Raw genomic sequence first — 144179 nt, 5'->3', positions numbered from 1 at the left:
TTGCCAAAATTGATGAACTGATCAACAGACATTTATAAGAGTAATTTACAGGCAATTCGGTATAAATACATAACGTGCACATGCATAACACATGCCTGTACTCAGCACAAGGTCATTTTAATTTAAGATTTCATCCGTCGGAAATAATACATCAACTGAGTAGCCTTGGCGGAGTACTGCACTCTCTGAGTGCTTTTCTTATGTTGTGTCAAGTGCTGCACAGTGAAATGTGAATTGAAAACATAGTTTTCACATTTACTGTGCAAGTATTTATCAGTAATACAGTTAAAATGAGAGGAAATGCGAATATTTACTTTGCAAGTCGATGTTGGTGTACGCCCCTAAATTTTCTGCTTCCCCTCCTAAAATTTTAAGTTGGGGGCCACTGTGCTCCTCATAAAAAAAGTTAGTCTGGAGGCCTGCATTTGGTTGCTTCTGCCGCCTGTGCTGAGTATTGTCCAGGAGCAACAGCAGCAAGCTCGAAGCTTTCCTCTCTATTTGTTGTTTTTGAGGACGGTGATATAAGGCATTATAGTATGTAGTTATGTCCCAAAATAGAAGTTATAACCCTTGTTTCTGGGTGAGAACTTTATGAAGTACTCTAGTAGCACTACCTAACGTCAACCTTAAAAGTTACCGGTCATACCAACCTAAAGGCCCATGTGAGGTAAATTTTCTGAGCCTTTAGCTAAAATCCCTGAGAGCACTGAAACGTAAAGGCACACCTATAAATAAACCTCTTTACTTGCAAGATAGAATGCATTCTTATTTCAAAAGCTACATTGTTTCTCTTTAAATGCATTTATGAACTGCATGTTGGTTTTTCAGCGAAACCATTAATTGAAAACCTATTTTCTGGATCTTTAACTGATTAATGAATACATACTAAACCATGATGTGAAATACAGACAAATGGACAAAATACTTGATCGTGGTTTTATTGTAAAGTCTTCTTAACTGACCTGCTTGCATAATGTGAAATCTCAGTCACAGTGTCCTTGCAGTCCAAAATATCTCTTGTCAAGTAATTGATTTACTGCAGCTGCTGCTTGACCGGAGACACGAAGAAGCATCAGTATTCATAATGTTTCTGTTAGCCATGTTTTCAGATGATACTGTTTCTTTGAAGAAATAGATTTATGGACTAAGGTAATTTACAGTCCACTGAGAATTGGACAAGTACACAGCAGACATGCAACCAGTACACCAGCACTTATAAGAAGACAGTGAAACATTATCGAATGCTGTGAATGTAACATTACCGTAACATTCAGGCTGCTGGCTTTCTTTAAAGAAAGAATGAAAAAGTTGCAGGATTAATGGTGACTGTTAACAACCTAAATTTCCTTTTAGACGCTCCTTAAGAAATGCCATCATGTAATCTGAATGCAGCTCAGAGATCAAACAGCTGTGGTGATGCTGGGTGAGCAGAAAAAAACTGGTTATTAGATCAAAGAGATGAGTTCCATCCAGACAGACATAGTTTGAAAATTTCTGAGGAGAGTCAATCTGTTGTATCCCCACAGAGCAGAGTTACATGAAAACTGCATGTGGACAACTCAACTAGTGAGTGTTTTGGGTGAACGAATTGAAACTGAATAACTCCTTAAAGCGGTCCATTCATTTCTTTGTTCAGGTGACAATGCATGATGAAACTTTCATTCTGCACAGAGCATGAGTCTCAAACTGTTCAAACTTAAGCCCAAGATCAAGAGCAATGCTCAACTTTAGATCAGTCAATCAAAAACGTGACAATCATTTAAACAGACAGAAGTAATTTACGATATTCAGTTCTTAAATAACATATCTTGTAACTTTTAAAATATCAACAACTATAAACAGAGTTTGTTTTGTTTGTCAAAGCAGCAGCACCTACAGTTTTGATAGCCTGAGATCAGGAATTTGTTCAGTGAATGCTGGTTAAATACCAATTTATTTAGGTAAACAAACCTTTGTAAAGTACTTTTTCTAGTAAGTGACACTATTAGGACTGGACCCGAATATCCGAATATTCGTTCGCTACGTCGGGCGGAAAGAATATGCGGGGTTACTGTCTTCCCTCCGCCTTCGGCCCACATCGGCTCATCTCGGTTCATCTCGTCGTGTGAACACATAAACATCTATGTGAGGGGTGGCGCGGCCGAGTGGTTCGCCGAGTGGGTGTGACCGTGGGATGACCAAATCAAAGTTATTGCAAATTTTTGTACAGGTTCTTTACCGATCGAGTTGGAGCACCTTGTCAGAGATAATCAATGGAGGGTCACAAACCAGATGCCAGTGCAAAAACAATCATTTAATACAATAGGATCGTTTCACCACAACCACACAGTCATACAGTCCACTAAAACGTAGTCCAACCTTTCGCCGGCAAGGTGGAAGTCACATAAAACCAATAGTCAATACGTTAAAATCCAGGGGACGAGGGATACGGGGCACACGGGTCAGCAGTCACAGGAGGCAGCCACCTTCTTCCTACGCCTGGGCTCGTGTCCGGGGGAAACCACCTACAAGACACAGATCTACTGCCAGTACGGGAGTCTCTTTCACTGCCCACTTCCCACGAGAATATACACCCACCAGAATGTTACTAGAAAGCCCCAAAGGGATACGCACACGCCAGGCAGAGCTTAGTCGCCCTGCCGCTGCGAGTATGTCGCGTCGTAACGTTCCGGGTCTTTCTCCAATCTCGTCATGGTGTTCCTGTCTGCCTCGGTTTCCCGGTTCGTTGCTCTCACCACTCGTCCACCCTTTTGCAGCTCTCCTTGCGAGCACGCCCCGTCGACCTCCTCTCTACTCTTCACCAGCTCATGATATATCTCTCCCCCGTCAGTCCTGAACCCTCGGTCCCTGCCGTTCATTGGTTCCTGTGATGAGGAAGGGAGAACCTGGCAGGTGCAACCTATTGCCTAATAGGTTGCACCTGCCAGGTTCTCCCTTCCTCGTCAGAGGTGTTCACAGGCAGTGGGACATCTGAAAATCAAAATAAACTCGAACACCAATAATCAAAACATGCAATAAAATTAAAACACCAACAATTCAAACCCGCCACAACATGCACAAAAACAACAAATATAAAAATAAGTATTTATACAAAAACCCAGTCCCAGCTGCCCTGTGACATCTACACATATGTCTATGACATATACACATATGTGATCACCCCTTCCTCCCCCCAGACGAAAACATTCGGAGCTCGTCTCTTCCCTTCGCCTTCGGCCCCCTTCGGCTCATCCTGTCGTGTTCGGCTCATCTCGGCTCATCCACCCAAATGGCCAGGTGGCTGCCGACTCTGACATCACGCTTCACTTCATTGCATAAACACAAGACAAGATGCTGAAGACCTCCGCTGTTTGGGAATTCTTCAGTTTAACTGAAGGCAAAATTTGGACCCGGGAGACCAGACGAACGGATCTGAATATTCGGGCCGTCTCCACCGCAAGCCGCCGCAACCCCTCTCCTATCAATGTTGCAACGGGCAAGAACAACGTCATAATGTAACCATGGCAACTTCACCTAACAAACCAGCTGTAACATCTCAAAACAGGAACAAAATGTGTATAGTTTCTATCGATTTAAACTACCAACAAAGGTTCACAGCTTATGTTTACCGTTTCCTGCTTCACAGGAGTTTTCAACACAGATCTCACTATGTACTGCTGATGTTTAAAGGCAGACAAAGTTGGAAATGATTGAGAATATAAAGAAGATCTAAGGATGAGGACTCATTGCTGCCCTTTGAGAGGCAGGCTGACATTTCCACCACCTTTGCCAATCAGATCAACACAAATGTCCCGGAGGAGGAGGCTTCTGCACTTTGTCATCTTAGTTCGAAGGATGTAACCCCCAACAAGAAGCTTGTTTTCTTTTTTTCTTTTTTTAGCTAAGTTTGATCAGAAAGTTTGCCTTCACAAAATATGTGTGTTGGCAGAAAGATTTAAACCCAGTGGTTATTTTATAAACATTATCAATTTCCATCTTGTGTTTTGCTGTCTCTATTTGACCAAGCCAGTTTGAGGAGCCATTTGCTTTATTTACTTGGATTTTTACATCTGAACCCGGCACGCTGCATTTGAGCAACATGGATCTAGTTTCTGAATATTGAGCATCTGAATCAATCAGAATTTGTGTTTTGCAGAAATCTTTGAATGATTCATATCCGCTGGCATTTACCATTAAGAATACAAACTTGATAACTTGATAAAATTTTACAGTTTCTTACTTTTGTGGTTCAGTTTCTCCTCACAGAGTACAAATGCACAGCAGTGTATACTGTGTGAGTCTCAGTAAAGCCTGATGGTAAAAAGAGCAACAAAGGGTTTTTTACCAGCCTTCTCTGTCTGCTGAAACCTGCAGGGAGTCGAGGTGACACAAGCAAACATGTTGATCACAGCTCAATAAGCAGTGCTGAGGTCATCAAGAGAATCTTTAAATGAGACGGCTGACCGTTACCCCGGCAACAGGCTACACCGCCGAGCAAACAGTAGATCCCCAGACAATGTGTACGTGCATACGTCTGTGTGTCTGCACATTTTCATGTTTGAATGTGAGGCTCTGAGATGGTGTGTTTACACCCTAGTGAAGCCTGCTTTGTGTGAGTGTGTCTGCTAAATGTCTAGGTGTGTGTGTGTGTGTGTGTGTGTGTGTGTGTGTGTGTGTGTGTGTGTGTGTGTGTGTGTGTGTGTGTGTGTGTGTGTGTGTGTGTGTGTGTGTGTGTGTGTGTGTGTGTGTGTGGCTCCAGTTTACCTCCAACTGAGAAATCGTGGGTAATGGTTTGGTCTTTCTATGGGAAAGTAGAAAGTGACAGCAAATTGGTCTGTATTAAAGTGCGGATTGTCCTGTGAACAGTAACTAGATCATTAGTGATAATGGCAGTCTTTCCATAACACTTTGTCCCTAAATGAATCGGTGATTTGCTGAGGCACGACACAAATGTGATATTCTATATGGTAGTGAAAAGATTGAAAATGTACTTTTGCAGGCAGGAGCTTGTGAAGAAACACTGAACTCCTATTGGAAAAACAAGCGTAATGTTGAGACTTAAAGGGGTCTGCAATAAATGTCAATGTTAGTAGTGATTTTTTTCCCTGTCTGTAATTCTGTAATTTGTAATTTGTGAAGTAAAAACCCTAGAACAGAACCAGCCACCACACTGATAACACTGTTTCTGTCCAAACTGAACTCCCAATCATTTCCCATTTTTTAAATTTCGATCTTCCTCCTGTCATGAAAAATGAAGGCCGTGGTAAAATGTGGAGGGAAAGCAGCAGTTTTGACCAAAAATAATCTTATTCATTCTAGTCGTCACATTAGAAAGCAAAATGTATTATTATACGGTGACTTATTACCTGTTAAAATATGTCATCAGTAACATCCTACAACTATCTCAGTATTAATTATGTTACTGTAATACTGTGAAAATTGCAGGAGGTTACTGGTTAAATTTTACTTTTCATTAATTTTTAATTACTGTGATGTTAATAGTAACCCATTACCCAATGTTTGTATCGTAATTATGTAACACGGTTGCCTGTATTCTGTTACTCTTGGTATGAATTTATTTTTAGATATTGGGAAATTCTGTTCCTACCTACGTGACTTAGACAGCTGAGGGTTAAAAAATGCTGTCGTTTAAAGTAGCAACATATTAATTCTGTTTCAGTGTTTAGTCGCCTCTTACAATTGACTCTGGCAATATTTCAGACACTGACATAAATGTTATCTGAAAGTAGGAAACTGGAAATTATGGAAACTTTAATGTGATGGGACTGCAGCAGTAGCACAAAAAATCTTGCTTTTATGACCACTAAAAACACAAATATTTAAAAAAAAATCTTCCAAATTGATAGTGCATTCTTAAATATAGGAGGCATCAGACAGTGTGTTGAGAAAAGCTCCATACTAAGGCTGCATTTATGGGTATTATTGGAGTTGCAATAGTCAGTGGGATTTTTTCTGAATGATGTTTTCCCAGTTTTGTACTTTCAGTTTTTTACTGGAACACCCTGCAGTTTGAAACCATATATTTTATGTTTTACACAGATGCAGGTGTATTTACTGTGTACCATCAGCTCAGTGCGGACTGTGACCTCGAAGGAAGCAGAAAAGTGTTTTGCCGATTAAACCTGCTGGTCAGTCAAGTCAAACAATGGAGGTCAGAGCAAAGATCGTAACATGATTAAGACCACACAAGATCAGGCTGGTGCAATGTCAAGTTACAGGGAACCAGTAGTGTGCAACCAAAAGTAACTTTCACCTGACAGCTAGAAGATCCTGGTTTGTTTCCCCACCTTCCTGGGATCTTTCTGCATGGGATTTGTATGTTCTCCCTTTGCATATGTGGGTTTTTCTTTATATTTCCCGGCTTCCTCCCACAGTAGAAAAACATGCTGAGGTTAATTGGTGATTCTAAATTGCCCGTAGGTGTGAATGTGAGTGTGCTTAATGAGGATTAAGTGGTGCATAGATAATGGATGGATGGATGGATGGATGCTCATACCGAAAGTATTGAAAGTAACAGTTTTGCTGGTGATGAAGGTCGGATGGATTTTCCACAGAATATAAGCATCTGAGGAACCAGCTCCAGTCATTCTGCAGTTCCTATAATGCTGTTTACAGCAACAACAGTTGATGCAAAGGAGCTAACAAATTAGCTGAATGCTAATATCTACATGGCAATGTTAACATGCCACCGCTCAGCAGATCTAATGTTTACAGTGTTTGCTAGCGAAGCTAGCATGCTTGCAACACCTAATACTGAGTACTAATTGCGTCTAGCTGAACCTGATGGCAATGTGATTTCAGTTTTGTAGGTATTCAGTCATAAAAATAAGTATTTGACAAAAGAAAATTGAAACTATTGTAGTGGGGATGTGTGGGCACAAATAAGGTCAATAAGACTTTCATAAATAACTCAAGAGGCTGTGGTTGGGAATCAACCTGAAAAACAAAACTGCAAGAGAAAATCCGATATAAAATTCATGGCCACACATTTTTCTGCTCTCTATCTGTACACAGATGTACACAAAAGCTTCTGTTTTCCTGCACAACACATTGTATTCTAAGTACAAATATTTTCTACAAATGCACAACCTGGTAGTACTTGTGCAGATTTATTGCACAGGTTTACAAAGGTTGATTTGCAGCCACAAACTACAGTGCACATGCTCAACACTTTATTTACCCTGATTTGTACCCACAACGATGGTGCTGCACGGAAAGTTACAGTTGCATTTAATCCTACGGAGAGCTTGAATGTCTCAACCAAAGTTCAGAGCATTTCATCCAATTAGCTGTCATTCAGCTTTGTGGTGGCTTTACAGCACAACTCCGTGGCTCACTAATGCCAGCAGGGTGCATCATCTGAGCACCGTGGTTATTTGAACCAAATTTCATGGAAATCCATCTGAGTGTGTTGATAAGCTGCACTCAAACATTTGATTCGGTCCAACTTTTCTGTCCACAAATCCATGCTGCTAGCCTGCCTTAAATCCATCCATTCTCTATACACCGCTTTATCCTCACGAGGGTCGCGGGAGGTGCTGGAGCCTATCCCAGCTGACTCGGGCAAAGGCAGGGGACACCCTGGACAGGTCACCAGTCTGTCGCAGGGCTACACATACAGACAAACAAGCACACTCACATTCACACCTACGGGCAATTTAGAGTGATCAATTAACCTCAGCATATTTTTGGACTGTGGGAGGAAGCCGGAGTGCCCGGAGAAAACCCACGCATGCACAGGGAGAACATGCAAACTCCATGCAGAAAGATCCCGGGCCCAGGCCGGGATTTGAACCGGGGATCTTCTTGCTGCAAGGCGAAAGTGCTAACCACTACTCCACTGTGCAGCCCCCCTGGCCTAACAAAGTTATTTTTCATCCATTAAATCATTGCAATGAATGTGGTCAAGTTTTAGAAAGGAGAGAAAGTCATGACCATCATGGCTGTACCATGAGAACAGGATTTGACTTATATGGTGGTACCTTGTGTTCTAGTTTGTACCCTTCCAGCTGGTTTTGTCGACAGTGTGGTCTTTAAGTGCGGTGGTGGCTTCCTGCACACTGTGTAAGCCTTGTGGCCATTGGGAAAGTTTGTGTGTGTGTGTGTGTGTGTGTGTGTGTGTGTGTGTGTGTGTGTGTGTGTGTGTGTGTGTGTGTGTGTGTGTGTGTGTGTGTGTGTGTGTGTGTGTGTGTGTGTGTGTGCGTGCGTGCATTAAGGCAGGGTCATTGAGGAGTAATAGGATTGCTCGGCCCTGCTCCTTCTCTGGACACCCTGGCAAAGACAGGCCTCCTAAATCATCCTCACATCTCTGAGCAAGATGGAGGACCTGGCATCGCTTCTCCCCGCCCTCCATCCCCGCTGCAGCCGTAACCGCTCTCCCCACCGCGGTGCAGATACAGCTCGCAGCCGTGATTTCCCTCCAACCTCCAGGAGGACTGAAATAATATCTACTCAGCATTCTGTAAATATCCACTGGGAGAATGTACTCCAGTTCATCACAGCTGTGCCACATTTGCTGTTTATGAGCGTGGCCACTAATCCTCAGCTTCTGCTCTTTGTTATTGAACTTTTCATCTTCTGACTCCTAAGAAGGAAGAACTGTGTGAGGTGAAGGAGCTTACTCAGCTGCTGTAATTCATTATTCACGTTCAGTGCGCTCTTTTTCCTGTTCAGGGTCACACAGAGGCCGGAGCCGCTTACACCTGATGTCTGCACGACACCCTTTGCAGGCAAAAGTTTAAATCATTGAAGCAATGAGGATATATTTTGAGGTGCTTTTTATTCACATTGACAGTCCAGTTGAACCACTCAAAAAGTCCCAAGACAAGGTTTTGTGTACAATTTTTAACCTTTTTTTGGTGAATCCAAACAGTCGTGAGATACCAAAGTTGAGCAGAAACAGGATGACAATAACTTGGCATAGGATTCCTCATAAAAGCAGGCTGATTATTGCAGTCTAACCCTCACAGAACAGATGGAATCTAGTTTATTGTGAGCATGAGAAGTAAAAATCAGTTGGGCCCAGCCAGTGCAGCACCAGAGGGAACAAGTTATTACTGATATATTACACTTCTTTTTCTTCTGTTGCAGTGGAGGAAATGAACTTAGGACTTTGAAGTACTGCGCTGTAGTACAATTATGTATTTGACTTTATTATTTGTTTTTGTTGTGTGTGTTTTTTTACCTCTACCTCGCCCACATTTCAGAGCTAAATGTTATTTAACGTTGTTAATGGCAGCTTTGCAAATGAAGGTATTGCATTTAAATAACACACAGACATTAGAGGAAATATGATTAACTACTGTAGATTAAAGTGGAACAGTATATAAATTTAGTAAAATGAGCTCTGCCCTGACTGCTGCTACATTAAAATGCTGCTTACAAATTAAAGCGTTGGGAGAAATCAAAAAATGCTCAGTGGAAGAGCCTATTCTGCTAAATGATACATTAAGTATACTAAACTGATTGAATGTAGTGTATTATCACTTAAAATTGCAATGATTAGTACTTTGTTGTAAAGCTGCTGCTAAATGCCCCAAGTGGCCATTTGAGGAACTGTTTTTGACCCTTCCACATTAGCTTTATTTAATAGGCCTTGTGGTTGTTGCTTGGATACTTGGCTGCAAATCAGTCTTACTGCCAGATTTTCCCAGCTCCTAGAGAAGCAAATTGTTTTTATTTGGCAGCCTATAGAGTGTGGAAGCTACACTGCTACATTTTGTGTGTGCAGCAGGCTCTAATCTTTAAGAAGTTAGCATTTGGTGGAGACCAAAAACAGAACTAAAAGCTGCACCCAAGTGCACAAAAACTGCAGGTTTTTATTTTTACATCACTGTATTTGTACTTTGATGTATGGATCTGAGCGCTTCTTTCATGTGTACAAGAGCAATCTGAACTGGTGATGGTCCTACAAGTCTTTCTTTTCTACTGACAACAGGCGGCGTGAGTGGAATTAGCTGCAAAGAGAATATCTCTAAGTGACACTGAAGCCTTCTCTGTAACAGATCATTCTGTTGCAAAGTGCCGATGCTTTGATTCAGTTTGCTGTTAGCTAAGCTCAATTCAAAGCTGCTTTCAAACTATCAATTAGACAGATTTAGATAGTTATCATATGGCAATAATTAGCTCTACAATCCCAAATTTATCTTATCTGTGGCAGATAATTAATAAATCTGAGAATGTACCATGAATTCTCAGCTGTTTGTCATTATTCACTCAAGCCTTGCGGACTTATCTGCAAGAGTAGCACAGCTTTTTCCCTTCTTCTTCTTCTAAGATATGATGGAATTTTTAATTTGGAATATTTATAGCTGTGCTTTTATTTCCCTCTCACCCCCTTTCCCTCCCTGTCTCTCAGTTCTCACTTCTCATTTCGCAACAAGGGCCCCATGTGCCTCTATGTTCCTGTCACCATGACGACCAGAAGCGGAAGAGGCTATCTAGCTTTCTGTCATTGCATCTCACCAACAGACCTGCTGCTCCTGTACAACAGGAGTAATCTAAAAGAGATAGGAGGACTTTTACACTGTTTTGCTCCGACAAACAAAATTTACACTGCACCTTATCAAACCACCCACTCCGTTTGGTCTTATCAGCTCGTGTTTTGTCTCTGGCGTTTATATGTGGAATGAGCAGAATGGAGAAATATTTAGACAGATCCCACAGTGAACCTGGCGTAACATACACGATCCTACAGTGAAGAAAAAAAAATCTCCGCAGTTGAGGTTTCCAGAGGCAAAATGCTGCAGCGTGGAGAGCACAGAGATGAAAGCAGCTGGCTCTTTATTTATCAGGAGAAATGAACGCTGCTGTGTGCAGCCACTGCTGTCAATCCATCAAGATCTTTGTCAGCTTTTTCCTCTGGCAATGCTGCTCAAACTGCAGCACCACAACTAATGGAAACAGGAAATCAAAGCATTAACAGACTTTAGCAATTTAATTGCCTCTGAAACAAAAAAGTGGATTAATGAGATTTCTTTTTTCTTTCTTTCTTGTGATAAAGCGTCCAAAACAAAACAGACGCATAGAAAACATTGTTTAATTGCTATAGTCAGGACATGAATACGGATCAGAAGAGAAAGGAAGGAAGAAGAGGAATTCAAATTAAACTGAATTATGACCACCTGGGCGACATAGGTAACTACCCAGAGGTCCCACACCCTCAGGGGCCCCAAGTTCACTGTGTGGCAATCAATTTATGATAATTTATTAAACAGACAGTGCCACTTATATTTATACAGAGGCTGAGTCCAGATTTCCAAGGCTGGAAGTCCTGCTGCTCTAGAGATGGTGATGCTACAAACGTGTATTTTGCATTTTATATTTACAATATATTTAGATGATTTTTTAAATTTTTTTTTTGCCTTTTTATTGTGATAGGGGGCGGCATGGCTCAGTGGGTAGAGTGGCCGTCTTGTAACTGGAAGGTTGCCGGTTCGATCCTCGGCCTGTCGAGCTCATGTCGAGGTGTCCCTGAGCAAGACACCGAACCGCTAATTGCTCCTGGTGGGTCGTGGTTAGTGCCTTGCATGGCAGCTTCCGCCATCAGTGTGTGAATGGGTGAATGTGACGTATCATGTAAAGTGCTTTGGATAAAAGTGCTATATAAATACAACCATTTACCATTTATAGTCGCAGTGAAGAGTGACAGGAAATGGGGAGAAGAGTAGGGGGAAGACATGCAGCAAAGGGCCGCAGGCAGGAATCGAACCCGGGCCGCTGCGTCGGAGACCAGCCCCTGTACATGGGTCGCCCGCTTAACCTGATGAGCTATAAAGGCGCCAATTTAAACGATTTTAAATATTGTGTGCACAACCTTGCAGAACCACTGGATGGCACTAGAGAACCGGTATTTTAGAGATAAACAAATGGGCGTGTCAGCAACACCCTTGAAGGAAGAGTCCTTCAATTTTATTACAAGAAAAAGACTGTTTACATGAGTCAACTAAAAGTATCCAGCCTCAACGATTAGCCCAGACCAACATAGTAAAATACATTGAACAGATATAATGAGTAACAATATCTTTAAATCACTTGTCTCTCCTTTTCTTATGTATTTGTTTCCACGGTTTGTCGGACAGGAGCAGAACCATACTGTGTCATCATCGAGACTGCATCGGACCAGACTAGTGTGCATAGATATGGATCAGTAGATGGGACCATAGATATGAATCAGTAGATAGGACCATAGATATGAATCAGTAGATAGGATCATAGATAGGAATCAGTAGTTACGACACGCCCCTTTGAGCTGCGTGCTAGGGTGTGGCTAAGCTAGTGGGGGCAAAGTTTCAGTGCATTCCGTGGATGTAGACTGTGTGAAAACGGAAACTAGTTAGCAGTCTTACTGTGCTGCATACAGTTGTGCACTATGTCTTACGATTGAGACAAGGAAACCTGGAATGGCTTTTCATAGGTAATAATAGTTTTTGGCTCTTTTTTTCATTATTAAATCTTGTTGAGAGCTTCCAGTCTATGAGAGCTAACTAGTTAGCCACTAGCAAAACGCTAACGCGAGCTAGCAGCTGGACAACCAAATACCAGACGATTAATAGTAGGTGTAGTATAGCTGTACAAGCAGTAGTAGTAATACTAAAAGTACAATCAGCAGTAGTAGTATAACTAGCTGTTAGAGTCGTAGACGTAGTATCAGCATTTGTAATAGTATTATAAGTTGTTGTAGCAGTGCCTGTATCAGCAGCAGTAGTTAGTGTACTACCACTACCATTAGTAGTAGTCCCATTACTATTACTACCACCAATACTACCAATAGGAGTGTTTCAGATGACATCACACTTCCGGGCTATTAGCTGGTCTGCCATATTGGGTGGCGAGCAGTGTCATCATTAGGCCTATTTTAGGGGGGCTTCAGCCCCCATAAAATATTCCTAAAATATTCTTTTATGTTCATTACTTTAAAAAAAAGTTTGTCTTTGTTTTTTTACAACAAAAAGTGCCAACAAATACAATATAAAGTGGCCAGAAAAATTAGTTTAAATAAATAATCACATAACCAGCCATTATTAACTTAAATATGATCCTAAATCTTATTTTACCTTCATTTCATAGTGGAAGGTAGAGTGTCCAAGTCAGTGCGCCGTTATCGAGTCCATTCCACTTGTTCATATAGAGCACGCCCACATCACTGAAATCCAGTCCACGTTTACTCGGCAACCACTCGGTACCTGCAGCATGTGTTTACCAGAGCGGAACAGGCAGAACTGACCATAGCAGCATTAGGAGAAGAACGTGAACAAGAATGGACATACGAATGTCTTCAGGAGAGTAAGTATTCATCACTGCTGATCAGTAACAATAAGTTAGCTCCAGCCCCCCAGTTAACAGCAGAAAGTCCCATGTAATTAATGAACCAAATGCTCCCTGTTTGACAAATAAAAACCTGGTTTACACACTCAGTAGGAAAGAGCCCCCTGTACAGAAGGCAGTGTGAGATGCTGCTGTACATCTGTGCACGTCTTAACTTGTTGTTTTGCGGTCAAAAGTTACATTTCAGCTCTAAAAGAATGCTGCTACTTACCTTGCTAGTTAGTCTGAAATGCACAGTGACGGTTCTGGTTGTTCATAGAGTTGGATGTGCACTCTTATTGATTTATTTTTTTACCATTTACTATCTTTGGGGTGACTTCCTTCTGGAGCATCAGAGACACACAGTGAAACAGGAGCTGAGCTCATTCACGTATGATGATAATAACAATAATAACAATAATAACTAGAAAAGCATTCGGAGAGCGCAGACCTCCGCCAGGCCATCTGTCTGTCTGTCTGTTTGTCTGTTAACAGCATAACTCAAAAAGTTATGGACGGATTTTCACCAAATTTTTACAGAATGTCCGGAAGAGCAAAAGTATGGCCGGCAGGCCATCTCTTCAAAAAAAATCCTGGATCCAGACGGTGATCCTGATCACCTCCAAAATCTAATCGATTGTTACTTTTGCTCTTCCGCTATTAAAATGGATGGTTTGGAGCCATGCCATCAATGGGAACCCACCACAAACATAATCCAGGCTTCAAAAAAAGCCACCAGGGAGTACAACATGGCTCACAAGAATTCATTTTTTCCTGTTCTTTTCTTGTTCCTGTTTACAGTTGTGCCATTTATTCTGAGTTTACAATCTCTATTATTTATTTTTGGGCCTAGTTATGAGTTATTCAACCTGCTCCTGTGAGGTCCAGTTAGACCTGGGGCCTATTTCACGAAGCAGGTTTTACAAACTCTGAGTTTCTTCCACAACTCTGAGTTGATCTTCTCTGAGATAGAAAACTCTTGAGTTTTCGGTTTCACAACGGCTGATATGAGTTGGGTTAATCAACTTGGAGTAGTTTGACCCGGAGTTACGCGCGTGCACCGCAACTCTGAAAAGACAGCATCAATGGAACCCCGATTCGACGAGTCACCATGGAAACGGGGAAGCGAAAGGCTGCGTTTTTGAACGGGAAGTTTTTAATGCGCTCATATGGCGAGTTTGAACTAGGGATGTGCGGACTAGTCGTTTAATCGGTTAATTGTCGACTCATTTATTAAACGGTTAGTATTTTACTAGTCGGTTAAACGCTAGTGTGCCCCCCCCCCACCATGCAGCTCTACGCTCGGCCGTGCGCCGCACGCTCGTCCCGTCTGGGCTACCTGGTTGATCCTGCCAGTAGCATATGCTTGTCTCTTTTTTCAACCCCCGCTATCCCCCTCATCATTAGCGGTGTTTTGACCACTCCAGCTACACCCACCACGTCCCTTCCTGTCACCCCGAAGCAAAGCATCGGCTCCACTATGTGCTGCTTGGACTGTCATGGCGCACCGACCCGCTGCCGTTACGCACAGACGCAGCGGCACTTTCTGTCTCAGTGGACGACTGAACATCTTCATCAGAGGGTGAATATTCCTCTTCAGAATATGAGTAAGCCATTACTTGACAAAGTACTTTGTCAGCGTTGACCAGACCTCTCGGTACGGTGAGTTTTCTCACTCTAAAATGTGCCGTCTTGCACTCTGATACGCTCCGACGGCGAGTCTCATCTCCTCGGTTTTCAAACTCTGTAAACTCCAAAACTTTGCATGAAAACACGCCCACAACTGATGCTCAGATTGAAGTTCCAGATGTCCGCCATCTCCTGGTGTACAGTACATGAGGCACACGAGGCAGTATATTTGAAGCTATGGCTTGTTATGTTCAGCAATGTTACTTGTGGCAATATTGCGACTTTGGCGCTTAAAGGGTTAAATTGCAAGTTCAATACTAATTTCCGAACCGACTAGTCGTTAATTTTATTGGCGACTAGTCGGTTCGGAAATTAGTCGAAATTCCCATCCCTAGTTTGAACACGTTTTTAGAAAGAAGTGCAACACCACTGCAGCTGCAAAAGAGAGAGAGACGGCGTGGAGAACAGCCCGGATCAATGCGTAAGTTTAAATGTAGTCCTTTATAATCGTAATAATATTACAGGGAATAACTGTCTGAATGGCAGCCTAGTAAGTTATTTCATTTAGGGGAAATCCCGACGGGGCAGCAGCTTAAGATGAAATATAAAAACATTGTTCAAACAGGTCAGACCTCGGCATTATCTCATGGAGGTACTTCATGTTGATCATGTTTACATTGTAAAGTAGCCTAAATATTAAGTGGCTGTTTGACTGTGCAGTTGTTTTATCCACACATAGCCTAAATGTCTGCATCCATATCATGTCCTGTTAAATAATTAAGCCTATTTAAACTAACATAGACTTCTGCTCAGCCAACAGAAAGAAAGCAGATGCCTGTAAAACGGTGGTATAAAATGTCATGGATGCATATGTATATATACATACATATATATATATATATATATATATATATATATATATATATCTTGTAATTGTAAGTAGTCAACACTCCAAAGATTTATCCAAATGGTAGTTTAAGTGTACTGAAACATGTCACTGATCTAGGATGAAGAGGATGAAACTGTGTCTGCTGCCTTTACAGAGGGGGATCCAGAAAGGCATACAGAGGTATGTTACTGATAGTTCTCTTCTCATTCAGACTTTGGGTGGAATATAGAGTGTGACATTTAGCCTACACTGAAGTATTGCACATTCTCATCCTTTTTAACAGAGCATGGCTGGACAGCAGTAGGATGGTTCCTCAGCTTCCACTGCACAGACTGACACAGTGAGATGGATGTTCAGGAAACACCAGAGCTTCATTCTGTCGAATTCATGTGCAACTGTATAATTTAATGTCCTCTATGTAATCCCAGTTATCAGTAAAACGGATTTACAAACTGCATTTGCTGAGAAAAAAAAAAAACAGATTAGGAGGGCAGATCTGGAAATTGAAACACTGGAGCACAAGTTAGAGGTGGGTGATGGTCACAGGTGAATTATGTTAATTATTGGAACATGAACTGAACTATCTTTTATTTGTAGGAAATAAAGAAGACCAAATGAAATGTGTTTCATGTCTTTATTTGCTGTGGTGGTGATGATGGTGACTTAAACTCTAAAGTGATTATTGCATACGGTGTCTCTGACTGCTCTGCTGTCCTGGATAGCTGCAGGTGGATGGAGTCATCATCTGGGTCTTCAGTCTGTAGGGCAGGCTGTTGCTCTCCTCTAATAGTGGTAATATTATGAAGAACAACACATGCCACAGTAATATCACAGGCCCTCTCAGGGTCACCCTGAGGAGACGTAGGCGCTGGAAACGGGCTTTCAGCAGGCCTATGGTCATCTCCACCCGGGCTCTGGTCCTGCAGTGAGTCCGGTTGAGTTCTGTTGGGGCCTGGTTCAGGGTCAGGGTATGAGGTCATCAGCCTGGGTTGGCATGGTAACCCCTGTCACCCAGCAAAAGGCCATCAAACTCTCCTGTAATGTATAGTGAATACATCAGAGCATATTAAAGGAGAGAGACAAGAGAATTCTATTGTGAAAATCTTTAGGCTGCTGACCATGCTGCAGTCTGTTGCTCAGGTTAGACTCTCCATAAATCCTGGAGTCATGAACAGACCCAGACCACTTGGCCTCCACATTAGAAATTATGTATGCAGCATCACATATGATCTGGACAGTGCAGAGAATGACAGATGTTGAACTATGATGCAGTCTTTAACATTTAGAAACAGTAGTCAGTCTACCTGTAGCCTACCTGCACATTTATGCTGTGAATGGACTTCCTATTCATGATGTGAGGGAGCTGTGATGGGATGTGTGTGCATCTATGCAGCCAATCACACTGGGAAATCCTAAAAGAAATTAAAATGACTAATCCCAGTCTGAGGCTGCAGCACAATGTCATTAACAGAATATGATTTAAAATGAATTTAACAGATCTCTACATCATTCACCTGCAATCCCATGCACAATGAGTAAAAGTCGTTTCAGAGCCAGGAAACTTTCTGACTGTCCTGCATACAGTGTCTTACTGTAGTGCCTCTGAATCTCCGACATTATATAAAACTTCCATTTGCAAAGAACCGCAGCCACCGCACAACAAATATCTGCTGGATGTGAGAGCGTGACTGGCGGCTTGGTAAGTAAATGTTAAGGACGGATTAGGTTGTTTATGCTAGATTATGGACTTTGAACGATTACGAAACGGCTAACCGCTTCAAACCGATAATTGTCCGGAAAATGCGAGAACATTTATGCGCCGGGGTCTGATAACAATCTACCGACGAATATTTAATTATTCTGTGCAGTAATTCTGCTCCTTTATCCACCGGATCGTTAATAAAAGGCGTTCTACGCCAAAACTCGCTCGCTTACCGACTGAATGAATGAGGAAATTAAACAGCGTGTGTGGCTGAAAGAGGGCGGAGACAGAGAGAAACTCGAGTTTTCTCAGATAACCTGCTGGCGAGCAGGTTAGAGTCATAGAGTCTGTTACTGCGGTAACTGACCGAGAGTTGAAGTTACCCCTCTTTGTTGAAACAAGGCTCGAGTTACCCCCGCTTCCCTGGTTAGAGTTACTCGCTTCGTGAAATGGAAAACTCTGAGTTTCCCTCATTTCAGGGTTAACAAACTCAGAGTTTTCCCTAAACCTGCTTCGTGAAAATAGGCCCCTGGTTTAGTTCTGATTTTAGTCCGTGTCATCCTGCTCCTGTGCGGACAGAGTTTAGTGTCTGATTGTAATTCTGTTCAGTGAATGGATAATTTATGTTATGAAGATATGTTTTGTTTTTGCTGAAGCACTTTTTAGGTTTAGTTGGCTGATGTGGCTAACTTGAAGCTGTTGAGTGTGTGGCATTAGAATCCTCCAAGACCAATGTTAAAGTGGTTACTGGAGGTATTTCAATTATGCATTATTTATGGAAAATACTGAAATGTCTTGTGCACATCCAGCCACAGAACTTTCATCCATATTTTACATGAAGAACCATTTTAAATATTGCCTGCTGTTGCTCTGTTTTTTCTGCTTTTTTAAGCTCAGTGTTTGTTTTTTATTATCCCTTGATGTTACATACATCCATCCATTCTCAATACACCGCTTTATCCTCACTAGTTGTCAAATAGGGCTGTCAACTGTTTATCAATATCTGATTTCTCCACAACTGATGGGTCCCTACCCCACGAAGAACGCAAGAATTTCTACATATGAACCTTGACAAGGCACGCCTGGTGTAGTTTAGAAAATTTTCTTTTTAAAAATGTTTACAATATAAAATGGGACTCATGTTGATTCCACAAAGTGATTCACTGTACCCATGGCAATGTGTACTTCCTTAAATCTGCATTTTTTTCAAAATATTTTTTTGAAAGTTAATATATACTATATGTGTGCATTAGTCAGTTTCCTATCCTGAAATGAAGGTCAGAAAATGGAAAACATGGCTTACAAATTTTATTTCAAAAATTTAATTTTTCCAGTTTGATAAAAAGTTATCAAAGCATTTTTCTGACACCCTGCGACAGGTCGCCAGTCTGTCACAGGGCTACATATCCAGACAAACAATCACACTCACATTCACACCTACAGGCAATTTAGAGTAACCAATTCATCTCAGCATATTTTTGGAATGTGGGAGGAAGCCGGAGTACCTGGAGGAAAACCCACGCATGCACAGGGAGAACATGCAAACTCCATGCAGAAAGATCCCAGACCCAACCCGGGATCTTCTTGCTGCAAGGCGAAAGTGCTAACCACTAGGCCACTGTGCAGCGCCTCTATAATACAATTTTAACAAAATGCTTTTAAAATACAGTGAACCCTCGCTATAACGCGGTTCACCTTTCACGGCTTCGCTGTTTCATGGATTTTTTTAGTGCAGTTTTTTTTATGCTTTTTTTAAACAGTTCATTGTGTTCTGCATCCTGATTGGCTAAGGACTGACCAACGTGAACAGTCTCCGCGCCTCGTCTCCTCTGCCATACAGGCCAGCGCTGCCTGCTGTGGAGCGCTGGATCATTTCTCTCCTTGGTCTCCATGTAGTGAGACACCCTGAAAGACGGAAGCCGATGGAGCAGCCTATTCTTTTCCCCCGCCGTCAACCAGACAGTGGACGTGGTCCCCAGCCGTCTCTGGCCACACAGCCGCGCTCCCCAGGAGAAGAGCGCGGGCGCGAGCCTTCCCACCCCCAACTGCTCCAATTGATTCAGCCGGCCCGCTCTCTGAGGCAAGAGTACCGCCGCGGCGTCCACCTGACTGCAGCTGCAGCGTTCCCCCAAGTGCAGTATTGTATAATAACTGTAAAAAATAAAGCTGACTACTTCACGGATTTTGCCTATGGCGGGTTCTTTTTGGAACGTAACCCCGCGATAAACGAGGGTTCACTGTACACCAGAATGCAGGAACTAGGATCAATAATTTTCAAAATGTTCTGGGGGAGGGCCCCCAGAACCCCCATCAGCATCCCACACAAACCAAATCTCACTCTAAGGTCTGGTCACAAGTTGGCAGCCTTTAATTATTGTGAGCAAAGGTCATGGCCACTGTGGGCCTAAATCATTTACACAGTAAATGATCTGAATAAATTTAAATCTGTCCAAAAAGTGGAAAAGCAATTTCTCAGTTTATGTTAGCTGGTTTTGGAATTAAACGTTCACTCACATCCTGTGCATCTCCTGGGGGCTAAGCCCCCCCCCCGTCCTCAAAACCGAGTGACGCCCCTGGTGGCGAGTGTTGAAATTGTTGTGGTCAGGAGTCAGTGAGCAAGATAAGTATTGAGCAAGATAAATATAGTTTGCAGTGTGACTGGGGACAAGAATGGTTCACACCTGTTGTGTCCACGGCTGCCACAACAGGGCAGAAGGCCCAGTTAAACGGAGCCGAGGGTGAACAGACAAGGAAACTCAGCCGCCTGAGGCACCACACACTTGGCAATTACTATCTGTTTTTTAACCCGTATTATTAAGAAATTGTCATTTTCACTTTTACTTTGTATTCTATCATTCAATTTGTCTTTCATAAATACACTTTATTGTGGTAAAATAAATTTTTAGTGCATGAATTGCTTTGACAACACAATTGAAATCTCGCAAACAGCCAAAAGTCTTACTCAAATTTGATTATTTTATTGAAAAAAATACATTTCGGGAGTTTTAATGTATGCCGAATGAAAGATAACAAATGTTTAACTTAGACAATGTGGAAATTAGGTGTTTCAACGGTTATTATTTGCTTTGACCTAAAGATCTTTTCAAAATAGCTGCTTCTCAAAGTGAACATTCGCGTTGCCCCAACAGGACACTAGCCTAGCTGTGCTAGACAACCCACAGCAACGAATTTAATTCTCTGCCAGGGTGGGTCTAGTTACCCTCCATAAGGCTCGAGGCTGGATGCTCCTAAAACTGGCCCGGACGAATCACCATGAAGTGTAGAGTCAGAAGGCGGGCGTAACTAAGTGACGACAGAGGCGTGACGATTCTGACAGAAACAACCAGCGCACAATAACAGTTATCTTTCGACTCGGCTTTGGCCACAGCCCTTAAGATTTGAAGCTAAATTCAACTTGAAAGATAAACAAAGGACTGCACTGAAGTGTTTCATTGAGAATAAAGACGTATTTGGACTTATGCCGACGGGATATGGCAAATTCTTAATATACCAGTTGGCTCCGCTGGTTGGGAAACTAATGGGACTTAGCCACAATCCGCCGGTGCTCTAGGAACTACGTCAGCCTATTCGTTGCGTTGATTGGTTGTATACCTACCCAATTGCTGCAGAGGGATTTGATAGACAACCTTTTAGCCCGCCTCCCTCCCTGTCGAGCGTGCCTAGACCCTTGTGCCGTCAGAAACATGTGGTCTAGCGCTAGGCTAGCAGAACACCATACTGAGAGGTTAGCTCACATTAGCGTGATCCTAGCCAGACTCCACTGTTTATTCCAGTTAATTTAATTTAGATAGACCAATGATATGCTAATTAATAGAAAAGAATCATTAGGTTCATTGTTAGTTAAATCGGCGACCTGAATTAATGCTGTTTTCGGACAAATTCTACACCAAACTGTGTTCAAAATCTCCGCAAAAAAATCTGTGTCTGAAGTGCTACTTCCTCATGTTATGAGCACAAACGGCTGAAACTTACTCAAATTACTTCACTTCAGGCAGGCCGTTGTGGGTGCTTGTCCAGTCCTTCTGTGTAACTTGATAAGGATCGATTCCATCAATTAACTGCAACTTCCTCTGATATCGGTCTTTTGAAGTGCTATCAAGTGTGTCAATATACTTTTTCAGCTTAGTGGCAGCCATAGTCAACAAATATTAAGCTAAAAGATAAACTCCAGTCACGGACTCAACAAAGTTTGCCACCCAAAATGGCGCTGAGCTACTTACTGACCCAGATGTGTGACATCAGTGAAACACTCCTATAGAAGTTATAGAGCGTTGATTTTGGATTGAGAACTTAAAATGGATGGTGGTGGAAAGCGTCCCAGGTCAGCTGTCTGGGAACACTTCGACCTTCCTGAAGCAAAAAAAAGTGAAATGTTTGCATTGCATGCAACAGCTTGCATTTGTAGTAATACCAGTGGTGTAGTCTACGTGATACGCAGGTATACGCCGTATACTCACTAGAAAAGGTCCCGAATTTTCATATAACCACTTAAAAATGTGCAAACATATGTATCAATATGTTTTTTGACATAACGTTCGCTTTCCCCGTTCATAAATTCGTCTTTTCTGTGTCAGGAAGCGGTGAAGTTGTATGGGACGTCGGAAGGTGTCTGGCTGAGAACAGGGCTCACTAAAAGGCAGACCGCGGTCCGGATCCGGACCAAGACGCTGTCTATACGGGTGTAAATTTGACAGGTCGCTTCTATTTTACCGGTGCAGCTTTCCAGTGTTTATCATTGGTCTGTCAGCCCAGAAACGCACAGACCAATTATGTACGAGTTCAGGCATCCCACGTGACGCTACTCAGCCAATGACGTCGCTGACTTGTATTGCCGCTCTGCCTTCAAAAACCATTTGAGAGGTGAGAGACAGAGAGGAGCACAGTAGTGATGGAAGTTCGGCTCTTTTCAGAGAGCTTTTGGCACGGCTTCCAAAGAAAAGCCGGTTCTTTCGGCTCCCAAACAGCTCCTAATTTATTATTGTTTGTAGCCTCATTTTAGCCTTACCAGGCAAATATGAATCATTTGTGTTTTGACAAACTCTTTTTCATTCAGTGTTTTTATGAGAAGAATTATAATTGACTCATTTTGTGCATTTTTTTTTGTTACAAAAACAGGCATTCTTACTTTTGTTTAATATTTCAATAAAACTTTTTTGCACAAAAATAAATGAACAAAACTCTGCACATGATGAAGAGGAAACATCAGCTCTACGTGATGGCAGGAGGAAGAGCTGCTGACACTATAATGTCTATAAGTATCTAATTGGTAGTTTGAAATAAAGGAGCTGCTGTTGCTGTGTGTGTGTGTGTGTGTGTGTGTGTGTGTGTGTGTGTGTGTGTGTGTGTGTGTCAGTGCGCGTGCACGTGTGAGTGCACACGCACATATATGAGACCTGACCTGCTTTGGTTTATGAGGCTGGAGTATACCCACTAGAAAAAACTAAAAAACTAGACTACACCACTGAGTAATACCACAACTATGTGGAGACACCTGCGAACAAACCATCCGGATGTCTGCACGTCTAGCACTACACAACCAAGTGCTGAATCAAACCGAGGCCAGCATGGTGTTTGTGGTAATGTATTCATGTCATTTTTATACACCTATACATTTTACTGGTAGAGAGTGGAGTGAGAAGCTGTATTGATGCTACAGTGGGAAATTATACTGTCATGACAGCTCCAGTGTGCAGATAACGTGCCAGAAACAGAGGACCACACAAAGAGATCTCCATAAACACCTGAAAGAATAGCGCAAATAACACATAGTGCAAAGAAGTTGAAATACAAAATGGACAGCAATACAATAGTAAAAATTTACAAATGGTCAAAAATGAAACTTGAAAAAAATCTTTAAGATTATTTATTCACATTTGTCATTACAAGAAATACAATCACTAAAAGAGATCATATTGTTCTACAGTTACATATAGTTACATAGATGTACAATATAATACATGAAGTTGCATGGCAGCATTCCTTCTAACTCAGTCTTTTTCTTGTTCTTTGACAGGGAGGCAAAAAGAATTAGATGAGGCCCAAGTTGACCTTATTGTGAAGGACTCACAACCTTTTTCAATTGTGGAAGATGAGGGTTTCAGGAACTTTGTTAAAAAACTTGACCCCAACTACATCCTTCCATCCAGGAACACACTGAAAACAATGCTGAAGTCCAGATATACTGAGACCAAAGAGAAAGCGATGGCTCAGTTGAAAAAGGTCAAAACTGTCAGCTTGACCTCAGATATGTGGACATCAATAAACATGGATGCTTACTTAGCAGTTACATGCCACTTTATTGATGAGAATGGAAAGCTTTCCACCACTGTACTTGGGGTCACTAATTTTCCTGAGACTCACACAGCTGAACACCTGAAGGAGGCAAAGAGCACTCCTTTACGTTCATGGGGAATCGAGAAGAACATTACATGCTTAGTCATTGATAATGCTGCCAATATGATAGCTTGTGCACAACGTTTGCAGGTACGTCATGTGCCTTGTTTTGCTCATACATTGAATTTGGTGGTGAAACAAGCCATAGAGCAAACTCATGCACTGCATGCTCTGCGTCTTCAATCTAGGCAGATAGTAGGCCTCTTCCGATCTAGTGCCAGTGCTAAGCAGAAGCTTTCGGACATCGAACTGCGAATAGGAAAACCAATGATGAAACTAATACAGGAAATAGAGACAAGATGGAACAGCACTTATGCAATGTTTGAGCGTCTGCTGGAGCAGCGTGAAGCAGTGGCAGCAGCCTTGGCCTGCTTGAACACAAGCTTGACTCCCTTAAACAGTGCTAACAATGACACATTAAGTGAGTGCCTTCAGCTTCTTGCTGTATTTAATGAAGCAACTGTGGAGCTCTCCTCTGAAAAGAGAGTGTCAGCCTCAAAAATCATTCCTTTAGTGAGACAATACATTGCAAAATTGTTGAACAACGTGGGAGATTAAGTTGCGCAACTGCCCTTCAGTTGAGCAATAACCTTCATAAGAACTTGAGAGAGTGATGTGGAGTGGAGGTTGTGAGGGTCCTAGCTGTCTCAACTGTCTTAGATCCTCGGTTCAAAGTTCTTGCATTCGGATGTCCAAAGAGTGCAGACCATGCCGTGAAGGCTTTGACAGCGGAGTGCTGTGCTGTCATTCGAGCAGCTTCTCATGACCAAGCAAGTGCTTGTGTTCCGTCCACATCAGCAACAGGACCACAACCCAGTGAGCACAAGGAGGAGAGCCTGTGGGATGGATTTGACAGCATGGTGGGGGAGACTTCTCAAAGACAGAGTGCCACTGCTGATGCTACTGTTGAGGTAGGCCACCCCCACAGACACACACTATGCTAACAGTGATTGAATGAGGTTGTAATTGTTTTTCATTCATATTTATTGTTATATAACTGATACAGTATCTTACTCTCCAGGTTCAGCGCTAACTCTCAGCCCCATACCTGCCCAGAAGAGATGACCCTTTGGATTTCTGGAACCGACATGCAGCTGTATTCCCCCATCTTTTTGAGCTGGCCAAGACATATTTCTCCATTCCTGCCACATCAGTCCCGTGTGAGAGAATCTTCTCAAAATCAGGAGAGATATTAAACAAGAGAAGAAACCATCTCAGTCCAAGCACTGTTGAACAGATCGTCTTTCTGAATAAAAATGCTTGAATGTACACAAGCATGCCCTACATATACTGACTAATGTCTATATTGTACACAAGCACACCCTACAAATACTGATAGATTGAAACAATATATCCTTTCATACAAATAGTACTACAAACCCTAACAAAACAAAACATAAGTTAAGTGACAACAAGATACACAAAAACACTCTACTGCAGTGTTGCCAATTTGGTGACCCTCTGCAAAATCTGGCAACTTTCCAAATCATCTTGGCATCTGTGTTGTCAAAAGCGGATGACTGCTCAATCGCAAATGTACCAATATGTCTCTTTTGGGTCACTTTCTCGTCTCGAGATAATGGAGGACTGTTGCAGGTAGAGCTAGTAATTCCACTCCACATCAGTCTTTTGAGTAAATGTGATATTCTAACATGTAACAAGAGATGAGAAAATTGATTTATGCAATGTGGATTGAGACAAAGCATTTGAGCCATGAAGTTATTTTGAGAAGTGACAGCCTATTTCGAAGGCAAAATTAAAATCACACAAACCAAGAATCAACAGGGGACAGTTAATTTGTATTGCTAAAGATATTTAGGGTTTTTTTTACTCACTTTTTCTCTCGCCCACTATGTTATTTCTCTCTCCTACACCTTAAATTACAATTTGGAGTGGCAACACTGCTGTACTGTTTGAGCGTGTTATTTTGAGATTGGCCACCAGATGTCGCTGCGGGGAGATGTTTCGAACGTTCCATAAGATCGATTCTTTTTCTGAACCAATTGTTCCAAATAATTCGATCGCTTGATCGTTCCATTTTTGCCATCACTACTCATCACTGCACACATTAGCACCATGTGCTAACTGTGACTAATGAACAACATTTACCAAGACAACTATCCAGTACAAAGCCCTAAAATACACCAAGAAACACACTGAAGAGGATTTTACTGCTGGAAGCTACAAGCCAATGCCTAAAGAACAAACTAAAGCAACGGAGCCAAACCTGGTTCAGTGAGGAGAAGCAGAGGAAATGTTTGACTGCAGACATAAAGCAGGAAGACACTGAGCTGCTCAGGTGTTCCTGATAACACCAAGCAGCCACCTGGACAGCCAATAGGAACACAGCTTACTGGAAGTCCAGAGGGCTGGCTTAGTGAAGGAAATTTAGTTTAAAGTTGAAGCAGAAAGTTGACAAAGAAAGTTGAAAACCACCTTCTGACACCTAAAGTCTCTGAATTTCACACATAGAACACCTGAACATGTCAAACTGGTTCCATAGTAGAACCTTCACTGTAAAAACGTCATACTATGGTGTGTTGCTCAAAAAACATTACAACCCAGCTGTTTAGGGTCGCCGAGGAGCGACACAAAATCTGGGCAAACGCTGGTTTCCAGGGGGTTAGGCAGCTATTTATTTGAAAGAATAAGTTTACAACAACACAGCATGTGAGCAGAAAAATCACAACGTCTGTCTTTAGTTCAGCTGAAAATATTAGTTTTTGTCTTTTTTATTGACCAAACCTTTCATGAAGTAGATGAAGAATAATCAAAGCTCTCATGTAGAAGTCCAACTTATTTTGGATCCTTGTGAAGAGTTTGATCTTAGAGTTTGTAAAGCTTTTGAGTTTTTAGAGTCACATAGCCGAGCCGCGCAAGACAACCCATGGCAACGAATTTAATTCTCTGCCAGGGTGGGTCTAGTTACCCTCGGTAAGCCTCGAGGTTGGATGCTCCTAAAACTGGCCGACGAATCACCATGAAGTGTAGAGTCAGAAGGCGGGCGTAACTAAGTGACGACAGAGGCGCGACAATTCTGACAGAAACAACCGGAAACAACTAGCCTAGCCGCGTTGTCACTGTCCCGCGCTAGACAACCCACGGCAACGAATTTAATTCTCTGCCAGGGTCGACAACAGTCGTTGAGCTCCATTAGCACCGACTCTGAATAATCTTTCTGTTAACATGTCTGTAATATACTTGAGCTTCATCCATTGACTGTATAAATAAGGCTTCACCGAACTCCCGCATCCTCTGATTTCTGGCGCTCTAGTAACTGCGTCAGCCTATTCGTTGCGCTGATTGGTTGTATACCTACCCAACTGCTGCAGAGTGGTTTGAAAGACAACCTTTTAGCCCGCCTCCCTCCCTGTCGAGAGTTCCTAGACCCTTGTGTCGTCAGACCTGGGTCTAGCGCGGCTAGGCTAAGAGTCACATGGATTGTTTTGACATTTAATAACAGAGCCCTGAAACAAAATTACAGTTGTGGATTTCTGTCATTTAGTCTGGACTAAACAAATAACAGCAGCATAAATCTCAAACGTCATTATGAGGAGTCTGGATTGAGGTTTCTCACTTGATAATGATCAAAACATGAAATTTAGGTTGGTTTAAAGGAATATTCCACCTTAAATCTTTGAATGTTGACCTAAAAGGTTGGTTTCAGGAAGTATTCCACTTACAAGGTCCTCACACATCCACCTTAAAGGAACATTCCACCAAAAATCCCTGGACATGCACCTAAAATGTTGGTTTAACCGAGTATTCCCTCCAAAATCCTCAGAGACCTGAGGGGCTGGTTAAAAGGAATATTCCACCTAAAACCTCAACTACGGCAGTATGTGTAGCAGCGACAGCAGAAAGAGGTCCTCTCTGGGTGGAAGAACCGCGTCCGAGTGGCAACTCCCTTTCTGCTATTACCTTACTCACTAAACTCAAGTGCCAAGGAGGACTCGAGTAGTTGATGTTTCCTGCTGCAACCTTCTCTTTTTCAGCTTTCTTCCACGCCCGATCACTCCCGACCAAGTTTTTGTTGACGTTTTTGACTCTTTTTCCGAGCTTTGACCAGTCCGTGAACATGAAGTACATCATCAGCATCGACGGCGTAACCAATGGAGGGAAAATCACACTCACCAACTGCTTGATCAAGAACCTGCCCAACTGCTGCGTGGTCCATCAGGATGACTTCTTCAAGCCCCAAGATCAGATTGAAGTTGGTGAAGATGGCTTTAAGCAGTACGATGTCATCACTGCTCTGGACATGGACGCCGTGATGAGTACCATCTACGCGTGGCTGGAGAACCCGGTGAAGTTTTAGAAGTCTCATGGTATTAAAAAAACACCCTGGACACAGAGATCACAAGGAGGAGGAGGAGACTCACATCCTCCTTGTGGAGGGCTTCCTGCTTTACACCTACAGGCCTTTGATGGGTGTGCTAAACCAACGTTACTTTATTTCCGTCCCATATGAAGAATGCAAAAAGAGAAGGTGCTCTAGGAAGTAGACGGTGCCAGACCCCCCCACAAGTCCATCATAAGTTGAATGTTAACAGTCCAAAATGAAAAGGTCATATACAGCTTTCCTACTGGGTTTAAGAGCGAAAAAAAACCCATGAAAAATACTTTGTAAAAGCGAGAGGTCGGTTGCAGCTTTAATTTTTTCTTAAAACTTTTCGGTGGCCCCCACAAAATATCTGTTGTACCCCCCTGTGCCCCCCCACTAAAATGAATCTGGATCCGCCTCTGGAGCAGAGGAGACTCTCACACTCAGGAGAAAAGAAACAGTGTGTATCGAACATGTGCAAATATCCATCCATCCATCATCTATACGCCACTTAATCCTCATTAGGGTCACGCTGGGCTGGAGTCTATCCCAGCTGACTTAGGGTGAAGGCAGGGGACACCCTGGACAAACAATCACACTCACATTCACACCTACAGACCATTTAGAGTTACCAGTTACCCTCAGCATGTTTTTCGGCTTGGGGGAGGAAGCTGGACTACTCAGAGAAAACCAACGCATGCACAAGCAAACTCCATGCAGAAGGCCCAGACGCGAACCGGGGATCTTTTAGCTTCAAGGCAAAAGTGCAAACCACCGAGCCACTGATGCACAAATGTAAATAGCAAATATTTTGTTTTTACATTCTTTAGCTTTTGGATTGTGCTGGCTGTGCTGCACTTACACTGATCTAGTGCAGTGTGGAAGGTCACTCTGAAGCTGTTTATGAATGCAGATGGATCAACAGTTTCAGAGTGAGGGCCTCAAATGCACTAACATGCATGCACAGCTGAGCCAGCTCCTAAAACTTAGAGAGGTTTGGATTGCGGCACACAGAGTGGTACGTCAGTCTCCTTTAATGACAACAGTACTCCACTATATCTTTACAAAGCAGGTACCTGGAGTTGTTTGTTGCAATATCAATGTTCAAAATATTGCACCTTTAAAGGGCATTTTTCTGTTGACCAGAACAGAAAATCTGAACATTTTGTTTTCCTCAGCTAAAAATATTAGTTGACTATTTATTACAGCAATGCTATATGTACCAAATTAAGCATGCATGGCCCTGTAACCATTTTGTTCAAGAAATTTAATAAGGACAAACAAGTTAGTATATCCAACAGGTTGTTCTTTGTATATTTATTAACATTTAAATACCCCCCAGGCACGTTAAACACAGAAAATTCCAGCTCTGCTTGGAATAGTAATTGGTGTCTGATAAGATTGCGCAGTCTCATTGAGCAAACCCTCCATCTATGAATATGCAAATATTGCTCATTTGAAAAGTTTACTACTACATACAAGATACTTTTACTGAATCCCTTCTCAGTTTATGTGAACTGGAGGTGGTTAGTTTCCATATGACAAATTTTCAGTAAATTTCATGACACTGTCACTAAATGCAGCTAGCGTGTCTCACGGTCTGTATTGGAACAATGTCAAACTGTATCGTCAGACTCAGACTGAGGTCACGCTTGTACATACAGATTTAAGGAAGCACAGAGAAAGCTTTCTCTTTCAACACATCAAAATGAAACACCTTTTTAGCATCAGACATCAAACCGTCAGACAAAACAGGCAATATCATGCATATATTAAGATCTTTTTTTATTATGAGAGAAATATGCCTTTACATTGTTCATCACCCGGTGGTGAGAATAAAACATAAATAAAACATTCTTACAAAATGCTGCAATAAATCACAAATCAAACAATTCATTTTTTACATTTGATTTGTTTTATACATAAATCATATTTACACATTTGCCCTTTTTTACATTGCTGAGAATGAAACATCTGTGTACCATTTGTATAGTACAAACATTTCCTTCGTTTCAAAGCAGAGGTATAGAAGCTCTCCTCTCTCTCCTGAGAAGACGCTGGGTTCTACTCTAGTGCATTTTATCATTAAGATTTAAGGCTACGCAGGGTTCACCTGATGGACACACTCGTCTCTTACAGACAGGTTTATCATCATCATTTTCCCGACTTGCGTCTGCTGATTGTCCCTTACAGAGACAGGTTTGTGGTTCTGCTGGTCGCTCCCTCCAACCTTTTATTCCCCCCACATTAAAGCTGCTGCTGACTGGTTCCACTGAATAACCAATTACAATCTCTGACAACTTATTTGTTTCTGCAGTCAATTACAAATGCCGTGGGGAAAATGTCACCGAGTGTGAGAGCCCACGCTCATCACATTATCTCTGTACGGCAATGACCTGCTGAGAAAAATATGTCAATTTCTCACAGCGGGGAGAGAACATGGGGAAAAAAAAGAGAGAAAGAAACAGTTCCATACTTTGTGGTTGTCCTTGTGTGAGGGAGTGAATTTATTTAGTTATAGGTGCAGTGCTCCCTAGTGGTCAAAACACACCTAAAGCGACAGAGGAAAAAAATCCCATTCCTCTCTGTTTCTTTGACAGGATTACACCAAAGCCATAAACAAAAGACATGAAGCAACTAATTGGCAGGCCCCGTAAGCCTCTTACAAGACACACTATAATAAACCAGCCTGGACATGAAGTCAAATCCTCAACACAGACGGCGAGTTAACAAACAAGCACTTCAACGCGAGACAAAAGAGGCAGCAAGGAAGCAGTTCAGTGTCGCTGCTCTTCACGGGTTAAGGATTCTTCTTTAACTTCTTCTCTTTCTTCTTCCTACCTGTCCAGCAGGTAGTTGTGAGGCCCACAGTGTGGCCTTAGTGGGTATAAAACACAGGCTTAAACATTACAACAGATCACCTTGGAAACACTCTACGAAAGCTACCAGCCCCTTCATTAACGTTGAACCGCAGCACCTTTTATCTACTTCCAACACATTAGCTGTCTTTGGATCATCATTGTTGCCCTCGATTAAAAAAATTCCACCAAATACAAAGATCTCCTCGATTGATATCTTACACTGACAAAAATAATGTATGAACATTTTAGGACCAAAGTGCTTCACAACACTGATGAGTGCTGATTAATGTGAAATGATCAGAGACTCAGGTCTAGTCATTAAAAAGAGACTCATAACATGTTTTAGTTCATGTCCTTTGCCATTTTTCCTAACCAGCTGCTTTGTATCTAAATTAACCGCCTCCATTTCCTAAAACCATCAGCCGTGTGCGTCTACCGAGTCCATTATCAGAACTGAAAGACGGGGATATAGAAAGTTGAACTCTTTAACAGACAGAAGCCATTAGCATGCTACCTGCAGAGTTACATGCAATTAAAAAACGAAGGAAAGCCCCGCTTGTCTGCTTTCAGATGAAAGATGAGGGCTGCATAAAAGCCCATTGACAGGCAGATAAAGCGAGGATCAAGCTAATATCCATCCAAGGCTCTAAAACACACTAAAGGATATGAATTGAGCCATTAGACACAGGAAGATATGTCTCAATCCGTTCATTACTGTTGAGCCTAAAAAAAAAATACAAACGCTCATCTGAAGAGTTTCACTCCAAAATGGAGATATCCGTAATTCAAATAAATTAAAACCTCGTCAAGCAACGTGATTGATGGCTTGAAGTCATCGTTGAGGATTACTTCAGTTATCATGTGCCAGTTGCATTATGCTGACAAACTGGAGGAAAAAAATGAATGGATGCAGTCACATCAGAGTACAGAAATGTCAGCCTGCAATTTCCTTTCATTGTGGAAGCATCTCAGAGTGAAACACTGGAACCAGCACTGGGCTTTTTGGATGAAGAAATGTTGCTTGGACACATATTTCCTTCTGTGGCTTCAGTTTTCAATTAACTGTCAATGAATATGACTAAGCGTGAGGAGTTTGCAGTGCCACATGGAGCCCGCTGACTTTCATGTGTGTTTCTGAGTGGCATTTGGACACGGCTTGTATGTGCGGTTGAAGTCACATGGAAAGGGCTCTGATTCTGTAAATGAACATAACAGCCTGCTGGTGTGGGACTTGATGCCAGGACGGACCGTTGAAAAAAGTCGACCCTAACAGACATGCAGACAGAGAGGCAGTGAAGCCGCAGTCGAGCTCGAGAGGCAATTCACTGTGAAATGCTTTCAGTGTGATACTGAGCTGTCAAAAATGTGTGATTCTTCAAAATGAAGAAATTCTGACCGTTTCTCTGGAAAAGGAAAGAGGCTTTTTGGACAGAGAATACCCAAAAGTGCACAGCTAATCCACACCCCCTATTTTTATGTACTGCAAGTGTATGGATGAATGCCTACATGCACACCATGACAGAATCCCTAAAACATTCTATTTTCCAACAACTCAAAGCTGTGGACTTTAAATACAAGAAAACACATTTTTCCGCTTCTTCTTGTGTGTACTGTTAAATTGTTCTACATTATGATACGGAAAATCCACTAAAAGCCTTTTCAAGGTGGGCCGGGCCGGGCAGTAAACTGCAGTGTTACATACTGTACAGTACGTAGAGGGATGTGTTTGGCAGTAACACATTCCTCTGGGTGTAAGAATGGCATGATGGGTTCAGGATGATGATGAAGAGGAGGAGGATGAGGAGGGCAGCCACTTCTCTTAGCAGAAGAAGATCTCTCCGTCCAGAGAAGGCTCTGGGAGGTGCTGGGGGTCTGGAAGGAGGAGAGGAGAGGCGTCAGTGTCAGTGTCGCTAGACAGGGTTTTGATTTGTGATCTGTTGTAGGGAGATTTAGTGAGCGGCCGCACCGAGCTCCACACGGTGCCATCAACAATTGTCAAAAGCTGCCAGGGAGCGCAGCTTAATATGCTGTATGTTAGCTCACTGCTCATATCAGAGCCTACAAATGTATGTGTATTCTAATAGGACTCTGTGCTTTTCATATCAGACGTATGCCTCGTGCATCTTCTGCTGTGTTGTTGTGTGCAGCATGCTGCTGATCTGTAAACACAGGGAGACTGAACTCTTAAAAAAAAAGAAAAACAGCAAAATATATATGCACCTGTGCAATATTACTTCATTTCATAAAGTCCTGCTGAGGCTGTGAGGCTGTTAAAGCTCCAACTCAAATGTAGGGCAGCTGAATTATTTACTTTTCTGACTGGTTTAATATTGCAGCAAATCTCAGCTGTGTCTCAGACCCATATGATACTCTGAGCAGGTTTGATTATGCAGAGAATCCAACACTTTTGGATGTGCCGTTAATGAACACTATCCTTCCACAATGCAAAGCAGAGGAAAGGGAGGAGCTCTGGAAGCACCTCAGAAAATGAATTATACACCGACAGCAAAGTGAACTGACTATGATGTGAGCTACCTTTTAGTCAACTGTTGTACAATCGAAATAAAAAACAGTGTAGTTATGATTTTCTGAAGACTGAAATCCTTTCCACGTGTGGCGATAATCTAACTGCTATTCTAGAACAGACTCAATCTGAGGACAGCTGCTAAACCTGATCCATCCTGTCTTCATATCAAGGATCATTTACAGTTATGAGTAAATAATGAAGTTAAAGCTGCTATGTGTGGAGAAATGCATGCAGCTTTCTCCCTTTTGCCGTCTGTGTCATCTTTGGACCAAATTGGTGCTGAAATGTGGAAAAAAGTTCCCAAATCACTTCGCACAACTCAAAGTCCTGTCATTTGAATGTCGCACATGCAGTTCAGACCTGTGCTGTGGTTAAAGTGAAACAGAAATGTCACTTGCTCTGAATAAGTAAGATTACCATTTCAACTTTGATGGAAAAATGAGCATGATGGTCATGGAGCCAGCACATTCAGATTTTGTCAGATTAAAAGAAATGAGGACATGTCTGGAAGAGGCTTAACAAATATCTATACCACTCAGATCTAAATTAAACCTGTTACATTTCTCTGTGGCTTCTTGCAGGATGAGCTCACAATTTTTCAGTGTCTCACAATAGTCAGGGCCCCGTATGAACACTGAAATGGGTTTCTGTTGCTGTAATCTTCCTGCGTGTGCATACTGGACCTCCTCGTGCTCTTCCAATGGCAGATGAAATCCACAGTCCTGATTTAGTGCAAAAATGTATTCCAGTGTCTGTCAGAAGCTTATATGAGGCTTCAGAAGTCTGATTTAGTTTAATCCAGAGGGCATCTCCAAAAATAACATTTAGTCTAAAGATCCCTCTGTTTCCAGTGTCTTCATACTGTGCAGTAGTGGAGGGATAGCGATAAAAAGAGGGAATTTTGTACTAAAATGGGATAACTTTGGAAAATTCCCCCTTTGATTATGTAACTCAGACATGTTGAAGTTTCATGTTAGCTTCAGATAAACCTTGGAGTATATTTTTATACAAAGAGAACAGCGAGTGTGGATTTTGTGCCACATCACTGACACTGAAAGCACAGGAGGAGCAGACTTGACTGAATTGTGAACCTAAGCCTAATTTAATACGATGGAATACTGATTTGATCATTGGTGGCTTAGCAGAAATAAATTATTTGCAAATGTTTAAACTTTCCTGAGTCAAACATAAACTCTCATAGGTAATAATGTCATAATAATAAAGTTCTTTTGTCACTCATCAAAGTCAGAGCGAACAGCATTTTTTTGGGCTGGTTGTTTGAAAATTTCCACTGGGAAACAGATGATCTACCCAGAATGCACTGCGACGCGAAACACAATGATAAACCTTGAAGCTTTGCACGCAAACAGCTATAGAGCTGAGGTATTCATTCTCCTCTTTTCATTATCCATCGAACCACACATCCACCCGTCACATCTTCTTTTCAATACTAACCAAACATCGTGTGTCTGATCTGAAGTGTCCTTGACAAAAACACTCAGCTCCAACTTGCTGACTCACTGTAAGACACTGAATAATTCAGCTAAATCCACGCAGCACCGCCTCTTCACCGTTCTCTACCTGCTGACTGTGCGCTCCCCCCTTTGCCCTTCTTCTTCTTCTTCTCCTTCCCGTCTTTGCTCTTGTTCTTGGCCAGCTGTAGGAGGCTCTTTGAGATCTGGTTGTTGGCTTCGCTGCCCTTGAGGTTAGTGGAGGATGAGGTGAAGGGATTGAGGCCTTTCCCTTTGGCCTTGGTCCGCTGGGGCTGCTGCCTGGGCAAGGAGGAGGAGAGCTCCAGCGGGTCCAGCTCCAGAGAGTGGGAGCTGCCGGGGAACTCATCAGACGTTGAAGAGGGAGTCCTCTGGAAGGAAACGAAAGAGAGTAGACAGATGAACAGCTGTTGTCTACATCTGCGAGTGAATATGTATGAAAGGTGCATATTTCGATGTTTGAATGTTATGAAATGATGAGCATAACTGCTTCTAAAAGAGTTCAATGCAAATGGAAAATGAAAAAAAATGTTTATGTGGATACAGAGATTTTGGCATTAAATCCTGGAAATCTACCCGTGCAGTTTGGAGTGTGATGCTGAAGCGTTTGCTAGTTAACACATTGCCAAGAGCTTTTAAAATTCCATTTTCAAGAAGACCCAGGTCCAAGCCTTTGCTTTAAGCATCCATAAACATCCACGCTGCTGAAGTGTCATTGAACGAGCTACTAAACTCCTCCCAGCTCAGTAAGTGTTCCCCTGCAGCTGAGGGAGTGACAGAAGTGGCAGTTTCCCTGCAGGGATCAGCAGATCATGTCATCAGAGTTTTTTCAACTTCCCTGCTTACCTCAGACACCCGGACCTCCTCCATCTTGTCGAGCTGTCGCTGCACAGCCTCCCTGTCCCTCTCCAGCTTCCTCTGGGCGTCTCTCAGCCTCTCCAGGTCTTTCTGGTACTCCTCCTTCCTGTTCTGCAGCTCCTGCTTCTCCTCCTCCAGCTCTCTGTGCTGCTTCAGCATCTCCTCCTCCTGCAGTAGTTGGGAGACACATGGATTGATTTATTGAAAAGACACAAGTTGAGAACATGAGACATGTTTTCAGGACTGGTAGAAATGCATCTTTTTATATTTAACTCTCTCTTAAAGCCAAAGAAACATAGAATTGTGGACTCTGCTGAGGCTGAGTAAATTATTCTGTGACTGCTAATACTTCTACTCAAGGAAACATTTACACGTGAGGAACTTTCAAGTTTCTGCAACCAATTAGTTGTACTCATACATTTAAAAGGAAATTCTGTATTTTGTACTCCACTACATGTATTTGCTAACTTTAGGTACTTGTTGCTTTGCAGATTCAGTTTAATTATCAGCCAATATTAGAAATGATAAGATGTAAAAGGTCAGATGTAAAATTCTGTCATTTACAGCAGCTCCTTCTCTTGTTGTTCAGTCCTTTACAAGTGAACAGCAAATACTAAACAAAAAAAGGGCTTGAGTTAGCTGACTTAGTAAGCTCAGGTTACCCTCATCCTCGTTTGTAACAGCTGACATGCATTTGTAGTTTTTATCTCAACAAAACTAAAGGCAGTTACAGAAATTTTAGGGTTCCAGTCAAAGCTATATTTTAAGAGATCCTGACATCACTAGAAAGCGCTACAGGAAACTCTGAATGTCTTGTACAATGTGACATTGTAATTTGTCAGGTAAAGCACTACACAAGGTGAGTTACTCCAGCATGAATCCATCCCACTATTGAGAAAAATGGCAGGGGTAACATTAAAATTACAGCTGTCTAGAAATATATTAATAAAAAACAGGCCTAGCAGAAGATGGTGCATAGCTACCTGTACGTGCACCAGAGCCTCTCTTTCAGTGAGATGATGTTCCCTGATCTCCCAATCCTTCTCCCTTCTCCTCTTCTCCTCAGCATGAGCTGCCTGTTGCCTCTGCAGGGATGCCAACTCCTGCCGGTGCTTCTCCAGGCTGCGCTGCTTCTCTTGCTCGATCAGCGAGCTGGGCCGTGAGGACGGCCGCGATAAAGACGTACAGGAGGAGGAGCGCTCGCTCAGGGCCTGCCGCTGGTCCTCTATGAAACTGTCCTGTTGGACTACCACCGCCTGGGACAGACAGAGACAGAGAGATTAGGTCGGACACCCCTCCTAGTGCTGTCATATTTGGCTCTTCAAAATATTATCTCTGTCTCTATGGCTGTGCCCACACTGCGCCACATATGGCGGGACTTCAGATTGTTTTCCTTCTTGTTTCACACATGAAGACAAATGTTCAAATTCACATTGACAGCAAAAGGCTTCACAGAGTTGCATCATCTCAATTCTGATTTGGAGGGCATGGACGGACTGCAATGTCCTGTATGGAAACCATCGTACCTGCAGAGTGCTGAGCAGGAGGTGCAGGTTGGAGACACTGTGGAGGACCTGCTGTTGGAGAAGAGAGAACATTAAGTGTCACCTAACCTCAAAACGTCCTGCTGTGTTCTTGTAAGAAGGGAGAAAAATCCACTGCACAGTGAAAACTGTTTGATGTTGCTGTGCTTATTGCTGCACTCCACTTTGCTTGTTAAAATTCACCATTAATGGTAAAAGTGCTTCATGTAATGTGAATTTACCACAGGACTTTAAGATAAACCAACACTGACTTGAGTTTAGAAAGATGTGAACTTTATTCCTTTCAAACACTGACACTGACCTTTTGTTTGCCACCAGTGTTTACTAGGACATAAAAGCGATCCAAATAATGTTACTGGGAACACCATAAAAATCTTTTATCACGCAGCACGTCTGGAGAAAGTGTCATGACATCACACAGAAATACAGTGAAAAAGTCTTTACAACAAACACAGAAAAATAAATGAGCAGCCTGCACAGCTGCAAGACTTCTACCTACGCCTTTTCAAAATGTATTTATTTATTGTACAGGAGGATGGATTGTCATGGTGTTTGGTAGGGATGTCCATGCTGCAATACTGGACTACTGGACTAGATTGGCACTACATTTTGTACAGATACAGCATTGTTGACCTCCTTAGGATGAATTGCAATTACATGGATCATTCTCAGATATTTTTCTGTAGCATTATGAGGTCAAGATGTAACATTTATACACTGCTTCACTTTCTGACAAAATACTTTATTTCCATCTGTCTCAGCGATTCATGTGCTTTGTGGCAATTAGCAAACATTAGCATGCTAAAATGCTAAACTCAAATGAAGCCCTTATCTGCCAAACAACTATCAGAATTAGTGTGCTAACTTACAAAAGCATGAGTTAAGTTAATACAGTCTCACATAGCTGCCAGTGTGGCTATTGTCTCATATGGACTGTTCACAATGTTCTTTAGAATATTTCTGTGACACAAAAGATGCAGTATGCAACTCTAGAGAAACCTGGTTGATGGTTAGCTAGTAATAACATCTAGACAGTTAGCATAATCCAGATTTACAGTCTGTCTCTATCTCCCCTGCCTCTGCTTTTGTCCTGTGCACAAACTTGCATAAGACATGCTGGGAAAATGTTGTTTGGATCGGTTTGAGCGCTTTCTTTGTTTCCATTTGCAGAGCCTGGGCTGTGTAAAAACTCCTTTGAGCAGTTTGAGCTAGGAATTTGAAGATGTATTCTGGGGACATACAAGACTTTCATTACTGTGTTAAGAAGGGGCACAATATGGGACCAATAGTAACTATCTTCTTCTCTCTCGGTAACTAATTCTGCTGCTGTGCTTGAGCTGCTTGAGATTCCTGCTCACTTTCATCATAATTTTAGTTTAAACGCTTGCTATTGCCTTCACTAAATGACTTCCTCCCTTTACAGTTTACTTCGTTTGCCACGTGTTTTGCTGTCAGTTGGAGCCGTTCTGTTTTTTATCGCTTGCTTTTAGTGTTGCATAATGCTACCGACATGCAATGGTTCCGCTGCATCATCTGTGGTTTTACTGCTGTTTCAGCTAATGAACTGACTAATGCTGAAAACAATGATGTTGACAAAGCGTTTTGACAGTTTCCATGTAAACAGGAGCTCTAATTGAGTTAGTGACAGGAAGTCAGTGTTACCTCACTGTTCCTCTTCAGCAGCAGCAGCAGGTTGGCGTTTCCTCCCTGCACACAAACGCAAACACACAGTAAGTAAGCTAGAACATGGTGATGCTCTCAGATGCTTACATCTACTAGTGGGTCTTTGTGTACTGCATGTGAACATCTGCATACTGTATAGATTGCTGACTGAATGTGATTAAAGCTGCACATGTGGGTGTGCTGCAAAATCTAATTCTATCCGGCTATGATTATGTATGAGTCGTGCAATAATACAGCATCCAGCTGCTTTTTTAAAAATTAAGATGAGTTGGACATCTCTAAAAATGAATCTTCCATTTACAAAGAAGAACACAAATGAACGTGAACACAATAGAAAATGGAATGGTTGAATTAACTGCATTGTGTTTTTAATGAGGACTCTGACTTGTGCACAGCTTCGTTCCTTTACTGCTGAACTCTCTTTGAACTTTGGCTCCATGCCCAGGATGAAATGTGAAGAAAAATCAAATGCTTCCCTTTTGTTTTGTTCAGAGAGCAGGATTTACAAGGAATGTCCTAGAGACTAGTTTGCTCAGGGAGAAAAAAGCTGCTTTTGTCAAACCACACATTACAGTAGCTTGGCTCTGCTAAAACATTCAATAAGTATTTATGTGCAGTCCAGCTGCTGGATATATGCAGGATAACTAACTACAAAGGCTAGCGTACAGTGCAGAGCTATAATAGCAGCACCTAAAGGCGGTCCATTCATTTTCATCCACTATTGAATTCTTACACAACTGATGGTCGCCATTAGCAACGGGACCTGGCAGGAAGAGTCAAGAGGCTAATTCACTGGAGGGAGAGAAGCATCTAAATTCATCTTAATAGTATTGTTAATGTTGGAGGACAAATACACCCCCACACATGCCCTCAGGTTCTGTGTGAGCCGTGGGGGCATAGCGGCTTCAGGGTTAAGAATAATTGGCTGCTGAGATACCGACCTTCTTTAAAACACTGTCGGACTCCGTTCTGCGCAGATCTCCTGCCATATCCTCGCTCTCGTCTCTGTCTCCACCTGACAAAAAGGGAAAACCACAAGAGAAAAGATGAATCAGTCAGCAAAGAATGCACAGTCGAGAACAGGTGTGCTGCAAAACTCTATGAGAACAGGAGCACAACACACAAATGATGATCTTACATGCTGAAACAATGCCTCACAGATAAAATAAATATGCATGCTTGGAGAACAAATTATTGTTTTATTTGATGTTATAGCTTTTTGGGTAAGTGAATGTGAAATAATGTTGTGATGATTAACAATGTATATCATTTTCAGCCCTGAGCTAGTAATACCAGCTCAACGCTCACCTCAAGGACTAAACTCCATCATGTTACCCTCTCTAAGTAACGGAATGGGGAAGACTGTAAAAATCCCTGGTGAAGAATTATTTCTGACAGGCCTTAGAGGCATTTTGTGTTTACTAGTAAAAAAAAAATGTGCATGCTAATTCTACTGAAAATTTCTGTTTATCACAAACAGACAAGATACAGATAATCTAGTGTGGGCCATGCTTTTCATACTAAGTGGTCTCTTTCTGTGGCCGTCATTTCTTCAATGCTAAAAGCCACTTGATAGTTTAAAATAGTCCCTTTTAAGGGAAAAAAAACATTAGGAAACAGTGGAAAGACCAGACTTCCAGATAAGATGGGAAATCTATTTTGAGATACACAAGCTTTCTGTCAGTCAGTACTCAGTGAGCTTTTCATCATTAGGTATCTATGAGGCTTACAATCAGCTGACTCATTGTCATGTGAGAAAACTGGTGCACAGGTTGAAGAATTTATTACATTTTGGTGCGTAAATTGCAGGGTAGGATATTGAACTTGGTGGAGAAACGTGCTCTTCAAGTGGCCTCCTGGTTGGCACTTTGATTTCTATTGCATTTGTATTTTCCCACTTACATAAATCCCTTTAAAGCCTAATGTTAAACTAAAATGCTAATGCAATTAAACTGATTCTAATATCACTGAGAAAGCCACACATTTCATCTACATCTACAGTTTTTCGAAAAATCATCATGCTGATAAAAGGTTTCATCGCTTTGCATCAGTTCTCCAGGTACTGCTAAGGATGTAGAGATCTGGAACTTTCATGGCTCAGTATCTGCCACACTTTCAGCTTGCAAGCCAGCAGTTCAGAGGTATCGCCCCAGGCCACATTTCCCCCAGGAAGCTTCAGCTCTGCTGTCCAAGCTCCCATCTAAAATGTTTTATCTAACGGCACTGAACAGGAGCATTGTGGGAAAGTGCTGAGTGTGGCACCTGCTGTTAAGGGACCACCAAAAATCTGTTTTAAGATGAAAAATGAAATATTTTACTTTTAACAGTGTGCTGGGCTTTCAGCAGTGTCAGTACACATTTGCAGTCCAGTCACTGAGTCAATGCAGTTATCTGGACAAGCAGGTGGGGGTTCAGTGTGTTTCACTGTTAAAGCCTGACCGCCTGACTGGATTGCAGAATCTTTCTGTGAAAAACGACATCGGCACACATCCACAGCAACAGACTTACTCTTACTGCTGTGCATCTGGTGACTGTCGAAGCCCCCAAAGGTTTCAGCCCGACGGGGCAAACACACCGGCCCTGCGCCTGCTCCCTCCTGGACGCTGGCCATCGCCCCTCCCAGACTGCCGTTCACCAGTGCCTGTAACGTCTCCACTGTCATGCACACACAAACAAACACACACAAGCAAACATCAATGTTGAGGTCAGTAAGTGAATTATCTCAGCTAACTGTGTTACAGTTCAGCTCTGCATGAATCCTAGCAGGCACTTCTGCTTTCAACCTGGTGCTGGCTCCTGTTGCTAAGCAACTATTGACAACCTGCTTGAACCAAAGGAGCTCTTTGGTTACTAAAAGTTTAACTATCTTTGCAGTCTGAAATTCATATAAACTCTGGAAAGATGGACACATTGCAAGAAGCATACGGTGCATATTATAGATGCAGCGCTGTGACCTTTCCAGTGAAAATCAGGAGAATCCAAGCTGCAGCTGGGGGATGCAAACTCACAATAAAACACAATAACCTCAGGAGGAGAATAACATTACTGCTGCCAATTCACATATCAAATAAGGACAATTATTGCTCCAGGCTTTAGGAGGAGGAGGTGAAAAAGATGTTCTGTAGAAGTGTAGCTAGACCTTGGCTGCTGGTTTCAAAAGTGAAAATCATTGCAGAAGTTCTTCTTCACACATCTATTCTGCATGAGAGCTGCCGACTATTCCTCTTTCCACTGTCACATAGTTACCAAACTGTAAACTGCAAAACAAATCCCTGGTATTTTTAACTAACTCCGTCTTTTTGTGGAGCAGTCTTTGCCTACAGATGTACTTAAAAATCAGAGTGAGCTGTACAAGGCTTCCTCATATAGCTCACAGCTCTGACCACTATAATAACTCCGCTCTTTCACATGGAAACACCTGCTGGTTGTTACAAGACAGGATTTTTATTGCTGTGCATATTTAAAACAACAGAAGATGATCAGAAAAGCAAATAAGCCAATGTTTTAACTACTAATTACATTTTTATTGAAACAATAATTATCACTATAACAAACCAAACGGTCCTGGAAACAAGTTAGGTTTTCCTTCAGAATATTTTTTGTAACACACAACCTTGAAAAACTTGAAATATGTGTGAAAGTTTTATTTTTCAGTCTTTCAAAAATATTTCCAGACCCAGTTGTTTAAATTTAAAGTCATCTTAATGGGCAGAGAATGCAGTGTGCGTCGCTGTCTTTCTCCACATTTCCTTTCTCTTTGTCACCATATACAGTAGCTCTCTCAGTTCACTTCTTAACTCATACTTCTTTCTTCTCAAGCACATTTGATGAACAGGGCTGCCAAGCAAACAGAACTGGAATAAAATCCCGAAACACTTCCTGACTGCTTTAATGTTTTTTACACACTTTTTTAAAACCATCCAAAAACACAAACACTCTCCTAAATGTCTGCGCTCTGAAGCTCTGTTGAGATTTAACTACCAAGCCAATTAGTTTTGAAACAGGGTATACTCCCATCTAAAGGATTTGAATGATTAAAGAGGCTTCTTAACATACAAATCAGACCAGTGTCATGCAGAATCAATTAGTAGTGTAGACCATCCAATTTCTGTTTTGGATCAAAGATTAGTGACCGTGTATCCCTCCAGATGGTTGCCAAAGTACAGCCTATTCACATGCAGACTCAAAATTGAGTGATAGGGGAAATTTATGCAAATTACATTGTAAACTGTAGATGAAGCTGGCTGAAACTGCCAACATGTGCCAGTAAAACTGTGTCCAGATGTAACTATTTCTGTACAAACAATAGGCCTTTTTCACAGAAACATTTTAACTTGCTGCACCATAAAAATCACAAGTCTAATTAATGATACATTCAGCTATATGGTATTGGTGCTTCAGCCCCGCTATTTTGCATTGTGGCTCGCTGGCAAAACTTAGAGGGACACTTAATATGGAACGGAGTCATCATTAATTTTATTTGCAACAGCTGAGGGCTTTTCTACTATGACAAGTCACACTGCCTCCTTTGAAAATCCTGTCATAGAAAAAAACCTGCTAAATCTGCTGTATTGATGGTGGTGGTGCTTTTAATACCAGCAATAGATTAGAACATAGATCCTCCATGTGGAGCATATTATGAATTGCTATGCACACTACTAACAGACAGTAGTCATGCTACCAGTGGTAACTACTGATGAATTTGCCAGAAAAAAAAAAGCAAACTGGTCTCTTGCTCAGGTACTGTTATCTGTAATTACTGCTGTAAACAATCAGGGAAGTTCAGGGAGTTGTCTCTATGTCAGTGGGTTTGCACAGTAGTAAATTATGTGTAATTTAAACAGTGCCAGTTTGAAAAATATCTAGAAAAAGTGGTTTAAGATGCACTTCTTGTTTACGTCGGGGCTGGGGGACATGAGGTTTGGTGTCAGCTGTAAAAATGTTGATCTAACATACTGCTACTTTATTTCATGCTTCTTTGTAAGAATAAGAATGAAAACATCACTTCATACCAACAATCTGTCTGCAACCACAGTAGGAACTTTACACAGTGCACGGGTGGTACAGCACGTGTGACATTTTTGCAAGCTGCAAAATTGACATTATGTAAATTGTTGTAAACTTGTGTTCATGTTTAATGTTTCAATCATAATGTACCATGATATATACAGATGGATACTGAGAAAAGGTGCTGTCTCCCTAACTCCAACTTCAGTCTATTCTGCATTATCACAAAGAACACTCAATGAATGCTAAATCTACAGCAATGCAACACTGTAACCCCTCTCTTTCTCTGTCTTACCTTCCTGCAGGGCATCTTTCATGATGGATGCCCCCCTGGGTGGTTCCAGGCTGCAGGCGGACCGAAAGAAAGGCTCGACCTGCCGGCAGGCCTCCTCGCCTGCGTTCAGGCCCTCCCACATCCCTCTGAAGAGTCGCACCTTCTCCTCCAGCAGAGACATGATCTCTGTATCCTTCTGCCGCAACAGATCTGACCGGCAGAGACAGACACACAGGAAGACATGCAGACAGTGAAGAAAGCATTCCGTGGTATTTGAAGCAAACGTATCTTTGCTTTGTTGCACACAAACACAACAAACAGGTTTCACTCACCTCTCATCTCTTTGGCTTTAGTCTCTAGTTGTCTCTTGTCATCTTCTGTCTCACTGGGAATCCCTTCATCCTCATCCTTCTCTCTGTCCAATCAAGGAATAAATAAACATATAATGTATTACATCTAGCAAATTATACTTGATTAAAGATCTGCGAACAACCATTACTTACAACAATTTAACTGATTAATCATTTACCTAATCAACAAAAAGTAAGTCATTCATCAGTCACAAATATCAAACATTTGTTGGTTGACGCTTTTGAAAATGGGAACATTTACTGCTTTGTCTCTATAAAGTGAGAATTGGGAGCCTTTGTATTGTACATCAGATGGAAAACAATCGATGTGAAAATGTCAGCTTGAGCTCGGGGATATTTTGAATTATGTTCACCAACTTCTGGCATTTTTCAGACATATAGACTTCTCCTAAAATAAAAAAGGATTAATGAAATAATGATCAGCCTCAGTCCTATCTACAAACAATCACTATGAGCAACATTACTACCAAAGGACAGCAGACAACATTGAGAGCATGTGATATTTTTCAGTGGGAAACACAGCAAGATCATCACTTTTGTTTTTATCTCTATTCCTGTCAATAGCTTGATCTCAATTTTGTGTTTTGACACAAGTCAGACAGGGAGGGAGCGAGACAGAGTACTAAATCTCTCTCCTTCCCGCTGGCTGCATTCGAATAATCCTCTGCTTATAGTGAGCTGCCCTTGAAGCCAATCCAGCATTAGACTGTCCCTGAGTACATCCCATCCCCAGGTAGAGTGCTGCTAATCCTCCTGACAGCACTGTGCTCGATCACAACTTCCCGTATATTAGTATCTAGAGAACTGGGCTGGGTCTAACACCTGGTTTACAACACAGATACACATAGGTGAACTGTAGGAGGCCAGCGCTGAGTGGAAAGCACCGCAAAGAGAGCGTTTGTTTGGCAGCAGATTTTACAGGTTACACAAAATGGGGAAGATTAGGTCAGAGTACAAGTTTGGATTAAAATGTTGAAGTAAAAATTTGAATTCAAAATGTTAAAATACCCATCTGCCAAAAAATACTAGCATATTTATCCACAAATGTATTCAAGGAGAAACACCGAAATGAACACGTTCATGAGGGACACTCACATGGACTGCATGGCTTCCTGTATTAGCTGCATCCAGGTGTTGCGTTCGTCCTTCGAGTTGGCCAGAACCTCCATCATCTCCGGCTTTTCTATGCCTGCGGTGATGAGGAAGAGGCCGCGCTCTTCGTTCGCGACCTCCCTGACAATCAGCTTCTGGAGGGAGATGACCGTGGAGCGCTGGTCCTACAGTGAGAAAGGGGTGAGGAAGAAGGGGAGGGTTTGACAGAGGCGACATGGGAGGAGAATGGAAAAAAAAAAAGATGACAGTGGGAGGGTTGAGAGGGAAGAAAGGGGGAGGAGAGAAGACATGGCGAGAGGATGCGAAAGGCAGGAAGAATGGTGGTTTGACAAAGAGAAGAAAAGGAGGGGTGGAGGAGCAGAAAAATAATAATGGGAGAAAAGGAAAGACAGAACCAAGTGCAGACATAAATGGATGGACAGAAGGAAGGCCAGTATGAAAAAGAAGGATTATAGAATGAGTGAGGAGAGGGGCGAGAGTATAAAGAAAAAAGAAGGGGACAAGCTGAGATTCAGCTTCAATGTTACTGTCACATCAGTCAGCTGATTTGAAGAACCTCGGCTAACTCTGCGTCGTTCAGGCTGCCAACACTATGAAGCACATGGTGGGACACTAACACCACAAACCGCTTTTCATTTCTGCTCTGTCCAGTAAAACTCTAAAGTTGTAACCACATTCCAGTGTTTTTCTTGCAACCACTTGTTGGTATAAGAAAAAGTAAAGTTTTTTTTTTTTTTAAGTTTGTCTTGCTGGTGTGACTACACTGTAAACAACTGGAACAAAATCTAAAGCCTCTGTTCTGAAGTTCAAATTAAATCAACTGGGTATCTTGTAAGAGTGTTTTTCTGGTCTGAAGTGTTTGCTTTTACCTCCACTCAGCTGCAGCTCAGTGAGGAAAGACTACTTGTGGAAACAGAATGGTTGAATTTGTACTAAAAACAGCTTCGTGTCCAGAATAAAGAGGACAGAATTACTGCAGAGACCAAGCATTCTTGCATATAATAGATGAGTGTTGTTACAGTCCAAATCTGTCCATCGAATTGATGGATTGATCTCTTTCCTAAAATCCATTATCATTTTAACTTTACAAGAATATATTCTCTCTCTTGTCCAGGTAATGGTGATCTATGACCTTGCTGCTTCTATCTGTGTGTACCATTGGTGATCTACAGAAGTGAGGCATATTCTCCCCAGAACACAAGCCTGTTCACACCGACTTAGAACCACGTTATTCCCCTTTTCAGTGTCAACAGCCCCAACTCAAACATGCCAGACCTTTTTTTCACTGATGGATGTGATTATTATGCCACAGGCCTTCCACTGTTTTCATTCCCTCTAATGTGAGTGTGCGACTGTGAGAGAGTGTGCCATATCATCAAACTGTGAGTCCTGTAAACACGGAAAAAACGACTCAAATCTATATGATTTATCACAGCTGGGTTAGAAGCCCAGGGCCAGATGTGCTTTATTAGGTGCAGCTAGTGTGTTAGCTAGAAGCAGGGATTATTGCATTATTGCACAATGGGAAAGCCAAGAAGGCCAGCTAAAACTAACAGCAGCAACAGTAGGATAGGAAAATATGACAACATCATCTCTGGTAGCGCTATTAAGATGCTATGTGAGGAAAGGAAAACGAGACAGAGTTAAGAAAGACAGAAAGAGACGGAGAAATGACAGAAACCTACCAGCATGGCATACACATATTTCTGGTCTTTTTCTTGGAGGAAGACAAAGACATCCGACAGGAGCAGAGCATGGACCTCTGGAAAACCCACAGAAGAAAGAGTTGTTTCGATAAGTGAAAAGTTCAAACACATAAACATATTTCCACATTTTATACATTTGCAAAAAAATAAATAAAAAATAGAATTTGTTAGCCAGTAGAACAATAGTAAACATTTCCTCACCCTTTAGTCTACCCTGCATGTTCTTCAGCTGCAGCGCTCCATCATGGATCAGCCTCCTCCTCAGCAGGTCCTCCCTGGCAAAAATCTGACCACTCTTCATCATCATGATGGATTTACTGTCCATGCGGCTGTGGAATTCCTTCAAACGCCGTCTTTTTTCATGCTCGTTCACCTTGCTATCAACCGCTGCGATCACCTCCTTCATGAGCCGAACCGCCTCGGTCAGGTCATCGTAGTCTTCCTCGTTCTCTGTAGTGGACATAGAGAGGGCAGGAGGGCGACGGTGTAGCTCAGGTTTCATTTCACCACTTAACCTTGTACCATATTATTAGTGGATTAAGATTTTAAACCAGCAAGGGCACAAATGCAGGCAAATTATATTTGAGAAAGTCCATTTGGTAATTTAGCGGCTCCAGACGAACACACTAAAACCTGCTGGGTAAAGTGGCACAGCTGAGCAGGTGTTTTTGCACAGCAGAGGATGAAGTGACATTTCGGTTCTCATTCTGGCATTTAACTGTGCCTGGATTTCCACTCGCTTGCAGAGAGCGCTGAAAGCTTTCTTATGGCTTTAGTTAATGAGTGGGCACACATATTTCTATAAAGTCACCTACACCTCATCCATGGTACTGAGTTTTGTTTCTTTCATCTCTTGCATTATTCTTATTCTGGTGTAATTTAAAATAAAAAATACAACTTAATGGAGCTGAGATGACGCTGTGCCAAAACTGCACTTACACATGCGGCCCTCACATTTTGGATATTTGTGTTCCTTGCCTACATTTCTCCTTCTCCAGAAAGAGAGATGAGTTCTTTGTGAACTTTCCTTCAGCAAGACTACTGTATCTCAAAGCTATATTGCACTTATCTTTCCTGCCAGTTAATCTGCATGCAACATCAACTCACAGTTTCTGCTCTGTAGGTTAATTACAGCAGATATACAGTACAGTACATCTGATTTCATAACCAAAATTATCTACCATTTTTCTGAAAATGCCATTCAATATGTCCATGTATGTCGAGTGTGAACAAGCCTAAAGAATGCACACTGATGATTAGATGATGCTCTCGCACTAAGCTGATATCCACTTTGGCAGGTGCTGCACTTACTCTCACTGAAAGATGACTGATATAAGGACCCCACTGGACCCAGAGTGAGAAACTGACTGAGGAAACAATACCTTAGAACAATGCAGAAAGTGCAGGTCCTTATATACCACCGTCAATAATTCGACATTTTGGCGAATTTGCTTATTTGCCTTCTCATTGTTTATGCTAAGCCTAGCTAACCAGCTTGTAACTGTAGCCTTACATATACTGGACAGACATCAGAGTCTTCCTCTATGACCCTCAGTAGGAGTGTCTTTTCCAAAGTTGGAACTATTCAATCTATTCCTTTAATTTTTGTCTAACTGAAGTGTAATCCTGTACACGCAGATGAGCATGTGGTTCATATGGATATCCACTGGAACCTGCACATTTAAAGGCTATCATTCACCTATCAGTGGCTGAGTCATTGCGACATGACTTAAAATGAATTGCTTACTGTCCCATTGTTTGTGTTTATTGTTCTCTGATTTCATATTTGTTTCTCACTGCTGTCCTTTTTGCTCTCTGCTCTCCTCTAACCCCAACTATCAAGGCAGATGGATGCCCTCCCTGACCCTGCTTCAGCCAGAGGTTTCTTCCTGTGAAAAAGGCGTTTTTGTTCTTCTCGCTGTCACCAAGTGCTGCTCAAAGGTAATAGTTGGATTCCCTCTATCATGTAATATTGTAAGGTCTGGATAGTACTATGTGACGTTCCCTGAGAAGACTCATGTTGGGAACTGGCACAATATCAGTATTGAGTGGCCTCCAGGTCTGCACACTGAGGGAAAATCAGGTGTCGATATGTCTCTGATATACATGTTTGTTCTTGAGTTTTGGACACAATATTTAGCATTTTGCACAAAATTGACACATTTTCCTGCTGTGACTGTTGTACTTCAGTGCTTCTACGTATCAAAATACCATCTCTAACTGTGAGTGTACTGTGTTATTTCCTCTCAGTATATGTCAGAGTTGGCAGGAGAGACTCTTCCTAAAGCACCTTGGGGATTAAGTCAGAGCTCCCCCATCCCACATAGAACTATAAACAGGCTTTGGGGAAGGATTAGAGAGAATGTAGACAGTGGGAGGCCAGCTGACGAGCTGCTTTAAATCAGATATAAATATGGTGTGAAATATTTCAGCTCCTCGAATTCTGCTTGATCTATTATCCTTAAAACAGCCATCCAAAACATGTCTCATTTTTCTTAAAATATATGAAACCATGTGTGAAAAATTCCTAAAACAAGTGCCACAGTTTGGGTTGTTTTTCAGTGTACGACAAGAGCTGTACTCTTACAAGAAAAAATAGCAATAATTAGGTATTTTAAGATCATTTTGTCTTTTCTCAGGATCAAAATGCAGTCACAAATATTAATGTAAATAATACTTTCAAATAAATATAATTTATAGAAAAATATGTAGAGATTTTTCAATTTCTTTCTACAAGTTTGGAAATGCTATTTCACATGAACAATTAACTCCAGGTGATTGAAGCCTGACAATGCTTCAACGTAAGTTGGCCTTTACACTTTTTATGAATTTGACATTCAGCAAATGGGCCAATGGGGTGAAACTTATACATCTCATCAACACCTAAAACTTTACTTTGCTAAAGAGAACTGTCTTACTAAAAGTTTAGCCGTGGTTTGAACTGCAAAGCAGCTCACTCCTCTCACAATCTATATGCTGACACCATTTTCTGTGTACTAATGCAATGATTGGCCTTAATCTGTCTTTTTTCTGTCACTTGTTTATGAAACAATCCCATCGATGCAACAATAACTAAGGCACCCCAGGAAAGAACAAAATCTAAATACACAATGTGATATTTTTCTTTACTGACTTTAAATCTATGACTTTAAATGCACTCCCTTGCGCTGCATAGAGGGAGGAAATATAATACAGTACACTGTACACTAGTATACTAACCCAAACCCTACTCATACACTTCAAGGGCAGAAAGCCCTGCATTTGGCCTGCAAATATCAATCTGTTTTCATTCAGGATCTTCCTCCTTCCATTTCCCCAATGCTAATGGTTATGCATACACAAAAAACATGGATGACTAGTGAGAAGAGGTCAACATGAAACTAACCTTTTGTGTGTTGCAGCATTCTTTGAATCAGCACAGGGTACTTTGTTATCCTCTGGGTCACAAGCAGGATGCATTCTGGGATACCAAGCCTCCGCACAATGCTGCTACTCATCTTTTTCTGAAACAATAAACAAAAGGTACTTTAGTGAAACATGCCCACACAACAGGTGGCAGGGTTTCACATAATCCAAGGAGAAACCTTAAATTAATTATAGAACAATAAAGCAGTAATGAATGCAACATGGAACAAGATCAGGCCTTGTGCTTAACACTACAGCAAGTAGTGTCTAAAGGAGAAAACAACGTTTGTTAGAACCCTATTCAACCAAAACAAGCATGTCTGGAAAAGCAGACATCCTCTACAATAATTCAGCAAAAAAACAAAGCATGAAAACAGACTTCCCCAGAAAGTACCACTGCTTCTTGGCAGATACTTGATAAATATGCAAAAGAAAAGGCTCACACTAACTTTGATAAAGGCTTTGAAGCGTTTGTCTTTGGTCAGGAGGTCCTTATAGAAGTTGACAGCTTCGTTGTGGCGGCTGCAGAATCTTCCATAAACCCTCTTCATACTTTCACCGTTGGATCCTGAGAACTAGAACAGGATTTGACAGACATGAATACACAAAGCAAACACTGTACAGCATAGCAAAGAGAGTTAAAAAGCTGTAATGTTGTATGTGGTCGGGGTCTAATTTTAAAGTTTTAGAACTTTAAGAGTGAGCTGAGAGAAATGTTTTGGATCTGTAGACACTACTTGGTGCAATATTTAGTTCACAAAGTGTAACTTCACATAAAACGTGTATTTATGCGGCAAATATAAAGGTTAGCATTAGGATTAAAATCCCTGACAGTATAATACTTTACCTCCCTATAACTTAGAAAAAGTGTAGATAATGGAATGTTTCTTATGTATGTAATATTTCAGACAAATGTTTTTTTTACATGAAATGTACATATTACCTTTCATATTTCCACACAAATAATTTGTGTTAAATCTCCTGCAAACTTTTTTTTTAATCATTTAAAAATTAGGACCAAATCACTACTTCCTCTACTGACCTGGCTGACCAGGATGTCTCCAATCCTGCTGATGATGAATCCTCCGTCTAAGACACCCCCCTCAAGCTGGCTCTCCCTCTTTCTCTCCAGGAGGCGCAGGAGGTGCTGCGTGTGGAGATCCAGGAGTTCATCCAGAGCAGGGAACAGCTTCTCCACTGTCTGCGGCTCCATTTGCACCTCCTTCTGCAGGCCTTTGCTGTACACTTCTGACATGATACGCAACGTCCGGATGTGATGCATCTCTGTCTGCATCAGCTCTGCAGGACATAAAAGAAAGTGTTACCTTTTCAAAACGATCACATAAGCTGCAGTTTCTATATCCTTCACACACCAAAGAATCCACATATTCTGTGTCACAGTTCTACAAAGTTTTATGAATTCATTATTTTGCATGTCAATGCAGAGTTTATATAAAGGAGAAGGCTTTCAGAATATTGTCAATGAGATTTCTTGCAAGTAGATTCAAATCAAAAGCAAGAGGGATCTCAGGGACTTGCACAGTAAGCAGAATGTATCAATGCATACTTAAATTAGGCAAATTAAGCAAACCCTCAACAGACCATTGAGATGCAATTGAAGCAAATTCAAGAGAAAGTCATCAAGGCTTTTATACTACCAACCTGGGTATTAAAGGCATTAATTCCATGCTTCTAGGCATTTTTTGTGCTTAAAATGACCATAGTCTACTAAAACTAAATGCTCCCTTTCTAGTTGACATTAAAGGAGAAGAAAACCAAGCAGAGACTAACCTTGATTAAAAAAGAAAGGTCATGTGCATTTAAAGACCTCGTGTCTTTCTTCATTTTTCAATTAACATTCTAGCATCAAGTCAAGCACATATTATGTTAAGTCAAAGTCGCTGCATTAGGTGCACGGTAATCAGACGTACCATAGATGACATCTTGCCTCTTTACCAGCTCTTTGTTCAGCTGCTGCAGGCACTGCTGCTCCACACCTAAACTCCACGAGTCGGCCTCCAGCTCTTTCGAATCTGCCTCAAACTCTCCCATCAGCTGCCCGTCCATCATCTCTGTTCCTGAACCAACAACACCGTTTACATTGACATCATTATCAAAATATTATTCTGTTGTTTTTTTTAAGTTGACTTTCTGTGAGTGTGTACTGACCTTCATCAGTGAGTGATTCCATGGATTCTGTAACTTGGTTGGTTCTGTTGAGGGAGTCGGTGGACTGAGAGAGATACCGCAGGCCTTTAATGGGCATCTCATCAAACACCGGGCTGCATGGAGAAATAATAATAATGCAGCTGTCAAATACAGTGTTCAAAAAAATCAGAGAAGGCAAATAAAGACAACACCAAACAATTAAAAATGGCTTCAATACAAAGGTCAAACAGCAACAGAAAGATTTTGTGTCATTTAAATGGAAATGTGAATGCCTGAGGCTCGACGTGCCGCTTCACATGCACACACAAAAACAAACACACACACACTGCCGCTCACCCAGCGATGTTGCTTATTGACAGACTCTTTGAGAGGTTGTTTCCATGGAAAGTCATAATGCTGGTATGTCTCCGTGATGATGACATTATCAGGGATGAAGGGTCTTCAGGTGACAAGATGGCCGACCAGGGACGTTCCCTCGTCCCACCAGCTGGACCAGAGACAATTTATATTACAGTTTATAATAGAGCTGCAACCTGCACCCCTTTAAACAACCACAGTGGATCCTCTTTGAAGAACTCTTGTAAACCCCCATCTCCATAATAATCATTTTGCAAGAAAAAAAGATAACTTTTATAGTTTGTTGATTAAACAACTGACATTACGGGTTTTGAAAAACTCTGAGCGTAGGCTAGAGGACTTGTTGAGTCCTTCATATCCTGAGTACTGATGAATTTTCTTGAGAGTAACCTTGCAAAAAAAAAAATCCTGGATCTAAAAACAGCCCCACAACAATTCTTTGTTATCATAGTGCATCACAGTGAACATACAGGAACCACTCTTCTTGCTAATTTTGCTGGAAATAAGGATTAAAACAGAAAATGAAAATCAATATGTCCTTCTATTAGAGTTTTGTCAATAAATCTAAAAATAATTGCTGGCCATGATGATTAGTTTGGTTCGACACTCACATTTGTTCCTCATTGTGACTGTAGGAAAAGAGCTTGAATCTGGAACTGCAAACTGCTGTTTGGGCAACTAAATAGAGAATAAAAACATAAGTGAAAAGAAAATCGATATTAGCTGCAGGACAACACAATACTACAGAATCAGTGGTGGAGTAACGTGAGGGAAGTTGTACCTTCATCTTCACCTTGGCACAAACAGGCAGACTGTCCCTGCAGCCCTTGTGGACGGAAGCATTGCAGTCTGAAAAGAAAAGCAGCTGTGAATACTATGAGCCTGGTGAGGGTGGTGGTGGTGGTGGGGCCAGTGAGGGTGTGCGGAAAGGTGGGGGCTAGAATTTGTGACTGGTTTTCATAGCCAGCCAGGAAACTCCACCAGCCCGCTAATGAAAGCCAGACTGGAGCAGAGCATGTGATGCAATCGGAGGGTAATACTGCTCATGGACGAAGGGGAAAAAAACAGATAGGCTGTGGAATGACACACACACACACACACACACACACACACACACACACACACACACACACACACACACACACACACACACACACACACACACACACACACACACACACACACACACACACACACACACACACACACATAACCACTGAACTGCATGGGAAAATTTCAATTATGTAAACATTCCCAAATCACTATTTAGGAACAAAGTCCTCATTCTAGATCAATGAAATAAGATCTATTCTGTAATCTGATCTCATTCAAAGAAGGCCTCAAATTATCCTGGTTCCCTTTAGAACCAGCCATGCAGCGTTCATATTTAATACTGCCATTTGTGTACATAGTTGTAGAAAAAAAACAACACAACTGCTGTTGTTAATCAGGAAGTGCTTGACAACAAGAGGAAGAACTGTTTCTGATCGTGTCAAAATCTAGCTCTGTAACAAGGCTGCACCAAGTTTCCACTAATTTTCACACCAGAATGTTCCAGCACACAGAATTATATTTGACAGACATGTTGCACAAGTGAAACTCACAATCCTACTATCAGACCTTGTCGAACCTTTTTAGCATGCATACATTTCCGATCTTAGGATTACATGAGGAGACTTGCGGTCTCAGTTAAGGTGACAAAATAATGCTGTGTAACCCAACAAGTGTAGAAAGGCAGCGATGCTGTCACAATTAGAGGTTAAAAAAGTCTCTCTATCTATTGCCCAAAAATAGTCTCCTGTGTTACTGGGGAAAAAAAATGTTGGTGGAAAAAAATGTGATATATCTAATTATGACCTGCACAGTAAAACTATCCAAAACTCCTGCACTGTTTTCTCCCTTTCCCTCTTCTATTCTTCATGGTTTTATTGGGAACTCTACTGCTTTATGTGGATGTCCATTAATTCCAGCTAATCTTAGACAAAGGACCACTGTATTGGTGTGCTGAATGGACACCAGCCAGACATCTGCAAGTACAAACCTCCACAACACACCCTCTCAACTGTCAGTGGTTTTAATGATCTGAACCAGAACGACTGAACACAACAAAAGCTGTTTTCACCAGTCTGGAGTATCTGAGGCATATTGTGACCATTGAGACGATCGCTGTGATCCATCGCAGAGCTGGTTTCTCCTTTTTAGGCTTTATCTGGGGTTGTGCCAAAGACTTGTGCAATAAACTACATCCTCTTTAGGGCTGCTCCTCCAGTGGAAAAACAATGCAGAAGCTGTGTTGTTGTCTGTACTGAAAGTCTGACTTGGGTGCATTAGAAATAGCCCTTTGGGGAGTTTCACTATTCACACAAAATCATGAAGCTGGTTCAGACAAGTAGGCCAATCCAGCCAGACAGCTAACTGCCAATAAGGAGGACACAGAGTACAGTGACGGGTCTGTTTTGACAAGGCAACACCCTGACTACACAAAGCTATTTATACAAAACATTCAGGCTTTCAGGTAGCTAAATCTTTGCTTATATCAAGGGCATTGACAGGCCTGTATTTTGAAATCTGATCAAATGCAAAGCAAATAAATAAATGATACTTTTCTATAAATGTAACGTTTTAAATACATATGTGACCATAGATGTAACCTGCCTGGTCCATGGTCATTCACGGGACCTTTATAGGGGATTGACATGACCTGCTGGACAGCTGTATGACTCATGGATGATCATGGATGCCCCTGAGGACATTTTCATTTCCACTATAGCCTTCTCTATCTGCTCTCTGTATGTTCAGTGTTGTGTGTTTCTGAAAGCGCAGCTTTGCATGTTATCAGATTAGTAATGACACTATAATGAGATGAATTCTGTTAATAAAGGCTCACAGCACTAATTGGGCTTCAATTTGACTTAAACCAACAGGAGTTCTGATCATTAACAAATAGCCAAAAAAAAAAAAAGACTGGAGCAAAAGATCACTGCAAGAAATAAAAAAGAAAAGAGCAGACAGAGGTACTTACATGTGCAATAGAAAGCTTCCTTGTTGTTAAAAGACTTATTGCACTGGGAGCACTGGGCAGCCTGATTTGAGCTGACTGGTGCAAAAAGATGACCGTTCACAGTCTTCTTGTCCTTCTCCTTGCCTTCCTTGTCTTTCTCCTTTTTCTCTCGCTCCTTTTCCTGCACAAGTGGAATTACAACAGTTGAGAACATAACCCAGGCATGAATTTTGCTTCAATAATTACTTCAACTTTTTTCATCATCCAATTAGAGGTTTAGAAAAGAATAAGATTTCCAGTGAATCCAGGATACGTGTGGAGCAGACTAACATACCCGACACTGACAAAATGTTTCAACATTTGGCCAGTTGCTAATGTTAAATATCCAATCTAAACCCTGCAGAGCAGCATTATTACTCGGATGTACTACACAGCAGGGGGTTTGCATATTAAGTGATGCATTATTTATGCTGACAACAAACTGTCTCATTAAGGGACTCTTTTAAATGAAGAGTGTTTTTGTTTTAGACAGTTGTTTCTGGTTTGTCTCATTTAAAGACAGTGGGATGTTTCAGCCAAGACGCTGATAATTTGCTATTTTTAAACATTTGTAATGCTTCAGATGACTGTAAGTATTACAAACAGTAACCATTTCTACTGTGGCATGACACATTGTTATAATACACATTGTGCTGTTTCCTCCGCTACTGTCAAGCTCTTATTCAGACCCTCTTATGATGGCACTCTTCTACAGGATACACGACTACTGATGGAGACACACTGTCTGGGAATCAAATCTTTGACCTTTCCAAAACAGGGCTGTCTTTCTGATGCCTCTGCATTAATGGACGAGGTCATCCTCAGATGTTGGTCATCTCTGTACACTGAGCTGAATCACAATCCCATAAAGTGATGCAAAGAAGAACAGAGCACTTATTCTCTTGGATTTACATCACAGAGCCTCCACCCAAACCCAGAGGAAATGGGAAAATGGAGTTTTCCAGTACGTTTTAATGGCCAGCCCTGGGCCTCTTGGTTTGAGAGGACCACAAAGCTCTGACACACCAGAGCACATTTTGTTCAGTTGTTTCAAGATACCGAAACGCTGACTGGACCACAGTGTGTTTTCTAGCCATTACAACACATAGGCATTACAACACACAGCATTCGTTCTCGACACCAACGTCTGACCAATGATCAAACAGATGAACAAACTTGTATGAATTAAATGGCTAATTAAGTATTCTTAATGACATTAAGAATCATGTTTTTGATAATATAAAAGTTAATATTTTTTAAAAATGTAAAGACACTTATAGACACTTTACTAGAAGAGAGGAAGATTCTGTTTGGTTTTGCTACAAGCAAACACAACAGGAGAAACAATTACTTGTGACATCTAAACCAAAGATTTGAACAAAAAGACATTCTAGAGAAACATATTCTAGCAGGCAATGACTTCACTGGAAAAAGCCATCATCCCAGAAGGGAACACTAGTCACTTTTAACATGATACTGTGACAGTCTCTTTCAGTACGATTTGACTGGGAAACCAGAGTACCGTGTTAGCCTACCTCTAGCCAGCTTTTCCATCTCAGTGAGAAGCCATGGCTCCCTGTGAATCTCCTGTATAACATCCCTGACTGTGGCTGAGCAGCGGCAGCTACTACCAGCACTGGGGCTCCATTAGGAAAGCTGCAAAGAGGAAGTGACTGCCTCGCTACAGGAGGTGCTATTTCTGCAATGCCCCTTTAGTCTGGTACAGACGATGTGACAAAACTGCACAAAGCAGATCAGTTTCCAGAACATCTACACTTTCGATATTGTGCCAAAGCTGCATCTAAGCAGCACATTGAAAATAGCTGAAGTCAAAAATTAACTTTGAACAGTCAAAGTTCACTTCTTAAGAAAGTCCTCTTCTTGTCAATTAACAACAAAGGCATTAGTGTTAATGTGCTGTGGAGCTGACTGCGGTTACTGAGGTGGCTACTTTTGTTGTCGCTGAACACACTTGTCAATATTAGGTTCTATCCAGTAACCCTGACATGGCCTATTAAAATCAAAAGTGAGTCCATTTCAAACATCAAACTTTTACTGATGGCCAGTAATTTTGATCTCTGACAGAGAAGAGCAGCTGTCAGTGGTAGCTAAGCTCTTTCAGAATCCTGTCACTTTAAAAGCAAAGCGATGACTGAGGTTAAAGAGGAGATTCTAAAACCACAGCCAACTCTGTCTTCCTGTTTTACTTCCTGTTCACCCCTCACTGTCTCTTTGTAAGTGCTGCAAGTTTACGGAAAGCAGACATCTCAGTAACTATGCATACCCAATTTATTTCTCAATCTGGGATATTTGGGGTGAACCCAGTAAAAAACCTGGGGCAAATTTAGTACAGTAAGCTTTGGATTTTTCAGACTCTTTTAACACTGCATAGAAGGCATTTTGGTGCTTGTTTCATAATCCTTCCAATTATGGATGATGGAAGAGCAGTAGAAAGCACACGAACTAGAATTATTTATTATTATACCAGATTTTTTTCAGCACTTCCAAGCAGTATGTAACTCTAGTTTTTAATGATGAAATTAAGTGCATTAATGAGATCCAAAAGCGGCATTGCATGAGTCGATGATTAACTACGAAAGATGATTAATTCATTTATCATTTTTACTAAAATCAGCATTTGGCCACTATGAGCTGTTGAACTTGCAAGTAACTAGTCTGAGTGTCTGTGTTCACTTTTGGTCTGACTGAGACTCTGTGGCCCAATCTACTGTCACAGTCACCATGCAGAGTTTATAGCTGTGTAATGTCTCCTGACAGTCTGCAATTGGATATAAAAACACCATCTATCTAAAATTACTGCCTATAATGTCTATAAATCAACTGTAAGACTTTTAAAAATAGTTTCCATGGCAATTTTTGAGGAAATTCAATTAAATGGTCTTTTTCTCTAAAGGACTGGTTATGAGAACAGTTTAGAAGTCCAGGTTTTTCTAACTGTATACCCTAATCACATTAATGGTTATGGCAATACAGTATGTCAGTGACAATTTGAAGATAATTTTGCTTCAGGGCAACTCAGTTCAATACTTAATGGTATTTGGGTGTTTTTTCTTCTTGCTAAAATCACTTTATCTGATAGATATTTCATCTAACAGATAATTGAAGACTATTGTCCCTTTCTATGTAGTATGAAATGTTTTATATCCTCACAGGAAACAAGACATTTTAGGTAAATCCCCTAACATGGCCCTGTAATGGATGACAGAGGAAGATCATTTGGACCACATCTTACAAACTCAGATTTCAGTCTGAGACCAGAAAGTGACGTGAGCTCAACACCAAGTCGGGGAAATGTGAATAGGGGAAGTTACAAGGAACACTGACTTGGCCTTAAGCAAGACAAGCAACCCCCAGCTGTTCAACTGGGGCTGCTCAGAGGCCAACAAAAGAAGATGCACAGGGCAGATCCCAGTGTGAATGCGTTCAGACATACAAATGTGGAGCAGCGTGAAGCTGAAAAGCAGATTGGTGTTCACTCCTCCTTGGTTAAAAGGATAAATGCTTAAAAAAGAGCCTGTAAAAGGTGGCTGAAATTTGAGCAAGCACAGTGCTAAAAGCTGTGACAAAACTGTATAAAAAGTAACATATAGTAAAGTACAGTAAATGTTCCTTTAAAGACTTGTAACAGTTTTGATAAGAATTAAAAATTCTACATTCCCTCACCCTGGTCTTTTTGTACATCTTGTTCTTGAGGTAGCTGAAGGTCCGGCTGACTTTTGTCACGCTTTTTCCTTCAGTGTCGCTCCGCAGAGGCCCAGGCTCCTCCTCTGAAATACTGGAGCACACATATGCACACACACACTAATTTTAGTCTCAAACAGTTGCATTCAAAAAGCATACCTGTTCACACATTTTGGAATGGTTCTTCACACCACTGTAATGGTTCCGCGGTCCCATGGAATCATTTGACTGCTTCTCCACACTGTTCTTTATAGGACTATAAATGTCCCAGCAGCAGTAAAAGTCTAAAGAACAGTTTTCCGGTATTGTGTATGCTCAGAATTGGACTGACCTGTATGCTAGTGACCCAGAGGTGCTAGAAAACGACCTCATACCTGGAAAGAAACAAGAAAGGAAGTGAGAAGGAGGACAAAGATTCAGGAGCAGGAAAAAAAAAGGGGAGTGTTCTTTTGTTTTTTTGCTTATCTCCATTCACTTTATCCTTGTCAAGTGGAAGTTTTTCGTGTGCCATATATTTCAAGTGGTGAAAATCTCTGTGTAGGGCTGACCACACAAACCACCATGTCCTTGAATATACAGTCAGTGAATGCCCTCACTGACCCAATGGTTAGGAAAACATTTTTTGACCAGGAGGCTGTCAGTTTTATGTGCTAGCTCCAAAGATTTGGCTGAGACTAAAATGAGTGACTTTAATGCCTTTGGGCAAGGTTTTTAGCCGTTAGATGCTCTTGTAGAGCTCTGCAGGGGCTGACAACCAAATAATTCAGGGAAAGAGCAGCAAGAAGGACTCTTCAAATTAGGGTTTATATATATATATATATATATATATATATATATACATACACACACACACACGTGGACAAAATTGTTGGTACCCCTCGGTTAAATATAATATATATATATATATATATATATATATATATACACAGAGAGAGAGAGATTTTGAAACATATGGATTTTATATTTTATGATCTCATTATGAAATGAACCACACAAAGCCATCACTGTTTATAGCTAACTTGCACTCAGATCCATCTCCTCTATTATTCAAATTGTCTTTTTTTCTGTCTTCAGTGATGTTGCTGTGTTATCTCTGATTTTGTTGTATTTTTTATCTGACAAAACTTGACATAAATTTTTAATAATGAAAGATTTACTCAAAGCATACACCGCAGTCTTGGTCAAGTAGCAGCCATATAGTCAAATATCACACATGCAATTTTCTACAGAGCAATCTGCTTTCTCCTGAGCAAACATTTCCACCCAGGAAAATATCCAGAGCATTGTTTCCCAGCTCTGCATCAGAAAGTCAAACCCAAAACAAGATAATGAGGGCAAAGTTTTGGCCTCCCCATGTTGCTAGCAACACAGTCAAGGAGACAGAGAGCTAATGGAAATATCTCACAGATAAGAAAACAGAAGGAGTGGTGTTTTTGAATACAGGTGACAGGCTTATATTCATCCTGAGGGAAGACAAAGGTTTCCTGAGTTCCGCTGTAGTGTTTATGACGATTTATTTTCCTTGTTCTCTGGTGACTGTGTTTATTTTTTTCCAAAGAGACTAAAGAAAGGCAAATTTTCTGTAAAGGTCAGCTAAATGCTGAGCTACGTAGGGGACAGGAGAAGCCAAGTTCTTATTTAGTGTGAGCAACAGGAATTATTACCACAGTGTCTGCTGCCGAGTAGAAAAGTGGCTTTCTACACCAATCAGTTCACTACAAGCGTATACTAATTGCACATTCACACTGCAAGTAGCTTAACATCAACAGTAATTAACGGTTTCCTAAGACAAGTCTGTTGTACCTGAACTTTCCTGCTGCTTCAGCTTTCAGCATTTAGTTATATTTAGGCTAAAATTAATTTCTTTCTGTCTCTGTAAAGGCATCAGCTCAACAGAGAGCAAAACTGCACACGCCAAACTGAATTTTAGATAGTAAAAACTGAATATTTCACTCAGGACACATTGATACTTCTATTTGAGTTTCTAGAAAGAGTTTTGACCCCTCTTGAGAGCTGGCACAAACACCTTTCATCCAGTCACAGGCGGGCATTTTAATCTGGGTACTTGGCTGACTGCTTCATTATAACTGGGTGTGTCTGTGATTTTAATACCTTCCTCCTAATAAAACACAATTTTTGTTTGGCTGCACTGCTTGTGACCCTTCTTAGCAGGATAAGCCATCATTATTTTCACATTCACATCGTGAATGGGTTACAGTCACTACTAGATCCAGAGCTCTAACAAGAACAGCTACTGCTTTGATTCTGACATCACATCTATTTTCTACTGCAACTATGTTTACAATTCAGTACTTACTCAAGTTATCCTCATCATCACTAGATGAGGAGTCCCCATAAATGAACTGAGATTTAGATTTGGTGAGGATGGGGGAAAGGTTGAAAGAGAAGGAAATTCGCCTCTTACGTCTCAGGCGTCCTATCGCTGGGGGGCAGGGAGGAAAGAACCACAACATGCACTGATCATTTGTTAAAATGAAGTCACTTTTTACCAAACTAATGTGACTGGGGATGAATAGTAGTGATGTCATGACAACACTCGATAAATCGCAAGTGATAGAGATCAAGAAATCTGTGAAAGTCTGGAACAATTCTGCTGCATTAACTGCATATTTAACTAGCATTTAATTCTCTTTGTGTGGCTCTGTTTACTGTCTCTTCCAGTTATTTCTCCATCATTGTTTTGACTGACAGTTGGAAAAAATACGCATCTACACCCTGAAATGATCGTGTCCATTTTACAAATAGGACCATGTGAAACAACTTGGAGAATTGACATTCTGAATACGCTACGTGTAATTCAATCTATTAAGATCACTGAAAAATAATTGACTGACCAAAAACTCTGAGAAGTTGAACATTACAAGTAATGACTTGACTGAATTGGTAACTTTGACGTGATATTGAAGTTCAAACAGCAAAGCAGCCTCCCAACTTGTCACTTACCATCGATGTCTCTCTGGCTGATAGCTAGCATGGATACAGACTTGGTGAGGGGCAGGCTCATGGGAGGACAGCTGTTTCGAAGAGGCCGATATGGCCTTGATTTCTGCAGAGCAAGAAACACAAGGTTGAATTTAACCCAATGCTTGATGATGTGAAACAGCCAGCCAGGCATAATGTGGAACAAAACGTCATCAGTTGCTGAACTAGAAACAGGAACCATCAACTAAAAAGGGAAACTAGACATTTGATTAGTGATGTTATGTTCACAATTTGTTTTAAATTCAGCGAGAACAGAGTACGGTCGCCTGAGGAAAGCGATGTTTATTAATTCTCACTAATCCCCAAACTGACAAATCTCAAATTTCCCCTGACTGTTTATACTTTAAGTCTTGTTTATGTACAAGCTGTACAAATCCTTTCCTCTTCTCATGAATTAGGCTGAAAATGTTTTTGAGGATTCCTTTGGGCCAACTGTGTGATACTATGAAAATCTGACATCTAGAGGACAAACTTGATGTGCTTGTGTGCTTGTGTGCGTGTGCGTGTGTGTGTGTGTGTGTGTGTGTGTGTGTTGTATGTGTGTCAGCTGACCGGGTCATATAGTCTGCCCTGCTCCCCTCTTTCCTCCTGTTCTTCTGTCAGGGAAACCAGGGAGCCCCTGTCATCACTGTCATGCCGGGGCATCCTTAAAGGCTCCACGATACGAGGCCCCTGGGTTGTGGGGGCTCTCAGCTCTTCTTGGCCCCCACTGAGCCCCTCTAGGCTGTAGCTGTGTGGATAAACAGAAGGAAAAGGTGACCTCAATGTAGGAGGAATGACTGTAGTATGACTACACACACACACACACACACACACACACACACACACACACACACACACACACACACACACACACACACACACACACACACACACACACACACACACACACACACACACACACACACACACACACACACACACACACACACTTCACTGGCCTCTCCAGACCATTCATCACACATTTCTGGGTACACACATGTACTACTGCAACAAACACAAACATGCACACATGCACCTGTTGACAGACATGCACATACAGCTGGTCCTGCACACTGTTTAGTCAGCTGAGTTATCACTGGGCTCTGGTGCAGATTTACAGCTGAAGCAGCTGCAAATGACTTCCAACATCAGCATCAGCATAGCGAGCTGTGCAGCTGTGATTTACAAACCCAATTACATCGATCTATGACTGGAAATAAGAGGCCTTGAAAAATCCTATACAATGATTATGGAGAGGAAAACTGCAGCTACATTTCAGGATGAGCTATGCTACAAGGCTGCAGCTCTATCCGCTTCGGGACTGACTCTGTGATAGTTAAAGCTCCGGCAGTAAATCTCCCTTATCTCCAGCCCTTGGCTTTGTATGGCGCTCCATTATCCAGCAAATCATCAGTCCAACACATTCAAGCATCGCTAACTAAAACTGGACTAAAAGAATCATGAGTTGGTGATTATCAGTGACCAGTGTGAAGCGGCACTCACCTATCCTCTGGGCTGTAAATGTAGATGACTATATCTGTCATATTAAGGTGTCCTTCCTGGCAGTATTATTACACACTATCCTACAGAGCCACAAGGTCTTCCATACTGAAACATGAATAACACCAGCAGCTATTGCAGCTCTCAGCTGCAGGAAGCTACTGACTTGCTGGGCAGGGCATTCACACACACACAAACACAGGCATATACAGCCAGAACAACGATAAATGCAAATCAAGCAGCATATGAATACGCCCTATTCAAAGAAGGTCATATGTTCTGAGCAAAAAAGGAAATATCTAACGCACACCAACACACACTGTACCTGAGGGAACTAACAACCTCCACACCGTGGCTGTGGGGAGCAGCAGGAGGGCACCAGCTGATGCTAACAGAGAGTGAGGTGGAGCAGTTAGGAGATGATGAGATAAAGGAGTGATGGAAGGATGGACAAGCAAGTATGGCAGAGTGACAGGGAAGCAGACAGAGGAGGATGTGGAAAGGACAGAGTTACAGGGCTGTCTGAGGACAATCACACTGTACTGGAATAAGTGGACAGAGTACGAACTGTACAACAACAGTTTCACAGTGTGAAACATAAACATGGTAAATGGGTTCAAGTTAATTTCCTGCTGCAGTGTTGTGGTAAAAACAGCAGCACAAAGGAAATCAACGTCAACCCAAGCTGTTTCACTGTAATGCAATAACGTCAGAATAGCCTGGGCACTATTAGCATTGCTGGAACCACTGCTGTGGGAGCGACTGCTTCCTTGAATGTAACAGATGTGGCCAGATGGTTACAGCAGTGGCCCATGACAATGAGAGACATATCTTAATTAGAGCCTGACAGATATGGAGGAGCCCTGTTATTATCGGCCATTATTGGCTAGTCACAGATCCGGTGACAAGAATCTGGAGCACAGAAATGTTAAAGATGTATGTTTCAGCTCACATAGAGACAGTTTATCAGGCTCCAGGTGGAACTCTGTGAAGCTCTAATTACAGCTGATTTGAGTTAATTACAGGCACCACAACCTACTGTTGATAAAACATCAAAATCTTACAGAAGACCGAACAGCCTTTTACAATCTTAAACATTATCAGAAAACTTACTATGGGCTTTTTCCAGAGCCAACAGACATTTTGCATGTCTCTTATGTGCTCCATCTACACCACTGCCTGGCCTTTAATCTCATTCTGGCCACCATCTGGAATCTGTGAGGGTTGAAAGTTTGCTGTATGCATAGAGAGCATCATAGCAGCATGCATGCAACATGCATTAGCAGTAACACGCCATAAACAGTAGGACCTTTGTTTTACAGAAAGGAAAATATCCCATTCTGGGTCAGTCATGACGAAAATCAGTATTGATGACCAGAAGTCTGCAGCTACCACCAACAAAACAGACAGCGGTTTTACTGTGGAAAAGTATACAGTTTCCATGAACAGACAAAGCATGTCAGGCCAGCAGCATGGCAGAAGCATGCTCTTTGTTTTCTTAGACATTTTTATAGTTGTGCATGGGGAATAAGTCCCTCACAATCAGACAATCAAGGCAGAGCTCTACTGTAACCTTCTGCAACCTGAATTGTGGTGCAATGGCATGTGGGTGGTCCAAAGCACTCTGCACCTGGCTACAGCATGGTGATTACATATGGCTTCTTTTGGCCACAACAACACGATCGTCACTCCCTGCCCTATTCACCAGGTTTGATACACTGTTCCTTTTTCCTCTTCCCTAAAATGGCATTCAGGTTGAAGGGCTGAGTCTTTGACACATTTTAGGAGCTTCAGTACTCATTCAGGTAGTGTTTGACATGTTTACATAATGGGATAACATAACAGAAGTACTACAAGCGTTGCAGGAGCTCAGGGAGTGCTGTTTCACTGCAAAAGGAGGCTACTTCTACAGGGATGGTGACCAAATTTAGTTCAGGTATGGTTTGGGTTTTTACAGGCACAGTCTCTGAACATATTTTATGAACCCTCATATTGTAGAAATTTGAAAGTGACATGTTGCTTGAGTCCAAAGCCTACTCTACAATACTCAAGGACAAATTTGTGACTGCAGTCATCAGCCCTAACTAAAGAAGCTCGCTGTGGATATGGATGGATGTCAGTTACAGTTATGAGGCCATTTCAAATTCAACAACCCTCATATGCTCAGGGTGAGAGTTTGGATCAGCCGATTGAACTGAAACTCTACTCCGGGTCATACGATTAGGATCACTTAATGGTGGAAGCTGGTTGGCTCCTTCTTCAGTATTTCCTCCTCTTTCCTTCTGGGTCAAAGAGCAGTGATTTACACAGTCTACAAAGTCATTCTACAGCTAAAACAACTTCCATTCTGATTTCACTGCTGTGGCACACTGTCAAATCCTGATTGAATTTAAAACTTTGCTGATGTGAAAAATTCCCTACAGGATCTTATTACATCCAAAAAAAATCCTTGGTGCATTTCTACCTCAACGCAGCTGAACCCACAGAGCTAAACTCCTCTCTTTCTGTGTGGCTGCTTGTTATTACCACTGCAATACACAACACCAGCGCCACAGCCATCTATTTGCCACAGTAGTTTGTGCACATTCCCACAGGGGTGAAAGGAGAGGAACATTTTTCAGCACAGTAGCCTGCAGGGATGGAGCAGAATGCAGCAGCAGTTCACCAAGCATACATACAAAATTGGGGGATCCACAAAGGTCACACCTACATAAATTTGCCAATGCATGTCACCAGGAAACAAGTGAATGTCAACAACACATGAACGGGTAAACGTGATGCATTAGTACCTTCTCCTGTGAAAGGCCGGCTTCCCCTCACCAGGGCTACGAATGGAACTGGAGGTGATGGAAAGAGAGACAGCAAGTGGTGGATGAGGGTGAGATGAGTTGGGATTTAAAAGGACGGAGCATCAGAAAGAACATAAGCAATACATAAATTAATGAATTCAGGGCTCTAGACTGTGGCCAAAATGGTCACATTTGCGACCTTTTTTTTTAACAGTTTGCCATTTAAAATTTCAAGTTGTCGCACTGTGCGAGTGCATGATGATCATCCTATTGGTGCCACTCTAACCAGCACAGGAAGCTACTGTGTTAATCACAATGGTAGAGAGTAGTACTTCTCTAACTTTGGTGCACTGTAGTATTTACACTTAGAAATGCAGCCTTCTTGGGAAACGTGGAACACAGCTACATGTGCTGTGTTTTTTCCACTCATAAAAGAGCGCTTGTAGAAAAAAAAAAAAATCGGTTTCATATGGAACAAATGTGACATTAGAAGGCTCTAGTTTAACTCTTCAAAATATTTTTTGGTCACACACCTGTCTGAGCGCTGCAGCTACTGCAGCCTGTAATGAGGGGCGTGTAGGGAACATTGGTAAATTGTAGTGTCTATCAATAAGAAGATATTTAGCAAGTGACGCGTTTCGCCTGCGACAAGGTGAGAGTGAAAAAGTTAGTCTGGAGCCCTAGAATTATTTTAATTGATGATAACTTCATGATCTTTTAGCATGTTGGCTTTCTATGGGCACTATTGTGTGTGCGAGGCGCATGCTACCATTATAAAGTGATAAAGCTAGTGTTTGTTTAGAATAATGATCTAAAAGGGAAAGATATTTGCTGTCCTGCCAAGAGCTATAATTAGAAGACTGACACCACTCTAATATCCGTTCATTCAAAATGTAGTAGGACTAAGGAGATAGCATTTAGCAATTTTCAGCATTCCTGTCAATTGTGAGCCTTTTTTTTTTTTTTTTTTTTTAGCAGTGAGCCTTCAAAGTGATGGTGGGTAGGTTTTATAAACCTTGGACATAACCAGCCTCGGTGTTTCCAATCTATGCTAAGGTAAGAGAACACCCTGCTGCTGGCAGTGTCATGTTTACTGCACAGACATCATCTTTTCCTCAAAAGGCCAGTTTGAAACAAATAGCTTTTAGAGGTGCTTTTGATCTTTGTTACTTGCACATCTCAAAGGACAGGCAAGCTTCCATTGTTTCAAATGCATCAATCCATGTCAACTCAGAGGAATGCAACTGAGATGCACATCACCTGGGTAATGTGCATGATTTTTGTTTTTTTTCTTTGGTATGCTTTGTTGCCTGTAATCTCTACAGAAATCACACAAGTTTATTCAATTCAATATAATCAATAAACGCATGAATTTACTATGAATGTGTTAATGAATGTAACAACATAACAATGACACATACATTGCTGATTCCCTAATACTAAGGCTGCATGAAAACTACTTTTAGCCAGTAAAGTTCTGTCACTATGTCATTTTGCCTGGCAAAAACAGCATGACCAGCTGCTTTTCTTTGCTCTGCTCTGTGCTGACAGAAAGACGGACAGCTGGTTCTGAGGGCAGAGATGCTGAACAGAGGACGGAGTCATTGTGGGCTGAATGAATCAAATGCTTCAGTAACGTATATGTATGGTTCACTGTTAATAGTCATTTCCAGTAACTCTAGGCAAGAAAGCAAAAAAAAAAATCACAATTACCAAATGTTGAACTTTTGCTTTAAAAGGGGACTGAACGGTAGAAAACTCAAGGCAAATCCGACAAAACACCAGAAAAATGTTTGTCTCGCTAATTAACTCTTATTACATTTATTGTGCTGTTCCTGTACAAGAGCTCAAGGTCCTCTAAATGTTTGTCTTATTTATAATTCTGTAGGTGACTCATGTTTGTCTATGAAGTGCACCTGCAGTCAAAAATTATTCTCTTTTCTGTCATTAGTTACACTACAAAGCAAGACACCAGATGAAAGCTTGGTGGCCTGTTTTTGCCCCCACTAGATATCATAAAAATAGTAGCTGATAAATGCCTGCAGCAGATGTTTTTCTGCTTTTACTCCTACTCTGTGGCACAGACTTGTGTAGTATATTTACATTACACAGAACAATATATGACTCTGACACCATTAAACAGAGCACACGACATTCCTACATGATGAAATGCAATGATCTGAGGTCATAGCACATTCGAAGAATTTAAAAAATTGCCTCTGCAGATAGTCTGTGGGAGGCTGCTGTTTGATCAGTGATGACAAAATAGCTATCAAGGTCTTGTTCCTAATATATGCTGCTGGTGAGACGATGTGAGTGTGAAGTAATTTGTGCTAACCCTTGACAGCTGTACATGTTCCTGTGAGTGTGGATGGGTGTGCGGCTCTATGTGTAGAAGTGTGAGAACATGTGCATGAAGTTGATGTGTGTATCTGTGCCTTTGTGTGCATCTGTGTGCACAATATTGGTAGCTCCCACCAATGTCAGACAAACGGTAACACAGCTGCTCCCAGCAGGAGGAGGAAGCACAGAGAAAGTGACATCAACAAGCTCTAATAATACTGACATCTGCACACATCAGGTCTACTGACATCCACGAACACCAGATTAATGCCAGGACAAAAGAGTAACATTCCCATCTCACGCTCAATTCAACGTCATCCACAATGTAATTAGAAAGCCTTCATCTACCAACCGACCCAATATAAACCAGCCCCCTTCGCGCTCTCACCTCCTCTGGTTCATCTCTGCGTCTCCTCCGTTGTTCTTTCCAGGACCCCAGCTGTGGCGGCGAAGAGGCGACAGGGAGCGGATGCTGTTTCGGAAGAGCGAGGAACGCCGAGGCACCTCCGTCACTCTGTCTTTGGCCTCTTCTTCAGCTTCTCCTCCTCCTCCACCTCCACCATCCAGTCCTGCAGTGACAGTAGCTCCAGTCTGGATGCCCTCCTCTGGGCTCCAGCTGCAGCCGAGGCCCTGGCTGTCTTCAGGACTAGAACTGGACGGGCCCACGCTGGCAGTGTCGTCTGTGGAAGAGCAGGATACAGAAACCTCGCTGGCGCTGTCGCCTCCTGTCAGTGGTTCATCATTCTGCAGACACCAAAAAAATGTATACATTAGTTTGATTTTATAGCATCACTGTCCAGCATCATATACCCACAAGGAACTGTATAATTAAAAGAGGCAGTGATAGTTTATCCCATAAGAACCCAGACCCATTTTTCCTTAAAGGACTTAATGAGTTAAGGTCAGACATAAAGCTTTACAAGGAAGAGACTGGGACACTCAAAGTGCTTGTTACACTGGTGTCACCGTAGGTTCTTATGGGTTATTATGAGCCACATGAGCTGCTCCATTAATTCAGAATAAAATAAAGTAAATTCAATGCCAAACTCCAATGGAATTTTGATTCTTCATTTCAAGGAGCAGCCGTGTAAACATAACTGATTTCTCTTCAAATCCTTTACTTCCATCCCATATTTAATCAAGCAGCGCTCTAGTAGAGAGTGACCTATATCTGTCACTGTTGGGAGTCTTGCTCTGCTCACAGAGGAACACAGGAAGCGGAGCCTTTAACCCCAAAACACGGAAAATCAACTTGTTGGTCACCCAGCTAAAATAACATGGGAATCTTAAAAATCTAGAATCCAATTTCAGTATCTTATCACACACACAACTGAAACACAGAACAGAGCACTATTTAATACAATTAAAATAAAAATATAACACAACAGAACAGATATCCTTCAAATCACTGATAATTATCGAGGCTATCATATTGTACATCCATCAGCATTCCTTCAATGAAGCATGAGATGAATTAAGAGCAGACTGGAAGAGCTTTTTAACCCACAGGAATGGAATATAATGAGGACCAAATGGCAGGGCTTAAAGATAATGAGCCAGAGCCACTTTATAGCAACACTGACATTATAACAAACACCAATAAATGATAACAACCTTGTAAAAACAAACCTTTCCCAGGAAAATGTTTCTAACTGATACACAGTCTTTTCAAAGTCTACTTGTCATTGTCGCAGGACGGACCAAGTGATCCAAAGCCACAGATAGTTGTTACTTAGCAGCTGGAAAACACAGAATGTGTGTATGAAGGATGCTATACATTTGTACACTGATATTTCCAAATTAACTAGCAAAATGCTAAATGTGTGAAAAATATCCTGGGAATCCTTGATGAGTCTCATCTATCTGACAGCTCTGAACATAAGCAATGAATACCACTATGAAAACAAATAGTACTAGTAAAACGACTCATTGACCTGGGACTGGTGGGAATGAACTCCTGCAGGCACACATACACACACACATAGGTTTGAGACAGTCCTTTTAGAGCAAATTTGTAGGTGTGAGCTTTAACTGAGCATTAACTGGGTCTATTGTGCTGCCAGCTGCAGTGTGAGCGCCACACATAGAGCTGCTTCTGTTGGAGAGCTGGGAATGAAAGATCTGCTTTATGCTGTGGACACAACTTCCTCTGGGAGTGAGAGAATGCATGCATGAGTGAGTGAGTGAGTGAGTGAGTGAGTGAGTGAGTGAGTGAGTGTGTGAGCGTTCGTGTTCGTGTGTGTGCGTGTGTGTATATGTTGAGGGCAGAGAGTGCATGTGACTGCAGTGAATATTTCTGAGTCACATGACCTTAGCTTTTGAGCTAGGACAAGAATACAGCTGAGTTTTAAACTTTCTTCTACATTTTTGGCTTTTAGATCTTTATTTCCTCATACACAACAATTTATGAGCACTGAAATTTGCGCTGTCTTGCTCAAGGGCACAAGAGGGATGTTCAACTCACATGCTACCCAGATCAAACCAATGACCGTCTTCAGTGTTATGAAACTGTTTCTCTACCCATTATTCTACATTTACAGTATTGTGTCTTGCAAAAGAAAGACACTTTCCCTTCAGAGAGCAGCAAAGACGGTAATCCTCTTTTTCAGAATTTAGCTCCTGTGGTCTTTGCTCAGAATCAAAGCCTGTGGACTTCATGGCGCAGTGCACTCATTGCTGTCTATCTACAGTGTCCTCAGCATAGTCTTGTATACTCCCAGGCAGCTGATATTCTCTCCTCTGACTTTGTCCATTGTTGTTTACAACAAACACGACAGACGGTTCACATTTCCATGAACATGTTTCAAGAGCTCAACACAGCACAAACTAAGAGATACAAGTATTTCAGCTTTAACCAAAGGGTATCTGGCTTCAAACTGAATTTCAGCTGCAGCAGAGTGACAGCAGGGACCATGGCTTGCTCTTTCCCAGCAGCAAAGTAGTGCTGCTGGCCTAAAAAGATTTTTAGTAGATGTTTGGCATCTCAACCTCAGGGTGCTGATAAATAAAAAAAGACGAACAAAGACTGAAAATATCTCCTTCATAGATACCACACAGTCCCTATAGGAGTAGCTGCAGAGGCAAACACAAAATATATTCTTGCTGTTCAACATGAGTGAACCGGATGTTTGGACAGCAGCCAGCAAAGGAGTTGGTCGACACTGAATTTGCTGGTAAATCAAAGCGAATGCAGCACATTTGCTTCTTTTTTAAATGTATTTACTGATGTTTCTGTAGCTTGGTTCTCTAACAAGTAGGTTCACACTTATATAGCAATACATCGTCTCAACTGCCAGCTACGTCCTTTAAGTTATATTGAAGCATATAATTTAGATTTTAAAAAAAAGACATATATTGTTAATTTTTCTATTTTATTTCTGTCTCTGTTATTTCTTGATTTGAACCAGCAACTAGTAGATACTGCTGGACTTTCAATGCATTATTAAAGAGCCCCTCTACAGTGATCTGATTTTAAGGAGGTGGAGGTAATACCTTTCTGAAGATGCTGTCATAGCCCGGCTCTGCGTTCAGGAAGCTTTCTATGTCACTGCCAGAGTCTCTGTGAGCTGAGGAGGGACAGCTGCTGGTTCTACTGGGCAAAATGGGAGATGCTGAAGACTGTGGAGATCCTGAAAGACAAAACAATTACGGGTTATCACTGAAATAAAGCAGGATGAAAATGAGGGAGGAAACAATGCTAAATAGCAAACAGTGTGTATTAAAAAATTAATATGAAGGTACCTGAAGAAATCTTGAAATCTTAATAATAAAAAAAAACATTGTGGTAAAATATGATTAAAGTCACATTCTGTGTTGTTATTTTCTCAACAACAGTTGTTCAACTGAAAAAAACACCATATTTACAGAATAATGTGCTTTCATTCTCCCTTACAAAACATAAGCAGGTCTGTTCGACATCACTGAAAAGACTTCTGGGAATCTGAGAAAGTGTGAAAAGCATGGCGGATCAATGACCGACCATCCTGACTGAAGCAGTCTACGCTCAGCTGCAAAGGCAAACAACTACTGTCTCTATGTTTTAAAAGTTCTGAGGGCAAAACTGAAGTTAAAATCTAACTCAGAAACAATGACAGCTCAAACTGTTATTGATGTACTGCAAAACAACTTTCATAAAAGAGCTCTATTAGTCACTCTAAGGCCAAATGGACACTGACGTTTATAAAAAAACAAAGACTTTCTGCAACACTTTGTTTTACCTTTAAAATAAGAAGCAATTTTCATGTCTGTTAGCAGCCGTTTTCTCAGTAGAAATGACATATCACACAGACAGTTTGAAGCCTACTGTCTGCAAACACAAGCTACACTGATGTGTACTTAAGTCATCAGTTCCTCATCTGAAACATAGCCAGCACATGTAATTTAAACCATTGCTCACACTCTTAAACCATCAGCTTAAGATCTCACTTCAGTTTTCTCATTGAGTCCCGGTGCTCTTTAACCAAAACAGGCATTCAACAGCAGCCCACCATTAGCCATTTTTCAGTTTACACCCACTATTCTCATGGCCCTCTCACTGAATATCAAACAATCCACTCTATAGTCAGCACACAACACAACAACTCTTAGGCAACAAGGCTCTGGGCCTGCAGTACTTTGTACATGTAAGGACATGTACAGATAATATTCCAGCGCAAACTAAAAGAGGAAGACTGTACCCGGCCACAGATGTATACCAGTGGGCTTACTTTAGCCAGCTGCCAAGAACAACTGGATGAGATCATTCACCAAGTTTGTTACTTTGTGTTAGTTTGACATCTATTTTTGCACAAAAAAGCGGAAGTTGTTCTTTATCCCTTAGGAAAATTTTGCATTCCCTGTGCTCATGTGAGCTAGAGGAAGTTCTATGTGTATGTGTGTGCTCATCCTTTGTAAGTACGTGAGTAGAATAAAGTAATAAAACATCTGTGGTTAGTGGTTAGTGAATTCACACCGACAACATCCAGAGCAGAAAATAGTGAAAATGTCCGTATCTACTGATGATTGAAGGAGTTGCAGAATTAGAGCTTGCACCAGCAGCAACATTAAATGCTACCAATCTCTGGCTTCACCAAGGGGTTGCTATAGGAATCCTGACACTGGCTGAACCATGAAGCTACAAAGTTAAGCTCGAGTCAGCTGCTCTAAGGCTGGGGGATGAGATGAGGGGTTGCAGAGGGAGTGGTTCATTACTCAAACATTCAACATTACAGCTGTAGTTACACTGCACTAACAAGCACCAAAACGAGAGGGCACAATGAAAAGGCTTCCTGCAACAGAATACCTAACATATAACTGACATATAACTACTGTCCACTGTCACACCTAAATGCAACTGCACGAACACGTAGGTGGTTGGAAGGTGACGTATAAACAAAAGACAAATGCATTCAGCCCTGACTGAAAGCCTGCTAATCCTAAGACGTCAGGAGGGATCAACAGTCTTCACAGTATTGACCAACACAGTAACACAGCATTGACACAGACACTGCACATTAAGTAAAAACACATGATAAAATCAACTAAATCAGCATTTCCTGCAGCCAAAATATTTTTTCTCAGACACTGAAGAGTTTTCACTATTAAGCAAATTCTTCAGCTGAAAGGATGGAGTAAACAGCTGTTTTAGTTTTTGATTAAAATGGAAACATCCCTGTGGCATAATGTTGCACAAATTTTAGAACCATTGATTAATATATATATGTATATAGATAGATAGATATAGATATATATATTGTATATATACAATTTTCTAACTACAGTGCTTCAACGACTTTAGAAATGAAGTAATATTGAATTTTCTGTTTGAATTATTTTGTAATCAGAGGGGTCAGTATGTTAAAACCCATTTAAAAAAGAAAGTAGTGTCTCCATATTCGCACCCAACATCTAGAGCTGTCTAAATGTAGCAGCAGGGCAGATGGCCTCAGTTTACAGGGCACACGAGCATTTCTGTTTCCTTCTTCAATGAAAAAATATCTTAGAATGTTGCAGGAGCAAAGGTCACTAGTTTAATTACAACAACTGCTTCTATCCATCAAACAACCACAGGACAAACCACACCCTGCTCACTCATACAGAAAGCAACATGTAGAAATACACAAAAATACACGTAGGGAGATGTCCTATTGGCTGTCACGCCATGACATCATCACAACGAGGTCGCTATTCTATACACAGTACAATATGGTAGTTTCAATAATGCTCTGAAAATGAAATCTACACTAACCTTTGACCCCAAGTGCTGAATCAGCCCTTGGCCAAGGTGGATCTGGAAGTTGATGCAAAAACATTTCACTCTTCATTCGTCATATTTCTAGAATAAAAAGTCCACTACAAATGGGGAATCTCTCACTGTAAAGGTGAAATGAGTGTGAGTATGTTTGAGGAGTGGAAAGTGGTAGAGACCCAAGTGTTTTCTTTCAGACTCCACCTCCTCACACCTGTCCACCAAAACTAGCAGGGGACTGTGAGCTTTGACAGCTGTCTTCCTCCCTCTGTTTCAAATGGACCCCCACCACCACCACACACAAAAAGAGAAGCACAGAGAACAGGTGCAGCGCTCTCTGATGAGTCAGTGGGCGGTTGAGGTTGAATGTGATTCAGTTCACACACCTGTCAATGTTACATTAAATTGTATATTTATATCGTTGATTTGAATCAGTGTGACTAATGCTGTACTGTGCTGTACTGTACTTATTCAGGTCAATCAAATATTGCTTGTAATCCAGACAGTTTCAGCACAGTTTAAAAATGTAAGACAGGAATAAAAGAAGTCAGGCAGAACTCAGCTGGAGAAATGGGCTGTTAGATGAATACAGCAGAAGAAAAACTGCGGAGTAGATATTATCCAAACAAATCATCCAGTCCGGAGCAATCAAGGTGTTAAGAAGAAACAGACAAGATAACAAATCCATTGGGCCTCCTTGTCTAAAAACACTGTTCTCTGCACATTTCTACTGTTAGTCCAGATAAGATCAGTTCAGTGTTTTCTCTAAATGCAGATATTATCAGCATTTACAGATAACACCTTATTTATTTTTCCTCATACCATATATTTCCTTGTGCTATATGTCTTCCCACATATCATGGGAAAATTGTACAAGATGCTCTATGTCACTGGGATGACTTTCTGCACATTGGGGGTTTTACGAGATTCCAGTCGGTCATTCTTCAAAACTGAGGATCCACCAGGGGACTGACTGCACTGGATGCACATCTACATCAGCAAGTGTGCTGCACCAACATCTTGTTATGAACTGATTCAGTTCATAATGAGCTAGAACTCTACCATCTGCAGTTCAGATGGTACACGTTTAAAAAAATTACACAAGTATTGTAAAAAAAAATGTTAATAAATGAATTTCCGAAATGCAGAATAAAAAGTCTTCACAATTTCATCAAGAGGTTGCCGAAACATAGTCTCCCATTTTTCACAGAGATAAAAATCAGTCCGCACACAGTTCAGAGAGTACACTCAACCAAACTGCAATTTAGACCTTCACTATGATTCATGTAAAAACAACACTAACTCCTGTATCCTTGTTTCCTATTTTCATTGTACAGGGTGACACAAAAAAAAGTGAACTTTTTAACAATCCACTAAAACCAAGAGTGATGGAAGACAAATATTTTATTCATACTAATTGAAACCTTAAAACATGCCATTTAAGAAACAATGATGGAATTTTCATTTTTCAAAAATTACTTCCTGTAGATGGCGTCCTCCTGTACAAATGCATTCTTGAAATCTACCTTGGGCTATCTCAAGAGTAAAGTGTACACGACTCGACCAAGAACTCTGGATGAATTAAAACAGAGAATTCAGGATGAAATTCACAGTATCCCAGCTGAGATGTTGCAGCAGTCAATGAGGAATCTCAACAGCAGATTTCAAGAATGCATTCATACAGGAGGACGCCATCTACAGGAAGTAATTTTTAAAAAATGAAAATTCCATCATTGTTACTTAAATGGCATGTTTTAAGGTTTCAATTACTACGAAATAAATAAAATAAAATATTTTTCTTCCATCACTCTTGGTTTTATTGGATTGCTGTCTTTTTTTGTGCTACCCTGTATTATTTTTACCTTGAATTTAAGGCACACCCAGCATCTCAGGACATGGCTTCACCCATAACATGCTACATCACAAGCAATGCTATAAAACAGCAGCATGACTCAACATATGCTCACAAACCACAGAAAGACAGGCAAGGTACCAAACTGTGACCTTCCAACACAGCATGAACCAGCAGTATTATGGGATGTTGGATGAGGTTCATCCTAAACCACAAACAATACACAAAATCATGTAGCCACCATTGTTTTTGTTTTCTTTTGGATGAGCATGTCATAATAAATGTCACCAAAATAAGGTTTTGCACAAACATATAAATCAATTGCTCTGCAGTCCCTTCTAAGCTAGCTTGCAGAACACTTCACTGAGGTTTCAACTTTATTTGAGATCAATCTAGCTCAAAGTGTAATTTTAGACGAGAACCAAGCATCTTTTAAAGCCTTCTGAGCTGTGAACTGTATTGGAAAAAGAGTCACTGTTCATTGATACACTATTACTTACATAATAAATCTAAAAGCCGAAGGTTGTGCTATTGGCTCTGTAATGCTGTGCTCAGAAACTGTAATGCTTTAAGCTAACTTCTAACGACTGATGATGACAACAGTAACATCCTGATGGAAAGCATGTTAGTCTGTTAACGCTTGCCAGTTAACACAAAATACAAAGTACTGAAGCCGCTCACAATTAGATTTGCTTTGTAAACAGTTGTCAAATGTGCGAAATTTGTTTAAAAAAAAAAAAAACTAGAAGATTGCAAAAACCCACAGGGGTGCAGAATCTGCAGTCACATTTTAACAGAGTGAATGATGTCACATGGTTTCCAGTTCAAAAGAGAAAGAGATGTAAACAGCAGTGCATATGAAAACTCCTGGACATGTGGAGTAGACACAGCATTGACAACTGACAGTTCAGTATCTGGGCTGAACACACATTCCTTCACGATAATGCGAACAGGGTGGCACCACTTGTTTTAACAAAAGCGGCAAGCCCTCTGCCTCATTCCGTGCCATGTCCAGATTTATTTCTGTCTGCCTGAACACTCTGAAAGCTGTCAATGGTAACGACGGGATCTGGGGTATTTTCCTGTAGCCATGCCATAACAGTACACACACAGAAGTTGCTTCTACGCTTCACTAGGGTCGTTATCCATCTTATTGTTCAGGGATTCTACATTGTCCATGAAGATAAAGGGGAGATAAGAGTTATATCTCTTCTCTCTTTTGTCAGGGCCCAGCATTTTTCCTTCATTGCCTCGCTCTTCCTCTGCTTCCTGTGCATGTTCTCCTTTTGATGTCTTTTTTCCTGGTCATCATGCAACAGCAGCACCAAAAGTAATAATAACAAAATGAACAAATGAATTAAAAAAAAAGAACAGAAGCCTTCCAGCCAACGTGTCCACAGATGAGACAGCTCAAGAAGGTCACCAGCAATAATCCAAACAAGTGTGATAAAAAAAGAGTTAAAAGAACCCCCCCTCCAAAAAAATAATAATTTTGTGAAACTGAAAAATATTAGTCATTGACTTTGCAGGGATTTTAATTCATCAAAGTATTAGAAAACCCTGAGATTTGACTTAATGATGTTACCATGTTATTGCAGAGGGCCTGAGTTTGTGCACCACCCTTTACGGAAATCAGTTACTGAGGTCACAGTGAATGGTGGTGTTTCACCGTTTTTATTTTCATACATGAAGGCTGTAAAAAAATCACAAATACCTCTCAGTATGATGCAATCCAGTACAACACACGGCTATTGCTAACTTTGAAACCACCTGCTGTTGCTAAGCTGACCAAATATATAACCAAAGAGATACACCACTATTTTATCAAACAGGAGGTGATGTCAATTAGTCCCAGCTACAACAGAGGAAATCCCACCCTCACCCACCCCTCGTTTTACTTCCACTTGACCTGCTTCTTTCTTTCTTTCTCTTTCTATTTGTATCTTTGTCTTTCCTGTCTTCCTCTCTGTATTTCTTCATCTCATCCATTTCAAACTCTTTTTCTCTTCCTCCACAGAGGAGAGACTCTTGTTTCATCTGTTTTCCACCACAGATAAAAAGTAGGTTGTTCTCAGCCTGATCCAGCTCATCGATCTGTTGGTGTTTTTTTTATTGAGAATGGTCTGTCTGCAGACAAACTCATCTTATGAAGGTCAAAGAATCCTTTTTTCTTATCTTGCTATGGCTGCTGCCCAAACACAGACATATACGTGTCAACATCTAAAATGTGTCGGATTACTATTTCACTAAGACCCATTGCTCATAGACAGACTACAATATGTTCACATGGCAACAACCAACCACTTGTTGCACAGACGAGTGAGCTGATATCGTATTTGAGCTACACTTTCATCACAGATCAGTGGAAGGCATTGTTGGTCAGTCTACCACAGCGGTCCAGAACAAAAATGACTCAACAAACGCGGAACAGATTTACCAAAAGATGTTCTGCGGACATTCATGATGTCATCATGCCAAACTGAATGACGCATACTGAGCGGTTTAGGACAAATACACATACTGTTACACCCCTAATATTTAACCACGAGAAAGCCACTGTTTGCTAAACTACTGCTACACCTGCTGTTGAGCTGACATCACGTCTTCAACTGTCCAGCCTGCTTTTGCTCTGTAACACCACTGACACTCATTTAGTCCTGGTACAAGTACAGGGTCACTTCCAAAAATGCTACAGGGTCAGTCGTCTTAACCTAGTGAAGCTGGCTTAAATATGTGTCACATCATCGCCATATCTGTGGAGATGAGTCACAGCCTCTTGTGACATACGCTCAGTGTGCTGTTCAGTCCACCTTTTCTTCACAGCACCAGTAATGGTTGGAATTTCCACAGGCGCATCTATTCACTGCTGTTTGTCCTTTTTTTGCCAGGTATCTGCTATATCAGTACAGGCACATTGTAAAACAGTCTAAAAAGAAATTCTCTTTTTCTGCCCCAAAATTTTTCAAAGCGTAGACAGGCTGTAGTTTGCTCAGTTAAGCACTTCCTCCATCGGTATGTGTACATCCTGAAGTTGAGCCACTTTTAAACTAACTTAATTAAACTAATCCAAATCTATAACCGAAGTTTCTCAATTCTCATGTAAAATTAAAATTTTGTTAAGAAAAAAAATGTAGGATCAGGTTTGGAGCATCAACATAACTTTAACAAGCGACAGAATATAAATATTCTTAAAGTCGGGTTTCAATGAACATTACAGCACTAAGCATCCTTGACACGTTCCATACATAGCACTACTCAGTCTTGACTGAAAACTTAAAGCTCGTGTCCAGAGTTTCCGTTTGTTTTCAATTTATGTATCATTGTTTAACAAAGCTTAAATGTGTTAGTCTAGTTCGATACTATAATATAATGTTAGTATGACGCGATATGAAAATTTATTCCTGAGCTCTGCCCTCCTCTCATAGACTCCCATGTTATTCCAAAAAGTGCCGGTCGCTGCCGACCAATCAAGTTCGAGCTTCTGCTTTGTCATGCTGTCAATCAACGGTTACGCGCACAGCAAGCAAGCCCATACAGAGGTGGGCGAGCTACGCACTACGCAACCGCGCGCACATTTGTTTTGCTTGTGGAGGAGAGAGCGTCAGGGCTCAGCAACTTCCAGAAAAGTTACCAATCCCACGGCTTGTCAGGCCAAGAGACTGCAGGACGTTTTTTGGCTCGGGGTGCTCGCGTCGCTCCCCGACCACGGCCTCCATAGCCCGCCTGACGGCTTCGTTTAGATGCCCGACCTCTGGAGGAAGATGTTGGGGCGTCTGGGACATACTCTTCGTCAGAGGAGTCATGCAATTCTGAACTCTAGATAGAAATAAATAATGTAACACATATACACGCGTAAATGCACTAAGTTTGATAAACAACGTTATCGAGAGGGATACACGAGTGTAATCACATATTGAAACTTTACTCGTTCGTCCTAGCAGATTCATGTTATTTTGGTATTAGGACAAGTTAGATTTAATACAGAATTCTAACGTAATTCCTTTATTATTTACTAAATGTACTAAATAGAAGAGTGGAAAACAGCAAAACAGGCAAGATACTGCAGCACTCCGGGCACTCCTGTCAGATACTGCGCGCGTGCACAAATAAAGGGGCGAAATCAGAGGGAGGGTGGGACCAACAGTGTTTTGGGAGACGCTGCGATTCAAACTCCGGACATGAGCTTTAATCTACACGCAAGTAATTTTCACATTTGTCAACCTTCAAATACTAGAAATTATTGACATGAAAAAGGCCAATAAATAAACATATTTAGTGTCAGTAAGATAGAATCCTGGGATGTCAAGTACCAAAAATATCAGGATCTAGCAACAAAATCTTGGTTCAAGTCTTGACTTGGTATGTCTGACCATCTAAATGATAATATAGGAAATAGACAAAACTGGCAGACAAAGGCCGTTCTAGTAATTTCCCAGAACACGAGGTCCAACAAGAAAAAGCTGTCGTCCTATGCAAGTGCCTGTTCTGTGTGTCAGTGAAACTTAAGTCTGACTGTAGCCACCAGATGAAACACCAGCTTTATATCACTAAAAACAAAAGGGTTTCATAAGATACAACATCCTCTGCTATAAACAATGACACATAGATGACCCAGTGCAACATATTGGTTCTGATAGTAAAACAACTTTGCAAGGCATCTTATAGCAACATGCAGAAGCACACAATAAAGCACAGAAACGTCATCATTCTTAGAACATTAACAATGTCCAAAAACAATGACAAGAAAGACAGTAGCTGACAGTAACTCCTACCTGAGTGTTGAGTATTGCAGGGCTGATGGAAAGACGCCTCTCTGTCTCGGTGGATCTACAAAGAAACAGGAAGACACTGAATCAGCCTCAGCAACATGTGATCGTCACCCGCAAAGAAATAATGATGCAGACTAGCGTGTCTTTTAGGAAGTGTTCCTCAGTACACAGGATGGGAGGCAACGATAAGACACCCATTATAACAGCAGTCTGAAGCATATACATGGGATTTAGCAGTTACACTCGGGCTCTATCACACCCCAGAGGAACCGTTTGGAAAGATCCAACTTTAGTCGGTCTTCAGCCTTCAAACTCGCAGTTACACTGAGGCGAGCTCAAACACTTTGACACACACACACACACTGCCTGTCAGAGATCTGTGGTTGGCTGTGAACACACAACACTGTGGCTCTGCTTCCTCTGTGGTCTCAATGTCTATACAACAGCTGTGTGTGTGTGTGTGTGTGTGTGTGTGTGTGTGTGTGTGTGTGTGTGTGTGTGTGTGTGTGTGTGTGTGTGTGTGTGTGTGTGTGTGTGTGTGTGTGTTGGTTTTAGCTATAAAAGCCACAGGCACCCACCACCCCTCTTTGAAGCAACACAAAAGCTTCGACAGTTTGGCCAAAGCTGTGTAAATTTGACTGACAGTCCTGAATGTGAAGCTAACAGAGAGTCAGAGAAGCTCATTGTGTTTTAATAAACTCTGTCAATACCATAGATATAAAGATGATGAGCTTAGGCCACTGAATTTGCCTCCCATACAAAACAAACTTAACACGGGTTAATCATCTATTAACAAAGCCACAAACCCAGCGTCTTCAGCAGCGACCCTGATAACAAAGCCTAAGTGAAAACATAGCTTTTTGGGGGGATCTAGTGATTTCTGAACTGAGCTGAAGTCTATCGTGTAGAATTGATGGTACGTCCTTTAAAAATCTTATAATTTGTCCTCCTCCATTGGTTTGTTCCATCCTTTTTTTTTTTTTTAGCTTGTTTCCCCATCTGTAACTCTTCCCATTTAACTCTCAAACCCAGTGAGCTCAGGTTAAGCCGGGCCCAGATCAACAGGCATTACCCTTTTAGAATATACTGTGTTAGACTTGTATAAAAGAACCTCCAAATACAGTATAACAGGTCTCTCATCGAAAGGCCACAACTTCTCATCTAAAAGAGGAATTAGTGAAACAAAATAAAGACACTGTACTAACACAGGCCACCAACTCTGTTTTTGAGTCTCACTCACTGTATGCTGTAATTAAAGCAATGATGTGCATCCTGTAGCTTTCATCAGATCAGTGAGTGTACAAAGTCCTTTAGTTCATTAATGCACTTAGCTCTCCTTTTGTAATGCTGAGAAGAACTTGAATGAAAACAACTGTTTCTGGTGCGACATTAAGAGTTTAACTAGGACATAATCTCTAACTAAACAAGGGTCAAAATAACTGAAGTAAGAAAACACTGGTGTAAACAAACAGACTGTAGCTAATAATTCTGACTGCATTTAGCTAGGAGTTACACAGCTCCATTATGCAACTATCTGTCAAAAAAAATCGGTCAGGTTCCACCTAATAATTTCACTGGTCACATCAGTGTGCCTGGCATTTTGCCAGTCTGTGTGCTTCTCGAGACGGTCCCCACAGGTACCATCCAGAGAAGCAGGGAAAGTTACTCTATTTCAGCTTTGGTCGATGTGACAAGGTAAGATATTCCACCTGAAAGTGTCTCTGACCCACACTACTGTGAATCAAACAACTATTTTTTTTTAATTCACGCAAACAGCAATACAGAAATAAAATAAGGATCTTACAGGAGTTTTGTACTAGACTGGTAGTTGGTGGGATGTTCCTGGTATCATGTGACCGTTACCAGCAGACACTGTTTCCCAAAGCTCAGGATGGCATCTTTTTTTCAGATCAACAGCTCAGCATACAAAAATATTCACTTTACAGATATATATACACGATCATTCAAAAGTATGGAGTTACCCAGGCAAATTCATGTTTTCCTTGAAAACCTTCACTTTTATGTGCTACCATGACTGCACAAGGGTTATCTAATTTTCGTTTAGCCTTTCAACACGATTAGCTAACACAATGTAGCATTAAAACACGGGAGTGACGGTTGCTGGAAATGTTCCTCTGTACCCCGATGCAGATATTCCATTAAAAATCAGCTGTTTCAAAAAAAAAAAGTTTTTCTTTCAAAAATAAGTACATTTCTAAGTGACCCCAAACTTTTGAACAGTAGAATGGTGCAAAAATAAAAACAAAAATAATCCAAAAAAGACACAAATCTTCACATTTGAGAAGCCAGAATAAGCAAATGATTGGATTTTAAGAATAAAGGATTTTGGTGAAATCAAACCCCCTTTCTTATTGCTATTCATTTTAAATGTCTTTACATTCTGAAATTAACCCTTTAACATAGTAGTAGTTTTCACTGTAAATGGCAGACTACAAGAGAAAGTGACAAAAACAGATGCTGCATCAACAAAGACAAAAAGAAGCTGAAAGCCAATTAGACCAAATACACTGGAGTTCCTGAGAAAATAGAGAACAGCGACAGAAACAACAAAGTGACAAGTCAAGAGGTTAAAACCAAAAATCCAAAGACATTAAGTGGAGGAGGATGAGTAAGTCCCAACCATCCAGCAAGGTCAACCCTCCAGCAACGCTTTAGGAGTGAGTAGACTGAGTGTTATCCTCTGCAGTCCCTGTGCCTTCTATTGACAAGCCTGCTGAGACCCAGAGAAACACTGAGCTCTGTTGTCCAGACCTAGGAGTGGCAACTGTTTTAAAATACCAGCAGTGACCATACACTTTTGCATTCCTGCAAACACACTGACAACTACTTGCATACCAAATGGCACCATGTACACGCACCTACATGACCAACAGTGTTGCATGCACATGACAAACACTTACTTGTGCTCCGTTTTTTTCCCTCATCAAGTCTCACGTGCACACAAAACACACACACACAGATGCATACAGAGAACGCACAGGCTTGTTCTTTTCTCACAGCTGTGTTCAGATATCAAACAGAGCCCGCTGAGAGAGAACAAACACGCTGACGAGGAAAGATTAGCTGGTCGCAGAGGGTGCCAGTACACACACACACACACGCACACAATCACAGGCAAACACACACACACATATACGCATGCACAGGTTCTGGTCAGAAGCAAAATGACTGCCAGTGACTGCAACAAACCAGAAAAGGCCACATGGTTCAACCTTAGACGACAACAGTGACGGCAGAGCTTCAGAAACAGAAACAAAGGACTGTGATAAAAATACAGATTAAAGCCAAAATAAAGGAAGCAGCAGCAGCTTTATGTGTTTTAATATACTGTTTACCCACTGTGAGCCTCCAGACCGCTTCAGTGTGTTTTGGCACTGATTATACAAAGAACTGAACTTTTAGGCATGATGGAGTATGAAGTGAACACTTCTCCTGGGAAGTGGAAATGTCTGCTATTAATGATATATTACCCATGCGCTCCCTTCATTTTGGCAGTGTGTGGCAAGTAAAACGATGAATGGTGCCTTTATGACTGAGGAAATAATGAGTACAGTACAGTCTGGACACAACAGAAGCATCTCTGATTTCAGTCGCAGCATCGACTTCTTGCTTCTTCACCTTTTAACCCTTAACTTCTAATTCACTTCAGTGATGAATATTGCAGAGTGACCCTGACACTGCCACATAAGTCAGTGATTTCAATAAGGACTAAATGCTTGAGTCATATGTGTGATTATTATATCCAGAAAAGCATCTACTCCAGGTCAACACTAAATCGCCTTGCAGTTGATTGGTTACAGACATTTTGAGACAAACAAAGAAAGGTAAAAAGTCAGAGATATGTGCACAAGTATATTTTGTCCACTAACAGGCACAAGGTGTCAAGCAAAGAGCCATACATTTAAGCAGTCAGCCAGTCACATATTCATCAAACCAATGTTCCAGCTAGTTTGCAGGCCTTAGCCAGCGAGGAACCGATCCACCATCTGAAAGCTGGCAGCCCAGATTCTAAACAGCCCAATGCATATTTGCAGTGCCGGGGGAATCTAAACTGTACCCAGTAAAAACACATCTGGTTTAAAAATAAAAAAGGCGGGATGGTGTGTGTGTATACAGGGGCACGCAGGACTTGGACTGCCGCCTTGTTTCTAAACAGGCAGGCAGCCAGAGTGGGTCTGCAGTACTGAAGGATGCCACGGCTGTCAAATGCCTGATCCCTGAGGCCTCCGAGCAGCAGACCTGAGGATAGGGCGGTTGTCTGGAGCACCTTGGAGATAAACTACTGGCAGAAGGACTTGGTCTTGAACTGTTATCAGAATAATTTCTTTCAAGATTAACATTAGAAAGAGATTAACATTAAAAAATAAATGGGTGAAGAGGTTTCAACACTGACTAACCAACAAATAATGAAGAAAGCTACAGGAAATACAGAAGTGCCCAAAGAAGGAAAAGCAGATTTGGAGAATTGTTTTTCCTGCCAGCTCAGAGAGCATGCTTGCCATCTATCTATCAAATCATGTATGAATACACACATGCATATCATGCAATACTATTTTAGTTGCTATAAAGGCTTTTTGCAGTTACTGTACTCAGTCAGTGGAGTGATGATGATGTGTTTTGTGACTCCAGGCCAGGAGAGATGTTGGGATGTGAAGCGCTGGGTGGAATGAAGTCATTTGGCTAAATGCCTGTTTCCATCCCAGGCCAGAGGAAACCGTTAGGCTGGCGTTGCCTTTTTCCCACACCACCGTATCTCTCTCACTTTCTCTGCTTCTCTGCATGTCAGACTCACATACACATCCATTCTATTTCACCCTTCTGGTGAAAAGAAAAGCTGACATTAGGGACAAGCTTAGAAAGCGACAATAGACTAGAGAGAGGTGTTACATATACCAGAGCAATCCTCTTCATAGATATTCTCCAGCCCTGCCCTACATCTGGATGTCACAAGCAGCAGACAGTATGACAGTCATGGGACATGTCAAATGCCTGCTGCCGTGTAGCTGATGGTTTAGTTTATGCACGGTAATTAATATGCCAGCATTCAGTATGTGATCACCAGTATGTTAGGATTAAATCAATACTCAATCAGTAGGAAATAATCAAGCACTGGGTCTTTTTCTTAGAATTAAATATTCCAATCTGAGCTGTCAGTCTAGTCTTATTTTGTTGTCTATCCTACATTTATCTAGCTTTGTCCTCTTTATTGTTCACAATTTCAAGGGTTCTGTAGTCTGTTTTACTAATCTAATTAGTGCATAGTTTCATCATTGTCCATTCCCAAAGTTTAGTTCCAGTGACAATTCTACTTGGCTTTACTGCATTGGGCACATGACACCAAGTACAAATTCGGCTCATGGGAATGGCATTACTTTCATATCTGTTCGTAAAAGAATTAGGCAAATTAAATTTTGATTTGTTATAGTGCAAATTATTGCAATCCATCCTAAAGGGGGTACAGATGCCATGGTAATCCAGCCAGTTGTTGTTGAGATACTTCAGTTTGGACCAGTGCAGTGGAGTGACTAACTCACGTTAGCCACACAACTTGTGTTTAGAGACTTAAAGGAAGGGCATTATATTGCAGTCACAGATCTAACAGTCCTGCCCTAGTGTACCAGTTTAGGGATTACAGATAATTTTCGGAGGCATGTGTAAACCTGTGAAATCTGATCCATCTGTCTGCCTAAATGAAAATTTGGCCTGCAGCAGGCTAATCACTGTCTGTACTGAATGAGAGTTTATTATGATTAATATTTACTTACATTAGACGCAAACACTTTAATAAGCAGTTAACAGGACTAACAGCTGTCCTGCAGCCAAGAGAAACCCCCACAGTGGAAAAATGCTATAAAGACTCTATATATGTTGTGCAGGGAAAGTGCCATTTGGGCTTAAAATAGCACAAGTTTTGGGTGCTATAAAGATCCCATTTAGAAAGATTCCATCGAGCTCCCACTTCAAATGGTTGGACACAGAACCTTTACGGTAAAAATTATATATTTAAAAAAAAAAAGAAATCACAGTATAACGAGACATTTTCAGTGGACTTTACCTGCTGATTTAGTTGTATAGTTTGTCAGACAACTTCCCACAGCACTGACCAAATAAACCTGGAAAGACTTTTTAAACTGCCCGAGCCTCGTTAAGTTTCATACACCGTTATTCCACAGAGATGGAAAGAGTGCAGGCATCTGTCTTGGTGTCACATACAGCATACTCATGCAGCGTACTTCCAGAAACCACACTCCACCCCAAAATAATCAGTACTCTTTGCTCGGAGGGCCACAATCAACAACCATGCAATCATCTCCCAGGGTGCAACACAATGAAAGCCATCACAACATGCCTGCTAGATGACTACATGTTTGTTGAAGCACATTTAACGCACTTTGTAACTCATATGGTTATATTTTGCTGAAGAAATAGATTTTTTTTGAAGCGTTATTAAGAATAAGTGGGATCGGGCCTTTAAAACTGACCTGTCTGTGGACCTTTAGCATCTAAATCATTCCTGAATCTCCATTTAATGCCTGTAATCTCATGTAATAATGCCATTAATTATATTTCACCTCCCTTTTACGGTTTGCTTTAATGAATTGAGTCTTGCTTTTATTTCTTACCTTGCTTTTATTGCTTTTGCCTTCATATTTTATATGTCTGGAGCACCTTAACAACTCTGTTTTCAAAGCTTCTGCTCAAATGACTGTTATTACTGCGGCACTAGCAGTATTATCATACCAAACAACTTTGTTTGAAAGTGCGGATAGGTAGCCTACCTTAATCAAAACCACGTCTACAGCTCTCTCTCCTTTGGCACACAGACTGTACCTCCGCTTGTGTCGTTCGTACATTTTCCTTTAAATATCCAAAGCAGGTTTACTGAACAGAAGGTTAAAATCCAGGAGAAACACTGTTGAGGAGGGCTGAGTCTGTCTGCTAAGCTTCACATCTGGCCACAGAGGCAGCCTTCTACCAGACTCCAGCTCTACTCCCTCCCTCTTTCTTTTCCTCCCTCCCTCCCGTTTCTTTTCTTCTGTCGTCTCTAAACTTCTCTCTTGACTCTGCCTGACTCATGCCTTTGCTCTCTCTCTCTCCGTAGGGCTGTGAATGCCTCTCTCTCACCCTGTGAATCAGTCATCCAAAGTACTACATTGTTAAAGCATGACAGATGACAGTAGGGCATTATTACTTCAGTTAATGTGATTCAATCATCACAATTGATGCCTTTGAGATTCAACACCCCCTGCTGGATGAGGATGTACTCGAGGCCATCTGTGAGGCGCCACAGTCTGGGATTGCACTTTTTTCTGATAATGCCAAGATCACAGTACAGATTTTAGCCCCCATGTTAAATACAACATTATGTATAGGCCATATAGTTGAAATTAATATGCACAACAGCATGGAATGTGTATATGAAATCACAAATGAAAACATAGAATGAGAAAAAGAAATCATCACATCATATATGATACAATTCTGGTGGACACTAGCAGGGCACTCTGGGAGCACATCTTCCAACATGGCCAAAACACTGCATCTCAATTTTTAACTAAAGCGACTCAGATCTGCACTAAAAATTTAATCTTCCTGTGCTCCTGCTCTCCACCAAGTTTTACCAAAATCCAGCTTGGTAGTTTTTACGTAATCTTACTGACAGACAGACAGAAAGACAAACGGAACTGCTCACAGACGTCGGTTTTGGCTCTCGCCTCGGAGGAGCAATACATTTTCCAGTTCCTAATTATTTCTAACTGCATATTAAGTTACTGATTAATCTTTTATCCCCAAACAAGCTCAAGGGCAATATTTTTTCCTAAGCTATTCATTTTCCTGTGGCAAAGTAGCCATTCGTACAGGAAACACTGAAATGAGCACACATGCAGAAAACAAGGTGGACAGCAAAAGCCCACGCATTGCTGTATATACAACTGTATGTGAATGAGATGAGATGTCCTCACACGTATGCAGATAGTGGAATATATGCGTACGCTCACACCTAAACAGTTGCAAAGTAGAATTAACGCTCCACAGCTGTCTGCCTCCATCAGTTAATCAATTTTCTGTTACATCCATGTCAGCTTACTGTTTACATCAAATATTAAATGCAGCAAAGACTTTGAAGTGTCTAACCAATGAAGTTGATTCTGACAGAACTCAAAGTTTTTCCCATGATCGTACACAATTCTTTAGATATGAATGATGCTGCAAAGAAGGTGCAAATGATAAAATGTGGACGCTTTTACACACATCAGCACAGGAGATCTATGCAATCATGAACGTTTTAAGGTGGACACACAAAATTAGTGTTACCAATTCAGTATCCAAGTATCCAGTGAAATGTGAAATATGGTATTCACTGTTGAGTTACGATGCTGATTGATAGCCAGAAAAGTGTCTGTGCAGAACATTATGTCATCACTGTGATGTTTCCCTTTATTTGTCACAATTAGCCTATGAATTCTTGAGTTATGGTAAAAGAATTAGTTTTTTTTTCATGAGATTACAGTGATCGTTGATCACTGAATGTAATCAGTTCAGCCTCAAGTGCCAAATTTAATAAATAAATTGAATAAATTCCCTTAAGGTGTTTCTGAGATCTCTCTCATGAGAATGGGACGCATGGACCACAAGCTGAAAACATAATGTCTCTAGCTTTCACTGGCACAGAGGTGTAAAAATATAATTTGTCTAAAGAAATTAAAGACCCTTATATTTTAACTATGCATCACTCTCTCTGTGTAGGAAGAGGAAAAAATACAACTCAGAAAAAATGTAAAGATGTGCCTACTGCTGGACAAGAGCCAACAGAATCATCTGTATATATACTGATTCATGGCTGCTCCTTGATGTTGTACAGTTGCATGTCTTATGGTCCTTAAAAATAACAATTTTAGTCACAACTAACAAATCAAATAGGACATATTGCAGATATAATTAAAACGTTGAGCTCCCACCAATTTGGTAATCAAACACTCAATGACATATAGATTCATGTAATTGTGTGTCTGCAGTTTGTGGGTTGTCTCTGAAGTGTCCCAGGTCCTAGCTGGCCAACAGCACAAAGGTGTGGGTCCCTGAAGTCATAAACAAACTCTGCCCAATCCAAACTCTCACCTTCACTGAGCACCACGTTTAATAGTTCAAGGAGAGAACAGTGATGTAAATAAAGCACCATGTCTGGTAAAAAAAAATATGAACTTAATTAAAAGCTACTGTTTGGTGGTTTAAAAAGTGGCTGAGAGGAAGCCGTTCTGAAAAGAGTGAAGAGTAAAGCCAAAAACTAAATGACTCCATGAACAACCTCCCAGTCTGCACTGCACCATCTTTCCACAATCTAAAGAGGAGAAACTGCACACACAGATTCATACTAAAACAAAGTACAAGAATAAACCTGCTCCATCACTGACTTAACATTACTCTACTTTTTTTCACAAAATGTCTCCACTGTGTATCATTTTGCCTTCAATAGTCAGTGGCCTGTGGTAATAACTAATTAAATTACGTTCATATTTACCTTAGACTACTTCAGAATTACATTATACCAGGAATAGTATCCTGTTTTATCTATGTTCAATGAGAGGAACAAAGCAGCTAAGAAGCACCCATGATAAAAGCAAGCACACTAATAGAGTTAAAGTGGATGGAAACATCTTATTGATCAAACCGCACTGTGACATAACACGAAATTGAGTAACAACACAATACTTCTTTGTCTTCAACATAGCAAAAAAAATACTTGGGTTATTAATACTGTGGCAAATAATAATAACAGCAACATTGGTCACCAAATGTGTTTATCAAAAAAGCCTCAACAAAAGCACATTTTACTTTTTGTTCTCTTTTACAGCCCTCGCTACATGCCTCTGTTCATACGAATCCCACCTGCCAAATAATGAGTCTAATCTAAATTGATCTCATTCTCTTTTCTTAAACGCTTTTCTGCATTCCAACAGAGTCACAATTGTTGATGAAAACTATGTTCAGAGCTTTGAAAAGCACTGAATGTTCATTGGGTCAAAGCGCTGCTGTGCCAATTGGCTAACTACAAGAAAATAAAATATGAAATATAAAATGCAAAGGCTGTCACACATACAGAAACATCCAGGACTGAATTATCTACTGTCTACATAGCTTACATGCTGTCAAACACCGACACGTTCTTTGGGGTTTTAATTACTTCATTAACCTTGCATGTCATTTCATGCAGCTAGTTGTTTCTGCTGCCATATAGATTCTGGCTATTTTTTTTGTTTTGTTTATTCACTCATTCGGCAGCAACAATGCTCACTAGTATACAGAAAAATGACTGTAAATGAGCCAGAGTTAGCCATATGTGCTCATTTTTTCATCTGTTTTGTTTGTTAACCACTCAGCTTTGTTTTCTTTGAGGTCACCTGGAGTTTCAGCTTTCGCAACACTTTATATACATTTTTCTTAACTTTAATTTCATTTTACACACCATTTCACATACTATGATATACAGAGAGTGTAATTTAAATCACGATATTTCACTATTATGGTTCTTTCAATAATATTAATTGTATTCTTGTTGTAAAGGTCTAACCTATTTTGCATATCAGTATCACTATTATTCAGTGTAAATTAAAATGCCAAAGAAAGGTTGGAACACGAGCACGAGTCTAAATTTCTTGCTTATCACAGAAATTCAAGATTCACAATCAAATGGCAGGTCATGAAACTGGCCAGGAGAAAAAAAAAACTCCAGTGACGCCATTTAGCTTACATCTCCCTCTGCTGGCGACCCCTCAGTCCTGCACATTGTGTGTATATCCCTCTGCAGTCAAACATCTGGCATTCAGAACAAGCCACTGACCTAAACCACAACCCAGGAATAAGCTGAGCCACTCCAGTCTATGGCTGCGGAGGAATCTGTCAGTCAGCAACATTTCAGAGTAAAGCCTCATCTGCTGCAGATCGCATCCATGTGCTTAGTAACTGAACTGCATAACAAGTCTCCCACCGGACGAAGCAGAGAAAACTTGTAAGATTTTATAGTAATTCAAATGTATAGATCTTACATAAAGACACTTCAAAGAGTAATTTATTCCTTGTTGAATGACTGCACTTACCAAAAATGCAAAAACCAGGCAAAGCTGCAAGACTTTACTCAAAGGGAAGAATGTTCCAGACAGCTTTCCTCCTGAAATCTCTGCAAATATCTAGTTGGCACATCAAGCTGCTTGTAAGAACATCTTGCCTTTCCATCTTCCTTCAATATTTTGGTGTATTTTTTCACCCTGCATATTCCTGCCAATCTTTTTAAAAAGAAGATTACATTTCTAATACAATGCTAAACACTGTCACTGTTGAACTAATATCAAAACCTTGCAATTATCCTGCAATGATGACCTGTGTGTACTACCAAAACACAGCAGTAAAACTAGCAATTAAGGGAGTCCACTTAAAATGTATTGATCATGACCTGCATGTATCTTTTCACGCATGTTTCTAATTAGATTGTACTCAAGCGCAAGCTTAAATTTTCTTGAAATCTTCTTTAACTGGATACATTAGAAATCAGTCAGCTGAATCATGTTCAACTTTGCATGTCATCAGAGAGATCTGTTCTTGTTTGACTGAATTAACAACAAACTACAAGTATAAAGTTGTCTTGCATCACGACAATGTACTGTTTACTCTACCTGTCAATGTATTATTATTGTTTTTTTATGGTATAGTCTTCAACAAATATTCATCTTGGCTGCATGTTTGCTGTGTGTTGGTTCACATCTTTATGTCAAAAGTTGCACAGGGTTTTTAAATGCCTCAACAAACAAAGAGGCATCTTCGACTGGTGTTAATCAACCTCAACAACAAAGCAGAGCTTGATAGCAGACAGAAACAACAGAGACTTTAAGCTTACCGTGGTGATGTCTGTTCCCTCTGCTGGGCCATTTTCTTCCTCTCTTTCTTCATTTACAGTGTCTTCAGACTGGATGACATCCACCTCTGGAGAAACACACATCACACAATGCAATCAGTCCAATGGTAAATCTTACAAGTACAGGAATCAATAGCAAGTGTTTGGAGTAGAAGGAATTGAGACTGGTCTAATATATATTCATTGCAGATGTACTGATCAGTTACAGGCTGTGTGCAGAAGTGAAGTAGCAGCTTGTCTGTATTAATTTACGAGTAAAACTTTGTTAAAAGACAAATTTCACTTAACGTTTGAATGGAAAAGAGTGAATCATTTTTTGATGATAAAAACAGAAACCAAATGGTCCAGTTTCTGGTACTACATAATTATGAGAGGGATTAAAGGAATTTATCATGGTATGATTGCATAAGTCAATAAGACTTAATGAATGTTAGAGGAAATGAAAAGTCTTACAAATTACTCTCCATAAAAAAGAAATAATGACTTTGTTTTGTTTTTAGGCATTAACAAGGATTAGATTAAATATTCATGACTTTATACTCAAACTAGGAAACAACAGAAAGCTTGTCTCTGATAGTTGATAATATTACCTGATGCTAGGCCCCTGTCATGCTGTAAATACATCCACTGATTCATAATGACACCCCACTCTCTGTGTGACGCACAGCCCTAACCTTGCCCTTGACCTCTCTTTATTGGACTTGGGTCCAGTACAATTATTTCAGATGAGTGAAAATTGCCGACAGAGGAGTGCTGGAAGTCCATTTAAAGACGAGAGACTTTGCAGTTCTCACTTCCTGCTCCAAACTCACATCAGCTGGCTTGTGTATGTTTGTTTTACAAAACCCAGCCTTCTGGCCTGCTCACATGCACTGGTAATGTGACTGAGCCTGCCTGCTGACATACTGTAGCCAGAATGTGCATGTCTAACACAGAACATATGAATTTAAATTACATCATTGTCAGACTAATCATGTCCTACAGTATCAACAATATAAACCAGCTCCATCATTCTTGTTGCATAACATTTCACAAACTGTCCCAGCATGAACTAAAGTGGCAAAACTACTGCGCTGACGTCGACCTTTGATGAAATTATTGAGTAAAGACGTCTTTTTTGAAAATGTAATAATGAAATCTTTCTTTTAGCTAAATGCTAAATCTTCATTAGAAGAACAATTGGCCCCCGGAAAGCATAAAGACCAAGCATAACATGCCATCACAACAGCAATATATCACAACAGGATGTCACCCAAAAGCTAAAAACCTCTGTGAGCACAATTATGGTGATCTACATGGCATTTAGCTTTGTGGAGCTTTTGCCATTAATCACCAGAAGAGGACTGAATCTGATTTAGCATATTTGCTTAGGCATAAGACTTTGACAAACATATTGCCCTGTGATATATGAGTGTGTAGAACTGGAATAAATCTGAAGAGGGATTGAAATTAATTTGTGTTTACCCACCTTGGACTGCACTGTTGCAGCTCTCCAAGCCTCCATCCACTGCATCATGAGTCTCTGGATTTTCAGTCATCTGATTTTCAATTTGAGGTTCTGTGGATTCTTCACTGTTCGAACAAGGTGGTTCTACCTCCAAAAGACTTCCATCTACAGTGATCTCATTCTCAGGTGACATCTCTTCTGCTGTCATTTCTGAATTATCCTGTACCAAAAACTGCACGCAAATATCACTGTCCTCTGCTTCTACCACCACAGATGTATCACTGGTCTCTTTCAGCTGAACATCTTCAACTGGGCTAATGGCTTTACTCTCTTCTGTGGCAAATACGCCAGATTCAAATAGGACCCCACTGTCCAATTCTGACGCAGAAGGCTCAGTTCCTACATTCAGGTCACAGCCGTTGATCTCTCCAGCTTTACTTTCGTCAACCTCCACTGCCGTTGCGTCCTCACTCTCCAACAACACTGAATTTAACGACACATCCTCTTTGGAAAGTTCTGAGGACAGTTTCTCTGCCCCCTCGTGATTCAAAGGCTCCATTGTCTGAACGCTGGGTGACAGCTGTGATTCGGGATCAGTGCCATCCTGGTTGCATTCCATCACTGTTGGTGCACTAACAGTGCCAGGCTCCAAGGGGAGCCCTGCGTCCATAGTTACAGAATGTTCATTGCCGTCGTTGGGTTTTAGATCATTTGTCTCTTCAATCTTGAGTCCCAATGACAGTTCTGCTACCTTGGTTTGAAGCAAGTCCTGATCATCCGTTGTGCCACCATCCTGAGTGGGATGAAATATTTCTGATGTAGAGCTTCCAACTGATCTGAAACTACCATCATCATCACTGGAGAGACCATGGGCCATGCCTGAATCATTATCTGTGCGTCTTTCAGTCGGCATCCTTTCGGATGACAGTTCGCAGTTAAATGATTCCCTCTGTGTTTCTTCTACAGAGATGCCAGCTGTCTGAAAATCAGGTACATTTTCAGGTTCATCCACAGGCAAATTCTCAATACTGTATCCAGAAGGCTCAGCTACATCTTCACCATCCAGCTCTTTACTACTCACCGTTCCAGTACAATTCCCAGAATGACAACCAGTTTCTGTAGCCAAGCCCCACTGCTGCTCTGTAGCGTAATCCCTACCAGCTGTTTCCTGGTTTTGTTCTAGGCTGTTTATGTCTGGTGGAGGTTCCCCCTCATGGAGGCCTTCTATCAGGAGACACGGAACAGCAGATTTAGGTTCCTTGATTACATCACCACACTCTATCAGCGATGAGTAGGGGAGGTCCTTTGGAGTTGACAGAGGGTCTGTTAACCCTTCAGTCTGTATTTTGTCTTCATCTAGAAAGAGTCCGTCACCGAGCTCTTGGTGAAATTTTATTACTTCCTTCTCGACATTCCCTTCTTCCTGGCAGCATTCCTTCATTTCAGAATCAGACGTGTCTGAAACCTGGGAGCAATCTGACGATGGCGACTGACCCATGACTGAAGCTTTCGTATCTTCACTGGTCGTTTTGAGGTCTGTTGACTCTGAGTTGGTTTCCTCCTCCCTGCTCCTGGCAGTACTGTCCTCTGTTTCCTGCTCAGATCTGTCCTCTCCCTTCTTGGCCTCCTGTCCTTCCCGGATCACAGCCTCTCCTCTATCAGTTTCCTCTGCCTGTTTACCACAACCTGCTGGTGGCAGGATTCCCACAGTGACGCTTTCCCCTTCGGCCTCACTTGGTGCTCCGTCACTCCTGCCACACAAACTCAAACTCTGGGTGGAAACAACAGTCCGTTCTCCCTCCTCCTCTGCTTGGCAGTGATCTCCCTCAGTGTTTGAACTAAGACACACCCAGTCCTCAGGGGGTCCGAGGCCATGCTCCTGGGGGCGTATTTCAGATGTTGGAGTACTCACAGGCAAACCTCTGTCTTTCTCTGCATTCCCATTCTCACCAGGCCCACATTCAACAGTGCTGCTGTTTTCCAGTGGGCAGTTTTCTGCCCTGCTCCCTTCAGTTGTTGTGTCCAAGTACTGTGATGCTGTAGCAGGCTGCTGGAGTCGCTCCAGACAGGTTAGCTCCGTTTCTACACCATCAAAACATTCAGCAGCAGTGTGCAGAGAATCAAACTGCAGCTCCAGTACAGAAAGTCCCTGCAGAATACAGAAAAAGAGGAGGATAAATGTTAGCTTTCCCTTTACAGAAACCAACAGAGCTGCTCTCTAGTTCTTATCAAGAGCCAACTCTGTGATTGCATAAGGTGTTCCACTGGTTATACAAACGAAGCTTGAAGGTTAAAAAATGAGGCCAGTGAAAAGATAAACAATCCAACAATGTTCAGCAGCAGCAAAGCTCCTAAATAAAGCCAATATGAATGGAGATAGCGTGCTAAAAGAGCAAGGTGGCATGAGTCACCTTGGCATGGAGATGGCGTATCAAGTGCAACAGCTGCTCCACACTGTTCTGAAGGGTCGGAGTGTCGTGCCCAGGGTGGATGTTCAGCGTCAGAGTGTGCGTGTTCAGTCTGGGAAGGTGGCAAAACACCCGAGCGTCCGTAGAGACCAGCTGAACAGTCTCAGTCCCTTTGTCCGTCTCAGCGTCCGCCTCAGCCCTGCCGTGAAATAAACACTTAGATCACCCTGAAGAGTCTGTAGTCAGATTGGCTAACAAAAAACAGAACTGCATTGGAGAGAAGGTTTGAACAGCCAGTCCATATTAGTTTTCTTTCAATGATCCAAAAAGTTTAACTGTTTTAAACTCCATTTTATTCTCGGAGTTTAGCAAGTAATCAAGAAACCTATAGAGTTTCCATCAAGTATCTAGTAAATGTAAAAAAGAAAAGTCCAGACACTGTGGCCAGTCCAACAAAAATGATACTTTCCTTCCCAGCAGTAAAATACACTCCGATATACCCTATTTAAGACCACTCCTAGTTGATAAGATTTCCAAGAAACTATCCCCTCCTTGTTGCATTTGCTTTAAGTGTTGAAGGTAAAGTATGTGCAGTGTTTCTTTTCATAAAGATAGCACTGTATAGGGGAGACACCTCCCAGTCAGAGAGATCTGTTTGCGTAATCCTGGGTGGATTGCATTAGCTCTGAGCCCCGGCGGCTGAGGTCACCAGCCAGGCTGCAAGTGACTTCACTTTTCAAGAGGGAAATGTAATTACCAACACATAAAGAGAGGGCTGGAGGTTGTAAAGCAACTTCAGTGCAAGCTTGGCAACAGGAACGCTCACTAAGTGGTAGTTGTCTTTCAGCTTGTGGCATCTTCATTTTGACTTAAGTGAAAACTATTCTGCAACAAATAAGGAGAGCACTTAAAAGACATAAAAGTGGTCCATTTCCACTTAAAGCTATGTCTCAGCCAATTTACTATAAAGCAGTTTTTTCATCCACAGTTAAATGATTCACTATAAAGGAATGAGAGAATTTGACCTCACTCGTCACTCAGAAAGAAGGCTTTACAAATGATAATTCCTGCAACTCTAAATTAAACATATAGGTCCCTTTGTCATTAAACTGTGCAGAGCTAACACTGCTGTGTGTTTGAAATAACGCAGAGAAGTGCACAGTGAGATGTTCGAAACCATGACAGGTTAGCAAATACAGCATCAAGGTTTTTGTGTTGCAAAATAGTTTCCCATCACTCTGAATTGTCTCGGAACAATACTGGCAACCCACAAAACTTTTCAATTTGCCCTCAACTATCCAACTGCAGCTGAAAGTGCTAAGCTAGGCTGCTGCGTGGCTTCATGGTGATGCTCTTTGAATACTTCTATTGTTCTGTGAAGACAACAAACAAACAACATTCATATAAAGGAAGGAGGAACCACGCTATGTGACCTCTGATACATTGACATGCAATTGTTTGTATAGAGAAGGGGGCAATGTTCACTGAAACTCAAAGCTTTCACAAAGTTTGAGAACAGTTTAGACAAACTGACAGACCTTTTGTTGTTGAAAAACAGCCTGCTTCTGTAGAGTCAGGGCGTAAAACATTAACTTGATTGTTTTTGATTCAAAACTGAAAATAACTTTTCTGTAACTGTATAATCAAAACAGCCTTTGCTCATTATTAAAGGATAATCTTGGTGCTTACTTTGTAAGGAGCTCATGGAGGCATTTGTGTCCTCGTAATGCCGCGACAGCAGACGGAGTGTAGCCTTGTCTGTTGGACAATCGCAGGGCTTCTCTGGCTCCAGGCTGCTGCAACAAGAACTGCGTAACACGAAAGAGACCTCGACGTGCTGAAAAATGCAGCAGAGTCTCCTGAGGATTCAGGTCTGAGGAAGAGACAGAAGATGGGAAATACATAAATAAATACAGAAAGAATGAAAAAAGAAAGTGCAGCAGTCCAGGCAGCCAATTTGTGGTGCAGTAGCCGACATACCATCACTTGCGGCAGCTTGGCAACACCACAGTGCCTCCTAATTAAACCAGTGCAGGATCCACAGTGGCCCAGTAAACAACAGACCTTTACACATTTACAGACGGATAAAATCATAGCTTGTCCCTGTCAAGCTGCCTTCAACAACGGACCCACTCCGATATTTGTAGGCCAAAATTTTCTCTTTTTGCATAAATCCACTAAGTCAGCTGACTAATTGTGCATGAAATTACAGAATGTGTCAAGATTTTGACACTTCCAGTGAATAGGAAAAGCCACTAAAATAGCATCTTAGATGTGATAACAAAACAAACAAATCACAGCAACAATAATAAAGGGACTAAATCAAACAACACCATTTCATTTCAGCAAAGGTGAGCCGCATACAAGTGCCCTAGACTCCCATTTTTAATTTAGGTCCATTATAGTCTCAGTATATCAGTGGAAGTCCTAATAACACCATCAAACACTGAAACCCTCCCCTTTGAACATCCACAAGACAATAACAGAGATTCATGGGCACCCACACACACACACATACATACACCTCCATCTTTCTGCCAAAGCAACAGGTTGCCAGTAATGCATCCTCCAGTGCTAAAGCCTGGCTGAGTGGCTGGTGGCTGTTGGAGATCTTCTCATCTCAAGTTGAATCTGTGTAATTAAATCTCTCTCTGTGTTCTCTGGGAGAGATTATGAAAACATTGCTGGGTCTACAGGAGTTGCCCAAACTTTTCTGTTAATATTCATCTCTTTTACTGCCCAACCACTGGCAAATTTATAGTCAATTTAAAAGGGCATGCTGACATAAGGATGCCCTTGTTTAAATGAGTGGGAAGTTGAGTCCTGGAGTGCAATAAATGATAAATTCACCCTGAAAAGCAGAACATACAGATCACTAGAGAGCGATAAAAACTGCAATAAGTCAAAACTGACAAATTAAAACACTAGACAACATTGCAAGCTTGCTAGTTCAATATAATGTTCAACTTCAGTACCCAGATGTCTTGTAATGCAGAGTCAGTAAACTGCACATAGAATGCAAATGTTTATCAAACCAGCAGGTCTGTGGTTATTTATGGTGACAGAAAACTAATTAGATTTTTATTCTTCAGCTTTCATTTGTCACTGCCTATGAGCAGAGGATTTTCTTCCTCCAGTGCTCATATACCAAACCAGGTATTTATTTGAACGAACAGGAAAAACCTAATGGTTTTTTGGTTAGACACAGACAAGCCGTTCTATATAGCACCTCCGCTGTGATTCCTTGTAAGACTATTTAACTCTGCCTTGTACTGCTGCAAGATATCATCAGTTGGAAAAGAGTGAAATAAAAAAAACTACTAAAAACTGCAACAGAACAATGAAGCGGGCAGAAAACACATTTCCTCTGTTTCCAGCACAACAATAATCATTAGACAACTTCTACAATGATGGTTCTGTTTGCTGATCAGAGGTTTCAGTCCATTTCCCGCGGGCCAGACTGAACACGCCTGCCCTGATGAACCTCAAGCTAATTGGTCAAATTTAATGCTCCACTTGGCCGAGCTGGGCTGGAATGTGAGGTGCAAAACAGTAGCAGGAAATGCTTTGCAGCTAAGTTTGTTGACGGTTCCGAAAAACTGACAGCTGTGTCATTTCCATACTCTTAGACTCAATCTGCAGCACAAAAATGCTCAACAGAAAGTTTGGTCAGTATGAGCCAACAAAGCAGTTTTAAATGTGACTAGGCAAAGATCCCAGCTAGATGGCTGATAGTTAGCTTTACCAGTTTTGCAATGGACAAGTGTTTTTCTTACTTCTTAGCAAGCGGCAACCTCCAGTTTTGAAAACTAGAGCCAATGCAGAAGCGGTAAAAACTGTGGTTCACTGAATAGCCAAAATGTGAGTCGCTCCCTGGATAACCCCACAGTTAAAATGCCCATTTTTAGAGCAAAAATACATGTATACAGCCTGGTACAAAGAACGGAGCTGGTTTATAAAGCTAATTACTGCATTTGTGACAACTGTCTACTTACAGCGCCCTCCATAATTATTGGCACCCCTGGTTAAGATGTGCTAAAAGCCTTAAAATAAATTAAATTTTTATTGCAGAAGTATACTCTCACACTGAAAATTGTAGAAAAATGTATTATAGGAGAAGATTAGGTGCTGTTTTGTTGGCAGAAGGGGGTTGCACAAAGTTTTAACATCAGGGGTGTTAATAATTGCGGCACACATGATTTGATGTAAAAGAATTATTTCTTAATGTGTGATTTTTTCCCCACTGAATAAATGCACTTAAATTAAAGATTGGATTTTCCTCTTTTTTCATTGTAGTCCTATATTATTTTTAAAAACTGAATTTATTAAAAGCGAAAGAACACATCTTTACCAAGGGTGCCAATAATTATGGAGGGTATTGTATATGTTGCCTGGGGACCAGACAGCCTTTATATTGTGTATTACAAATACACATAAAGTCAGTCTGGAACTGCTCCATTGAACCAAATCTAGCCCAGAGGCGGGACTACCAATCACAGCTTGAATTGGAGAGAGCCAATCAGCGTAACACATGTGTGACGCAATCACTAAGCGACCTAACAACTGCCTTTCCGCCATGATGTTTTGTAGTTTTAACAGCTTCCTTCGCCGTACAGGGGTCCTGAGGAAAATCTAAGCTCTCCCTTTCAACAGTGGAGGGCAGCATTACGCATTCTATCCTACAGCCTGTCCGAATTAAAAATACATCCTTTTTAAAAAAGAAAAGCTTTAAGAGCTGCTTCTTGTTGAGGTTTTAAGGACAAATTCAGCCCGTGCAAAACAGAGGAAAGCGCACGAGAGAAACCTCGCTCTGTTGCGGTCGCCATTTTGTTTGTATGCGGGAGGTGCACAAGTGTTAGATGGGTAATCTCGGCCCTGAAGATGACGCATCGTTAACTCCCGCCTCTGGTGCTCTGATTGGTTCGGTCTGATCTGCTCGGAGCTTGAAAACCTGTCAAAATGTGTCAATGGAGGAGGGCTAGACTGTATTCCCGTATATCCCTTATAACGGGAATACAGTCTAGCTAAGCTAGGCTATTGTATATGTTGCTTCTTTTCAAATTTTTTGATAAGTCCGGAGATAGGGGGAGTCAGGCACTGCCAGGATGCAAAAGGCTGGATCCTCTTCACTGAGATTCAAAAATTGCACTTCAGCAAACCTATGGTTGATTTCGCGGAGCATCTTACGTCTTCATATTCAGTCTAAGCTTCGTATCCATTAAAATTATTCTTAACCCAAAGTGTTCATTTTGTCTTTTTCAACATACCAAAACCCAACGGTGTTGAGTCTAAAACAGCATAAAAGAGGAAAGCATGAAATCCTGAAATTCTCTACAGATAGCAGTATCAGTCCATCTGTCAGTCCACAACACTGATCAAGACTGATGGATGGAGAGCAGTGAAATTGGGGGGGGGGGGCAAAGCGAATCTTTTTGTGGTCTCTTGGCGTTTTGGATGCCGTTAGCCGTTGCCTCTTTTCACTTGACGTTTCCGACGATGAGGAGGCAGTGGATGGCTCGTTACTTTCGGCTTCTGGCCATTGTTTGTACAGAGTAAAATCCCGTTCCAAACGTGAGTAAATTTAAGCAACTTTTACACATACGCACCGACTTGGTTTGGCTCCGATTTAAAGTTATTCCTAACACCGCTAATTGTTCGGAAGGAGTCTTTTGTTGCGTAGCCTTTTCAAAAATAAGTGTTGGACTTGAGAGTACCCCATGTATTCGCAGATTTTTGTGACAAAAACGGCAGTAATCATTCACCGCGACGCTTTCTCGGCTGCATGCCATTGTTGTTTGGACTACATGGACTTCAAGGTCGATTTGTTTGTGCGTCACATCCGTGTTACGTTGATTGGTTCTTTCTCGTTCAAGCTGCATTCGTAAGCCCCTCCTTTTTGAAATCATCTCCTGTCATCACAAAGCCAGACTGCCTTTATTTGTATTTATATTAATACATAAATAAAGTCAGTCTGGATTTTCCAGGCAAGCTTTTATGTGAAATTTCTGAACACCAATAAGCATTTTTAATGCAGTGCCATCATCATTCATTGGTTAAAAATAAATACCATTTCCACCAACTTCAGAAGACAATAAGTTTGCTAGTAATTGGCAAACATTTGCTTAAGCACTATACTAAGATGGTTAATACAATAACCATTATATCAAAATAGGCATCAGCATAATATCAGCAATGCTAAGAAGGTCCGAGTGCTGACACTATGATTAAGGACATGGAACTTCATACAGGTGTGAGCATGGTTGAAGACTAATAAGTTTTCAAAAGGTTTGGTTAGTTTTGGGGACACTACCTTTTGTTTTTGCTAAGGTATATACTGAGGTGGTACAGACAGACAACCCTGAGGATCCAGATAATTTCACGTTGAATTTAGTCACCTCTTCAAAACTGGAGAATCAGTTGGAAATTGTTAACTATTTTTAATAACAATCACAGTTTTTTCAGGTGAAGAGAATTTTCCAGACGACAACAAATGGCTGGCTATGGTGAGATCAGTGGCTGCAGCGTGTCCACAACGTGAAGGATGACTGAGATAAACCAGCGTCACCTCCACCTATAGTCTGCTGCTATCCATCATCTGACAGATCTGATAAATGGAGAGCAGAGTTGGGCTCCTCTTCCCTCCCTGCAGTTCACCGCAGCTGAGCGTCTTGTATTGAAGCTGTGACATATTGTGAAGCACAACCTATTAGAGCACACATCACTCACCACAGCTGGAAGCCGCCTTCCACATTGACATCATGACAGCTCACTTCAATGCAAAGGAGCCTGTGTGTGTATATCCATCTTTAGAAAGCCCAGACATTTTTTACACTAACAAGTGGATCTTAGTCTATCAAATCGGGAGGGAGGTCGTTACCGAAATTTTGATTCGATGAGTTTTCTTTCTCGACTAGAAAACCAATAATGAATAAAACATATTAAGTACTGTGTGGATTTTCAATCTCCGCAATGCACTTCCTGAGTCTTCATTTTTTGTCAGTTACGTCTGAAATTCTGCTGCTTCTTCTGGTTTGGTCTAATTTCCAAATCCAAGTTAAACCATAAGCTATTATCTTAGCAATAGCCAGAGGCAGAGGCAGCGCTCTAACTACTCCCAAAAGTCTTGTTTATGCTGTTTCGCAGCAAGCAATTACCTCGCAAAGTTTATCATCCACATCGGCTCGTTTGGCTTCCTTTAACTGATTAAAGTCATCAGAGTCAATAGCTGGAGAAAATTGGCACTTTAGCTTTAATAAAAATGTACGTTTGTTTGCACTGACATAGCTGTTTCTCACAATCCAAAGTGCTGTCTGCTCTGGCGGCAGCACAGGGACTCGGCACTGCTTGTTACTAATACCACAGTATGATGCAAGTCCATAGAGATGTGCTTTAGATTCTGTAAATATAAGCTACCAATTACACTAACCACACTGACATTAACCTATAACTTTGTCTTATAAAGGGTGCGTATGTCTTCTCAGTGTCAAACAGAGCTCAATGGATGATTAATAAAAATTCATTCATCTACAAGTAAAAATGTTTCAGCTGTATATATGCTGACTTACTGATATAGTACCTAAAGGGGTTTGTCTTTGGTTGCTGCTTCAATCAAAATTAAGTTTTAGTTCATGTTGGGCATTAGATTTTATTCAGTTCTATCACCACTAACTGGACCACATACAACGGCACAAAGACCATGTTTTTGGACCTTCCAGTTGACAGGCTGGCAATTACATCACCCCCTCTGAGCTCCAGACCTCCTGCTCATGTCCCTATTATGCCACAGAATGCAGGAAGCTCTTTCTGCTGCTTCTATGGTGCTGCATACAGTTGTTATCCTTCATCTTGCTGATATTCCCAGTGCAGTGAGCATCAGCAGCATAGACTGCACTGGGAGGCCTCCACATCCAGCTTTGACAGCAAGCTCTCCTTGCACACTCATGTACGCCTGGACAAATTCCTAGTATTTAGTATTTTCCCTTTAATGGGCTTCATCACACCCCTCCTCCCATAGGATAGTCAGTTCAACAGGATGATCTTCTTCGCCTGTTCATACCAGATGACAATGTCTGACCTTCAGGCTGTTTGGATAATATCACCCTCATCTCCACTAATGGCAGAGTCCACAATCATTTTTCAGCTTTTCCACATAAGACATCCAGTATAATAACTCACCTAGTATCACATCATCTCTGTGTGGTATCTCTGTTACAGCTGTCTTGTATTGTATTTACATTTCTGAGGAGACACATGTCAGCAATGGCATAGCCTACGGCAGCTACATGCATAAGCTATACAGCAACAAGCTGAGATGCTGGGAGAAAGAATGAAAGGTACAAGTCCCTGCTCATATTTTGAAGAAGCAAAAGAGGAACCTGTGTGCACAGGTGAGCCATTACTACAGACATCTCTGGCATGGACTATGGTAGCTGTTCAAAAAAACATTTGGACTGCATCATGAGCTCCAGTTTTTTTATGAAATGGTATGTTTTAGTATTAAATAAAGAAAATGTAAAAACTTTGGTGATCTAAATCACATGCTAGATAGTAATTAATGCTTGGTTTAGTTAGTTGATTGATATTTACATACATATTATTCTTCTTGAAAGCTGCATCATAACAAATTTCAGCCAAGTGTTTCAAACTGGATAACCTCCACTCTCATGCAGACCATGTTTATGTGTCAAGCGTGCAAGCGCTAACTGTGATTAACCCAACCGTGGCTGGTCCCACTGTCTCACTGTGAAATGCGTTCTGCTCCATTGATCTACTGTAGTGATAGGGAATATGCATAAGAGTGAATGAGCAATACAAAAACAAGCCACCACATTCATCTGCAAATGTAGACGCTAAATGGGAGTCATTTCTACTAACACACAATGCAAAACACACACATACACACAAAGACCTCCTGGAAACAATACACTGTATGTTACATATCTGTGCTTTGCTGGATTAATGAGCGATAAAATCCTGTTGTCTTGACCTGTAATTTTACTGTCCCTCATGAGTCAAGTGGTTCTGAAAATGCTGCAACATAATGCTGATTGCTTCATTGATATCTGGTCTACACTATGAAAGATACTGCATGTAACACACAGACAAACACACAAACAGAGGTGCCATACATGTCATTATGTCTGTGTGGTGACTATAATTTGTCAGTATATTCCTGCATCTGTGCAGAGACAAACTGTCTGGCTCTCTGACATTTTACTGTTTCAGGAAATTACACGGTACAAACAGTCCACTGCCCTCCAGTCTCACCAGTGCTGTTGGTTAGTTTGTTTCCCAGTAAGCTCCATCCTGAAGGCAGAACAAGGTGGTGAAGGGCCAGCGCTAGGCTCTCGTCCAGACGTTCACACTCCTGCAGGGGAATCTGACACTCATCCAGCAGCAGTGCCCCGTCGAGGCCATCGACCCGGCCCGCTGTGCTCACCTGTGTGGAGGGTGATTACAGGGATGAGTCACGCTTTACAGAGAAGGGACTGAGGCTCAGTCTAATGGAAGGATTCCCTTTAAGATGCTCAGCATAGGAGCATTAACAAAATACTTATGAATAATGAACAACAGAAATGTAGGAAGACACATCTGCATGCATGCATCAGCACTGAGCTCAATTTGATGCCATGCTGTGTTGCCAAAAACAAAGCATGTTCAGATTTTTCAAGTAAAAAAAACATCCCATTAGAAGCTTTAAATCTGAATGCTAAAGGAAGTCATTATGTCTTGTCCTCATACTTGGCAAAGTAAACTCAATACTAAATTTCTATGGGATGATAAATTGTGCTGAAAAGAATTCAATAATTGAATGCCAAGGACTGTCAGACATTACGTCTTGTCAGGGAAGAAACAATAGCATGGCAGTCTTTGACTGTCAATCCACCCACACTGCTGTATCACTTGTAACCAGCGGTAACCACGTTTTTGTATTCTGTGATAAGCTTCAGTTTTGTGTTATTTTACTGCTGACAGTGGAATGAAAATGACTTGTCTTCTTGCTCACCAGAAACTGGGCCATGTCAAAAGCCAAATCCTGAACAAAGCTGAATCGATGCTCGGCCAATGGTGCCACACGACCCAGGCAGGACTTTGGGTCCTCTGAGGCCTCAGGGATACCTCGTGTGACTGAGCACAAGGTGACCAACACCACCTCGCAGCAGTCGTGAGCTACAAGACAATATGAGGAGCAGCACAAAAAGAAAGGGTGAGAAGAGGGAGAAAGAGGAAGAGAGAGTGGGCGGTTCTATAAGGGACTATACTGTAGTTGATAGCATTTTTCACAGTGATTAATAGGTTATACTCTATACCATCAGTGTGTCTGCGTACATGATTAAAAATCGCCTTTCATAATGTTAACTGTCCTTTGACCATACGCGACTGGCTATGCCCTTGTATTAAAGTTGCAATCCGGTCATTGATTTAACCCCTAATCTGCATCCTAATATTAAATGCAGCTAATATGGTGATTTTTGTTACAGTTCAGTCAACACAATAACTTACAGAAGCTTTATCAACAACAGAAAATAGTAAATAAAGCAACTCACAATGCCTATAAAAAATATTCACTTTCCTTGGATGTGTCACCCTTTTGTTGCTATTACACATGAAATCATGGCCAATATAATTTGACTCACTTCTGTGTATCATAGTTACATATTTGTGATTTTATTTTCCCTAAAATAATCCCCTTCTATGTCAACCCTCTGTGTTTTTTGGTCCCATTACATTTTTACTCACTGTGGGTTCATTTTTTTATGGCACTGAAGAGTCCTGCACCTCTATGAAAATAGTACAACCATGGTTAAAAGTAGGAAAGATACAGATATATGAAGCTATAATGTTTGAATCATAAAAAGAAAAAAAAAAACATTTAATTCGAAAACCTTTTTCAGCTGCAGATACTTTAACACAGGTGAATTTCATTAAACAGCTAGCTGCTTCAGTTTCAGGGCTCTGGTGTTGTGTGTGTGTGGACTCGCTGTCACACTGTAGTGGCCTCCAAGCACACCTGTACACAACACAGTTCTTACAATTCAGTCGCAAATGCTATTAGTAACTCCTGTGCTTTTTGAAATGTGAGTTTATTAATGCAATGAGTCAAACTCAGGTCAAGATGGTCAAGCTTACATTTCACTTTTAAAATTAACATCAGTTATGTCCTTCAACTACTCAACTGTACGACTAAGTAGCTATTGTTTAGTTTTGTAGGCACTACTCACGTGAAATGGCAAACCCACTGTGTGACAATAATGTACGATAATGAGGTACAATAGAGTGCTGACCTGCACTGCTAGTTTAAACCCCAGTTACTAAATATTTTTCAGAATATTACTTTACTTAATGACACGTGTGTTCAATTTAACTGACTAATAGCCAATCAGTCACAACTCAAACATGGCCTGGCAACAAATATAACAAATGCAACATGTTATCAGCTTAATGAAATTTCATGCAAATGACTTTTCAGCTGTCACAACAAAAATAATGCACAAAGAGGACTGCAGTCTGCACACACGGCCAGTGTCAAAACACTCAGAACACAGGGAATAAAGGGTCTGCATCACTGCTTTGTAAATACATACAGTGCTGACAGATTTCCAGCATCTAATTTATTGGATATTACGCGACATTCTGCTTTAATTTGCTTTCTTCCCTAATGCCTAGTCAAACACTGTGGATATTGCACTTTGGTATTCTACTCTCTCCAAAAAAACAACAGGAGTTTAAAGTCCAACACTCTCTGAATCAGGAACAAAATTCTAATCATGTCAGATCCATTCATTTACCAAGCCCCCCTTTTACGTGCCTGTGTTATGTTTCAAGGCAAACAGTCAGACAATAAGCAGCAATAAATATTTGCACTGACAAATCATAATGCTCAAATGAATTGCTCAGGAGCATTTAAATCCAAGCCAAAGTAGTGTGTTAGTGAGTCCACCATCATTTTCCCAGGCCACGTCGGAATTCTATCCCCCGACCTTCTGGTCAGTCACAAGCTCAGTCCTCTGGAGCTCAGAGCGGCCTGATGGAGGAAGCAGTGAGGCAGAACTAATCTATTAGAAGAGAGTAACACCTCCATCTATCCCCCCCTCAGATGACTGTAATTCAGTCAAGCTCTTAATGAGATAAAACTGTTTATCATGTCCTGCCTTCTTTTTTCCGTCTGGAAGGTGGACATTTGAGGAAAACATCGACTTCAAGAATATCTTTCACATTTAAGATCATATTTCATGTCTTTCCTAGCATTTTGTCACCATCCATTATTGTTACAGTCACAACCACACCGTAATTTTCCAACCTATTTTCTGCGTACAGTAACTTTTGATGCTTTCAGTGCTGCCTGTTGTTGCTCATTTATTCACCTTAGAAAAAGTAGCTCTAATAAACAGCAATGGCGAAATATGTTCAATTTTACAAAAGAAAAAAGAGAAAAAGGAGCACAAGCTCCATGAGCCGGAATGAGTCAGACTCTAGAAAACCTAAAGTGAGAGGATTTTTCTCTCTCTCTAAAACACAACGTCACTTTCAAGATGAGAACAGGGGTAGTGGATGATTTATCGTTTTTAACTGCAATACTAACTGACTACATCTGCACTTTCTGTGTGATGTGAGGGGAGAATAGCACCACCCTCGTCCTACATCCTACAATGTTTTTTGTATGTCTGTACTCTTTTGGCAAGCTTTACTCCCTCTTAATGTTCATTTTGGCAAAGGCATATAGGGTTATAGAGAAATAGCCAACTAATAATCACTTCTGACTGATGTTCTGATGATGCATCTTAACCATATGATCCTCAAAGGCCACTGCTGGGTTTGAAAGGGATATTGAAATTTTAAAAACTGCCAGAATTACACCACTCAGTCAGAAACTGGAAAAAAGAAAAATCCTTGGATCTCTGACACTACTTTATCTGCTCATTGAGGATTTGGAAATTCAAACTTTTGTCAGATCTAAGCTGAAAACTGTGACATTTCATCCATCATCTATACACTGCTTAATCCTCATTAGGGTCGTGGGGGGGCTAGAGTCTATCCCATTTGTTTGAAGCAGCCAGACTTCGTAAAAAATATATATATAAAATAAAAAATCTGCACTCTGACACAACTGCAAAGCAATGACTCCCAGTCGTTTGACAAAAAAATAGGGACTCTTTGCAAGTGTACATTCTGTGTTTACAAGGAGCAAATAGGAGACAAGCACTGACATAAATTAAAAATGTAAATAGCACGAGAAACACCACTTTTTCCCAGCATTAGTAACAATTGCGGGCACTTGGAAATAGCTATGCATGTTGATTTTACGCTTTTGTAAAACCATTAAAGAAACTCAACATTTGTGTTTCTTTGTGTGTATTTTTAAAGCCATTACATCTATGCTATAGTGTACAGACACATTTTGAATTCTCTCTACTTCTGACCATGGTTGTGCTGTTTCCACAAAAGTGTAGGACTCGCAGTGAAGAGCGACCCACAGTGAGTCAAAACGTGACAGGCGCAAAGAAACACTCAGAAACTACTTGTGGTTCAAAGGGTTAATTGCATTTCGTTAGCTGCATCTGTACATGTATAACTGCAATAAAGTTGAATCTGATCTACATTTTTTTGGAGCATTTTGACTATCTTCCAAAGTATGTCACTGGCCTGCAGGATACACTCAGGTATAATCTAATGCTATTCAATACAACTGCTCTGTTTTAAAGTCTACTTACATGATGACTGTAAAGGTTTAGCATGGACTTCTGCTCTATATCAGGTGTCTCCAATTTTCTGCCCCCTCATGTATGTAAATATTAATGCTACACAGAACAATAAAAGACTGTGCAGGTGCTAAAATGGCCACTCACTGTACAATACTGTCACAGAATTTATACTTCAGTGGTAATTTATCCAAGCCAGCTTACATGAAAGTACCTGCTAACCAGTTAACATGGACACACACAACAGCAGAATTCAAATTAGCTCTAGCATGTATTAAATACTGCAGGTGGAGCTGCCCTTCCACAGGTCGATTTGAGGTGAAGAGGAAACCACAAGCCATTGTGGGTGGGGTGGCTTACGGGGACACAGCGCCTCCAAGGTGTCATGACTGCTCCTTAGGGTGCTGGTCAGGTGCCTCTGTGTGCTGCCAGCAAACAGAAGGAAGTAGTCGACGCCTTCCTCATCCGCAGCCAGCTCTTCATCAGCGAGCTGCACTGTGATAACACAATGGCCCTGCAGAAATAGGCAGAGAGAAAGAGGAAGGAAGATGGAAAAAAGGAGCACAAAGAAAGAGAGGAAGCAAGAAAATCAACAGACATTAAGAGACGTGTCCAAACAAATGTTCATATATTTTTATTCAATTGTTAGATTTGAAGGAAATGATGGCTTGCTGTAAATCTGAATTGTGTTTTACTTAGTTGATAAAAATCAATACAGCATAACAGACAAGATAGAACACATTCTGACCAGGTCGGCTGATTAAACGCTGAACCTCTGCAAGTAGAATAATGCAACTGGATTAAGTTTAAGAGAAGCTCCTGTTGGTGCAGTAAAACAAGCGCATCAATTTTTAACAAGACGACATGGTCAATAATATCCCCCGCCACATGTGATGTCTATGAGTCTATATCCAAAATAGTGATCCAGGGCCATAACTCTGTTAAATATTATCGCACAGGACTCATTTTCGAACTTGATCAAAGTGTCCATGGTGTGAAACTACACACTAAATTTCGTAATCCTAGCTGTAATAGTTTCCGAGAAAAGCTGTCCCCTTCATGTCGGACGGACGGACGGACGCCAAACCTATATCCCCCTTTTCCACTTCATGGAGGCGGGGGATAATAAGGGGAACACAAATACTGTTCATACTCACTAACATTCAACATGGCCAGTCCAATGAGAACTAAATGGCTCTAAATAACTGAAATTAATTTCAAATGTATTTAGATGTGATTTATCAAGTCATGCACCACCTACAGATGCTTTAGTAACACAAACACATTCATTAAAGACAGGATAGGGACAGTGTGTGTGTGCATGACAAAGTCCAATCTCTAATAATTAAGGTAATTTTTGGAGTGAACTACACTCCTTTAAGTATCTACTTAAAAAGTGGACACCAGATTTTGACAGTGAAAGAAATATGTGTAGAGGCCACCATGCTTCCTACCACTGCCGCTTTTTTTTTTTTACAGCAATTACATTAATACCCCAAATTACACAGAGTAATGGTTTATTGATGTTAAAATGGAACACATCGCATCATTAACAAGCAAACAAACCAGCAAACAGAGATGAAACAGAGGAACAGCTGGACTTTCTGCAGACTCAGTGTGCGAGCTCAGTCAGAGTCACACAAGATAGGAGGAGAAAACAATAAAGCAAAACAACAAATCCATATTTTTAACCATTTTGTATCCAAAATAAATGACAATAATGAAATAATAAACACAACAAGCAAACACAGTAATAATAAACACAACAGCACATGCTTAAGAAATGGATTAGACTGTGTTTGTCTGCTCTAATGTAAGCTGCACCTGTTAGCTTAATTAGCTCAGCTTAGCTTACTAGCTAGCTTACTGTCTGCAGACGTAATCAAGTGTGAGTTCTGAGGCCAAGAGTTATTATCATTAATAAATTACAAACCAGTCTGTTCACAACTACCACATCCACTGCATAGTAGTTCTTCAGTGTTAAAACGAGTCCTGGATGCTATCATAGTTTATGCTAACATTAGCAGCACAGTCTCATCCATTATTTGATTTGTTTACATTCTACAAACTCCTGTCAATCACTTCAACAACAACTTGCAGGTTGAAGCTTCACAAAATTAGATTTATTATTTCATAGATATGTTTGTCTCAAAAGTTTATGCACAAATAGTTTTTTTTTATGAGACATAACTGCAGAAATTCAGATGAGAAGTCTTCCTGCCTTGATATTTGTTTTTTGGTGAACAGTCAGGACTTCACTGCTGCAACTGTAATAAAAAACATGGTGTGTGCAGCGCTAATTTTAAACAGCGGATTATGTTCGTGGGGATACGATGGAGTAGTGTACAGGACTGTGTTCCTGACAGCTAGTTTGGTTCCTTCGCTACACCCAGCGACTTTAGTTCCACCATCAGTAGCAGCATCTGGCACTGGCACCAGTAGGAACAATACGACAAAAATATGAACTAAGTTTACAAACTTCTAAATTAATCAGTTCTCGTTCTTTCTCTTTCATGTGACAATGCAAAACACAGTGTTGGCTTCTGTTAGACAAACAAGAAATGACCAATAGCTGATCCTCGTACATTAATTTCTGTTAAGGTAAGCATCAATAGTTCTGCCAGTATTAAGCAATTAATATTAACTTGGTATATCCTCACATATAATTTAAAAAAACAAGTACTGTTACGTTAACACAGGGCTAGCTCAGTCATTCAAAAGATACCCTTCATCCTCTCTACTGGTTCTTGTCACATCACAAATGAATTTCGTGCCGATAACCATCAATTCCTCTTATCCCTGTTGGGTCTCTCTGACAACTGCCATGCACATAATTATAAAGCTGTGTTCCGTCATATGCATATGAATCAAATTTTTCAACTTCTCTGTTTCAAAGCTACTGTGGGATCCATATTTATTATTGTTAAACTGGATCAAGCTTTGCTGGTCTCCCTTTTGTGACATCGAAACAAAATTGATTTTTGAGGTGGGCATAAAAGTTTGCTACAAAAACCAATGTCAACGGCAAACACACAAAAGTCACAGGGGTCACCAACCTGCAAGTCGCTTTTTAAACTCAGATTGCATTCTGTTTGCAAACCACATTGGTTAGGCCACACCCTAAAATCCTTATCTCTTAAAAGCGACAATCAGATATGCAGATGAGATTAATATAAATCCTAAAGATTTCTAGAAGAAATCTAATCCTAATAATGTTTTTTATTATTATAATAATGAAGCTTCTTGTGACAGTCATGATTTTACAAAAAAAATTGGATACAAAGAAGGAGGAAACAAAGTACACAATAGATAAATAGATGCTGTTATCACTGTGCACTGCATATGTGCTATGCAAGAGAGGAGGACGGATGTAACCAGGGTGGGGTTTATGAATTTTATCAGCAAAAAATTGCAACTAAATTCAGCTCATGTCTACATCTTCTCTCAACTGTTGAGCAAAAATGAGATAATACGTGTCCTGCCAATGTGTAAAATTATTCAAAAGTACAATTATGCACCATTATTGTGCAGTATGCTACATTTCTAAAGCAACAATTGGATAAGTTGTGGCTGAGCGATGTGGGGGATGATATGGTGTCATCTGAGGACAGACTGAGGAGGAGGAGGAGACGCAGCAAAAAATAGGGATATTGTTCAAAATTAGCTGTTTTCCTCTGTGGGACTGCAGCTTGTTGACCGAGGACCGAGGAGGGATAATGGGACATTTCATCCTACTTAATCTGACCAGCTTTGCAATCTTTTCACCAGCAGGTCCAACATGAGCAGCCTGATGTGGCAGGCTGAGTTTAATAGGGTTAAAGGTGCTTCCTCTTTCTCTTGTAAAGTGGTACCCTCAGGCTCTCCTTCCTCAGAAGGGAGATCAGCAGGTAGACAGCAGCGAGGCGAACCAGCAGCCTCGGGATCGACAGGTCTCTGTTTGGCAAGCCACGGCTGCTTCTGCTGAACAACGTGGGGGGAAAAATGTGTTCAAAGGCGACTCCATAGCCCTGACACCACAGGCACAGAAACAGCCTGAAGTAACTTTGTGAGAGCCTAGACCGAATACATTGACTTGCAGCGTGGAGGATGCAGACTTTTCTATGCATGGAGAGTATCGGCTTTAACAAGCTGAGCAGAGGCACTGAAGTAAATGAGTTGTAGATGGTTGGAAGCCAGCAGGCATGACATTCTCTCCATTAAAAACTCATCTCTTATCCCTAGCCCAGATTGGAAATTAAGGCTTGATGCTACTGAACGAAGTGGTACCTCAGTGGATTTGTGAGTTTTTACTCCATGTGAAAATGAAAACGTATTAGTGTGAAATAAGTTCCACATTCTCGCTGAGAACAAAAAGAAGCAAAAAGAGAAATGCTTTTCTTTCTACTGCTAAAGGTGGGTGGCAAATCAGCTCAGTCAGAATGACAACTTGGTGCATTTTGGCACCAACTAATTTTGCTGAAATTCATATCCACCCATCACAAACAACATTAAAAATGACCAATTTTTTGGGACAAGCAATCCCTAAAAAGATTTCATAAATATTACAATGTATAAAATCATCTCTCTATAACTGTAGTTGTTCAATTAAAACTTAGAAGATGAGAGCAGAATAGAAAATCAACTGAATAAGATCACTGCGGGTCTTTTTGGAGGCAAAAGTGTTGGCAGGAGGTGAGGGTGGAGGTGGAGAAACAGAGATGTGAAACATCTGCTGGAGACAGCAGGAAGCACAGCTGCACACATCAACCTTTGCAAAACATGCAAACGAGCGCACACACCCACATTGAAACTAACTCTGCAGACAATAAGTCTGATAACAACTATAACTACAAAACAAAAAAGAAAAATGCTCACTGACTCTCATGTGTCCAGCCTAATTGGATAAAACTAACCAGCAATTTGAAAGCAGTGCAACATGTGTGCAAATGGATGTCTTTCAGCCACACTGTATGACTGTGCTCTCTGCTGGTTATAAGTACTTAACAAAGTGACCTGCTGGGGTATTGACCTGCTAATCATGGAGATTCAAAACAGGGAACAGGCAGCTTTTAAGCAACATCAAAAGCACAGCTGGAGGCTATGAACCAAACCCCCTCTTTTTAAATATGCATGTGTGAGTGCAACCCTTTCCACACATTCTGCTGCTGTACTGACTTCATCTATCCAGGTAAAGCAACGGCTGGTTTTTAGCATTCATACGTACTATTATGAATTCTCACCAACGCTGCTTTTAAATGTTACTTTAAAACCTATTTTGCAGTTTATATTAATGTTTAGTGCCCCCAGCTGGCTTTCTTACTACAAGCAGCACAATCTACAGATTTGCTCCACTTTACCACCCAGACTAAATCGCTAAGACGTTTCAATGCTTGACTTTTTTCAACATCATTCTTTACTTAAATGCTATAAACCTCCCTATATCTTTCAGTTCTTTCTGTTGCATGGAAACTGCCATAATAACAATAAAAAAACATCCTGAGGACAGGACGTCAAAGGCGATGTCCCGTAAAGAGCTGCCCTGACACAAACATAAAGGTTTATGACTACACTTGTTTGACAGAGTGATTCATCCCTGCTGGCATTCGCACATTTTACTAGTGAGTAAAGCGAGCTCAACGGCAGGAGCAGAATATTGCAAGCCTTTTATATAGTTTACCTAGAAACGCTGCTGTCTTCGTTCCCAATATATAATTATGAAGACAATTTATGGAGATAGCAGCTAAATCATCTCTTATTTACAAACAGCACTAACATGTAACACTGCCAGAGCAAATTAAACTACTGGTACCAACTACTGACATCTACAGCATTATTCCTCACTGTAGCAGTCAGTTTGGAATCCATCCGCTGGCACAAAGTTAACAGGTTCAGTCCAGCCAACCACTGCCACGCCCACAGTCATGTGTCCTGTGTTAGAGACTGAACCCCCTACCTGCTCATTTAATTGTAAGCCGCTCTGGAAAACATTGTCTGCTAAATGCCAGGAATGTAAATAGCATGTTTACTCACAGCCAGAACAACAGAGTCCCTGGCTGTTACTGAAAGAAAACTCATTTTGTAAAAAGCACCCACCAGTTATCCTTTGCCCAACAAATCATATAACCTCCCCCCAACCTCTCCCATTTCTCTCTCAAATAAAATCAGCTCTTACTCAATTTCATTACCCATCACTTACTCATTAAAAATCCTTCTCTGGAGAAGTAATACTACAAGAACATCGAGGACTTGACCTTTGGCCTCTTTAAACTGGTTGTTTCTACAGCTAGTGATGTAGAAATTCACACGTACAAACTGGGGCTGGCATTCAATCCGAATGGCGAAGTCCATCAACTACGTTGTGTGTTTTTTTAGAGATACAATTACAGGCTGACTACTTAACCCTTATGAGCGATCTCATTGTGAACTGCTGTGATAAGTGTCTAAAATCTGATGCCTAATGAGGCCTGACTGCCTGGTTTCACTGAAGAGTCTGACTGTAAATCACAGATAAGGTTGTCTTGGTGGTTAATGAGTGAGTCGATCTATCCTTCAGACACACACACACAAACCTCTGACTTATCTCATTTCCTGTGTGCCATCCACACCTACTAGGGGACCAGTACAACCACAAAGACACTCACCCAGCAATGTCCTCCAATACACACGTCATTAAATATGTATCAAATAATAAAAGAGCAATGGTGGCAACTGAAGGCGTTTTAGGATCATTGTAAGGCTACCTGGAATTGTACTGAAAACCAAATGGGAAATTCTGAACAATGAAATCATGCATCTCGGGGTTCCATTCACAAGAACATTAAAGGCATCACAGACTGACAGCATGTTAAGAGCACTGGGTGCAGAAAGCGGCATCGTATGACCTGTGAGGACAATCGGGGATATGATCCATTCATATTCCTGAAAGTAAAGCTTTCCATGTACAAGTTGAACCCCTGCTGTGGTAACAAGTTTTGGGGAGTGACAAAGAATGTATCTAGAGAATTAAAACTACAGAGATAGTCTCCACATGGTGGACGATTCTGCGTGACATGGTGGGTCGTTCAGCAATCCGAGAGGACCTCAGCAACAAGCTGCACCTCCTCCACCTGAACCACTTCACTGGTGGTAGACCACCCAGGTGCTTCCATGCAAAGGCATTACTGAGAACACACCCAGACAGAAGACTCAAGTTGTTATGGAAAAAATACAGCTTGATTTGTAATCTTGCATTGAACCTATGCAGAATCTTTAGCGTAGACTAGACTAGCAGCCTACGCCGCTGTCAGCATTTGTGCTCGTGCCCTTGTGTGTCAGTACAGAGTCTATACCTACATCAGCTGAGCTATGATAACGAAAAAAATACAGAATACTCGCACTTACATTTGCAACATGAGCAATCCAGATTCACATACAGCCCTGTAAATTTAGTTTCACAGACACATTATCTTTGCATAAATCAATATGTTATGTAAGCACAGCATTTTACTACCAAGTGGATCAACAGTTGCTGTGGTCTGTGTCACCACAACATGTTACATTCCTTGGGTTGTTCCACATCACGCTATGCTGCAGGGTACGCAGCTACTATGTACCTACAACATAAATTCAACACAAAAAATGAATGAAGCTTAAGGTTAGGTCCACATGAATATGTTGTAGATTTAAAATGCATTTTGCTATGTTTATGTGTAGCGTTCATTCTACTCTGGTGTTATAAGAACCTTAAACTGAGACTTTCAGAAATGCCGAGTCCATTTTAGCTTGAATATGATGTTTTAGTCTGCGCCAGCAGAAACTGAGAATCTTAAAAAACGATTATGAAGACACCTAAATTTGTTTTCACCGTCAATAAAAGATTTTTTTTTTTAAATGCAACACAGAATGGATATACGGTAATCATCTTCAACTATGACCTTTTTTTGTTGTCTGCCCTCACATCCAAGTTGATTATAGCTTTGGCAGCTACATCCATAAACTACCGGGACACACCGTGCTCATCTACAGTGTTACGTACGTATAATCGCTCAAAAAGCAATGATTGGAGCAGGATGTTTTCACAGATAGAAGGTTTTATCCAGACTGCAGCAATCATATAAAATGTTACAAATGACTGTTTTGGACATAATGTTTGAAATACCTGTTGCATATTGTCTCATCAGTAGTGTTGCTGTTGCCCATTATGTAGCTCTATTTTTGTAATAATGCTAGTGTGTCACCATGCAAAATAAGGTCATTGAAGACACAATAGACATAAGTTCAAACTGTTGTAAATGTTTTTCAGTCAGCAAACATTCAACAGCCAGCTGATATGCATGAAATTAAACACTGTATTCTCTACTTCCTCGTCCTGAACTCCTCCACAGTTGTTTTCCGTTATTCCAGTTAATTAAACATGCTCTCAGGTTGCAGTCAGGTAGTTATTTCAGGAATTAGACAAGGAAATCATATTATAACGTTACTTATGAAGGTTTAGGTTGTATCAAGCAAAGAGCTTCAACAAACAGGTATCCAGGCACACACTGCAACATATGTCATGGCAAGAAGCAAAACACCTCTGTGGGTGGACTAATAGTGTACAGTGGTGTGAAAAAAAACCCAAAAAAACCCAACTGTGTTGACAAAATAGCTTCACCAATACAAGTTCTAGTATAATTAGTGATACTTACATACAATGGAGCTTGCTGAGGATTGAGTTTCATGTCCCTGGACACTGTAAAGAAAAGAACAAATTACAGGTTACAGCTGTGTGGTAACTGAATGCACTATCTGTACTGTGACACAGAACAACACACTGTCATAAAGCAGGAAAAGACTTTTATTGCAACTTGGGGCAGTGCCACAAGCTGTAAACACAACAAGAGTGTATTTTAAAGTTGATATAACAATACTTGCCTATTTACTAGCAGATTTAGAACTACATCAGAATTTATCAGTGTCTTGTCTCAGGCAGGTCTAATTGTAACTCTGGTTAACTTTTTAGCTGCTAAGGTAAGTCCGGTTGGTCCTTGGTAGGTATCAAGAAGTAGGTCAGTTCTATCAGCGCAGATGTGGAAACACCTCCTACTGCAGCTGACAATAATTCTCTGTCTGTTCATCGGTACAAGCGACTTCTGTTGTGAATGTACGAAAAATCAATTGTACGCCATCAGTCCATGCCAACATAGCAGTGAGCTTGTAGACAGTGTATAGATTACACAGTGCTACACTTAACTTCTAACGTATAGTTGCAATGATTAGTTGATTAATCAGTTAATCCATTGACAGAATTAGGTCACTGTATCACATTTTCATAGAATCACTGAAGCTAAAGGAATTCACAATAACAATGCTATTCCAATATCTAAGAAAAAAGTTGAAGTCAAAGTTACCATTAATGTGTATTTTGTGAATGAACAACTTAATAAAGTAAGGAAGTTGAGAGAGCATCTGGAATAACTGTACTGTACACAGTTCACCTGATAGTTACTGGAAATGGACTGTTTGCTATAATATCATATTACTAATATAGCAATATTTCATTTTTTAACTTTCATGGTCGTTTACATTTTCTGTATATTTCGACACTCATGGACAAATGATTATTTAACAACTAATTTAATAATCAAAAACTGTATATGTATTTTTTCAGCAATATAAAAACGTCAAACAATTACAGGTTCTAGCTTCTCAAATGAGAGGATTTGATGTTTTCTATTCTTGGGCTGTGAGAAAGAAGTTTTTCACTGATTGTGACAGTTTATAGATGTGAATTATCTGCTAATCTGGAATATAATCAGTAGATTAATCGGTGAGCTCTACTAAGTACCATCTCTATGTTTTCATACTAAGGATAATGATAGCCAACTGCCATTGATACACAGTACTCTGTAAGGCACAGAGGCTGCTCTGTCCTCTAAAACGTTTGCTGCTGTTTACTAATTGACATCAGCTGCGTTAGTGTTTTGCTTGCACAAAAGGCTGCAAAAATGTTCATCTGGATAACACAAACAATTAAACGAAAGGTAAGTTTTTCCTCACAAAATCATGCATATCAGCTCTACTAGCATCAGAACATTGTTGTCGACAAGGTAGCAGATTAGCTTGACCCTGGCAGCAGTCCCAATATTCGGTGGGAGGTTAATAGTGCATGAGTACAGAGCAGATGCACTGAATCACACGTGGAAACACACACACATCAACCAACCAAAGATGACACTTTTCAGCATTCGTTTGTTTGTCCAGACAGCTGCAACAAACGTTTTGTGAGCTGTAATGCTCTAATCACCTCTTAGTTCTGCACCCAGCAAACAAAATAAGGAAAGTAAACCACCAAAAGCACCGCTTTCCCTCTTCTACATGGGTTTATATGCCGGGAAGATCAGTTAGCAAGATTTACCGGCTCATGTTCACGTGTGATTCTCTACTCTTAGTCTGGGCCTCAAAGCTGTTTTCTGGCCACAAGGTTAAAAGCACTGGGTGTGTAATTACATCCAAACAAATGTATTACAGCTATAGGCTTGAAGACAAATGGATTGGAAACCTTTTTGTTGAATTTCCTTAAGGAGATATTGGCCTGCTTGCATTCATCAATGAGTCAAGGGACAGGTCGGCTTTGAAAGCCTGTATTCTCCTCGGTTATTTGCAGAGACAATTTTCTTTTGTTTGCTGTTCCCTGGCACTAAAACAAGTCCTTGCTGCTGGCCTCAGTGGTCAGCAGTGCATTAATCACATGAACCCCACAGCGGGGGAGGCAGCGACAAAAGGCCAGGACCTAATGAGTTCAGCAGAGAACTCCAAAAGAGTCAATGTTGAACTCGACAGAGCGCTGAAGCGCAGCGAGGCCAATTCACTTTCTGCAGTCCAATCCAAACATTTTTCCACTTTTCTGCTAAATAAATAGGCTCGAGCTAGAATTAGGCGGATCAGGTAAGGGGATAATCAGTAGCTCTAATAATACTCTGGAGTCTAATCCGCTTGCCTTAAGTGCACTGGGCCAGGGACCAGCTTCCTCACCGCATGCACAACTTTACCTGATAAGACTCACATAATGTCCCCAACAGGACCACTGCTTCTGTTATTTTTTGATATTTTGGAAGTTTGTCAGCTGCTGGTGCTCATTTTATGACTGCGCCACAGCGTATGACAAGACCTGGTTTGGTGTTCTGACATTTCAACAGGCCAGACTGACATCTATGTTGGCTGTTCCAGTTGTTTGGGTCTTCGTCATTTTACTTTCGTAAAAACTTAGTAACCACTAGATGACCCAACTCATTGCACAATAAGGAAATGTTTGGGAGAAAGTAGGTGCTGTGCTACATTCACAAAGCGTTCACTGTTGAGGACAGAGTTGATAATATTTATTATCCGAGAAAGGTTTCTGTGCCCTTTATCAGCTCCGTCCTGCTTTACATTCTCGACACATTCACACCTGGCAGCTGCACAGCTTAGTCTGCCACTGTAATGGCCACCTCTTCGCAGTCCTTCAGGGAGGGGTAAGCCCTTATGACACCTTGATTTGTCAGGGTAAATCTTCCACCTGCATCTAAAAATGTGAAGCTTTTGAAGAAAAAGCCCTTGCTGACATTTGTATCTACATGTTAAACTTTTTCATCTGCTGTTTCATCAGTTATGCAGGATTATACCAAATTGTTAGAAATTTGTGTCCCATTGATGCCAGTGTAATTTCACAAAACCTTTTCAGAGACCATGTGGCATGACTTAAACTGAGGTGGGTAGCAGAGTGTACATTTTCACTGCTGCACAACTTTGTTTCAGAAAATTGGCAATGTTGAGTCACTTGGACCTAAGAAGCATAACAATGAGCACACAGATGGAACTGGAGCATCATAGTTCAACACACTTGAGAAAGAAAGACATGACATGGCCTTTAGCCGCTACCCTTTTCATTACAAGTCACCTACTCTGCCTACTGGGTGGTCATGTGACTGCTCACTTGACTCCATACTTTGATCACTTCTGTTTCTGAGTGTTTCCTTATATGACGCAATGATGGGCATTACAGAAATGAGGAAGTTAACTCAGTTTTACAGCCTCATCTCAGGATACAATTGCTCCATTAGTTGCTTTGGATTTGTGGAGGAAACTGTAACATTACACCACATTTCAAGTACTTCCTCTTGGGTGTGACTGTCAAGCAAAGCTAGTTAGCTGGTCTAAAGTAGCAAATGTGCCCTGTCACCTGAGTAGACCTGTGTAACCGCTTTAAGTGTGAGTGTTTTTCAGAGGCTTTTCTGTTTGAAAAAACTCATGTGATAAACGCTGAGTAAACATTTCACAAAATACCTTACATAAAAACAAGGGCATTTGTAAGATGTGCTCTTTATCTCTACAGTGCAATTCAAAAGTCTGCACTTATGCATAGGTCTGGTACATTGTTCATATGAATTTTTTATGACTCGGACCCAGGACGATTCCAAAACAACTCACAAAAACACAAACCTATCAAGCCACTGTGACTAATCAAGTAGTTAAGGCTGACCTGTTGGAAAATGATGACTTCTCACAAATATACATCTGATGCTCATCTTATAGCAGCTGTTAGGTCTCCACAATCTCCTCAGAGAATATCTGCATCTTTATCTTGTTGTTTTTCTAGATGATAATCTATTCTGGAAATTGTTTCGCTGGTTTGTGCCTTACATCTTGGACATATTTGGTTGTCTGAGCTTTGTCTGCTAAAATGATCTGTCTACTATTTTATCCAGGGGGTTGGTGATAGAGATGGGATTTAACGACAAACAGTGCATTGAACCAAACTAAAACAATAAACTAAAAGAGGCTACATAGTTGGGCAACAGCTCTCAATTGTTTGATCATGACTACAAAAACAATTTCATAAGGAAGGCAGTGAACCGCTTGCTCCTATTTCAAAAGAATACAGAAATGTAACTGAATTTATGTATGATATCTGTTCACCAGATTGCCATTGATCTATTTTCTTCTGCTGACCCCATGATGAGTACAGTGGGTGTGACAGTTCATCTGGTCTACAGTTCCTCTTGGCCAGCAACAGTCATTCAGAGAGCACATGGGGGACTTCTAAAACAGCTACATCTGTGGGTCCTAAGTTCAATTCCTCTTGTAGGAAATTACAAAAGGTTTACACTGAGTACATTGATTTCTGTAGCACATAACGCTGCACAGGGGTAAACACGTTCCAGGCAATTTACTGCTACAAGATATTCTGTGCTGTGGTTAATGCCAAGACTTTTAGGTCAAGTTACAGCATACATGCCTTGTATAATGCCAAAAACAGCTGAAAACATAAGAAACAAGTCTTTCTACCCGTATTTTCTTGAATAATCACAAAACACTAACCAAATAGTAGAATTTCAGAATTTTCTTGTGTGTGACTACAAGAAGTGGATAATAAGTTACACCTGTGATTCAGTACTGGAATGGTACGAAATCAAACTGTAATTTTTAGGAAAATCAATTATCTTTAGAAAGAAAATTGACATTAAACTGTACCAAATCACACCATCACACATTTATCTTGATCTCTGCAGTAAAATTCCTTGAAGAAAAATTCTGCTTAACATTCAGGAAAAGAAAAATTCACAAAAAACACTGTGTCCAAACCAAAGCCCTTCTCGGGTAACAGAAGAACCTTGAGAAATGACATCCCTAAGCTCACCCCACGGCCACCCGACACCTGCTTATAGAGATTAAACAAATCATTAACTCCAACTAAAACACTGGGTGCAGCCAGCCTTCAGCTGAGCTCTTTAAGAGTCTCCATAATGGCAGGGACTGCCTTTGAACTGCTATTAAAACTGAATTTTCGTCTTTTGTAGCAGGAAGGCTGCAAAGAAGCAGGGCACTAGCCACGTTCAAGTGCACAGCCGTTGCAAATGGACCAATAAATCAAGAGACAAAAGCCACTCAATGCTGGGATAGGAGTGGTGATATGCCGAGTCAGGGTGGTGAATGGACCTGTTATGGCTTCCACAGGTCCCCTGGCTATCAAAATAAGCCATAATAGCCATGTGACTGCAGCGTGAATGGGAGGATGAATAGGATTAGTTTCACAACTCATTAATCGGACTGTTTCCTGCACTCTTCCCCATAATCAGCCAAGGATTTCCCCTACACAACCACATGCAAACCACACACTATAACTGTTTTTTAGCTCAAATGTCAATCCTTGTTCTTGGTGGGACTAATCAGGCTGCCTTCAAGAACGATTCAATAAAGCTTAATTGTTAAGCAAAGAAAGGTTAAAGGCTAAATAATTAGTAGTTTGGTTTCAATATAAGCCACAGAAATAGGTTTACAGTATGAAGTTATTGGAATAAGATAACTTGCTGATACTCATGCTAAAACAATACAAAAAATTACGCTCCAAATTTATGCAAATATTCAGCTGTTCTTTCCTACAAGTCTCACATGTAATTTCTAAAATATGCATTCTCCCTCTTTGCCATCATCTTCTAAAGTCAAGTAAGTATAAACCCAAATGAACCACTTATTCAACTTGTGGCATGTAATCATCTTACAAGTAAACTTTTTAATAATCCTCTGGATTAATATAGATCACAGCACATGACAACATGCGTTTGAACAATGAATTGGTGTCAGCCACAGTAAACAGTGCTGAGATTAGATGTGATTGTGGAGGATCATGATAGGATCAACACAACTTTTTTTTCCCCTTTAGTGCTCCCGTTCAACGGCGACGTCTTCGTAAAACAAATGCACATGTTAAGTGCAGGTCAAGGTGCTAGCAATTGCTGGGAGACTGTTGAAAAACTGACTATTTCAAAAGTAGAATGCCTCAAGAAATAAAGGCATTATGGTTTCCCAGATAAGCCAAAGGTGTTAGTCTAACTCCACCCTACAACCATGATCTACGTGACCATTCACAGTGCAGCACTGTCCCTTAATCATTTACAGAGTTATTATCACACCTTAGTTTGGTGAAAAGCTACTTACTAATCTTATCCACAAACTGGCCTCGGTTGGAAAATGAAGATCAAATTCAGAAAGTCCAAGTTCAGCAATGTACAGTCGTACTTGCTGAGCACTGTCTAAAAATATGTTTCATCAGTGGCAAGGAGCAGACATGCAATCACTAAACTGAAAATCGACCCAGCTATCAGGCAGACCTGTGGCAGAGCACTGTGCCCCCAAAAACAACCCAATTTTAGGACAAACTATAAAAAAGGTCATAAAAAATTGAAAATATTGCTTGATTTCAACAACTGCCACTGAGCAAATCATATTAAATGATTGTACTGTCTAGCTCCTAAAATTTAATGTTCATCTCTGCTGTCCAAAAAGAAAAGAGGACACACCAAACTTTTCCGGGATAAATAATACCAAAAAAGCAACATGCAGAATCCAGTCCAGATACTACAAATTAAATAGGTCACATCATTTAAACTCAACGCACACAGCAGGCAATGTATAGCTTTACATTAGTGTCTAGTAGCCTCAAAAGCTTCATACTGTAGTCTTTCTGGGTCAAAAAGCTCCCACTGGCCATTAATTAAATTGAAGAATGTCAATGCGGATCTGTGTTATGGGGACAGCAGTTACCTGCGGCTGCTTTTTCATGAAGCTTTTTGAATTTGGCTGTACACAGAGAGCGCCGTCAAGGACATGGAGACACCTGTAAAAAAGGACAAAAGCCCAATATAGATTTGAAGTGTCATCCAACACCACAGCTCCATGATGACAACAGAGACAAGATTTAAGTCTCAGAGAGGAACAGGACTGAGTCACCTATGCAGGCACACCTCCTCCAATATTAACTTGACAAGGACAACCTGGCCTGGATTCTTCATCCTTTCTGCAATGTTTGTATATTAAACACAAAAAATATCACTTATCAGCTTTTCAAACTATGAGCGAGAACACCAGGAACTTTCAAAAACCCTGCAAGGTTTAGGGGTTCAGAGCCCACCTGGGTCACTCTTTAGATGCAGTAAGGATGCTACAGTAAGGAGCTTTGGATAAAAACCTCCACCAAATGGCACACGGCAGTGCCAGGGAGAAAGCTGCCAGACTGGTTTAAAGCCTTGTGAAAGACAGCCCGTCTTAAGTGTTCCTCATCTCACTTGCTATGTATTCTATTATTATCAACTTCTCTTTCCCACGTTAGTGCTGCACCTTAGCATGGATATAAAATCAAATTTTGCATTTAAGAGCAAAATTAAACTAGGTCTTTCTCTGTGCAAATAATTTTCATTCCAAACACGGAGAATGTCTGACTTACAACGCAAGACTTCTAAAACTCCAGACGATGGTATCACTCAAATTCATGAGGAATTCATTGGTGCATTTCAGCCTGTTGCTAGATTCCTAAGAGAATGCATAACATTCTCAACTAAGGACTTCAAATGTGCCACACTAAGGATGGATTTTTGTCCATTGTGGCTCAGCTGGGTTTGATGTTTAACTCAGATGTTTGTTTAACCTCTCACTCCCTATCCCGCTGGTTAACCACTAGTTACTGGCCTACCACTACGACATGACGCATGGCATTCGTAGACTGTGCTAAACCTTAGCAAAATAAATAAATAAATCAGAGAGAGCAAAGTGTGCCTGCTTTGTGTTGGACCTTTGTCTGACTCCTTCTACGGTTCACTATCAGCTCCACTCTTCTGGGGCATGGCTAAATTAGTCAGGGCTACGTCACCTCCTCAACAACGCCACCACAGTTACTCGGACACACCATGTTGACCACCATTTAGATAGTCACGGCTGTTTGATTTAATCAAACCTGCCTATTGTCTCTATGGACAGATATGAGGGCATCGTGGTGACGCGACCTCACCCTGTCTCACAAAAGCTGCCTCTGTGCGAAGACTGCACACAAATGCTGGCTGACAACACAAGGCCAAAGGATGAAAGGTCTCCTCAGTGTTTGGTGACAGTTATTACCCTCTCCACTGAAACCAAATACCTGTGGGCCCAGATAGCATTATCTTATTGTGAGGCACACTGGGGGCCAGCCTGTAATCAGGGTCTGGGCCTTGAACAGTTCTCCTCCCCAGGTTTAATGCCAAACCTTCACTGTCTGTAAACTTTTACAGGAATATTGGGGTATATGGGTACTTTCTTAGAGGTGGTCAATATCTATGAAGAGGGAGGTTTAAATGCTGTCATGGCTACATGAAAAATCCAATACAAAACCAACAGAACAACTTCTATTCCTTGAATTCAGCTGGACATCAAGTGCACAATCCCGTTTCTGACAGGATCCTGATGAGTGATAGCCAGGAGAGCAATGTGCACTTCACTTTATTTACAGAAGGAACCACTAGTAGGAAATCTCTCAAAATGATCAATAGGACATTTCACTGTCAACTTCCTGCACTTATTCATTCGACCATGGTGTGTGAAACAACAAACTGACACTGAAAATAGACAAAATAGAGGGTGAGAGACAGCAGTTTTAGAAAAGGAAAGTGCCTCTTAGTCCCAACTGGGAGGTAAGAGGTTTAGCCAGGAGAATCCTGAGCAGCACTAACCCCAGCTTCACAGCAGGCCTGATCAGATTAATATTACCCCCTCTGCAAGAATGGCTGATGTGCATTGTTAGGAAAGTGCTGCACAAGGCCCTGTGTTGATTTCACTTAGAAAACCAAAGTTAAATGTTACCTTTCATGAAGCAATGATGCAACAAGGTCAGTGAAACTTAGTTATGTCCTCAAATCTTTGATAGCAATCTCCTAGCGGCTCTGTGATTAGTGCAAGTATTACACAGCAAGAAGATCCTCAGTTTGAATCTCAGCTCTAGCTTTTTCCAAGTAAAGTTGAGATTTGTATGTTTGTTCAATAAGAAACTCTAAATTACCCACAAATACACGTCTTTGTTAGCGTTTACCCTGTGATACACTGTTAAATTCTCACGGGTCATTTCAGTGGGTTCACAGCAAGCAGATGACACACAGCTGTGTGACTTTCTTTATAAATGGTTCATAAGAGAAGCATTTAACTGAAAACACTGTAGTTTGTTTTTGTAACTGGATTGTTTGTGATGTTCACAAGTTGCTAGCTTCCTCACGGTTTCCTCATCTATGTAAGAGCTGCATTATGGGAAATACAGCATTTTGCATTTTTGGACCTTGACCCAATACTAGCAAACAAAAGTCAATGTATCTCAGCCTCTGCTTTGATTTTTATCCATTTCTTTTTCTCAGGTCTCAATCTTCACTCCCAAGTATATCCATGAAACACAACCAATCACAGCCAATTAATGCATGGAAAACCTGCAAAATGAATGTGGAGAAGTAAACAAGAAAACACAAACCACCTTAAAAACTGGGCGCAAAGCGTAAAAGATTCAAACTAATGGATAATGTGTCTGCATTAGAAAGCTATCAGAAAGTGGATAATCAGTTTCATCAATGGGAAGAAGTTTGGTAATAATATGAAAAAAATAAGGCAATTTTCGTTACTAGAATTATTCGGAGATCAAATGACTGAAGCCTTCATATTCTATCCTTTTTAGACCTTGTCTTTCTGTTTCATAAAAATCTAAGCAGCATGTTTATGTGCAATAAAACCCATTAATTCACAGCTTTAGCAAATAAATGGCTTTGAAGAAAGTGTGTGTGAAGAGATAAACTACATAATTTCTCATAAGGAGAGACCAATTACAACCTTAACAGTGGTCACACATGTTACTAAAACCGTTAAGTGGTATTACAGAGCCAGGCGTTGCTAGGTGCACCATAGTAAGACTTAGCCCCAGGGAATGAACAAAACAAAAACAAGGAGGACAAACTACAAATTCTCTGTGTAGCTTCATGCATGATAATGCTTTTGTTTAGTCAACATCACCAGCAACAACTCAAAAGCAGCAGTGTCAACTGCTCTTTCACCTCAAACTAAGGAGAAACTTTTCAAGCATTTGTCTCAGCTAACAAAGACGCACATGAAGGCATCAACGGAAACCTTACCCAGCTTATTTGATGACACCGGCTGCAAGCAGACCTCTTCAGCTTTACATTAAATTCATTTTAAGTCCATCAGAGAGAGCAGGTGTGTTTATACTAGGCAGGTATCCTCAGTAGGCATGCAAGCTCTCACCACACTGATTACACTGAGCTAAATATGGCTTTGTGCTAACACAGACAGTAGGCTGATCAAAGCCCTGATGTCAGAGGGAAGGGGCGGAGCCTGCAGGCCACAGGTCAGGTGTCTCCTCTAACTGCAGTGGTGCAACTACAACTATCCACCCCTCACCCTCATTAAACATGTTCTTCTAAGCAGTTCTGTAGTTCGGACCACGTGAGGATAAACACTACCTACCACTGGCAATGTTTTGGTGTTGTCCATGAAACAGCATGACCAGCATGTCTTGAGTCATTTAATTAAAGGGAAGCTCTGGGATTCATGCCATGGAATGATTTTTACTGGGAATGCTTGGTATCACATTTGTGCAGATATCTGACATACTGATATTTTCCAACCTATTTTGGCCGACTGCCAAAGAAGATCCCAACATATGCACATATATTTTCTCCTCTCTCCTGTAGTGGAATTAACATATTATTATGCTTACTCAAGCCCAACATGCAAAGCCTGTCAGATGTGCACATTTACTAGGCAATATGAAAAAAGCAATATTTATTTTTATGTAACATAAAAGTATACTAGGCTTGCGCTAGCCGATCGCCACAGTGCCAATGGCGCATCGTTGTGCTGGATGGCACAGTCATTCTGAACCATGTGAGCCACAGTGGCGCTCTATTTTTTTTTGTAAAAAGCAACAAAAAGGGTTCAACTTACTTTTTCTTCTAAACACCCACGCGATAATATAAGAAAAACAAACTTTTTCTCTTGGCAGGCATCGGAAATGGCCGGAGCCACCCGAATCTTGATAATGGTCATGACCCGCTCTCGGCCAATCACAGAAAAGCATGCTATTTTTACTGCGTGAAATCTCTGAACGGTGTGCCATAAGGTGAGTCATTTGCGATCAGGAAAAGCGAGAAAGAGGAGGCTTTTGTTGAGTTTATGCTACAGTTGTGTGTAGCATAAACTCAACAATGTGTCTTCACCCCTGACTGCCTGTTTTTACGAAAAGAACATTAAATTTGGATCTGAAAGTTTAGCAAAATGATATACACTCACACTTTGTTAAATATTTATATTCACGACTTAAACATTTCACGTTGTGTGTGTGTGTGTGTGTGTGGGGGGGGGGGGTCGTCAAATCCCCCACCTCATCCCGAACATTCACACATATAAGTGGAAATAAAATAGTTAAAATAGAACTGTTTAATTGAGCATCTTTTTACCTCAAAATGCACCAGAATGCTAGCCTAGCCGCGCAAGACAACCCACGGCAACGAATTTAATTCTCTGCCAGGGTGGGTCTAGTTACCCTCCATAAGGCTCGAGGCTGGATTCTCCTAAAACTGGCCAGACCAATCACCATGAAATGTAGAGTCAGAAGGCGGGCGTAACGAAGTGACGACAGAGGCGTGACGATTCTGACGGAAACAACCAGCACACAATAAACAGTTATCTTTCGACTCGGCTTTGGCCACAGCCCTTAAAGATTTGAAGCTAAAATTCAACTTGAAAAATAAACAAAGGACGGCACTGAAGTGTTTCATTGAGAAGAAAGACGTATTTGGACTTATGCCGACGGGATATGGCAAATCCTTAATATACCAGTTGGCTCCGCGGCTCCGCTGGTTGGGAAGCTAATGGGACTGAGCCACAATCCGCCGGTGCTCTCGGAACTACGTCAGCCTATTCGTTGCGGTGATTGGTTGTATACCTACCCAGTTGCTGCAGAGGGATTTGATAGACAACCTTTTAGCCCGCCTCCCTCCCTGTCGAGCTTCCCTAGACCCTTGTGCCGTCAGAAACATGGGTGTAGCGTGGCTAGGCTACCAGAATGCAGGAAAATGACTCAATTTTTTCCGTTATCACTGACACAAAAATTTGTCTTTTTGTGGCTCATTAACCACGCCTGATGTGTACGTCAGCAGGGTTACTGCATTCGCTTCGGTATCTGGCTGGCTGGGTAAGTATGTATGTGTGTGTGTGTATGTCCGTTCATGGGCGTGGTTCTGCCATCTACTGAGGGCTCGTCTAGTTGTTATTCTTATGAGTGAGCCACAGTGGCTCTTCATTTCAAATTCCTAGTGCAAGCATAGGTATATATGTACATTTTAAGCATGATAGGTGTTATCTTCCTGTCAGTCTGTAGTTTGGGTTGATACCGATATTTCATTTTAAAGCCTTAATTATCCGATACCAATGACGAAGCCCACATCAATATGCATACCTAATTTTCATATACTTGTGTCTTTTTTCCTAAAAGCAGCAGACAAAGATTATACAGCACTGTGATTCCAACATCACAGTGGTGAAAGGTAATCAGATCATTATTTAAAGGCAATATAACAATACCTCAGCGTTACAATAATTCCTTAATAGTTAAAGTGCTGCTTACAAATGTGTCCTTCAAGTTCAACATCAGCAGCAATACCGCTGCCATAATGGGTTTTTTAATCAATAACTAACAGAAAATTAATCTGCATTCTTATTGATTGTGGATTAATTATCTCAATAAATTGCCTACTTTTTCAAGCAAATAGGTAAAAAAAAAATTGATAGTTCAAGGGCATAAGAATTTGCTGATTTTCTTCACAAACTGATTACTTTGGGAGGGCTTTGACTGACAGTCAAACGAAACACAACATAAACTTGTGACAATGTTTTTGGAGACCAAACAATTACACTGCAACCCAAATCAGCAATATAACCCACTTTAAATATTGAATGAAGAAAGATAAAGTACTCATTACTCCTGAAGACTGGCCCATATCAGTATATTAACATGTATGCAGTGCTTTTATGTTGTTGCTGCTCAAGGTAGAGTTTTTTCACTTGTTTTTTCACCGATATGCTTGAGCTTTAATCAGTAAAAAAGGCATCATATCATATAAGTTGATTCTGGAATTTAAAAGCAAAGTCTGGAATGCATCTAGTAAATATAGGTATCATGGATAAAAGTAGTGGAGTAAAACCTACACTGTTTACCACAAATATTTGTGAACTTGGAGTATAATGTAGGGAGAATACTTAGCTGTATCTTATTTACAGTGCAAACAAATGGTGAGTACAGTTTCAGTTTCTGAAAGAAGTTAGTAATGTTCTCTACTGAGCTGTCCATGTGGCTCAGGGGTTCAAATGCCGGCTATGAACTGTCTTACAGATGGAACTAGGAATTGCTTGAGCTGCTGGGTTTCTCAAAATTTGCTCTGTCTTTGAAGAAGATGGATTATGTCTCAATGAAAAAGTCTCAAAACCACCCAGGCAGACGTGCTCTCACCCTAATTAACACATGGCAAATAAACAACAGGGCCAGAGTACTGGTCAGTGACACACACAAATTACTTTTTGGTTCACAAAAAATAAATAAACAAATAAATTCAGCCCTGTGTCTGTCAGCTTCGTGGCCCTTCTTTATACCTGGTGCTACTTGTATGCCTGTCGTTGGATCAAGGTGTTCTGCTGTCTGTCCTGTGTTTGCTGTCTGATTGGTCGGCACGAGGCAGAAACAATATGCAAAAAGATCCTATTACAATTATTTGACAGATATTGCGATATGAGTCGCAATTTTAATGTAAACCATTATTTTTGTATTCCTTTTCTACTGATAAAAACCCTAGAAAAATGATGATGCAACGCTTGTTGTGTCCTGTACCAAACAAGCATGTTCCCTTACACCTGGAGGATGTGATTTACAGCAGGGCATTTCTGTAGAACCTCAATGCCTCATTTAAAATGTTTTGTGGTGACACATTTTATCTTTATCAAAAAACTGCAGCTCTGCAATTTGGTTATTGCATTTGCCCTTATTGCGATTCCAGTCCTAGTCTCTACACACAGGTTTATTTTAGTGCAATTTGGACAATTTCTGGAGGTGAGTTTCATTACACCTCGCAAATTATTATAAGAGCCAATCTGATCAAGCAGAACACATGTAAATAATTATATGTTTAGCTGAATGCATGCAGGGATTGTTAATGTTATCATACTTGTTTACAGGGTGCAACACCCATGCTGCAAATGTCAGTGCCAGAGGGTTGTAATTACTTCATTTTAAGCCAAACCTCAAAGAAGCAAAGTTGCCCATTTTTGTCGAAAGCCAGCACAAGCTATGATGGAAAGTCTTTTTAACACCACAGGCACATTAACAATTAACAACAAAGTCTGCTTGATAATTTCCAGGAGAAAAGAAACACTACTCCAGGGCACAACGTTAGGACAAGCTGTGAAGATGGCTGCTGTTTTGGAACAATGAGTGCGACTGCTGTTTGGCGTGCTGAGAGGATTCCAGCGATTCCAATCTTAACAAAAACTAAGTCAAGGCTTTATTGTGAATATCAGCGGGGAATTCAGCAGTCACCCTCCCAGGGATACCAAAACCTATCCCTGAGGCAGCGCTACATGATGAACTAGTACCTGTAAGACTTCCTCTAATGCTTCCATTCTATAGTAAATACAGTGTAATTACAAGGCCAACACTGTGCATATCCTCCATCATCATTAAATTAGGGGGTTTGCAAAGCTGAGAAATTGGCTGCGTTCAGCTTGGAGCCAGCAGAATCTTCATGGAAATTTACAGTACTCAAAATGGGAAGTCAACTCCTCTTTCATTTGTCTCTTGTACTGGAGCTAAGTACATATTTCTGACTTGGACGGCCTCACAAGTGAGTCTAAATGTTGCTGTGAGAGGCACAGAGAGCAGACTAATAAGCTTTTGTTTTGGGGAAACATAGCATAGTCCTCTCCTGATATCTTCAGTCTTGAGAGTAAAAACATAATTGTGGATGGATGTTTACTGGGTTTTGGAGTGTTGGCAGTCTAACAACTCAGCTGCAGCTCGGCCTACTGTTGCACTCACTTTCTGCCACTCTGGGTAGCAGCATCAGCTGAAGAGAGAGGAGGCACTGATGTCTCATTCTGGGATGAAATTCATAGTTTTAGGTGTATTTATGTGTGAAGAATGTAATTGTAAGGCTACATTTCAAGTGACTGCTACAACAACACATTAACAACATTCTGGATTATAACTTGGTGTCTAACATTTCAAATTTTGAAGGAATAGTTTCAACATTTTGGAAGCTGCATTTATATGCTGCTTGCTTGTCCAGAAAAAACTTGAAGTAGGAGCAAACGGTTAGCCTGTATGTCTCTGGCAAAAGGGAAACTAATGCAGCATCTTCAATACTACCACATTTTATCTTGATTATTGAATACATTCACATCACAAACTGTGAAAACCACAAACTGTGGTTTAATAATGGGTTCGGGCTATTTCTTGAAGTCACAACTTGCTTTGAAAACTGGACAGAGTCATGCTAGCTGCTTTCCCTACTTTCACTCTTCATGCTAAGCTAAGTTGGTCAGCCCCTTGGCTTAAATTTAAATTTTGATTACAGACATCTGCGGACACACACGGATGTGTAGTTGTTGTGATTACACTACATTATAGTCCACTTGCATCTGCTTGGTGGACTCCATTCCATAAATGTGGATTGGGTTATGGTACACATTTATGTATTCACCTTCTTGCATACAAACTACTACTGAGCATGAGCTCTATTGCCTGATTTCTTGACACAAATGTTGGGATGCACACAGTTGTCCACAGAGAGTTTGTGCAGACTGTTGCGCTTGTGGGGACCTTAGTAAACCCTTACTCACAAATGCAGAAAGTGAAACACTGGTCTTGCTGGATATTTATGAGACGATTGTTGATCTTGACATCTAATCCTTGGTCATAAAGTAAATACACACATTTCCTAAAAATGTGGAACTAATCCCTTTATCCATGTACATACACATTTTTCCTCACAAAACTTGATAACCATAATATGGCTGATTTACAACTATTTAATTTGCCTTTTACTGCTGAAAGCTTTTCTGACCTACATTTTGACATTCACATGATGTTTTTTTTAACCATTTAACCAAAAACACAGAAAAATGTCTATAAACAGTTTAAAAGTCTTCAAATACACCCTATAAGTAGAATGAGAATGCAGCAGAGGAAAGTTAACAGGCTGGATAGTTGGTGGTTCAAATCCTTTCGGTATAATGTAAAATCTTTTGGTAGAAGTGGCTGCCAAAGTGCTGATAAGCAAGGCCCTAAAGCACCACATCTCTTCAATGGATCTGCTCAGTAGCCATCAGTTTGGAGGAAAGTCAGACTACACAAATGACTACAGACTACAAAAAATTTCCCTTTGACACATAAAAGTTCAAGTGTTACTGTGAATCTGACACACCTCCTGTGCAAGAAGTTCCAGGAAGGAGTCACAGCATGATCATTTCCTTCTTTCACTGTCACCTCCTCTGCAGAATATAATATGGAGATGGTGAATGTTTGGCCTACATTCACAGGCACTGACTCAGATTTACAGGCCAGGCCTACAGGGAAAAGCATCCATATACAGAAACAGAAAAGGTAGATGACTGGGCTGCCTGATAGACACCACAGCCAGTTCTAGTGAGTCAACAATGACTGTAGGAAAACTTTGCAATGGCTTATCACAAAATGTTTGAGGAATAAAAATCTGTGACTACAAGGGTTATGCCATTATGTTGGAGGAGTGATGGCAGATGTGTACAGTGTCTTCTGTTCTCACAGCATCATACTTGCTCTGCTATTTCTGCCTTTTTTCCTTAAAAATTACCTTCAAACTGGGGCCAATTTCAGATGAAATATTAGTGTTGGATCCAAGGATCCAATAATATTGTTGTGGGTGTTATAGCGGGTATTAAGAAAGCGTGGAATCACTTGTCAGATTAGTGTTGATTTTGAGGCAAGGGATAATCCTGAAAGACACTGGGAATATGTAACGCGTTTAGTGTCTGGCTCTCCTTAAGGAGATCAGCTGATTCAGTTTGAACAGACCACTGATCAGCTTCACTGCAGGAGGTTGTACTCAGGCTCAGGCAGAGTGGGATGAAGTCCAAGTGGATAAGAAGAAGATGAGGTTCGTGTTCAGAGCAAACTTATGGGTGTGTTACAACATGAGAAGCCAGAAGGCAGCCATGTTTATACGCCTGGTCCTTTGAACATGTTTAAGTGGGCGAGGTCAAGCTGGTGTAAATGAATTAGTAGGCTACTGTTTTTTGCTTACATGTGTGCAGAGCTTCCTAAGAGCCTGAAAAATAAAGTATGAAGTGAAATAAACTCTTGCAGCTGGCTTTTCTTTATGAAAAAAATAGTCCTCCAAGCATGTGAGTGTACTTCCCAACGCTCACTTGTGCTTAAAGTAAGTTTTCTTTGGGATACAGTCAATGTAAATATTCTTATGTGTACTGTTAAGGCTGGGAAATATCGACATCAATCAACAGTACGAACACGAAGGTTGAAACAAGCCACTTAAATGTCACATTATAAATTAATTATGATTTACTTATCATATGAAGTGAATTTTTAAAGTCAGTCAGGCATAAATAAATTAGTAGGATCTTGTTTTCACTTACATGAGTGCATCTTTCTCATGAGCATGAAAAGTAAAACATGAAGTGAAATTGTCTCTTACAGTGGGACTTTTTTGCAGAAAAACAGCCTCAAGGCATCTAGTTTGTTTGTGGTTCCCAACAGTGACTTTGTAATAATCTTACTGTTCTTAATGTGTGTACTATTTCTGATACAGCAAATGTAAGTTTTCCAACACTGACAGGAAAGCCTAGATAATGTGAAAGTCCATCGTCATATCGATTTCGAAAGTTGGAAAAAACAATTTTATGTTTCATTATGAGTTATTATGATTGATTAGTAGCAATATGTCAGGTCAAGCGGGTGTAAATAAATTAGTGGGTTACTGTTTTTGCTTGCATGTGTGCAGACATTCCCATGAGCATTAAAAATAAAGCAGGAAGTGAAACCAGCTCCTGCAGCTAGACAATAAAATAGTCTTTAGGGCTACAAAATACGTCCAAAGTTATTTTAAGTTTGTCTGTGCTTTCCAGTCGTGAATTTGTGATAATCTTCCGGTGCCTAATGCAGTTTTTAGTCTATGTTACTATTCCTATATAGACAGTTAAGGCTAAGGAATATCCCTGTCCATTGTTATATCAACCTCAAAAGTTGTAAAGAGTTTATTACATTGTACATAACGAATTGCCATGATTGATTAATCATAAAACACAAATTAATTTCTCCCTTTGTCTTGGTAAATGCAGGAAATAATAAAATAAATTAATTTTAGGGCTTTCTGCATGTCACAAGTGGTTGTCTTTGTATTTATAAGTGTTTTACAATTTATTATGCAATGCTAAGTGTTTTAAGTCTCCTAAACAATATTCCTAAATGGCGACATCACTTAAAGCTAACTAAAGAGGTCTCAGTGATGCTAGCATACTTACTTCACGAACTTGTTAACATCACTAATACTTCCTTGTTGTTGTTGTTGTTTTACTTCATAAGCTGTCTCTCCTTTGTATAGTATCATTTTACAGTTGTGGGGGAACCCTGTGCTCCTCTCTGGGTTCACAGAAACATGAGGAGTGAGCACATTGGCCCTACAGGCTGTGAACGAGGATGTCATGGCTACCAAGCAACAAGTCAAAAGCCCAGCAGCCATTCAACAACTCCTCTCAGAGTAAAACACCGCTGAAAGTCACAAAGCAGCGCCGGGCTCCATTCATTAGTGAAGTAAATAACGGTCTTGGTCGTAAATGTGTCCTCTTACCTCTTGCAGTTGAAGCTCAGAGAGAGGAAGCAGCAGCTTCTGGACGCATAATAATCCTGCTAATGGGTGAAGTTGCAGTGTCTGCAGCTGGTCCGGGGTGTCCTTCTGTGAGAGGTTTTGTACAGTGAGGTGGAGGTGGATGTCGGCGGTGCTTCTCGGGTTGAGCAGGACTGGCTTCAACAGTTGTTAGTGTTTCCCAGGACAACTCATGGGAGGAGTCTGCACGAGGTCTGCTCCAGGCGCCCAACCCCAGCAAGTTCACTTTACTCTGACAACAACAACTTTTACAGTCGGGAGACAGGCCCGGATAACTTCAGAGGGTTAAAATGAATAGTTACAGGCAACATGAGGTGAAATATTCTGAAACGGTGACCGTCCTGGTTAGTTAACAGAGTCGTGGTCGCTCCCGGTGTCAGGATGCAGCTAGCAAGATTTTATTAGCGTCACGTGTGAGCTTTTCACAATTAAAGAACCTTGAATGAGTCTTACATAAAATCATGAAGCTGACTGATACAGAGTACTGTTATATACAAGTAGGAATAGGTTTTTTCAAACTTTATTTATTCCTTGACCTTTAGCTACTTCTCCCTTTTTTCTTTTGTGTGTTGTTGGTGCCCGATTTATCCATTGTATGGGCTGTATCATACTGGGGTTATCTAGGCAATTTAAATATAATTGTGTGTGTGTGTGTGTGTGTGTGTGTGTGTGTGTGTGTGTGTGTGTGTGTGTGTGTGTGTGTGTGTGTGTGTGTGCGTGAGAGAGAGAGAGAGAGAGAGAGAGAGAGAGAGAGAGAGAGAGAGAGAGACACGCATAGCAAACTAGCTCTAGCTCTGTAACCAGCCAAACATTTACTTTGCTTTTATTTTGAAGGCAAAGCTTGAAGCCACAAAAATCCAGCCACCAACTGCTACATGTTTGACAGATATATTTACTTTACAGTAATAAATTAGGAAGAAATGAAATGTGAATAAATATTTTGAAGATGTCTCACACATTAGTCACTCTAGGTTGTAGCTTCACTGAACTACAGTGACCTTTATGTGCTGGTTCAGACTCATTTTGGCATCGCTTTAGTGTAGCCACTGAACAGTTTCCACAAGCTGAGCACATTTTACCACCACTGTAACTGATAACTTCTTCACACCATACTCAAAGAGCAACTATAAATCACATCCTGTTGTAATGGGGGGACTCGAGCATCACTGCACACAGATTAAAATGCATTAACTTGTGCACCCGGAAACTGTATCTGCAGAAATATCATAAGAAGAACTGTAATGGTTACTGCCATGTCAGTGTGATTTATTACAAGTGATCACACATTATATGAATCTTTAGCTTTCTTGCTTTCCTTTTTCCAGGTTAGTACCGGCATATGAAGTTGTCTATGCTTTGAGCAAAGTGATTAGATGTGGAAACTCTACCCACTTGTTGTTGAAGTGTGAATCATAGATACTTGTGTTGTGGAGTGGTGCAAACATTAGACACGTGTTTTGTAATGCACCATGGGAAGGTTCCATTGCTGTCTCATCATGACTGCATACACCTTCTAGGCAGAATCAGAAACTCTTGTGGTTTAAAGTGCCCTCTACTGGTAGAGGCCCTGTGCCATAATCTTAACAAGCAGGAGTACATATCGTACTGTGGGATACATGTTGATATTTTTGTCACACAGATTAGAAAGGCAGGTTCAAATTTTTTTCTTCAAATGAAAACAACCAAAAAACAGCGTTCAAATGCCTGTTTTTCTTTGCTACCAGTGAAATGCATCAAACTCCTCCTGTGTCAGCTGTCAACTGGAAGAAACTATTCAAAAAACAAGACCTTGTGTGTTTATTGCATACACACTTATTAAGGACATGAGTGTGAGTGTTCAGAATAACCTTACCTTTCATAAATTCTCCTTACATATCACAAAGAGTGAGTGCAAAGCAAGGCAGCAATGAAAAGGAGCTTTCATTCCTCAGCCGTAGCCAAACAAACACACATATGTTGTTTATGCCTTCCATTATGTTCCTTCAGACATCAACAAAATTCATTAGATGGCTAAAATACATCAAACATTCAAAATGGATAATATGAACAGATGTCTTTAACAATCAGTCTATATCTTTCGAGGGACATGAGTTGAACAGAGCTTTTATTGTGTGGGTATGAAAGAAAAAATGATATTGAGTGGTTTTCAGCTGAGCCTAGCAAGCATGTGAGGCCACACTTCCAGATGAAATCACTGTTAATAATGTCACAGTGCTCCCCGGGGCAAGAAAAGAAGGAATCCTGATGACTGCGGATCCTAAGAAATTTCCAGCTACTGTATTTTCATAACTTTGTGAACCAACTGTAAGAACAGACTGACCTATCCAAGTCAGACAAATATTTCTGAGTGTTAGTTTCCAACTGAGAATCTGGGTCTGAGTGTGCTTCACTCCATTCTCAGCACAGATCGTCTGCTGTTACGGATCACAGCTGTGACAAAAGCATTACGGATAAATCACAACACTGCGCTGTTTTTTCAAGTAAACGTCTGTTGCCAGAAAGACAAAATAACAATAAATACCCCATATTCTCAAATAGGTTGTCTCTGGCAGCAGCACACAGCACATAGGGACATTAAGCCTGATGGATAGAGGGGCATAAAGTAAATATTAGAACATTTTTAGACTGAAAAGAAGTTTCTGCACATTGTTGTGGGAGCCATTGGTTATTACTTTTCCATTTGCACAAAAAGGAAAATGCTGACTATTTGAAAAGGATGAAAGCTTTGATGTCTGACACACATATACTTTGGGACAAAGACATCGTAAAAATATGCAATGGTAAACCTGAGATAAAAGTGATATAGTGATTTTCACTGCAACTCGTAGAAAGATATAGTCCACAGTAAACTGTATTATTGTCCTTAAAGCTCAACCTTCTGCAGAACAAGCTGCTATCTGACACCTCATCAAACACATGCACACAGTGTCACAAACACGCCGGGTGTACTCTTTCCATCACTGTATGTGAAATTGAACCACAGAAAAGTTGTTTTGGAGGCCCAGCAGGGATTCAGGCTTTCCACCCATCACAAGAGTCTGAGCTCAGAGCTCTGGCCCTCTCCTCCACCTGTAACCAGACGAAGGTTAGATAAATGGCAGGTGGTATTGAAAAGGGTCCCCATTCATCGCCATGCTGAGCTGCACTTAGACACATTATTGCAGTCTGGAGGAGGAGCAGAGGGGTGTGAGGGGGAATGATGAAGCCGGGCGGTCTGCAGACTACCAGAATATAAGAGGGAGAGGGTAACAAGCATGACACAAAGAAGTACACAGCTGCCTTTGTGTGGTGATAAAAAGAGGTTTTCTAAGTTGGAGGACTTGGATGGAAGAGGATGGAAGAGATAGCGCTGAAAAAAAAACCCAGTCAGAGTAAACACTTGGACAGAGAGACAAAAACACTATAGTTGCAAGCGGCAGGAGGGGGTGGGAGAAAGATGGAGTGAGAGGCATATCATTTGGCTGAAGTGCCTTCACACTACACTGTCTCACAGTTCAGTGGAAGGCTTCTTGCACTCAGCAACACATGTCCACATGTCTTCTCACTCCGTCTGGCTGTGTCGATATTGTTGTCTTTCTTCAGTTAAATGCACTGGCAAAGTTGTGCAGTCCAACAGGAATCGGGGAAAATGCTTGAAAGGGTTTGAACTGCAATACCCAAATTATGCATGATTTGTAAATAAATTAAAACTAAGCTGAGGATATTCAGCATTCTGACCAGTCTGCAGTCACTTGAACGCTGTCATTGAGGTGGGAATTACTGAAGATTTTATTTGGTTAGATGAAATTATATAGTTCTAGAGAAGCAGTCAAAATAATGTCACCTCGAGGTCAGTGCTGCATCTTATCGCAAGGTCTTTACAAATGTAACATCTAACTTTATCATGTTAATGCAGTGGGTGGTAACATTACTGCACAGCAAGAAGTATCTGGGATTAAACCTGCTGTTGGCCATTCTGTGATTACACAACATGACAAACTTGGCACATTTTATCTGACAAATTATGTGGAGGGACTTTTTCTTTGTGCTCAGGCTTCTTCCCATTCTGGGCAGTCTGGTTTCTTATACAGAGCCACAAAATCTGCCAGTTGTGGTGGATGGATGTAAAAAAATGTCTTTACATGAGAACCCATGTCTGATACCATGTCTAGTCCATT

General features: G+C 40.9%; 2 protein-coding genes across 7 annotated transcripts; one reads left to right on the top strand and one right to left on the bottom strand.

The window, feature by feature from the left end:
- Positions 1–28002: 28002 nt before the first annotated feature.
- Positions 28003–28274, top strand: LOC127532990 (nicotinamide riboside kinase 2-like). Its single transcript, XM_051944950.1, has one exon. It carries the CDS (start codon positions 28018–28020, stop codon positions 28255–28257), a length of 240 nt encoding a protein of 79 aa, XP_051800910.1. The 5' UTR covers positions 28003–28017; the 3' UTR covers positions 28258–28274.
- A 1750-nt stretch (positions 28275–30024) lies between these two features.
- Positions 30025–140421, bottom strand: LOC110961144 (A-kinase anchor protein 13). 6 transcript variants are annotated; one of them, XM_051940936.1, is made up of 39 exons: positions 139987–140421; positions 120964–121007; positions 112679–112832; positions 108625–108788; positions 107886–108057; positions 100308–100491; positions 98622–98817; positions 96232–98359; positions 94746–94831; positions 82838–82892; positions 73480–73616; positions 70376–70731; positions 67645–67692; positions 63926–64103; positions 63335–63437; positions 60702–60744; positions 60353–60464; positions 56651–56810; positions 54410–54477; positions 54240–54306; positions 53608–53758; positions 53272–53384; positions 53034–53180; positions 52145–52401; positions 51552–51677; positions 51083–51200; positions 47899–48147; positions 47677–47753; positions 45974–46155; positions 44840–44922; positions 44529–44717; positions 41735–41881; positions 40168–40241; positions 39206–39250; positions 37526–37576; positions 36983–37255; positions 35988–36167; positions 35233–35512; positions 30025–32996 (listed from the first exon to the last, which is right to left on the bottom strand). In XM_051940936.1, the coding sequence occupies exons 2-39, from the start codon at positions 120994–120996 to the stop codon at positions 32944–32946; spliced, it is 7239 nt and encodes a 2412-aa protein (XP_051796896.1). In that variant the 5' UTR covers positions 120997–121007; positions 139987–140421; the 3' UTR covers positions 30025–32943. The 6 variants fall into 6 exon arrangements, with proteins under 6 accessions (XP_051796896.1, XP_051796906.1, XP_051796900.1 ...); XM_051940946.1 differs by having other exon boundaries at positions 37526–37573; XM_051940940.1 differs by lacking the exon at positions 139987–140421 and adding an exon at positions 127838–127897.
- Positions 140422–144179: the final 3758 nt, after the last annotated feature.

Source organism: Acanthochromis polyacanthus, chromosome 2 (assembly GCF_021347895.1).
Source record: "Acanthochromis polyacanthus isolate Apoly-LR-REF ecotype Palm Island chromosome 2, KAUST_Apoly_ChrSc, whole genome shotgun sequence".
In the NCBI taxonomy this organism is placed as follows: Eukaryota; Metazoa; Chordata; class Actinopteri; family Pomacentridae; genus Acanthochromis; species Acanthochromis polyacanthus.
Note: the sequence above shows the minus strand (reverse complement) of the source record. Positions and strands in the feature narration are given on the sequence as shown.

Coding starts and splice junctions, on each gene's coding strand:
- LOC127532990 (XM_051944950.1), top strand. CDS start 28,018: ATGAAGTACATCATCAGCATCGACGGCGTAACCAATGGAGGGAAAATC.
- LOC110961144 (XM_051940936.1), bottom strand. CDS start 120,996: ATGAAACTCAATCCTCAGCAAGCTCCATTGTAT. Junction 98,818..100,307: donor CTCCATGAGCTCCTTACAAA/GTAAGCACCAAG, acceptor ATTTCACGGCAG/GGCTGAGGCGGACGCTGAGA. Junction 44,923..45,973: donor CAGGAAGCCATGCAGTCCAT/GTGAGTGTCCCT, acceptor TTGATTGGACAG/AGAGAAGGATGAGGATGAAG.